This window comes from Ambystoma mexicanum, chromosome 5q (assembly GCF_040938575.1).
Source record: "Ambystoma mexicanum isolate Mex_15411 chromosome 5q, UKY_AmexF1_1, whole genome shotgun sequence".
Lineage (NCBI taxonomy): Eukaryota > Metazoa > Chordata > Amphibia > Caudata > Ambystomatidae > Ambystoma > Ambystoma mexicanum.
Genome location: NC_090933.1, coordinates 426,223,608 through 426,367,786, shown reverse-complemented (window position 1 = coordinate 426,367,786; position 144,179 = coordinate 426,223,608).

The window sequence follows — 144,179 nt, the reverse complement described above, 5'->3', positions numbered from 1 at the left end:
ATGGTGGAATGACTACTTTTAAATATGTGTATATTTTTTATATGGTATAAATGTACTAATGTTTTTGATATTTGTGCTTTTTTATAAATGAATTAAAAGATGAAATTTTAAGGATACATTTCCTTGTTTTTTGATATATGCCATTGTTTAGGTTTCATACAGCCCACATTTGTTGAGTGGTTGTATGTGTCAGTGTTTCCAGAGTTTTGAAGATAACAGTCCATGTCAATAAGTATGTATACGTCCCTTCTTTTGATGAAATAGACTCAAAGATAGGAACATGATCACTAGAAAATTCAGCTGGAGAGAGCTAGTGGAGACTTCAGTGAAACCAGTTGAGAATGCCATGTTTATGAAAGATTTGGTTGGTGTGTATGTGGGGGGTTCTGATATCCTCCAATGGATTGAAGCATTTGAGATGGCTTGTGGAATCCATGATGTTGATAAAAAAGATTGGGCTAAGTGTTTGTTAAGCAGAGTTCCTCAGACTGGATATGACTGTATTCTGAAACTGAGTGTGGAAGAAAGGGATCAGTATGAGTGCATGAAGTCTGCTTTGATTGCCAAGTTTGGAAAGACACTTACCCAATACCTTAAAAGGTTCGGAGAATTTAAGAAAAGAGAGAATATGTCTTGGGTTGACTGGGTGACTCTCGAACGTATGAACATGATGGGGTGGATTGATGGTTACAAAGTGAAAACGTTTATTGAATTGTCCCACCTTTTGTTTTTTGAGCATTTTTCTGAAGCCTGTTCACCAGAGCTGCGTCAGTATGTTGCTGACCAGAACATTTTACATCCCTTTAAGCTGGCCAGACTGGCTGACAAGTGGGTATCCCACCGGGTGTCCCCTAAGGACTCCTGTGGAAAGGACAAGGACAAAGAAAAGGGTACCTCTCAGAAGGCTGTGGAGTCCCAGAAGCAATCACAGTGGGTAAACCAAAACCTTCCTCTCCTAATACTCAAAATTCTAGTGAGGATAAGTCCTATGTGGGTGGGAGTAAGTAGTGGTCCACCTGCTGTAAAGCAGGCTCCCAGTGGTTCCAGTACTGTACCCCATATTTCAGGCACTTGTTGGGACTGTGGGGCTCTGGACAACAAGAAGGGTAACCCCAAGTGTAAAGGTAAGGCACTTGGAGTCCAGGCTATCAGCCTGACCTACCCTCACTCCATATCTGAGGTAGAGGCCACTATCCTCCCCTTCTCTAAAGGAATCACATTCGGTGGTCCGGTAGAGCTTTCCCTACTTTCCCTTGGGGCCTGGGACCAGTACGCAGAAGTACTGTCGACAATCCCACAGAACACCCATAGGTTTTTGAGAAGTGTCCTCCTGAATGCCAGCCTTCTACTGGTTTGAGAGACACTGGGACAAGCATGACAGTGGTGGACAGGACCCTGCTCAAGCCAGAGGATTATGTATGTGCTCCTCTGAGAACCACCAGGTTAGCTGGTGGTCCTCCGAAATTATCGCCTGTAGCCTTAGTCAACATTACGATTGGAGACAAGACAACAAAGTTTCCTGTCCTGGTTCAGGACCACGTGCCTGCTAACATTTTGTTAGGCGATGATTTGGTGGAACTGGGGATGATCACGGATGGTCTACCCATGGCTGCTGCGGCGGTCACCCGCTCATAGGTCACACAGGGTCTGGCTGTGACTCCGGTACCCCTGCCGATAGGGAAACCCAAGGCACGAAGAAGGAAGAGCAAGAAGGCCAACTCTGCGAAGGGGACCCCTTCTCTTCCTGCTGCTTCAGCAGCACTCACTGGGATTCATGCTCTGGACGGGCTGGGTCCGGTGCTGAACCCAAACTCAACTCCTGAGGGAGAAGAGGCAGAAGATCCTCCTGTGGGAGAGGTGCTCAACCCAGACGATCACCCTGATCTTTCAATACCTGCTGGATGAGGGTGGGCCCTCTGGGGATGACTTCTGTAGGGGACAGAGAGAGTGCCACTCTCTTGAGGGTCTGAGGAAACAGGCCCTGGCCCAGGCACAAGGAGAAGTGCTTAGGTCATTCCACATATATTGGGAGGGTGAGCTCCTTGTTAGTGAGTCCACTAAGCCTGAACCTGGTGCCCTCAAGAGGTTGGTAGTTCCCCAGGTTTACAGGCCCTTCCTACTGCAGTTTGTGCATGAGGTGCCGTTGGCTGGTCATCTTGGGACCAAGAAGACAAAGCTAAGACTCTCTGCCCCTTTCTACTGGCCCTGGATGGGAGTAGAAGTGTAGTCCCACTGCAGGACCCGCCCAACTTGTCAGTTGTCTAGCAAGACTGGAGGTAGTGTCATTGCCCCACTGCAGCCATTGCCAGCGGTTGGGACACCACTTGAGAGGGTGGATATCGACATTGTCGGTCCCCTTGATCCTCCCACTTTAGGTGCCCATCGGTTCATCCTGGTCTTGGTTGATCATGCCACCAGGTACCCTGAGGCTATACCCCTTCGGACTGTTAATGCCAAGGTGGTTGCGAGGGCTCTCCTGGGAATTTTCACCAGAGTTGGATTCCCTAAGGAAGTTGTCTCTGACAGAGGATCCAACTTCATTTCGAGTTACATGAAAACGATGTGGAAAGAGTGTGGAGTAACCTACAAGTTCTCCACCTCTTACCACCACCAGACCAATGGTCTGGTTGAGAGATTTAACAAAACTCTCAAAGGCATTTTGGGTGCTTTGGAAGAGCCCCTAAGGAGGAAATGGGATCTCCTCCTGCCATGCCTGCTGTTCGCTCACAGAGAGGTACCTCAAGAGGGTGATGGTTTCAGCCTCTTTGAGTTACTCTTTGGACATCCCGTGAGGGGGCCCCTTGCCTTGATCAGAGATGGTTTGGAAGCCACACCTCCAGGTCCTGCAAGCAAGTGGGGGACAGGATGACACAGATGATGGGTCAGGCGACAGCGAATCTTAAGGCCAGCCAGGAATTGAACAAATACTGGCATGATCTTAAAGCATCACAAGTGGATTGGACTCCAGGTAAGGGGATCCTTGAGATGGAGCCTACCAAGCCTCGAGCTTTGGCAGATAAGTGGACTGGACCCTTCAGGATAATCTCCAAGATGGGCAAAGTCAATTATCTGGTTGACATGGGAGTCCCTGGGGTAGCCCCTCAGGTATTCCACGTCAACAGGCTGAAGCCTTTCCATCGGTGAGCAGAAGTCTCATGTCTCTTGCTAGCTTCAGAGCAAGAAGAGGATGAGAGTGAGCCCCTTCTGGATTTGCTGCATAGCAACCCTCAGGATGGCTCAGTGGAGGGAGTGCATCTTTCTCCAGATCTGACACAAGAGCAGCAGAGGGCCTGCAGGGCTTTGCTCCGGCAGTATGCCCCTCTGTTCTCGCTGACACCAGGCCTCACCCTGTGGTGCAGGCATGAAAATGACACTGGGGACAGCGTACCTGTCAAATGCAGATGCTACAGGATGTCAGACACTGTTAAGAACCACATCCAGGCTGAGGTCATCAAGATGTTGGATCTGGGTGTTGTTGAACCCTCAACCAGTCTGTGGTCCAGTCCAGTGGTCCTTGTCCCCAAGGCATGTTCCCAGGCAGGTACCAAGGATTGGCTGTTCTGTGTGGACTACAGAGGGGTCAATGCCATCACCAAAACTGACGCGCACCCATTGCCCAGGGCTGATGAGCTTGTGGACACCATAGGTGCTGCCAAATTTGTGAGCACCTTTGACCTTACCTCAGGCTATTGGCAAATAGCTCTGACAGACCATGCCAAGGAAAAGACTGCATTCTTAACACCTGAGGGGCTCTACCAGATTAGAGTCATGCCTTTTGGGTTGAAAAATGCACCTGCCACCTTCCAGAGATTAGTCAATCATGCGCTCAGTAGGCTGGAGGCCTTTTGTATGGCCTACTTAGACGACATTGCTGTCTAGAGTTCCACCTGGGAAGAGCATATGACTCACTTGGATAAGTGTTGCAGGCCTTAAAAAGGCCTAACCTCACTATCAAGGCCACCAGGTGCCAGATAGCTCAGAGGAAAGTCACTTATCTTGCTCATGAGGTACGAGGGGGTCGAATTCATCCTCTCCCCTGTAAAGTACAGGATGTACATGACTGGGAGACTCGCACTACTGAAACCCAGGTGATAGCCTTTTTTTGGCCTCACTGGGTATTATCGCAACTTCATGGCGGACTATGGAACCATAGCTGCCCCTCTGACAGCTCTGACGTTGCCCAAACAACCAAGGAAGATTAATTGGAGGGAAGACTGCCAGAGGGCCTTTATTGGCTTGAAGGAAAGTCTGTGTAGGGCACCTGTGTTGTGTGCGCCTGATCACAGCAAACCCTTTATCGTTCAGACTGATGCCTGCAGCACCGGAATTGGAGCTGTCTTGTCCCAGTTAGATGACAAAGGTAGGGAACATCCGATCATATTCATCAGTAGACAACTCAAGGTTAGAGAACTTAGGTGGGTGACTGTTGAAAAGGGATGTTTCAGTATTGTTTGGAGCTTTAGGCGTTTTAGGCCCTACCTTACGGGGTCTACCTTCAAGGTCCAAACAGATCATAAGCCCTTAAAATGGCTTATGCAGATGAAGGGTGAAAATCTGAAACTGCTCAGGAGGTCCATTAGCCTGCAAGGGATAGACTTCACCATTGAGCATAGACCCGGGAAGAGTCATGGTAATGCAGATGGCCTTTCCAGAAGGCATGTTGACCATCTGGATGAGGGTGTCAATCGCGTGGGAGATTAGATGCCCTAACCACAGTATGGTGGGGGGAGAATGTGATGCTGGAAATTCATTGAAGGGAGAGGGCTTCCATATCTTTGTCCTTTATTGCTTTATCATGCATGCTCTGTCTTGTTTTCCGCACATGAGTTCATGTGGGACTCCTGGTGGTGCAGCTCTTCCTCTTTTTGGTTTGGTGTACAGACCCTTGAGATACCCTCATGGCATCCATGGGTGGGGGTACAACCCTGTGCGCCTAGTGTATGTTTTTGGGAACCTGTGTGTGGCCCACAGAGCAGGGTATGGGCTGGTGGCAGCTCCATGCTGAATTTGACAGGTGCTCTGAGTATCCTCCATTTTGGGATATCCAGGCCCTGACATTGGAATCAGTTGATTCCTGATAGGAGACAAGATGGCCCCTGTGGCATCTTGCTTTCTATTGCCTGTTACCTTGTTTTCCCAAAGTCCTGGGAAGCCCTCACTCTGTCCCTTCCCCCTGACTGGCGGTTGGGTGGAAGTTCCATATATGGTATTGTGGGAAAGTCCAGGCCAAACTGGCTGGAGCCTTCCCAGTGACTGTATGTTGTGGGTACGCCCTTGGGGTGGGACCTGGGTAAATGGAGTGTGTGACCAATATGCACTTCTTGTTATGGGTGTCTGGTTTCTGGTATATAACACAATGAATGAGACAGCCCTGCCCGAAACTGGGATGAATTCAGTGTGGAGTGCTGAATGGCACAGTGCTTGTCCCAATACACATTCTGTGTTGTGAGTGTCTGGAGGGAGGAGAATAGCCTGAATGCACTGTGAGCCTGATTGACTGCCTGCCTGCATGAATGCCCTTCTGGATGATTGGTTGCCTGAGTGTGACCCAGCAGAGTGAATGAGAGACCAAACAGAAATCGTTCAGAAGCTGATGTTGATACTTGATGCTTAACCTTGCAGCCCGCTGGAAGAAGATGAATTGCTGCTGCTGTCCTTCGCTGATCTGAAAGCTGTGTGACTGTAAAGGAACTGATCCAAAAGAGGACCTGGCTAGGAGACCTCTTCCCGAGCTACGAGGGATCATCGTGCACCAGCTGAACTTTGCCAAGGCTCCCTAGAAGACAGTCCTCGAAAGGCTACCGACCGGAGACGGGGACCGCCGTGGAATCACAAAGCAAAGTGCCCAGACATTGAAGTCCATAATCGTCGACGACGAACCTCATGGACCGGAGCTGCAATGCCCCCTTGCCTAAGAACCATAGAAACAAAGACTCCCTTCCTCAGCACTGACGACCACTTTGTCCCGCTGGAGAATGCCAAGGCCGCCGACGACTGAGGAGAATCCGCCGGTGGGTTTCCCCGCCACCCGAAGACCACAGAGACACCGATGACCTGACGCCTTTGCTGGGCCAAAGTTCTTCAGTAACTCTTTGCAGCAACTATCGTTGTCGAGGTGCACCGCAAGCCTCAGTTTATAGGATGTTTTCAACTGATCCTCAATGAGCACCGCAAGAACCGAAGCTGCTGCCTCCGATGACAGTGTTCACCTCTTTCTTCACCGAATCTCGACGACCCGTGGCTCCTGCCTTAAAAGGAGTGCACTCAAGCAGGGTCCATCGATGACTCATCGAAAAACTCTACGAAACCGCATACTTTGGGGTCGTAGAACCGTTTAGAAGGAATCGAGACTATACTAAGCACATCTGGATTGGGCTTGTCAATACATTTTATTTACAGGTTGCCCAGGTATGGGGATCCTCATACAGAACTGTGCCTAGTGGTAGGGTCCCAGTATTCCGCCTATTGTTTTAACCGACCTGCTTTCCTCCTATGTCTATTGTTGGTTCACTTTATGAACTGATTTGTATGACATTTGAACTGAGTACAGTTGATGCAATTTAATGGAATCAAGAGTAATTGTGGTACCACATTGAGACTGTTTATATTTACCAATTTAGAATTGTCGGAGCACAAAGTGTGTTATTGTATGTGTACATAATCAAAGCCTTATTTATATTAAGACTGTGTTTTCACTAACATGTTGTGTGGACATTCCTTTGCGGATGCTTGGGGACTACACTGTACCTAAGAACCAGCCTGCATCACCTCCTGAGAGCTTAAGCCTTGATTGCTCGTCCATAGCTACCCTATAGAGAATCTTGGCCAGGGTTCTCTGTGCCTCTACTCTGCCATATAGAGAGCAGGAGTACAGATACCCCACTCCAGTCTTTACACACAACACAGGTGTTTCCTGCAGTTTCAGTGCAAAGACCAGCTGTGGAATTTTGCGAGCAGTACTGGGAATTGCAGGGACTCGAGGGCTCGCACCTGCGCTGAGGTCTCTCTTATGCACCTGTCACAAGAGGCGAGGAAAGAGCTGCTCTGGAGGCTGGAACACAATCAAGCATGGAGCGGCAGAGTGATTTTGGGATCAACCAGATTTGGTGATAGAAACGATCTCCAGTCGAGAAGGATGGGTCGCGAGATATCTCCACAGGGGGAAAATATCCTTAGCAGGCTCTTTTCCTGTCCACTCCTTCATGAAAGGCAGGATGAGGTGCGGCATCCTCCTCACGAGGGACAAGGAGTCAGAAGTGAGGTAAATCAATAACCCCGATAGCACAATATTCAAGCCATTAGCAGAATGAGCCAAGGACTTCTGGCATTTCTCTCTAGAGCATCAGATCTTGGTGTCCGCCAGGGGTGTTGCTGGGTCTGGAAAAGACCAGGGGCTACGCTAATCTCGGAACTGTCAGGACTGGGGGCTAGCTAGCCTTTTGGTTGTAGCTCCTGAGATTCTATCCGGGGCTACACCCAAAAGACAAGGGGCTATAGCCCCCTTAGCCCGCCCTAGCAACGCCTCTGGTGTTCACAGATCATCTACCTGGTCTAGTCAATATCAAGGCAGACTGGTGCTCCAGATAACTAGAAGATTACAACTGGAAGCTGCACAGAGCAGTCTTTCTTTGATTGCAGAGGAAGTGGGGCCCACTAACATTGGATCTCTTCCCTTCATGCCAGAACACTCAGCTTCTGGCTTTTTTCAGTTGGAAAACCAGACCCTAAAGCAACAGCAGCAGACGCATTTCTTCAATCAGGGAAACAGGGAGTCAACTATGCATTCCTGCCTTTCATCCTCATTTCAAGGACCCTGGCAAGGAGCCATCAGGATTGGGCGGAGTTGGTCCTGATAACGCTGCTGTGGATTTCACAAGCGTGGTTTCCAGTTTTTCAGAAACTTTCCTCAGATTTTCAGATCCGACTAACCCGTGATATGGCTCTCCTGGCCAATCCTTATGAGGAGCGTCACCCTCTACTCCTGAACAGGGCATTGAACCTAGTAGCATGGAGGATTTCAGGTCTAGGTGCATAGTGGCAGGCATTTCGACAAAGGCAATCAACTTTAGTAAAGAGAGCTGGTCTCCATCCATTTCTAAATGCTACGGAAAGTCCTGGAAATTGTGGGCACGTTGATGTGTGGGACGGGATACATATCCAGTTTCAGCTACTCTAGCGACAGTACTTGATTTTATAGCAGAGATGTTAGAGCAGGGCCTGGCCTACAGGATGATTAATGCCTACAGGTACGCCATCTCAGCAGGTCATAAACTGGTTGATGGGACTCCCGGGGAGGAGTCATCCGCTAGTGTGTTTTATCCCAAAGGGAGTGCTTCTAGTAACCCCTCTCCCCCACAGTTTGTTATGCTGCATTGTGTGACGTTAATATGGTGCAAAACTTGTTTTTGTCCTGGCCTCAGAATACAAACTTGTCTATGACGCTCTTGGCTAAGTTGACAATTCTACTGTGTCTGGTTTACTGTAGAAGGGTCTCCAATGTGAGAACATTACATTTAGCAGGAAGGGTATACTCCCCGGATGGGGTGATATTCAATATCTCTAGATACACCAAGTGTAACCTAAGGTAGGGGCTATCCCACCTTTTGCGATCAACCTAAACTGTGCATTGTGTGCTATCCTAAATCGTATGAAGCGGCAACCAAGACACTCAGGTTAGACTCCAGAGGACAGCTTCTGATTGCAGTGAGGAAATCACAATAAAGTGGTCACATCAGCAATGCTAGCCTGCTGGAAAAGATGGGCCCTGGGCCTGACAGGTGCAGATATTTCCCGATTTGGAGAACACTCAGAGGAGCTATGGCCTATAAGGTATGCAGTGATAAAAACGTGGCAAAAATGTCGTCTGTGCAAAAATCCCTGCAAAAATGCTGTGGTTTGACCCGGTTAAGTTGTACCCCATTATACCATTTAAGGTGAGTGGGTGTTGCGGTGGTGTCCCCCACTTCCCTTAAATGGTATAATGGGTCCAGGGGTTGCGGGGGTGTCCCCTGCATCCTTTACATGGATTGCAGCAGCAAAACCACAGCCTTTTTACCGCAATATTTTGTGTCCGCAGCCATTTTTGCCACGATTTTAACACATGGTACCGGCCTACAAGGCATTTCAGCTGGAAGTACTCCTCAACGACAATAAGAAGATGGACGATTGATCAGGTGCATCACTCTTTAGAGATTTTTTATCTCAAGCCCTTTTAAACAGCAGGTTTTGTTGGTGCTGAGTAAGCTTTAAACAAGCGTAATGCTCGCCTCAGGTCTTGACTTAGAATGCCTTGACTTAGAATGAAGATTCTCCATAGTAACTTCAGCAAAGTCTTGATTCCCTTAAAGACACAGACTATTCCCACCCTCTTACTATGTTTCTAATTTTTTTCCGATTGTCATATCAGCATGTCAAGGGCCCAAATTAAATAAATAATGTTGTATAATATCTGATCTGTGCACAGGTTGGAGGCGCAGTGTATTTTGTATGCTAGTGTATATAGCAATGTGACTTCAGACACTTTGGCCCACCCTAATTCGATGTCTCTTACCCGCAGATTCAGAGGTTAAACCAAACTGAGGGAGCAAGAGTTTGAATAAGACCATCGGAATGACAAGAAATGTTCCTTGTTGGTTGTCTTTGTGGTTTTTGCCTCAAGTTGGTGCAGTTTACGCAACTTCGAAAGATCACAAGTGCAGGAAGTGTTGAGACCTATCCAGGAGCAGGCCACAGTTGATGGGTGGATCAGTGTCACGTGTCCTACGCTGGAGCTGTTGAAGCACCGAGACTTTGGGCAATGGAGTTTTCTTTATAGCTTTAGCAAAGAAGTTATTTACATTTGTAATAGAAGAGTTTATTGTTTGCTAAGTGTGAGCTGGTTGAGTTTTGCATTAACAGAAAAGGAAGCATAATTCTCGCATCAGTATCTTTACTGGAATCAAGACTTTCCTCAAGGTTACCATGGAACATCTTCATTGTTTTTATGGTGTTGATGCTTTTTTGAGATTTAATGAGGTTATGTGTAGATTGGAACTGTGTGAAAGGACCGAAAAAAAGGTCTGACTTTACCTCTGATTTGCTGTTTGTTTTACAATCTATACTTTTTGTCCCTGTTATTTTCTTCAGATGAACTCTGTCGGGGAAGCGAAAATTACCAGCCTTGAGACTATAATTACAGTTTTCCTTCAGGCAAGGATCCTCCCTATGCGATTAAATATCTAAATACTGTCAGGAACGTTCAACCATGTGTACTTTTTCTAAAAGGGACACCTGCTCTTACATTCTTACATATAGTTGTGGTTAATGTGTTTACAGGACAATTTGCTGCACCCCTGAGGAAGCAGAGAGGGACTAAAAAGGAAAGTCCCAGTTGCCAGCCATTTACCCAGAGCTCATTGCCACACGCTCCTGGGCTGCGCTCTGTCTGCCCTTCCGGGGGAGTTACTGTCTCTATATTTAGCACAAATCGCTTGACATCAGGGCAGTGAATTGCTGGAATTATTGAAGAAAAAAGAGATGAGATGATAAGCAAAACCTCTACTTAAACGTCCGACCACTCTTTGTGACAAGTGATCTTTTCCCTGTACTGTCAGTCCTCTCTCGAGGCTAATTAGCCACCTGTGCGGAGTGCGAAACGATGCACTTGTGTGTGTGCTCCATCCCCTGACGCAGTTAGAAGTCACCCTGGACTGACGTTACCACGCTGCTAAAAGAGAGCTGAACATCAAGCTATTTCCAAAAGCCTCTTAAACAATTCCTACAAGTCATAACATTTTTTATTTTGGCATAATATTTTCACGAATGCTCAATGCCAACGAACTGTGTACCCACTAGAAAAAAAAAAAACGATTTCCCAAGATATATATGCTGTGGAAATAATCTTTATTTTAATGCATTTCATTAATGTATTTACTTGACTCTGGTTACAACAATTTGTGTTATATGTGATAAAAAGTTCAAGATTACCAAACACTTCACGCACGAATTTCAACAAGGACATAAGGGGGCTATTTTTTTAATAAATGCAAATTGCATTCAGGGGACTGGCAAGGTTAGCACTTAGGTGTTGTTGGGTCCCCTGTAATTGTGAAGAGTAAATCACTGTAAAATCCCCGTAACTTTTTACTTTTACCCTCCGTTTTGGAAAAAAAATAAAATGCTGCCTGCAAATTACACCTTTTTAGTGGATTACTAGGAAATCGTCTGCTATTTAACAGGTGCACATGGAAGGAGCATTCTATAGAAATCGACTGGTGTTAACCCAATGTACAAAACCAGGTACTCTTGCAAGATGGAAAGGAAAGTAAAGGTTGCAAAGGTGCTCACTGCTCTGCATTTTTTGGCCACTGGGTAATTCCAGCGGACCACCGCCATAGAAGGTGGTATCTCCCAGGCCACGCTATCTCACTGCCTATGCCAGTTATTGGCATGCATAACTGCACAACCTTATGTTCACCGGAATATCTATATGTCCAGAACACTGGCAGAAAGGCAAGCAGTGGTCCAGCTTTTTTATGGGGTGGTGCACTTTCCCCGAGTGCTAGGTGCCATTGATTGCACTCATGTTGTACTACATCCACCTAGAGCAACAGAGCACATCTACTGCAACTGAAAACATTGGCACTCCATCAATGTTCAGGTTGTGTGTGATGCCAAGGGCATCATTACTGAAGTGTATGCCAACTATCCTGGTAGCATGATAGTTACACCTTCCGGATGTCCCTGCTACACCGGGTCCTGGAAACTGGGCAGCATGGAAACACATGGCTCATTGGTGAGTATAAATGGCCATGCACATGCATGCACGTTGCACACAGACCAATAGACACTGCCAACAAATGGCAACAACAACCATTTTCACCTCTACAGGGGACAGTACCTACGCTATGAGCACATACATGATGACGCCCATATGCAACCCCACCACGCCAGCTCAGGTAAGGTACAACACTACTCATATTGCGACTCAGGGCATAGTGGAGCACACATTCGGAGTACTCAGGTCATGTTTCTGCTGCCCGTGACCACTCTGGTGGTGTGTTGCTATATGCGCCACCAGAAGTCTGCAGGATCATTGTGGCAGCATGTGTCCTGCACAATGCCGCAACACGGTGTGGCATTCCGGTGGATATGGTGTTGGTCCACAGTTATAGGTTAAAGGATCGAATGAAAAGGATCAAATGACAAAAGGTTCGAGTCAAAAGGACCGAAAAAAAGGATTGATTTTTTTTTTTTTGGGGCGGCCCCCAAGCCCTGTTTTTGGTGTAAAAATCCCTTTTTTTACCTATACGGAAGCCAAAAAAATATATACATTTCAAAAAAGGCATTCAACCTTTTTTTCTCGCTCCTTTTGACTCAAACCTTTTGTCATTCGATCCTTTGACTGGACACGTTGGTCCACCATCCATCCCCACGGGCACCTTCCTTGTGCATGGCTGGTCAAAGGGCATGTGGAGAGGCTGCACATACTCAGCTTCTGCAGTCTTTTTTCACCTAAAATCCTACCCCTCTGGAGTGTACACTGTATCAATGATGGCAATGGGCCAATCCACTGTGGCCACAAAACCACCATGAGAATGTGTCCTTGGAAGTGCAAATTTGTGTGCATCCATTAGAACCTAAAAGACATGCATTTCGTGTTTCCGAAAGAAACACATTGAAGAGGGAGTAAACCACTAACACCATGGCATCCTTTGAATGAAATCACCCCTTAGGCACAAAAAACCTCCCATATGACTAGCATACCCGTCAAATGTGTAACCACTGATAATTCCCTGAACTCATCAACCATCATATCTGAGCTGCGAGCCATACATGGCCTCCAAAAGTAACATGTCCACAAAATACTAGAAGCACAATGACATATTGCTGCACACCTGTTCGAGAATGTGCATGATGTGCATAAATATGTCCCTATTGTGATGTTTGTAAAAGCAGTGCAGTAAGGATCCACATGTGACATCGTTTCTAGGAGCATGACCACATTGCACCCCACCCCAAATGAACCACTGAACAAGAGGTAATTGACAATTGTGAGACAGAGGGCTACACACTGGAATGTCCACATCCACACATGCAGCAACAAATGTAGCCATTCCATATGGTTCAACATAAATGCACATCTTACCTGTCACCTGGGCATGCAGTCGACAATCAAAATTCATCCCATGAAATAGCCATCATTCCCTGACGAAAGGGTCAGCAGACAATGAAAAAATGCAAACTGAGTGCAGCCAACACATCCATGCCCCCACAAAGTACAGACACACGTGCCCCCCTCAGTGACATGCAACACATGCAAATAACAACTCACAAGACAACCATCAACATGTGTCCCAGCGCACATGCATCAACATCTGCGCACTGCATGCAATTCAAACACACACACTGAAAAACAACCACAACCCCCACACTCCTTGAAACCCTGAATATCATGCAGTGAATGTGCATGTTACATATCCCCATTTCCAAACCAATGACACATGTACAACATACGCATCAGTCAACATCCTGCATGAAAATGAGAATATATCAGAAATGCAGATGATTGAGACCCCAAAAAAGCAGAGACCACCCTGGAAAACAAGCAATGACTTGACAAGGCATGCAATCACCAGCGTAGTAGTGGGACAGTGCATTGAACACAGTCATGGGAGCCCATGATGCAAAGCATAAGAAGGCCAGAACACAAATACTCACCTCTTGCACTCCAGGCAGGATCATGCTGGAGGCAGCATTTCACAGAGGCTGATATCAGACTGGAAGGCTGGCCACCGAGGCAACTGCAGGGAAGACATAAGCAGACATGACAAAGCAATGTAAAATTGCAAACAAGGATAAATGCACACTAAAGGTAGGATGCAAGAGAAAAGTGCACAGTGAATGCAGACTTCATTGTGACAGCATACAATTGGTTTAATTGTGCATTCAATTGAATGCATCAGCAAAATGTTCCCAGCTGTGGTCAACTTGATGCTGCAAACACCATGGTGCAGCATGCATGGGACAGGCATGTGAAAACACCAACACTGCACAACATAGTGTGCCTGTTCACAACATAGCATCCCAAAAATGTGGATTGTAACTGGGGCTGCACAACATCAATGGTGAACCCTGAGCAATAGAGGCCAAATGTGCTGTCGAACCATTACCCCACAAAAATCACATGGGATGCGAAATGTCACTCAGTACATATGTGCAAAGTGCAATGAAACACACACCAGCACAAACATCAACACTTGTTACAGGCCACAAACAGCTGGCACTGTTACTCACTCACAACCACCAAATAAATGCCCACACAGCAGGAACATCCACAATTTTGAATCTGCAAACTGAGACGCCATGAATTCATAAAAAAACCACACCATGCCCAGAACCACACCATGTGACACATGCAGCCATGAAATAGTACCCGTGCCCCATAAGACAAGTCAATCTAAAGTGGTCAAACACAGTGAAAGACTCCCAGCCAAACACCACACAAGTGTCTGCAAATGCACTTTACCTACCTGCACAGGGTACCCACCTGCCTTGCTTATAATGCAACCCATGGGTAGATACATCCCCTAAATGTAAAGACATGCATAGTAACAACAAAAAGAAACTACACATCCATGACAACACATGAATGGATGAAGAAAATATGCAAAGACCACCCACAGCAGAAGAAACAAAGGATGCAAGAGGGTGAGAGGACATAGATTGTGATCTACCCATGAGCGCAGCGTAGCACAAGAGAGAGAAAGAGTGAGAGGAAGGCCAAGTAAAAAACACATTAAGGAGTACACTGGCTGGAGTAGAGATGGCCAAGGACATGCATGCACTACACCATAGTAGGTGCGGGCACAGATAAGTTGACGAAGGGAAGACAGTGACATGAATACCACTTGAAAAACCATCCTGTCATGGCAGCATGCAAAGCACATATAAAGAAGCTGCCACATGCAGCAAACACAGGGAAGAAGGATGCATGCTCGACATGCAAGACAGTTCTCATGCCCATCTGCTGACTGAGCCGGCATGATGTGAATCCTGCATCACCTCCACCTCTACCAGGAACTGTGCCTCCAAATGAGTGAAAGGGGGGCCTGTGCCTGGCAGAGGGCATGGGGAGCATGGACGTGAAAGGGTGCAGGGTGTCTCCCCTGGGACTGCCGTCACTGCCTCATTACGGATTACTGAAACAACATGGGACAAGACATTAGAACAGGCATAGTACAGTGCCATTCACATAGCACACATGTGTCGGGATACACTGAACCCATAGTCACCTGAACATGCCATCCTGAGCACCACCATGCAAACGTTGAAGTTGACCTTACTCTGCATGACTGCATATCCACCACTGCATGCTTCATAGCCTTGACAGGGCAACTGCACAATTCAAGTTAAAAACTCAAATAAAAAAAGATAAAATAAGGAAAATAACATGCCAGCATCCGGGCATGGTGGGGTGGTCCACCCAGGAGGGGGCAGGTGTAGGGTGCATGTAGACATCCAATAAATACAAAAATCTCCACGGGCTCATAGACCTTACTGCAACGGTAGACCAGAAGGCATGCCTGTGCTGGCAACCCCATCTCATGTTGAATCTTCAGGTGGTGCTGGAGGCTGACCATGCAGTGCCACTGGCCTGGTGCTCAGTGGCAGCCACCAGGCGTGGCACTGATGAATGCACCAGCAGACTGAGGGTTCTGAGGTCTCTATGTACAACCTCATGGGTGACACAGAGTTCTTCAGAGATTGCCTGCCTCAGTGCTAACACCTCCTGGTAGAAGAATCTTCTGATGGCTGCATGTTCCTCATGGACTGCAGTCCTGTGGGCTAACATATCACGCCTCAGGGCATTCCTGTGTGCCTGACTCTCTACAAGCAGGGATGCCTGCAGACACTTCAGATCTGCCCGTCGGCCCCTGATGTTGGCCTTCATGCACAGTCTGTGGGAGCGGCATGTGGACCGCATGACCTGCAGCTGTTGCGCCACCTGTGTTGCTAGGGGGGTCATGGAAGTGGCCACCCTATCCATGCCCTCAGTCAAACTCTGAAAGTCATCACCCTGTTGGTGTTATGGTATGTTATGTTATGTTATTTTGCATTTACATAGCGCCTTATATACCATTGGTATGGTCTGAAGGCGCTAGTAGGTTGAACGCCCTTGGGAACCGAAGTTCAGATCAGTAGAGAGAGTAGAGAGAGTCAAAAGGTGCGTGTGAGCACCGGGTATGTGTGCAGCTTGTGCGGTATTCGTGTAACAGCTGCTTCTTAGCGGTAGGTTTGGTGGTTGAGAGATCGGGAGTATGTGTTTGTTCTGGCAGGATTCATCCAGACCGGATGTGGCTGCGTTAGGCCTGAGGAGAACGCCTGGCTGGGGGGTGTGTAACCAGCAGTGTTTATTTAGAATGATGTGGAGTGAGCGGTGGGTGTTGGTATGAGAACAGTTATACCGAATGATGTCATAGTATCTCTGTGTTCTAGTTGAGTGGTGATGTAAATGAGAGAGTAAGCATGGGGTGTGATATGATGAGTTATATGATCTTTCAAACGTTCTCTGTTTTCCAAAACATACTATATACGTCACGCAATTCTATGCGCTCCAGTCCGTTCTGTGCACTCCTATCCACTCTGTGCACCCCAGTCTGCTACATACACTCTGGTCCGCTCCACGCACTCATGCATTCGAGTCCGCCCCACGTGCTCGAGTCCGCCCCGCGCACTCTTGTCTGCCCCACGCATGCACTCTTGTCTGCCCCACGCATGCCCTCCTGTCTGCCCATGCTCTATGCATTCAGCAGCTCTACGTACTCCTCCATTCTACGCACTCATAAGTACTGGATGCAATCTGTGCTTGTTTGTTCTACGTACTTGTCCGCTCTACCCAACACGTCTGTTCACTCTGGGCACTCGTACGCTCCAGGCACTCGTTCGCTGCAGGCACTCATCCGCTTTATGCGTTCACATGTACTATGCATTCACCTGTTTTATGCGCTCACCCTTCTACGCATTCACCCCCTCTACGCACTCATCCCTTCTACGTACTCATCCCTTCTACGCACTCATCCCCTCTATGCACTTGTTCCCTCTACGGACTCCTCCCCTCTACATACTCATCGCCTCTACGCACTCATCCCCTCGATGCACTCATCCCCTCTACGCACTCATCCCCTCTACGCACTCATCCCCTCTACACTCTCATCCCTCTATGCTCTCATCCCTCTACGCTCTCATCCTTCTACGCACTCATCCCCTCTACGCTCTCATCCCCTCTACACACTCATCCCTTCTACGCACTCATCTTCTCCCCGTACTCACCCGCTCCCCGCACTCATCCACTTTAAGCACTCATGCTTTTCACGCATTAAACTGCAACATCCTGTTCTATATATTCTTTTCTACACTCATCTGTTCTATACCTTCATCTGCTCTGTACACTCATCCTCTCTGTACACTCATCCGCTCCATATACTCATCCCCTCTATACACGCATCCGCTCTATACACTCATCTGCTCTATACGCTCATCCGCTCTATATACTCATATGCTCTAGCCATTCATCCGCTCTATCGCCTCATCCGCTCTATATACTCCTCCGCTCTATACACTCCTCCGCTCTATACACTCATCCGCTCTATACACTCATCTGCTCTATCCACTCATCCGCTCTATACACTCATCCGCTCTATACATTCACCAGGTCTGTACATTCATCTGCTCCAGCGATCTACACACTCTCTGCACTTCCGTATTCATCCGCTAACCACACTCATGCGCTCTACATACTCATCTTCTCCACATACTCATCTGTTCTACACACTTGTCCGGTTTATGCTCATCCATTCTGCACATTCATCTGTTTTACGCACTCCTGCGTTCTACTTGCTTCTCTGCATTTACGCACTCATCCGCGCTACACGCTTGTCCGCTCTACACACCCAGCCGCCCTACACACATCTCCTCAACATGTTCATCCATTCTATACATTCATCAGATCTACATATTCATTCTATTTCCACACTCATTCGAACTATATAGTTATCTGTTCTTCCACTCATGCATTCTTCCACTTAGCGCATTCATCTGTTCCACCTGCTTCATCCATTCTAACTATTTCATCCACGCCATTCACTTCGTTCACTCCTTATGCATTCTGTCCATTTCAGGAGTTTAAATCTCTTTACTGTTTCCATTTGACTTACTCTTATTCACCATTTCACTTTTTTGATCTATTTTATTTGTTTAATTCTGTTTATCCTTCTATTTTATATTAGGGGTTATTAGCTGTCAATTTCTCACATCAGGTAGTTTTTTGGAATGGTGTCATTGAGTTGCTGTTAGTCTGTTTGGGTTAGTTTGGTACGGGTTGGTTTTAGGGGAAGAGCCAGGTTTTCAGCAGTTTGCGGAAAGACGTTAAATCCTCAGTTAGGCGGATGTGGGGTGGGTGTGAGTTCCATAGCGTGGGGGCCAAGGCTGAGAATGATGATTCACCTAACCTGACTGAGTTTGTCTTAGGTATGACAAGGAGGCCGGCTGAGCTTGATCTTAGAGTGCGTGGAAGGTGATAGGGTTTTAGCTTGTCTTGAAGATATTGAGGTCCGGTTTTATGCAATGCTCGATGGGAGATGCATAAGGTTTTGAAAGTCACCCTTTGGGCTACTGGAAGCCAGTGCAGCGTCTTAAGGGCCGGGGAGATGTGGTCTCTTGTGCCGAGATTAGTAGCAATTTGGCTGCCGTGTTTTTTGCCCTTTGGAGTTTGTTCAGTTGGTACGCGTGGACTCCGAGGTATAGGGGGTTTGCGTAGTCCAGTCTTGATATAAAGATTGATTGGACGGCGGAGAGTCTGTTGGGAAAGGAGAGATATGGAAAGATACACCTAGGGGTTTTAAGGTGGTAGCGGCAGGACTTTGAGATGTTGTTGACTTGGCGCAAGAGTGTTAGGTCAGAGTCAAGGGTGCATCCAAGATTTTTCACTGAGTTGGAGGGGGTCGGTGTGTTGCCCATGGCGGATGGCCAGGTGCGGAAGAAGTTCGGAGTTGCCACATACCCCTGTTTTGGAGGGGTTTAACAAGAGGTGGCTTTGGGTCATCCAGAGGTCCATGTCAAAGAGGCAGGAGGCCAGGTCAGGTCGGGAGTTGGGTTTTTGAGTTCAGGAGTTTAAGAATTAGTTGAGTGTCGTCGGCGTAGTTGTAGCACAGTATGTTGTGTGAACGAATTATTGGTGGGAGGGTGATCAAGTAGAGATTGAACAGGAGGGAGGATAGGCATGCTCCTTGTGGGACCCCAGTGTCGCCTGATCGGGCTTGGGAGGTATAGGTGGAGAGTATCGTTATTTGATACCTATCTTTGAGGAATGAAGCTATCCATTTAAGAGCAGTTCCACGAATTCCTAGGGAGTGGAGGCTGTCTAGGAGGATTGAGTGATTGATTGTGTCAAATGCGGCGGATAGGTCAAGAAGGATTAGTGCGGCGCATCCCGCGGAGTCTGCCGTCATTTTAAGGTAATCCCAGATTGAGGTTAGTGTGGTTTCAGTTCCGTGATGGCCTCTGAAACCTGATTGGGCGGGGTCTAGGAGATTGTTGGCTTCGACAAAGGCATTTAGTTGGGAGTAGGCGGTTTGGTCAATGAGTTTGGCAAGGAACCTGGTGTTTGAGATGGGGCGGTAGTTTTTGGGCTCGAGAGGGTCGAGCGAAGGTTTTTTAATTAGAGGTTTGACATGAACCGTTTTGAATGCGTCGGGAAAGATACCAGAGGAAAGGGAAGCATTTATGATGGATCTTGCGTGTTCTCCTGCGCAGGTGAAAGCGAACATTTCTTTGAGGGTTTTTGCTGGGCAAGGGTCCAGCGGCGAGCCAGATGGTTTGCGGGCAGATAGAAGTTTGAGAAATTGCTCTGGTGATATTGGACTAAAGGATTCGAACGGTGGATGCGTAGTGGTCGCAGCTGGTGGGCTGGCCGGTATGGCCGGTATGGGTGGATGTGAGAGAGCCAGTTTGGTGGCTAGAGTATTTGTTCTTTCGAGAGCCGTGCTGTAGAAGTGGAGGGAGAGTGAGTCGCACAGTGATTGTGAGGGGGTCGGGACAGTTGTGGTGCAAGCCGGATTGGTGAATTCGGAGATGATTTTGTGAAGTTCTTTGCTCGGGTTTTTGCAGTGTAGGATTCGGGAGTTGTAGTGGGCTTTTTTTGCTTTCCGGATTTCGGCCTTGTAGTGATAAAGGTGTCGGGCCAAGGTGGCCCTGTTCTCCTGGGTTTTGTCTTTCTGCCAATTGTGTTCTAGGTATTTATATAGTTGTTTAGTGATCTTCAACTCAGGAGTGAACCATCTGGGGAAGAGGCCACGGCGGGTTGATGGTTTGCAAGGGGGTGTGAGCCGCATCAGGGCTGCGTTGAGCCATGAGTCAAAGGCGTCGGGGGTTAGTTGTTCATTGAGTTGGCAGGTAGGTGGTGGAGACTCGAAGAGTGCGTCGGCTAGGCCTGGGACGATTTTTAGTTTTTTTCCAGCATTTGCGTAGATTTGGAGGTTCAGATTCGAGTACGGGAAGGTGGTCGGGTGAGCGAACAAGAGAATGAAGTGATCAGACCAGATGATAGGGGTGGGGGGGCTTTAAATGAATCAGGGTGTTGGAGCTAAAGATGGCATCGAGAGTGTGTGCTTTATAGTGAGTTGGGCCATTTATGTGGGGTTGGAGGTTAATTGTGTCTAAACCATCAACCAGAGAGTGTGTCATAGGGTTGGAGGGGATGTCGAGCCATATGTTGAAGTCTCCAAGAAGGGTGAGGTTGGGATGGTTTAGTTGAAGGGTGGCAATGGAGTCGCAGAGGTTGTTTGCGAATTGTCTATCGTAGCCAGGGGGCCTGTAGATTATTAGGAAGCTGTGTGAGAGTGATGGGGAGAGGAATAGTTTAACGAGGAGAGATTCGCAGGAAGGAATGTAAGGTTGATTGTTGATGATTGAGGCGTGGAAGAGAGACTTGAAGATGAATGCTACTCCCCCTCCTCTGGAGGGACCGTTCAGCTGGAGGAGGGAGTAGTCAGGGGGGAAGGCTTAATTAGCGATTCGGGCGAAGTCGTCAGAGAACCAAGTTTCGGTGATGAAAACAAGGTCTGGTTTGTCAGAGGAGAGGAGGTCAAAGATGCAGTGTCTTTTTTGCTACAAATCGGGCATTAAATAGGATGCAGTTCACATCGGCAGGCGAGGTTGGTCTCGGCGCTGGAGCGGAGGGGGGTGGTGGCGGAGAGAGTGGAGACTGGTGAGGGGTAGGGTGGGTAATGCTCGATGGGAATAGTGGGAGAGCAGAAAAATTGGCGGGGTTCGGGCGGGATTGGGTGGCTGTGTGTGTTATGATGATCGGGTTTGGTTCAGGGGATTTGAAGGTGAGGTGTGGGCGGTTAGGAGTTTCAGTTGCAGATGATGAGTAATCGAGGGAGAGGGGTTTCAGGAAGGGTGAAACCACGGGGGAAGGAGGGGATTGCGGGAATGAGGTGGTGGGTCGAGACAGGGGAGTCGAAGAGTGCTGAGAGATTGAGGGGGACCAGGTACGTTTCCTCTTTAGTTTCTTTGTTGCGATTGGAGTGTGAGAGAGGGTAGGGGGGTCAGAAGGGGAGAGGGATGCAGCTTCGGTTCTTGCTAGGGCTAGGCATGCAGTTTTTAGGGTGGGGAAAGGATGCGGTTGGGGAGAAGGTGGCGGGGGTTTGTGGACAAGTCAGGGGGTGGATGATTGCAGGGCGGGGTGTGCCTGTTATGATAGTGAGGGGAGCGGGCATGGTTAACGTAGGCTGGTCGGTGGTGGGCTTCGAGGGAGGACTGGTCTTAGGGTGGTTGGCTCGCCATCGCACCCCTCTGGATTGGTGTTTGGAGAGGGGAATGGTAGGGAATGCGAAGGGGGGTGGGATGATTTGGGCAGGGGGGAACGGGAGGGAAGGCAGATCGGGAAGTGGGGGCGGTCCAAGTTGGTCGTTTCTGACAAACTCTGATGGAGTGGGTGTACTCATGCTTGGTACGAGCTTTTAGGTGGAATTTAGGAGGGCTTTCTAATTGTATCTCTAAATTCAGTGGGGGCACGCTTTTAGGCACGCTTCCAATTTGCACAGAGATGATATTAGACTATTAGGTGCACTTCTAGGTTCGACTGTACACAGAGGTGATATTAGGCTATTACGTACTGTCAGGTACACTTCTAGATTCAACTGTATACAGAGATGATATTAGGCTATTAGGTACTATTAGGTACACTTGTAAATTCAACTGCACACAGAAGATGGTATTAGGTCTACCTCTAGATTCAATTTTGTATAGAGGGGATATTAGACTATTAGGCGCAGTTCTAAATTTAACTGTACACAGAGATGATATTATGTCTACCTCTAGATTCAAATTTGTATAGAGAAGTTATAAGGTCTATCTCTTGATTCAATTTTTTATTGTGTAGAGGGGATATTAGACTATTGTACACAGAGATGAGATTATGTCTACCTCTAGATTCAAATTTGTATAGAGAGGTTCTTAGGTCTATCTCTAGATTCAGTTTTTGTGTAGAGGGGATATTAGACTATTAGGCACACTTCTCTCAATTCGGCTTTATACAGGGAGGGTATTAGGCATGATTCTAAAATCAACTTTGTACAGAGAGGTTATTAGGGAGATTAGTCGATTCAACTAGGCACGTTATTAGACTAATAGGATATAGGGCACATTTCTAAATTCAACTTCCGCAGAGAGGCTATTGGGCACCCTTCTACATTTAACTTTCCCTCAGAAGCTATTGGACATTTAACTTTCCCTCAGAAGCTATTGGATCCACTTCTAAAATTCAACTTTCACAGAGAGTCTATTGGGCACACTTATAAATTCAGCTTTCACATAAAAGCTGTTGGGCACACTTCTAAATTCAACTTTCACAGAGTCTATTGGGTACACTTCTAGATTCGACTTTCACAGAGATGCTATTGGGTACGCTTCTAAATTTGACTTCTAAATGCACTTCTAAATCCAACTTTCACCTGGAAGTTATTGGGCACCCTCTAAATTCAACTTCTAATTGAACTTCTAGATTCAGCTTTCCACAGAGGGGATATTGGGCACACTTCTAAGTACAACTTTCCATGAGCGGCTATTGTGTACACTTCTCAGTTCAACTTTCACAGAGGGGCAATTGAGACAGATTCACTTTCTAAATGCACTTCTAGATTCAACTTTTCACAGAGGGGATATTGGGCACACTTCTAAATACAACTTTCCATGAGCGGCTATTAGGTACACTTCTAAGTTCAACTTTCACAGAGGGGCAATTGGGACAAATTCAACTTCTAAATACACTTCTAGATTCAAATTTTCACAGAGGGGATATTGGGCACACTTCTAAATATAACTTTCCATGATCGGCTATTGGGTACTTTTCTAAGTTAAACTTTCACAGAGGGGCGATTGGGACACTTCTAGATTCAAAGAGAGGATATTGGGCACACTTCTAAAATCAACTTCTAAATGCACTTCTAAATGCAACTTTTCACCTAGAAGCTATTGAGCACACTTCTAAATTCAACTTCTAATGCACTTCTAAATTCAACTTTCACAGAGAGGTTATTGACGCACTTCTAAATTCAACTTCTAATGCCCTTCTAAATTCAACTTTTACATAGAGTCTATTGAGCACACTTCTAAATTCAACTTTCAACAGATTGGTCACACTTCTAGATTCAACTTTGCACAGAGGTGTTACAGGGCTCACTTCTAAATTCGCAGAGGAGCTATTGGGCGCACTTCTAAATTCGATTTTCACAAGGCTATTGGGCACACATCTAAATATAACTTTCAAGGAGTGGCTATTGGGCACATTTTTAAATACAACTTTCAATGAGCGGCTATTGGCACACTTCGAAATTCAACCTTGCACAGAGGTGTTACAGGGCGCACTTCAAATTCACATAGGGGCTATTGGGCACCCTTCTAAATTCGCTTTTCACAAGGCTATTGGGCACACGTCTAAATACAACTTTCAATGAGCGGCTATTGGGTAAACTTCTAAATACAACTTTCAATGAGCGGCTATTGGGCACACTTCTAAGTTCAACTTTGCACAGAGAGGCTATTGGGCAGACTTCTAAATTTGATTTTCACAAGGCTATTTGGCACACTTCTAAATACAACTTTCGATGAGCGGCTATAGGGCACACCTCTAAATACAACTTTCAATGAGCGGCTATTGGGCACACTTCTAAAATTCAACTTTCAATGAGCGGCTATTGGGCACACTTCTAAATTCAACTTTGCACAGAGCTGTTACAGGGCACACTTCTAAATTCACAGAGGGGCTATTGGGCACACATCTGAATACAACTTTCAGTGAGCGGCTATTGGGTACACTTCTAAATACAACTTTCAATGGGCGGCTATTGGGCACACTTCTAAAATTCAACTTTCAATGAGCAGCAATTGGGCACACGTCTAAATTCAACTTTGCACAGAGGTGTTGCAGGGCACACTTCTAAATTCACAGAGGGGCTATTGGGCACACATCTAGATACAACTTTCACTGAGCGGCTATTGGGCACACTTCTAAATCCAACTTCTAATGCGCTTGTAAATTCAACTTTGCACAGAAGAAATACAACTTTCAATGAGCAGCTATTGGGCACACTTCTAAGTTCAAATTTGCACACATCCGAAATGTTGAAAAGGTTGAGTGGTAGGGTAGTATGGCGAGTATGGGGAGAAGTAATTGCTTCTGTCCCCGCCCTTGCCACACTTACTTATTGGTGGCTTCTTGCTTCTCCTGCGGATACCTGCAGATACGATCTAGTGCCGTCTTGTTGGAGCCGTCCTTTGCCTCGGGATCCTTAGCCGGTGGGGCCACTGGGCAGAGGGCTGCCCTGGGAGGGTCGCTAATGGCTTTGGAAGGATGGTCGTAGTACCCAATCAGGGCCGGGTGGGCGGGTCGGGAGGCGGGAGGGAGGAAAGGCACCAGGAAATGGGTGAAGCAAGGGTTGGGAGGGGAGTCGGGCTATGTGGGTGCGGGAAGTGGAGAAAATACAAAAAGTTGCCCGCAAATGAGCACAATGGGGCCCACACTCACCAGCACAAGAGCACTGATTCAAGGTGTCTCAGCTGGAAAAACGGGTCGCTAGACCCAGAGAGCACAGTCGTAGTACCCAGTCAGGGTAGGGTGGGCGGGTCGGAAGGCGGGAGGGAGGAAAGGCACCAGGAAATGGGTGAAGCGAGGATTGGGAGGGGAATCGGGCTACGTGGGTGCAGGAAGCGGAGAAAATACATAAAATGGCCCACAAATGAGCACAACGAGGCCCACACTCACTGGCACTAGCACACTGATTAAAGGCGCCTCGGCTGGAACAACGGGTCTCTAGACCCAGAGAGCACGGTCCTAGTACCCAATCAGGGCAGGGTGGGCGGGTCGAGAGGCGGGAGGGAGGAAAGGCACCAGGAAATGGGTGAAGCGAGGGTTGGGAGGGGAATCCGGCTACGTGGGTGCGGGAAGCGGAGAAAATACATAAAATGGCCTGCAAATGAGCACAATGGGGCCCACACTCACCGGCACAAGCGCACTGATTAAAGGCGCCTCGGCTGGAACAACGGGTCGCTAGACCCAGAGAGCACGGTCGTAGTACCCAATCAGGGCACGGTGGGCGGGTCGGAGGGCGGGAGGGAGGAAAGGACCCAGGAAATGGGTGAAGCGAGGGTTGGGATGGGAGTCGGGTTATGTGGGTGCGGGAAGCGTAGAAAATACACAAAGTGGCCCGCAAATGATCACAATGGGGCCCACACTCCCCGGCACAAGCGCACTGATTAAAGGCGCCTCGGCTGGAACAACGGGTCGCTAGACCCAGAGAGCACGGTCGTAGTACCCAATCAGGGCAGGGTGGGCATGTCGGGAGACGGGAGGGAGGAAAGGCACCAGGAAATGGGTGAAGCAAGGGTTGGGAGGGAGTCGGGCTATGTATTTGTATTTGTATTTTATTGAATTTATATAGCCCTTTACTCCAAAGTGCTTTACATGAGAACAAGTAAACAATACAGCAAGCATGAGATGACAAATGAACCACGACCTGAAAACAGTATAAAGAACAACTTACAAAATTGCAGGGGTGAGGAGGGTGAAGGGATGGGAGAGGTGTGCAAGGGAGTAGTAGATGTAGAGGAGGTTTCAGCCACTAGTGGTGCCAAACATTTGTTAATGTAGATGGAGATAGGCTCCATAATACCCGCCCCCCCACTTAGAATTGGTCTTCCTTCAGGAATCTTTGTGAAGGGTTTATGCATTTTGGGGAGGAAGTAAACTGTGATCGGTCCGTCAACTGTTAAGAACTGCTTTTCCACGTCTGTGAGTAGTCCTCGGGAATGCCATTTATTCAGTAATGTACTGACTATAGCATGTAAATTCTGGTGGGGGTTAGTGGTGAGTATCTGATACCCTGGAGAATTTAAGTGGTCAACGCCCATTGTAATATAGTCAGCCTTATCCATAAGAACCACGTGCCTGGAACTGAATGTATGCCAGTTCATCTAGGATTTTGAGGATACACAGATCAAAGATGGCAAAGGGAGTAGCTGATGATTCATTTGCACATTTTCTCTAAAGGGCAACTGTTTTCCACAGTACCATAGATTCGAGTGTTTGCAATTTCAATTCCTGTCTAATCGTGCACATTGGCATCGCATTTGGTAGTCTCAATACTCTACACCAAAGAAAACTTTGAAGCCTCTCCCAGATTTTCCATGATAGATGCAAGATTGCCTCTGCTCCATAGATTAGAATTTGGGCTACCTTCTGCTTATAGAAGGAAATAATAGGGACCATTGAAAAATTCCCAAACCTTCGATGAAAGGCCATTTCCTGGTTGGTTAGGGAAACTAGCCTGGAGCTTAGATACAAATATTGGTCTTTTTCATTCATGTTCCTGTTTACAACTACCCCAAGATAGACCATTGATTCTACTATTTCAAGAGGTCTAACTCCCACTTTCCACGTAAACCCACAACTCCTCTTTTTACGTGCCAACCTCATGGTTAATATTTTAGACTTGGCCACATTTATCTTCATACAATTTTCCATCAGAAAGGTACTGAATGTATCCATTCTTCTATGGAGGCCAATCGGCGTCAGATCTAGAAAACCAAATCGTCCGCAAATAGTATCCATGGCACTTAAATGCAATTGACTTTAGGCGGAAAGGCTACCACATCTTTTTGTGACCAAGCCAAGTTGACAATATAGTGGCAGAATAATAGGGGGCTAATGCACCCCTTGTTTTAGGCCTCTGTGAGTGGAAATGTTCTCCGTTAGGTGGCCTTTACTGGATAGTCTAATCCGAACTGAGGTATTAGTATGTAAGGCCTCCATGGCCTCTACCAGGTCGACGGGGCACTGCCAAGCTCTAAGCTTGGTTCAAAGCTTTTCTCTAATTACCTCTTCGAAAGCCTGTTCGAGATCCATGAATTCAAAATATAGAAAGGTTTTTGATTCCAGTGCCCTCTCTTTTAAGATGTTAATAATAAAGAGATTGAAGGTTGTCCCTACACCCTTGACAAACCCTGTTTGTCTCGGGTCCAGGATTCAACTCCCATCCGCCCATGCCTTTAGGTCCCTCAATAAAACAGTAGCAAACAACTTTCCCACTGAATCTAGGAGTGCAATAGGGCAGTAGTTTTTTGGCTCTGCCCTATCTCATTTCTTATAAATTGGGACAATGTTTGCCTCCCTCCAAGAGGATGGTATCTCCTTATTAAGCATAATCTGGGTAAACATGGACACCATGAGCTTTCCCCATTGCTCCTTATATTTATTCAGTTCCTGATTGGATAGGCCATCCGGTCCAGCCGCTCTAGACGAGCTCAGATTTCCAATCATCATCACGGCATCCACCTTATCAAATGCAAAGTTCCAACTCACGGATGTGGGCCCCTCTTCATTAATTACTACCCAGCCCGGATCAGCAAATAGAGAGTTATAATGGGAGACCCATGCCATTTCTGCTACCATGCTAATGGAGTTAGCAGCTCGAAACGTTCCTCCATTATTTATCAATTCCCAGAAATTCTGGGAATTTTTGGCTCATAATACTTATACATGTGCTGCGCATCCTTCTGGGCTCTCCCTATTTTGGAGGCAATTAGTTTCGCTATTTTTGTCTGGCTTTACGTATTCCTTTCCTTTTGTTGACCACCTCCAGATTTACACCCGGCTCTTCCAGTCTATCCTGCTCTCTTGTCCCATCAGGGCTCCTCGGCATCTCCTGGACCAATTGATCTGTTTGCTGTTGAACAGATTTCCTCTTCACCATTCTCTCCACTTTATCCGCGAGCAGAGTTTTGGGGCCCGTTCTCGATGCTTGTAACTCAACAGTTAAGTTAGCTTGTTTCAAAGATTAATCTAGCACAAGCAACCTGTCCTTGACGCAGGATAATTAATGGTTAAGTCAGTAAGCTCCTTGGCCAGATGTGCTGCTATATCAGCATTCTGCTCACTCGCTGGACACCATACCACCTCTCCACCACTATCCTCTAGACATTTTCGTTATTGTGTATTTTGATAAAGTGCATCTTGTCTTTTTTGGTATGTTGGTGATTTTTTCGTCCACTGGAATTGTTCTGCCATCTTTTCACCGCTCTGGCTATTATTCCTGATTTTACTCGGGCAAGAGTGAGATCTTTGCTCGATAATCGGAATTCCGTTCATTTCTAGCCTTCTTTCAGCTGATTCCGTTCCTTGCCAGTTGTTCTCTTGCAATCCACCAGCGGCGCATGTCTTGTCCTCGGATGCTATCACGCTTGTTGAGTTTGAGCCGGCCAGCTCGGATAGCAGATTCTCGCATTCTGCACCCCCATCTCTTCCTCCTTATCAGACAACCAATACACAACATCAGAGGTTTCCCTCCGGGAGTTCAAACTTGAAGCAACGGGTTTGCATTTGGATAAAATCCTGCGTCATCGCTGATGTTTATTACACTCACTCCCCATCTTACCTGGAGGTGTGTTCGTGCACCGGGAGGGCTGGTTGCCGTAGACATTCAGGGGTTGATTTAACTGTTACTTTTCCATGACCCCGGTGAACTCTAGCTAACTCCACTTGCCTCCACTTCACTCTGCTTCAAGGTTCAAGGAGATTTTAAGTCCTTGGAGCAGTCGAGTCAGCAGGGCAGGGAGGGGCTCCACAATCCACCAAAATGTAAAGGTATAACACGTCTTCACTTGTGCAGCAGAGACTGTGGCTAACTCCACTTGTCTCCACTTCATCATGCTATACCCCAGGCCACTTGTAGTCCAGCAGCTGGATGCCAAAGTGGTCCCAGCCACACAGGAGTGGCACCAACACCTTGTGCCACTCGTGGCAAGAAGGCAAACCCTGCACAGCAGGAACAGGCTCATGACACGGCACAGGAGACTGGCTTGTTGAGGAAGAAGAACTTCCATGATGAAGTACTCCAGATTCTCATAGACTACATGACCAGTCACCACCGTGACATGTGCCTGCATCCAGGGAGCACCCAGAAAACTGCTCAGTGTATGGTGCATTGGCAGCATGTCATGGACGAGATCAACGCCTTAGGGTTTGAGAAGCGCACTGCTGCACGTTTAGTGAAGCGCTGGAATGGTCTGCTGTTCAAGCTGGATGCCAACCTGGCCTCTGCTCTGACAACTGGAGGGGGATCACCAGAGGAGGAGGAGCTGACCCAGTATGAATAGGCTATGAGCCAATTCATACTTCTGGAGAAGGTGCAAGCATGGGAGGCCTGGAAAACTGTGAGGACACGTCCGATGAGTGACCAACATTGTGCATCCTGAGTATGTGAAATAATGCATCACCAAGACGTAAATTATGCTGCACATCTGGCTGCATTGGAATGACTGCCCTCGGTGAACCTTGTCATGTGGTGGACAGACTCCTGTTCAGTGGACAATATAGTGGACACAAGCCATGTGATTTACATCAGTGGAACATGACCGTGTGACACTATTCATCCCCCACAAGCATCCCCCAACATCTGCAACATGATACCACAACATGCACAGTTGTTTGCTGCATCCATCATGTGAGTGGCCCTGCTCTGCTAAGCATGTGCATGCGTCCTAAATCCTAGTTACACTTCATGCCATGCAGGGTATTGAATCTCTTTTCAAGCATGTACGTATGTGCTACCATGCCACATAGACCATCCAAGCTGAAACACAACACGCCTTATGGCGTGCCCTTAGTGAGTGTGCATATGTTCAGACTTTACACATCCCCACTTCCCCAATGGCAATGACTTCAGAGGCAAATTGTTGTGAGGCCTGCTCCCTGTTACCCTCCCACACTCAGCCCACACTCCATGGGCCTACTCACATCTGCCTCTTGTGGTTCACTGTACCTGGTTCCTATCTACAACTCTGTTCACTTACTCTCCACTTCACTGACCTTGCCTAGGCGGACCTCTTACAGCCATACATCTTCTGGGACTATTCCCTGTTTCCAAAACTTATGACATGTTGTCATTGTCTCCAGTCTCTGTAACAAGACAACACTGTTGTGCCATGTGACGGCTGCAGCCTTTTATGTGGATATGTGTGGCTGCCTGTTGCCCTGTACTGCAATTGCACATCACAGAGACACATGTCCATCACCATTTCACTGGTATTAGTCAACAGTGGATGGTACCATGGCCCATGATGTGTTTCTTGACGTCCCTATTGGTTGGCAATGTGTCCACTGCCAGCATGGCCCTGAGATGGGGATTTGGTGGCCAGTCTTCATATACCATGCTTCCATTGCTTGTCGGCCATAGTGTGTGGATGCTGTATTTCTCATGACTACATGCCCTGCATTTTGTTGCATGACAGAAATGTGATGCACATGCTTACTGTAGACACGTTACACCTGACTCCACATGTTTTTTGTTGTTGTCCATATGCAGGTAAGGATGCATCAGATGCAGTGGAGCAGATGAGGATGATGAAGCGTTTGTGGTGCTTCAGATAACCAGTGGAGGATGTGGCGTGGCATGCTGTGAGAATCCACTGGTGTGCCAGACAATCCTCTGCCATGCTGCAGACTCTTCTGACTATTGGGACTCAGCTGGCTCTGATGCTGAACCGGATGTGCAGTCCTGGATGCTGGCGCAGGTGAGTGCACCAATGGGTGGAGCAGTTGGCAACCGTTAGTCTGTAGGGGGTCAGGTGCCTTCGCAAGGGCAGTCAGTCAGTGGTGCCCCCGTCTGCGGTGGTTACGGCTGCAAGGCCACCTCCCATGTATTGGTATCTGGTCCTGGTCCAAGGGAGGGTTGTAGACCTGCAGCCAACGACAGGGGCATCACAGCAAGGGACATGCTCCCTTGCATCAGGCATGCATGGGCTCCGCACATAAGGGGGACATGGGTAGTGTGGGCAGACAGAGTGGGAGCACCAGATGTTGCGTTCAGCTTTAATCAGTGCACTTGTGCCGGTGAGTGTGGGCCCCATTGTGCTCATTTGCGGGCCATTTTGTGTATTTTCTCTGCTTCCCGCACCCACATAGCCTGACTCCCCTCCCAACTCTCGCTTCACCCATTTCTTGGTGCATTTCTTCCCTCCCGCCTCCCTACCCGCCCACCCTGTCCTGATTGGGTACTACGACCATGCTCTCTGGGTCTAGCGACCCGTTGTTCCAGCCGAGGCGCCTTTAATCAGTGCGCCTGTGCCGGTGAGTGTGGGCCCCATTGTGCTCATTTGCGGGTCATTTTGTGTATTTTCTCTGCTTCCCGCAGCCATGTAACCCGATTCCCCTCCCAACCCTCGTTTCACCCATTTCCTGGTGCCTTTCCTCACTCCCGCCTCCCGATCCGCCCACCCGGCCCTGATTGGGTACTACGACCGTGCTTTCTGGGTCTAGCGACCCGTTGTTCCAGCCGAGGCACCTTTAATCAGTGCGCTTGTGCCGGTGAGTGTGGGCCCCATTGTGCTCATTTGCGGGTCATTTTGTGTATTTTCTCTGCTTCCCGCAGCCATGTAGCCCGATTCCCCTCCCAACCCTCGCTTCACCCATTTCCTGGTGCCTTTCCTCCCTCCCGCCTCCTGACCCGCCCACCCGGCCCTGATTGGCTACTACGACCATGCTCCCTGGGTCACACTTCCTTACTCTGAATGCTGACAAAACTGAACTCCTTTTCTTCCCTGCCAACACTGTTCCTCCTCCCTCCCCTCCCCCCTTCGTTCTCTTTCCCCCCTTCCAGCTTTCCTTCTCTCCCCATCCACGTAACCTTGGTCTCCATATCGACCCTCTCCTCTCACTATCTCACCACATTTCTCTCACTGCTAAATCCTGTCGCTTTCACCTCTACAACATTCGTAAAATCCGACCCCTCCTTACCTTCCACGTCACTAAACTCTTAAATACCTCCCTCATCTTCTCCAGGCTCTTCTACTGTTCCTCTCTTCTCTTCGGTCTCCCCTCTTCTCATCTCTCTCCTCTTAAATCCATCTACCACTCTGCCATCCGCTCCCTATGTCTCCTCTCACCTCTTGATTCTATCTGCTCCTCACTCACCTCTCTAGGCTGGCTCTCTTATCACTCCCAGCTCAACTTCAAATTCCTCTGTCTTGTTTTCAAATCAATCTATGGTCTTGCCCCCCCCATCTCTCCTCCCTTCTTTCTTTCTACACCCCTTCTCACTCTCTCGGCTCTGCTAATCTTTTCCTACTCTCTCCTCCTCCCCCACCCTGCGCCCCCTCCCGCTCCTTCCAACTCCTTGCTCCCTTCCACTGGAACCACGTCCGCCTTCAAATCCGCTCTTCTGCCTCCTACCCTTCCTTTCGCTCTTCCCTAAAATCTTATCTCTTCCACTCTCCTCCCTAACACCCCACGTTCCTTTCCTCCTCCCTTCCCCACTACTCTCACCTCTTACTACTTCTCTTCCTTACCCTTTCCATCTAAACTATCTCCTTCCTCGCTTCCCCCTGCTCGCATCTAGCCTCTCCTTTTCCTCTCTTCTTCCTTTCCCAAATTTGTCACACTGGATGCGAAGGCATTGTATACTTCTATTGATCACTACAAGGGGGTGGCAAGTGTGGACTATGTATTTCGTGAATACTCAGCATCATACTTTGAACATATTGAAATGCTTAAAGATTTACTACTATGTACACTTACTAATAACATCTTCTTGTTTAACAGTGTTTATTATAAATAACTAATTGGCGTAGCCATGGGGGCCAGTTTTGCGCTGGCCCTAGCAAACATTTTTAGGCATCAATACGAGCAAGAATTTGTGTTTACTAATATAGCATTTTTCAAATGTATCTATGTATGGAAAAGGTTCTTAGGTGACGTGATTATGGTATGGTCTGGTACAGTGGAATGTTTGCTAGATTTTGTTACATACTCAATGCCAACAACTGGGGAATCCAATTTACACATATGTGCAGCACCAGATGCATTAAATTTTTAGATCTAATGATCACTATCGGCCTCATTACGAGTCCGCTGATCCGGACTTAACGTTGCTGGTATAACCATATTGGCACCGTTTACCAGATCGGTGAATTCCAACCATAGCAACTGGAAATACCACCACCAGAAACCGCCACTGTGGAGTTAAGGCAGCCAAAAACTGCGTCAGCACAGAAACCCCCCATTGCCGGCAATACGTAACACTGTGCGCATTACAAGTAGCATGGACACGGAAACACTGCCATAAAAATGGCGGTGTTTCCGTGGACACAGTGGCGGTATTGGCGCCACCACAGACATGATGTTAAACAGTGCCTGGTGAGCAGAATCAGTCCACAGGTGCACCAAATGAGCCCAGCTGGACACAGCACGCCACTGGGAGCCTACAAAAGGGCCACACCCACACCCAGGCTAGCTCCAAACACAAAAATGCAGGCCGCTGCAGTAGCAGCATTGGGACTGGCGCTATTGAACCTATAGGCAGCACTGCACATGATGGCAGTAATGGTGCAGAGGAGGAGGGGCGGAGGCGGGGGAGGCACAGGCGGCAGTTGGCGAACCCAGGACCTGTGCCGAACCCAATTGTGCAGGCGGCACGACCCCGCAGGCAACCTGGAATACCCCGCATCAGGGCCCCACCCTGGAACCTCACTCCAGGACAGATCCACACATTAAACCGGCTGGACCGTCCAACAATCATGTACATCACCACCATGATTGAGGACATCAGCAGCCGCATTGGCATTTCAACCGCAATCCTGCCCTCCTAAAGGTTGTGTCGGTACTGCACTTTCTTGGCACTGGAACGTATCAGCACACTGTTGGTGAACCGCACAAGCTCTCACAACCCTGCTTTTCAAGAATACTGGGCCAGGTACTGGATGCCCTACTGCACCATGTGTCAGAACACATCGCCCTACCCCGTACACTTGCCCAGGTAATTGCCACCAAGTTGGCCTTCCATGCCATTGCCGCCATGCCAAATTGCAATGGTGCAGTAGACTGCACCCACATAGAGCTCACCATACCACGTGCAATGGAGATGGTGTACCTCAATAGGAAACTGTACCACTCACTGAATGTACAGATGGTATGTGACACTGCCCAAGTGATAACACATTGCTGTGCACGTTTCCCGGGGTCAACACATGACTCAATGGTCCTGCGGAATTCAACATTGCCATGGTACATGGAACGCTATGCTGGACAAAACGAATGGCTATTTGGTGGGTACAACTGCCAATGCACGGGCCATGTGAAAGGGGGGGTGCCCAGGGCAATGAGGTGTGTGAGTGCCCTGCTACGACTGAAAATGCATCACTACCTGTCCCATGTAATGGACAGTCACCACAACCCACAAGTCACAAAGCTAGACATGACAGGTGGCCACAGTGTGACAATACACACCCTGACAAAGGAGATGCAGAACCAAGACTAGTAAAAGCTCATACAACTTGAGCCACTTCATAAAGCCACCCAAACTATGCACCACTACCCCTCAATGCACATGAAGTGTACACATGACACATACTGCATCTACCACTTCATCGCAGTCCATTGAGTGACTCCTCCATGTGTGTACATCACAGCGCAATGCCACACTCGCCACCCACTACTGGGTGCAAGGGCAACTCAATATGCATTGCAAGTTGTTGGGAATGTCCAAAAGCCAATGTCACATCAATGAACTAAGAATGGTAATCACCCACTGGTCAGACAACTGCCTGGCCCATATTGATGATTGACCAATGACACATGCATGCACTGTATCTGATGAAGACATGTATACCACAAACACTGACATGTCCCCTCCATTAACATCCTGTGTAGGTGATGCAGGATATGCACTCACGCCATGGCTGAGGACGCCCATACAGAGGCCAAGGAACAGGCATGAGGAGGCGTACAACAGGGCACACGTCTGCACACGTGGCATGATCGAGAGGACATTTGGCCTACTGAAGGCCGGGTTCTGCTGCTTGAGCAGATCTGGCGGATCATTGCTGTAAAATGCAGTGAAGACGGGTAAAATAGTGCTCATGTGTGCCATGCTGCACAATCTGTGCATGCGCAGGAACATACCGCTGCCCCCAGACACACAGAATGATGATGGAGTTGATGATGAAGATGGGGATGGGATGGCTGCACTCCCTCGCGGGGGAGGGGGCACAAGAGGGACAACATGCACGGGATACATTCATTCGCATTTACTTTTGAGAGACTGCCCAAGAATAGCATTGCATGTATATGGAGATGCAGGTAAATAAAGGGATTAATTGCAAATTAAATTACGGATGTGCACTCGTGAAAAAGTTTTCAAGGGTGATTTATTCTTTACAAATCAGGTTAGAAGGCGTATTGATGGGATAGCTGAACACCCATGCCCACCCACCACCCAAACCTACCCACCAACAACCAGGCCCCAAAACACTGAACCCATCATGAACCTCCCCCAGCACCCAATCTTACCCACCCCCAACCAGGCCCCAAAACAATAAACCCATTATGGACCTCCCCCAACACCCAAACGTACCCACCCCCATACACCCATTGTGTCACTGAATGTCTTCTGCACAGCCATTCACACATGGCACTATTTGCGGGGGCGCTTGTGCGCATGAGCGTCCTTGCCAGAGGTCCCTGTCAGATGACTTGAGCGCCTCTGTGGGCTGGCAGTGGTGGAGCTTGATGGGGTGGTGCTGGTGGACGGCACTGTTGGTGACACTGTTGGCACACGTCCTAGAAACGCCTGCTGGGCAACCAACATGGACTCTGCTATGGTGGATGTGACACTGTTGCCTTCCCGGACATGGCGTGCCAAGGTGACGATGGTGGTGGCAAAACGTCCAATTGCCCTGGAAAGCCGACACACTGATGTGGCATTGCTCTCCCGCTGCAGCCTGGCCTCATCCCGCTGCAGCCTGGCCTCCTCCAGCTGCCTTTCAACAAGCTGCGTTAGGGTTGCCTGCTGATCCTCCATCCGCTGCATGCGGGCATTCAGCTCTGCCATGGAGGGGGTTGGTGACCTCATGGGACTATGCATTGAGGGGGGACAGAAGTGTAGGTTGTGGAGGGATGACAGGTCATCCAAGTTGTTCCCCTCCCCCTGTCCTCTTAGTTCAGCCTACACTTTCATCACTGCATGCAGCCTCCTCCGCAGGATGGGATCTGTGGCCATGGTGGGTGGGTGTGGAACTTGTTAGGCAGCAGGCAACATGGGGATGGTGGCGTCGGCTGGTGCATCCGTGCCAGATGCAGCTGGTGCCTGTGTTCCAGAGCAGCCTCCCTCATCCTCCTGGGCAGGGGTGCTGTGTTGTCTACATGCAAGTGCACGTTGCCTCGCCTGTTGGGATACAGAGGGCATGCTGTTAGTTGCGTGCTGGTACTTGATGAGTCCATCACATGCATCAAACTGGACAATCAGTGAGCACTTGCATGTACACACATATGACTGTTGATGCACTCAGGTGTATGTGTCTCTGCTTGTACTCAGTCACGCACTGTGTGCATGTCCAGGGGACATGTATTGGGGGTGTGTTGCTTCTCATCTGGCTTATGAGTGGATCCTTTGGGTCACTCCTGCCCTGACTGGGGGGGTAGGGGTTATGAGTGGGTCCTTTGGGTCACTCCTGCCCTGACTGGGGAGGGAGGTTATGGGTGTGTCCTTTGGGTCACTCCTGCCCTGACTGGGGGGGTATGAGTGGGTCCTTTGGGTCGGGTCACTCCTGCCCTGACTGGGGGGGGTTATGAGTGGGTCCTTTGGGTCACTCCTGCCATGACTGGGGGGTTATGAGTGGGTCCTGTGGCCCACTCCTGCCCTGACTGGGGGGGGGGACGGGGGTATGAGTGGGTCCTTTGGGCCACTCCTGGGCTACATTCACACTCATGGCTTTGTAATCTGTGCACTTACCGGCATCTACAGGTGGGCTCACTCCTGCCTCTGCATCGCCAATGCCATGTATGCCCTCAAGGTGGAGGAGACTGCTGCAACGCTCCTCCCATGATTGCAGTTTTAGTGGTGATGCAGGGCCTCCACCAGTGCCAGTGCTGTGCTGGCGGTGTGCAGAAATGAGGTTGTGTACTCTGAGCCTGAGGTCGTCCCACCTCTTGTGTCAGTCCTTCACGCTGCGTGATGTCACCCCGACTGCTGTGCACTTGCATGCTGCTTCAGTCCACACCTCCTTACGGTGTTGCTGGGTGGTAGGCCGCTGGTCTGCGCTGAAAAGCATTTCCGCATGCTGCACTATATGGTCCACAAGTACTGTTAGCTTTGCCTCACTGAAGTGCTGCTTTCGCTGTCTTTGTGCTGGGATCCTGGATGCCATGGTGGTTGTTGTTTCTTGCTGCTCAGGGAGGTGATCTGGTCTGTGCTGTCTGTGGATGGCAGTGAATTGTGGTTTAAATAATGGCTGCCTCTCTCTTTCTGGTTTTCGCGGTCATGGTATTTCCGCTTCCGATGTTTCCATGTCCGTGACGGCAGGGGCGGCCATGGTTTTTGCACTGCTTTTTTGTGGCAGAATGTCTATTTCCGTGGGTGTTTACGTGGCGATGTTGACAGCGTTTCTGCATTGGTGTGGTGCGTGCGACCGACAGGCCATAATCGGCCGCTCATTCCGCAACCTTGCAGACGCGGAACCTGTATAACCGTCGTCACAGAATCACTGCATTCTGGACCGGCAGACTCGTAATGAGGCCCAATGTCTGATAAAGGTTTTGTGACTAAAACATTTTTGAAAATCTACTTCGGTTAATGCAGTGCTACATGCAGATAGCTGCCATAAAAAGGCAGTTATCTCCAATATCCCCAAGGGAGATTTCATAAGGGCGAGAAGGAATTGTTCAAATACTGAGGACTTTAAAAAGGAATATGAATTTATAAGCAAATGATTCTTAGCAAGAGGCTATGACAAACGTATCATTAAAACAGCGGTACAGACGGTTAATAAGACGAAAAGAGTGGATCTGCTCACTCCCAAATTACGCACCAAGGCAACCCACAGCAGCAAACTGAAATTGATCACACGATACAATGCAGATAGTTCAAATATTTACTCAATTGTCAAACAACACTGGCACTTACTTCATTTGGACAGAGAAACTTGCACATGGTTAGACCCATCCCCTAACTTTATCTACACAAAGGCTAGCACTTTGAAGAATACATTGTGCCCATCACTCATATCCAACCCCCAATCTAGCTCAAGATGGCTTCATATGGCCCAAAACAATGGTTTCTATAAATGTGGTGGGTGCACGTCCTTGAAACAAAAAAAGTGGACTTTGGCGAATTGGGAATTCATTTTGTCAATTTGTTTATTAATTGTAACTCAATAATTTTGTGTCTAATGGATTATTTGTTTATGTGGACGCCGCTATATAGGCAATACAATCCGGCCTCTGAAAATAAGAATGCGTGAACATTTGTCAACCATATGTAACCAAGATGCCAAATACCCTTTGGCAACACACTGGCAAAAATGCAATCAAATGGATGATAAAAAATGGATCAAATTTGTGGGTATGGCGAAAGTCTCTTTACCACAGAGAGGGGGTAACCTTTTACTCAAGCTAAAACAATTGGAAGCCCGTTTTATATGCCGATAACATACGGTTCTACATGGGCTTAACACAGACCATGAACTATCTGTTTTCCTATGAGTTAGGAGAGGTGTCTGTGGTAGTTGTGCAATTTGTCTGATTCAAGTTAACAAGCAAAACTAATCGATTATGTCCAGAATAACTTGTGCTGTGTCTAATTGTAGCTCTGCTGGGAGGGGGATGCATGATGGACTCCTCGGGACTGCACGAAAGCCATAAGACAAACTACAGTTTCAAGTGCTCAATGCACTACCCACCCATCACTGACGGTCTCAATTATGGTATAGTAAATTAAGTGTGTTCCACAGGCTAAAATGGCCTTTTCACACTGCATAGTTGTATTGGACCAACGGGATAAAGTCTCACATCTACTAGGGATGCATGATGGACTCCTCGGGACTGCACGAAAGCCATAAGACAAACTACAGTATCAAGTGCTCAATGCACTACCCACCCATCACTGACGGTCTCAATTATGCTATAGTAAATTAAGTGTGTTCCACAGGCTAAAATGGCCTTTTCACTCTGTATAGTTGTATTGGACCAACGGGATAAAGTCTCACATCTACTAGTGGAATATGTGCTAACACAATCCCCACACTACTTTTATGTAAATGGCTAATTGACTAATTATGCGCAATAATACAGGTTAACAGTATACGTTTCATTGTCATGCATAACTAATTACCCATACCTAACAACATATTTATTATTTTAAAGGTCCATAAATAATGTACACATAAATTCTCCTCTCCTCCAACGGGGATGACTATTCAGTGTACGAGCGAATGCGCTCGGATGCATACACGAGGTGCCTCATCCAATATGGCAGCTCTTAAAGCACGCATATCGGGTGCAGCCGCACGCGCTAGTTACATAGAAACAGACATAAGGGAGGTAAACAGATGCTGCGGCTGGCCCCTGCAAGTCAAATCGAGTGGAAACGCTAGGTGAGTGAGGTCCTTTACGTCCGACCCTCAGGGTCTAGTAGGGGGTTGATTTGACACATGTGTGTCTGATCTTTGGGAAATGAGGCATTTGTGCTAATGGAGCGCACGTCTCTCTCTATTTTTCATGGCTTTAACAAATCGACTGTGCAATCAACTGATATTGGTGAATATGCAGGCGCATGCATTAGTTTGGATCAATTGCCGCGCGGCTGAACCCATTAATTTATGGAAGCTTTGTGATTAACACAATCACGGGACATATAGGTATGTGGTGAAACTTAATTATCTATTAGCAGTTGCCTTTTTTTTTTTTTAGATGGACCACACAATCTGGTGCTGACATGACAATTCTTTATTTACAGTGGAGAATTGATTGCAATTGCAGTCAAAATTGTGGCAAACTAACAAAATTAAACTGGTAAAGTGGCAATAAGAATTTTTTATAGCCACCCCCAATGTATAAAATGCTGACTAGCTTAATTATCAAAATATGATTGGGAAATTCTTCATCTTTTACTTTTCAGCGCCAGTGACAACTGCCAAGATTCCAAAAAAGGTACCCCTATCATTCTAATACAAAATTGGCTTTCGGGGTCGTCGTGTGAGCACACATGCTGAACCATTTTAGCTCACACCTAACAGGAATTTCTTCTTTCTTTTTTCTTTTTTCTTCTTTATTATTTGTCTTTGACCTTCCATCCTCTGCCGTCATCCTAACTGTAATCTGCTGCCTCCAACTGACGATTGATATCCTTTTCTTTTTCCTACTTGCAATAATGACATGAATGGATGGCTAACTCTACGTGGTATTGTACAAATGATGGAACATTACTCATTTGATGTTTTTCTCTCTATGGTAATGGTTTGATATGACTAATGGCTAATCACCACTTACTTGTGACCCTTTGTTTGGTTTGATTTATAGTGCATATTATCTTGTTCTATGTACAAAAGAATTTATATGTATGCAATTTTCAGCCTCAGAGGAAGAGCTTTAAGCTCGAAACACGTGTTAGGCTGTTTGAAACCAATTAAAGTTATGCAGCTGATGCAGTGACTTTCTTGTGATTAGTGCGCAGTGTGGAAGTAATCCTCTCTTGAAACTCATTGTTAGGACCCTGCACTGTACGGGTCTGTGTAGGGAATGACCACTCTTTTCCCATTACACAAACGCGTGGTGTCCCCCAGGGCTCCTATTTGTCCCTGCTCCTGTTTAATATCTACATTTGGCCTCTGCTTGACTTGTTGAATAGCCTGGGAGTCCAATATACTAACTACGCTGATGATACCCAGGTTGTTCTTCAGCTCAGCGGGCATTACAATCAGGACCTCTATGCCGTCAATGCCATCTATAGTACCAATCAGAATTGGATGGCCTGTAACTCTCTGGCCCTCAATTGTAAGAAGACTGCACTTATAATCGTTACCACCAAAGCCAGTCAGTGCAAGCTTACAGCTGATTACTCACATTTTTTAATTGCAGGTCAAAATATTCTGGTCTCCAGGAAGGTTAAGACCTTAGGAGTAGTCTTGGATGATGAACGGACCATGAAGCCTCATGTATCTTACATCTGGTCTACATGCGGCTTTATAACCAAGTTCATACACTATATGCCTATTTCCGCTTCATAGATATCCTTTACTGCCTTCTCCAGTTTTTGATTGTCCTTTCTGGTTTGGTGTACATTTATTTTAAAAGAAGGGATGCCTGAAGTGGATCATTTCTTAATTTATGTTTTAATTTGCATTTAGGAATTTGATGTAATGCATGTAATGTAATGTTATTAGGAGATGAGATGCTATGGATGGAATGTATATATGTTAAAGGTTTGAATTTTGTTATTTTGTTCTAAACCAATAAAACATTAAAAATAATATATAGCATGACTCCCTGGGGCTGGGGCTGCTGCTTCCACAGCACATCCATGACCCGCTGGGGCTGGGGCAGCTGCTTCCACAGCACATGCCTGACTCCCGTGGGGATTGGGCAGCTGCTTCAAAAGCACATCCTTGACTCCGGCCCCGGATGCCCCCTTTCCCTCTTTGGGCCTTTCCACTCATGTCACAAGTGTAACTGAAATATGGAAGGCACACCAAGTTATTGTCCTGGCCAATATGAGTGAGGGGGCAGTCTATGTGGTGTGTGATGAAGGTCTGTTGTCCAGCAAGGCTCAAAAGTACCCCAGATGTTGATAGTACAGTATGCCTAACTCAAAGACACCCAGAAAATAAAAAAATGCTACGCAATACCAGGATAGCTTCTGAAATAACAAAAAAGCATTACGCGATACGCAGTGGCACCCAGCAACACAAAAAATGCACACACGAAACCCAGAAAGCTACATGAAATGTAAAAATAGTGGTACGCGATTCACAGGGGCACCCAGAGATGAAACAAATGCATACGTGACTCACCATCAGCCTTGCAAAAATCTAAAGTAAATGAGCGTATGAGCGGAGGCAAAGCCCCCACCATAATAACAAGTACATCTGGTCCCTGAAGTGATTGGAATGCATGTCACCCCAAAATACGTGTTTACTACACTTGTTCATCTCCTCCCCTTTGCATGCATGGTCAGAGTTGCTTTTACACGTCCTTATGTATTCACGACTATGGCGTAGTCAACGCCTGCGTGCAGCATGTGTCACGTGAGTTAAAGGCTGAGGACCTTTACTCTGTTTTCATGTGTCCTCGCTTTTTTCAGTTATTACCTTTTACGAAGCTAGTCTTTTCTCTCTGTTCCCGGCTGCCTTCATTGCGAGACATGGAAGACCCATGCTCCTGCCTACATGCCATTTTACCTGCCTCCTCCTTCCCTGTGCTGCCTCCAACTTTGGTATATGCTGCTGCCTGTACAATGTGTGTGACTGCTGCCCACCTGTACTGCATTTTGAGTGCCTGTTGTCCAGCCATTGTCTATGCTCCTGTCTCCGGCCCTGTGACCACCTCAGCTGCTTTGTTGGACTCCCACCATGCCATACCACCACCACCGTTCGACAGCCCATCTCCGGGACCACCTTACCCACCCACACCTGTCAGCCCCATCATCCTCTGACCAGAGTGCCAACCCCACGGCAGCGAGGCAGAGAGCTGTCAACTTCAGCCCTAGTGATGTTGACATTCTGGTGGTGAAGATCCTGGAGCATCATGATGCCCTCTTCAACCCAGTGATGCAACGCGGCAATGAAGGACGTCAGCAGATCTGGGATGAGATCACAAATGCCATCAATGCAGAGGGGGAGGCAGTCCACACATTCAAGACCGTCCATAAGCGCTGGGAGGATCTGAAATCCAGGACCCACAGCAAGGCCCTGCGCTACATCCAGGCCGGTGCTACCCTGGAGGGGCACCATGCATGCTGGTGCCGGCTGTCAAGCAACAACATGGGGTTCCTGGAGAGGTTCGACCCGGCGCTGGATTCCCAGGTCTGTGAATTACAAGGACGTCTGGAGTCGACTGGTGAGTAGGGATGTGGTGCACTGCTCTACGGTGCATGTGTGTTGTGCATGTGCCTGTGTGTTGGCAGTGACACCCTTAGGCATTCAGCAAGTATGTTTCTGAGATGGATGTCTGTATGCATGCCCTAGAGATTGCTCCCCATGTGTGCATTCAGACATCTGCGGTTTTAAAATATGCTCTTACTTGCATTGTGTGTTGTAGTGCTGTCTTGCAGACCATGCACATGCAATGTTACTTGTGTCTGAGACATGCTACGATGGCAAGTGTACCAGTTGGGTTACTGTTGCCCATGTCATGTGCTTGGTGCTATGGCATGCTCATGTGTGTATGGCATATGCAATTGATTGGTTGTGACAGAGGCATGTAGTTTGATGTGATTGTGTGGCGTGATGGGCAGGCAGGTGTCTGCATGGATGTGTATTGCATGTCCATGTGTGTGGGTGTGGAGGTTGATGGTTGTTCCTTTGACAATTCATGTTCCTGGGAATGTTGGAGATCCCACACCGACTTTGATGCAGTACACTGATGTCGCTGTTGTTCTGTGTCTCCTTTTCCACAGTTGAATCTGATGTAGAGGGCGGAAGTAGTGCTGTGGAGCATGGGTGCAGCAATGCGTCCACCAGACACAGGTGCACGGCCCAGCCTTGCACCCGTGACAGCTCATTTTAGGGGGGAGTGTTGTGGCTGTGGCAGCGCCAGTGACATCAGGCATGGCTGCTGGGGGAGAGTCTAAGAAGGTGAAGGTGGGACGGGACTCCTCAGCAGAGGTGGGGCCAGGTGATGCCTCACAGGGGCCATCCATGGTGGAAGATGCCTGGAGTCATCCAGGTTGATGGAGGGAGAGATGGCAGAGGTGGCTGTTGCAGCCCAGCCCAGCCCATGTTGGGGTGGGCGTGTTTGGTGCAGTCCTGTCCCAGGGGCATCAGGCTGTGCATGCCACCATGGAGGTGCCTGTGCAAAATCCTGTCTCTGGGCCATTGAATGCAGCAGTGTGCACCTGCCAGGATGCCTCCACCCAGACCGACACCCCCTTTTCGGCTGGTGTGTCCACCCAGACCGACACCCCTTTACCGTCTGGTGTGTCCATCCAGGATCATGTGCTACCCCTGCTGGCCTGGTTGATGAGGAGGACAGGTGTCATTCGTGATGATGGTCAGGCTACTCGTAGTCTGCTTGCCCATCATCACAATGAGCTATAACGCCTTGTGGCCTTGCTTGCAGCAGGTCAGTTCCCTGGTGGACTCTGTGGGCTGTTCACTGCTACAACCACCTCCTTGTCTTCCTCCTCTGTGCACCAGTCATCCTTCAGGGGGCCTTCCGGCCAACATAGCAACAGGGCCCCCTGTGCACCAGTCCCACCCACAACTCCCCTTCTGGTGGAGCTCACCTCCCTGCCCGGGTGGGAGTCCGATGCACAGCAGCTGAGGTGGTCACCGTGCCTAGAAAGGCACCAACAGGGTCACAGGCAATGGAGGGAAAGTAGGCACCTGGGAGCAGTGTAGGTGTGGTACGCCCCGACGATCAGGTTGGAGGGCGTACATATGGGGCAGGTACTGTGCACTGCGGTTGCAGCTGGTAATGAGAAGGACGCATTATGCTGCAGGGAAGACCACCCCAAGGAGGCAGGTGGGAAGTGTGAGGCAGGAGGGATAAGTGGAAATGAGACACTCAATGTCTTACGTGTTCATGCAATATGGACAGTAGATCGTGGCAAAGAGGCAGCGGGCACAGGAAATAAGAGTGATGATGGCCAGGGCTGGGGCTGCGCTGCATGGGGCAAGGAGGCAGGCTGCCTTCCTGGAGGCCAATTGCAGGGCGGTGGGGGAGGCCGAAGCACAGATGCTGGACAACCTGCAAGCCCTCCAGGCCACAACAGAGGCCCACCTGATGGAGGACATGGCGTTGGACTCAGCCCTGGTAGAAATCTTGAGTGAGATCGGTGGAGGACTAGCCTGCTGCCTTTGTATATAGTTATTTAGGTGTAGGTTTCCTTTTTTTATTTATTATTTGCCCCAGACTTTGCAGACATACGTTCCCTGTTTTTCCTGCATATAGTTATTTAGGCGTAGGGTTGTTTTGACATTGCATATTTCCCCCAGACTACATGGACCTTCATTCCCCGTTTTACTTGTACATATTTGTATTCAATACATCTTTCATTTTGTTACATTCCATGCTTCATGCAGTTCATTTGTGTGTATGCAACTTTGATAGTGCTGGTATGCCCTTGTTTTCACTTTTCTCTCCAGTGCAAGTCATGTGTCCTATGGTATGCCTGCGTGTGTGTTGTTGTTGCTGTGCTGGTTGCAGGGGAAGGATGCACATGTGTCTGACATGTGGGGGTGAGTCCATCAAATGACTGTGTCTGCACTGTATGCTTTCATTTGCATTCACATGTGCAGCACTAGTGTGTGTTTGGAATCACTGTGGTTGGGGTGGACGGAGGGGGGCCCTACTGTGGAGGTGTGCCATGGTCACGTTACTTGCACATTTGTTTGTCATTGCTGTGTTAAACCCATGTCATGCGGACACACCCACCAGCATGTGCAGTCACACACTGCCTGCTCTTATGTCTTGCTCCACCTCTGCAACTGGAATGCATTTGCGAACAATGTTTGCTCTTCCTGTGTGGCAGCACACATTTCCTGTCTCAGTGAGTCATGCACTCTCTGACTGCCCTCCCATCACACCATGAGCCTGTCATGTTGTGGTCCCTGACAGGGACTTTGAACCAACTTCCACTCAGTTCACTTGTGCTCACGCTGTGATGCACCTGGCCATTATTTGTGGATCTGGCCGATGTATGAGTATATGTACTTCTATCCTCAGCACACATTCAGTTGCTGTGCTTAGATGCCTTTGCAATGACCCATGGCCAACAGTCAAATGCCCCTTTGCATTGCATTCACTTGTCACAAGTTGATTCGGTGGCCACGGTGTTGTTGATGCAATGTAGTGCTGTCTGGCTGGGGGGCTTCATATTCAAGTCTGCCAGGGAGTGACAGCAGATGTTCCAGTACAGGATTGGTCTTCAGTGCTTCCTGTTGCACATGTTGGCGGTGTGCTTAATGGTGGAGGCAGAACACAGAGGTTCAGGTGAGTTGCAGCCATACATTGAACTGCATGTGTGGGAGACTGTGGGGGGGGGGGCTTGCTGGGGATGGTTTCACGGGTGAGGGAGGTGTCGGGAGGGGAGTGTACTGTCAGGGGGCTGCTTGGGGTGATGTTGGGATCAGGGGGGCTGGTGGGTGATACCCAGACTTGAGCGGGCTGTCTGGGGGTGGTGTCACAGGTGTGGGGGGCTGGTGGGTGGTGTCCAGACTGGAGGGGGCTGTCTGGGCATGGTGTCACAGGTGAGGGGAGTGTGGGGAGGGGTGTGTACTGTCAGGGTGCTGCCGGGGGTGATGTTGGGGTTTAGGGGGGCTGGTGGGTGGTGTCCAGACTTGAAGGGGCTGCCTGTGGGTGGTGTCACAGGTGTGGGTGGGTGGTGTCTAGACTGTAGGGGGCTGTCTGGGGTGATGTTGGGATTTAGGGGGGCTGGTGAGTGGCGTCCATACTGGGCAGGGCTTCCTGGGATGATGTCAGGTGTGAGGGGGGCTGGTAGGTAGTGTCCACACTGGAAGGGGCTGCCTTGGGGTGGTGTCACATGTGAGGGGGGCTTGTGGGTGATATCCAGACTGGATGGGGCTACCTGGAGGTGGTGTTACAGGTGTGGGGGGCTGGTGGGTGGTGTCCAGACTGGGGGGGCTGCCTGGGGGTAGTGTTACAGGTGTGGGGGGGCTGGTGTGTGATGTCCAGACAGGAGGGTGCTGTCTGGGTGTGTTGTCACAGGTGAGGGAGGTGTGGGGAGGGGTGTGTACTGTCAGTGGGCTGCCTGGGGTAATATTGGAGTTGTGGGGGGCTGGTGGGTGGTATCCAGACTGGAGGGGTCTGCCTGGGGTGATGTTGGAAGTGTGGGGGGCTGGTGGGTGGTGTCCAGACTGAAGAGGCCTGCCTGTGGTGATGTTGGAGGTGACTTCCGCATTTTCACAGGGGTGCAGCCCGGGCTTGCGAGGGAGGGCCCACATTTTCGCAGCGGTGCAGCCTGGACTTCGAGGAGATGCACGCATTTTCACTGGGGTGCAGCCTGGGCTTGCGAGGTGAGGTGTTCATTTTCACAGGGGTGCATCCTGGGCTTGCCAGGGAAGGCGCGCATTGTCTCAGGGGTGCAGCCTGGGTTTGCGAGGTGAGGTGTGCGTTTTTGCTGGGGTGCAGCATCCACTTATGAGGGAGGGCGCACGTTCTTGTAGGGGTACAGCATGGGCTTGCAAGGGGAGGTGTGCAATTTTGCTGGGATGCTGCTTCCACTCACGATGGAGGCCCGCGTTTTTGGCAGGGTTGCAGACAGGGCTTGCGAGGGAGGGCCCACATTTTCGCAGGGGTGCAGCCTGGACTTGCGAGGAGATGCACGCATTTTCACTGGGGTGCAGCCTGGGCTTGTGAGGTGAGGTGTTCATTTTCACAGGGGTGCAGCCTGGGCTTGCAAGGGAAGGCGCGCATTGTCGCAGGGGTGCAGCCTGGGCTTGTGAGATGAGCCAAGTGTTTTTCGCTGAGGTGCAGACTGGGCTTGCAAGTAAAGGCGTATGTTTTCACAGGGGTGCAGCCTGAGCTTGTGAGGTGAGGAGCGCGTTTTTGCGGGGGTGAAGCCTGGGCTTGCGAAGGAGAGCCCACGTTTCCGCAGGGGTGCAGCCTGGGCTTGTGAGGGAAGGCATGCGTTTTCGCAGGGGTGCAGCCTAGGTTTGCGAGGTGAGGTGTGTGTTTTTGCTGGGATGCTGCTTCCACTCACGATGGAGGCCCACGTTTTGGCAGGGGTGCAGACAGGGCTTGCGAGGGGGGGTGTGTCTTCTCGCAGGGGTACTGGATGGTGGGTCAGGGGTGGACACGGAGGGTTGCGCCTGGTTTGGGATTTTGCTTGCCTTTCTGTGTGCGTCAGGGCGTATTGTGAGAGTTCCTTGTGCAGCTTGTTTTTACTTGCGCAACAGTTAGTAATGCACCTTTGAATCCATGAATACGGAGGGCGCGCATTATTTTTTTGGCACCACGTCTCACCCAGTGTCCTTCTCGGCATGTGGCCATTGCGCGATTTCTGCGCCCAAATCCATGAATCTCTGCTGTGCATTCCTCCACCGTCTCTTCAATGTGTTTCATTTCAAGCCTGCATGACATTTTCATGTAGGAGTGAAATTAATGGATTCCTATGGAAACTGCCTTGGTTTTGCACCTGGTCAAAACCAGGGGGATTCCATAGGAATCCATTAGTAACTGTCTGCAAAGCATATTTGCAGACAGCATTTACCTTTCACGAGAAGGAAGGGAAAAAATGAAAGAGTAAAACTAAGTTTATGTGAATGTTGAAAATTGCATTCAGGGCACCTTACAGTACATAACTGACTGCTAACTTTGGTTGTCCACTGCATCCAATAATGATTTTTTTTAAATGGCGCTGCTTGTTATGTTATGTTATGTTAATTTTATTTCTACTGCGCACGTTCACCCTGAGACATCTTGTTTGCTTTTACACCTTACTTTTGCACTCTTTGGGCCACATTACGGTTATGGCAGTAACCGTGCCAGTGCTACCGGCAGGTTGCCTCCAGACCCGTGATGATTCACCGGTGCCTGACTTCCCGGTAAGACCTGGGCATTACAACCCAAGCAATCCGGGATGTCAGGCACCAGCAAATTGTAAGTCTCCATTCCCATAGAGTACTATGGGACTCTATGGGAATGGGGACCAAAGAAGCACCAGCAACGTTGTTAAAGGTGCCGGTGCATCTGTGATGGCTTGCCTACCGTGGTCGCTGTGCCCGGCAGGGTCAGACCTGTCAGGCACAGCGGCTCTGGCAGGCAAACCCGTAGTTTACCGGTCTGGAAACAAGAGTGCTGGTAGGCTTACCGGCATTGTTGTATCCGTACCGGCAAACTTATAATGAGTCCATATGACATGGAAAATGACCCCTTACAAAGCAGACTGCAATTGTGAAGAGTAGAACGAGGATGAATCACATTTACTCTTCCCATTTAATCTCTGCATTGTAAAAAGGTAGACACTGCCTGCAAATTACTCTTTGCAGCCTGCATTTATGAATGCATTTCTATGGGATCTGCCTACTCATTAGCAATTGAACATGCAAAGTGGATTCCTTAGAAATTCATTGGTTTTAAACATGCATGAAAATCTCATGCTGGTGTAAAAAACTGTGCTTTTCCAAAATAGAGGAGGAAAGTGAAGCAGAGACGCAAACTCCACGTTGTGCCCTTCCTACGCTTTAAAGGGGAACTAAAATTAACACGCACACCAAATGGAAGTGTAAAAGCAATGGGCCTCATTACGACCCAGGCGGTAAGTTACCGCCTAGGTCGTACCTTTACCACCATGGCGTAAACTATGTTTACGCCATGGTGGTTGGCGGACTTACCGCCCCATTCCGAGGTGAGTGGGGCGGTAAGTCCCCATTAACCCATTTACCCTTCCCCATTCCCATTTTTGCCCCATAGGGCATAATGGGAGTGGGGAAGGCGTTAATTACGCCACCGTAAATTACGGTGGCGTAATTAACAACAAGGTCCCTTAGCGCCATGGATTTTAACACCTGCTAAAAGCAGGTGTTAAAACCTCCATGGCGCTAAGGGACCTCGGAATCAGGCGGTAAGGGTCGGCGCTGTTTACGCCGCCGTAAACCCCTTACCGCCTGGGTCCTAATGAGGCCCCATGAGTCTTGCGTTTATGCTTTCATTTTGCACTCTGCTCACTGCAAAATGACTCCCAAAATGTTCACACCAAAATCAAATGACCAAACAAAAAACACTCTGGTGTACACACGGTGACCCACACTGAGTACTTCAGTTGAATTTATGAACATAATGCGGGAAAAGAAGTTGTGTGTGTGGCTCCGATACAAAGGCATCAGCATCTATTTCATTTTCACAGCAGAAGGAAATCAAATTAAAAATGGCTAATCCCCCACACTAACATGAGATGGGGGTTTAGATTCTATTAAAGACAAGGAGGCGAGTATTATGCATTACAATCTTTACTCTGAAACCGCATCAGCAAAGAAAAAACTTTTACAAACAAAAATGTTTTAAAGAGCAGAACTAAACAGAGTTCAATGTCAATGTAAGGGAGCTCGCCAATCCATCATGGAGGACAGGTCATGCCCTGCAGGAGACCAATGAGCAGGGACCCTTCCTTATATAAGTCCATTACTCTAAACCCAGCTCCTCTTTCTGTAGCTGTCTTGAACCAGACGTCCACTGCACAGATCAGATGATAAACGATGACGACAAATCCAGCGAAGCTCTCGTACCACACTCTCCACATCTTGAAACTGTGAGCCACACTCCTGATCAGAACCTCAACTCGTAGCTGTAAGAACAACAAGCAAGAAGGGTGGGTGGATGAGAAGAACAACAAGCCAAAGAATGCTCTCTCTTGAAACACCTGTGTATATGTGTGTCATAACTGCCATATCATATCATATCAAAGGTGGGTGATATAATACTCGCCTCCCTGTCTTTAATATAATCTAAACCCCATCTCACGTTAGTGTGGGGGATTAGCCATTCTTTGACAAGACAGGAGGCTCATATTATGCAAGTTTGAAGCCCTTGCATCCCATTAGTACAACATGATCAATACAATAGTGACAATATAATAAAAATAATAGGAGAAGAAAGTGTTTTAAATGGTTTCATTTGATCAATCAGATGACCACAAGAGTATTGCCCAAGACTAGGCTGCCCGAATAACTGTCTTATAAGGCATGGCCAAATCCACTGCAAGAAAAACAACTGGAAGATGTGTCAATTCCAGCGTTCCTTACAGGCCACCAATACCAACTTGTTAAAAAGAGGGGGTCGGAACACTGAAAAAGAGTTTTCCTATACTAATAGGTTAGGAAAACACCCATTGGAGTAAAAAACTCCTCTGTTGTCCAATCAACCATTTAAAACACTTAAATTCATACCATCTTTGGGAACCTAGATAGCAAACAAAAGAAGATAAACATTTAGCTCTCCTGGAGATAAAGAAAAATACCCCTTAGGGGTGAAGGCTTTGTAGGTTCCATCCCATGCGTTAAAGAAAGATATCGTATTGGAAACAGGACATGTCACATAACTACACTGGGGAACCAAGTAGGAAAGACAAATCTTCGTAAAAGGTAAAATGGGAGTAAAAGGTAATTTTATTAATCTGTAATAGGACAACCTATCCTGAGCGGAGCTGAAAAGCGATAGACTTAACCCACAATTATCCCCAGACATGTGTATACTAAGAAAGGTATGTCTTCTGGAGGCAGAAGCAGAATGGAAGAGAGGGCCTCACCTGAAAAGTTAAACCTGGCAAACCACCAAGACGGAGACCAACAGATCTCCCGAGCTCTTGAAGAAGAACTCTGCTACCATGACAGAAGGAAGATATCTACAAAAACCTGACCCCTTAGAGACCGAACTTGGGAAGCAGAAGAAAATGTATCTTACATCCAATCGCTACCATTATAGTGATATCTGAACCCCTTTGTAGATGTGCCATGTGCTTGGACCTTGTTCCCTCTTCCATGGCTAATAAATCCCCTAGAGGATTATAAACTAACCGAAGGAGGACCACTAAATTCCATAGTCTTAGCAAAGACTTTAACTGCACAGAACTGATCACTAAACAGTTAAAATGAAGTTGCTCACCAGAAGAGAACTAACCTTTATCTTAGCCAATCTGAAGAACCTTGAAGCCCCCAGCACCCTGTGCTGGCACCTTATTGCAAACAATCTCCTGTGAAAACCCAAAAGGTCTACCTGCCATGCAGGTGACTAGGAGAACCAAGTCATTAACTAAATATATCCCAGCCCTCTGGAAATCGCACTGACAGACACCTTCTGAGATAGTTAATGTAGAGACGTTGGAACGCCTTGTGATAGAGGGCCGTAATAACTTGGGTGGAAGATGAGTAGCACTCCCAGACCCCTCTATCCCACCAAGGGATATTGTGACTTCCCAAAGGTGGAGAAACCTCCCCCACTTATCTAAGGAAAACCTTGCAACCCAGAAGAAGGCTACACTGAGGATCACACTCTTGCACTTCTAACCAACCCCCTGACCGTGGAAGGGGGGCTCCGCTTAACTTAGTGAAATATCAGGAAATTGGCGCTAAGGAAAGTAAACTGACGGGAGGGAAATGCTCAGTGCGAGTCTGCACTGGTCATGAGCCAGAACTCCTGTAAAAGGAAAACGGAAACCATCAGGTGTTACTCCAAGAGGTGTAATATTATGATGCAATCTCCCCCAAGGATGGCGGGAAGGGGAATGAGGGGGGAAAGGACTTTTGGACAATTATCATGCCCAGAAAATGAAAGGTTGTGAAAGAATACTGGGACCACTGTCCCTTCAAACACTGAGGCCTGAGCCTCTCTATGCATGTAAGGCCGACTGGCCTCTCTGGGGATGAGGGGAAGGAAAAAATTAAGCACATTGCCCATAGCTAAAATAGCACTTATATAGTACTATGAACCCGCAGGTATAGGAGTGTTGCTCATCATTATTACCAACGGTGTGTGGTGTGAGGTGTTCACTTAGCGATCTCAACAGGATGAAAGACTGATTTAGACCTTACAGAAATAGGAACCTGCAGCAGTAGGCTCTGCACAGATCTGAAAGCAATCACTCTATTTGCTGCACTGTATTCAAAATATAAAATGAAAGAAACTAAACAACTCTCTTGAGGGTAGAGAACCCTGCTTGTACTCCTCGAGCAGAGGAGAAATGAAAACACACCGCTAGACGATTAGCGGAAAACAGGCCAAGCCACGGGAGGAAAAACCATGGGGCGGGCGCTAGAAAGATAATATTTGGTAACCCGTCCCTCTGATACCAGCAAGTGTTTCCAAACACTAATCCAAATCAGAACATGGTTTCTCAACTTGCCTTCCAAATTGTATAATGAATGTCATAATGGGACAAATAGTAAGGGAAACACGCCACCCTCTAAAGAGAGAATCAAGCCCTGCAGCCCTCAATAGGGACATAAAAGTGCCATTTTTCTCCTCATGTCGAGAGAAAATTCTGCAACTTAATCAACACGGGTACTGAGTGGAGCAATTGTTATTGGGGAAGGAAATGCCTAAGGACTGAGTTGTCCTGAAACTAACTACCGGAAAGGGTGACAGAATCTAACTAAAAGCCGAAGGTTAACACCTGAGAGATGGCTAAAGAGGAAGGTACAACCCCCCAAATGGGTCTGTTTACAACCATATCCACACACTCTTTTCTTTATAGTACTTAATGATAATATAAAATAATGTAAAATATGCCCAAGGAAGTGGGGTTACACCCCCACAGGGGTCCGAACCCCAGCCCCTTAAAGAAGCTGAAGCTTACTGAGCTATCCTGGCTACTGACAATTCTGAAAATGTAACTGTGCTCCAGGCCCCTTAAATATATTGTTTAACAAAGAGTACACTGAGCAAGTGCACCTCCACTGCTCACCCTAGCAGGGTGTGGGGCCAGCAGTCCACGAGGGGTTCACCTCGCAGAAGAACACAGGCAAAGCCTGCCACCGAGCAGGTTATAGCACACAGACCGTGAAGGTAACCACCAATGCCATCTGCCGCACAAAGTTGCCGCCCTTAAGCGAGGAATACACTGAGCAAGTGCACCTCAAACTGCTCACCCTAGCAGGGTGTGGCAACCAGCAGTACACGAGGGAGCACCTCGCAGTAGAACCCAGGCAAAACCTGAAACTGAGCAGGTTATGGCACGCTTACAGGGAAAATAATGACATCTGCCATATGCAGCACCTAAGCAAAGCTGCCGACCTTAAGGGAGGAATACACTGAGCAAGTGCACCTCAAAGTACTCACCCGAGCAGGGTGTGGAACCAGCAGTACACGAGGGGTTCACCTCGCAGAAGAATACAGGCAAAGCCTGCCACCAAGCAGGTTTATGGCACACCCATATTGAAGGTAATCCTATATGCCATATGCCGCACTTAAAACATCAGGCACTTGAGTGGGCGGGTTCCAAACATATATATTACAAAATATTCCTATTTAAATGTAATTAAAATTATATATAATCTTGTTAAAGTGAAAAGTCTGGACTGGGCTGGCTCACGTTGTCCCGCATAATTAGGAGGACCAGATGAACCGGTTTTCCTTTTAGAAACCCCGTACGGGTCTTGCATGGCTGGGCGGTATTGTAATTAAAATTGTAATTATTTTTCCCAACACGTTCAGAATTTTGAAGTTTGAAGGATTGGTTCGAACCCGGAACCTTCTAGGTACAAGTGAGAACCCACGCTGACTGTGCTACAGAGACTGGCTTCAAAATATAAAAAGAAAAGAAAGGAAAACATAGGAAAACATAGTGAACCGAGCGTGCCAGCAGCACCTGGCAGTCCCAGGTGCAATTTAAAGGAAAATGAGAGGTGAATTTAACCAATACATTTTTCTAAATACCCATGATGTTCCGGATATTGTATTAGAGCTCAGGTCCCCAGCATTCCAACACCAAGCACTTAGCCATTGAGCCAGCACTGCAGGCCCCGAATAAGCTATTGCGCCACCGTAGTATTGTTCATCCAGCACCGGGAACTCCCAGGCCTTCTGAACACGGAGGGCGGCAAGCCCCAACAAACACTGAGGGCTAAACAAACAAAAGAGAGGCTCGCGTGCTGGCCTTGAAGCTTTATCAGCTTCATTCAGACATGCGCATGACGGTCGTAAAACCTAAAATAAACAAATTAAACCTCCATTCAGACCAAGAAAGAAGAAGAATGCTTGCGCGCGTTGGCATGAAGCATTAGCAGCTTCTGTCAAGACCATAAATCTTACATAAAAGAGAGACCTTTGTGCGCCGGGTCTGAAGAAAAGCTTCCATTCAGACCGGCGCACACTGGATAAAAGCAAAGAAAACAGTACACGCTTAAACATAATGCCCAGAGGCAAACCAGCACGAGCGTTGCAAAGTTAAATAAACAGTACTTGGCAACACCATGCAAAGCCAGATACATGCCTTATAATATAAAGGACCAATATATATTAAATGTAACACCAATATACTACAACAAATTAAGGTTTATTATTTTTGCTGACAACATTAAAGACACAAACTGAAAGGAGTGACTTAGCTGTGGTGTCAGCAGCAAAGAAAGAGGAGTTTGGTTTAGAGTAATGGACTTATATAAGGAAGGGTCCCTGCTCATTGGTCTCCTGCAGGGCATGACCTGTCCTCCATGATGGATTGGGGAGCTCCCTTACATTGACATTGAACTCTATTTAGTTCTGTTCTTTACAACTTTTTTGTTTGTAAAAGTTTTTTCTTTGCTGCTGTGGTTTCAGAGTAAAGATTGTAATGCATAATATGAGCCTCCTGTATTGTCATAGAATCAACTGCTGTGGTGTCTCAGCAGGGTGAAACGCCATGTTCTCTGCCTCCCTCGGGCCTTGTAAGCTCCCAGCGAGGCTGAGAAAGCCCAGCTGCATCAATGTGTGCCTCCCCTCCTGCTGCCCCTCCCTGGGGGCCCCAGGGAGGCAGAGAAAGACCTGCTGCATCAATGTGTGCCTCCCCTCATGCAGCCCCTCCCTGGGGCCTTGTAAGACCCCAGGGAGGCAGAGAAAGCCCAGCTGCATCAATGTGTGCCTCCCCCTCATGCTGCCCCTCCCTGGGGCCGTGTAAAACCCCAGGGAGGCAGAGAAAGCCCAGCTGCATCAATGAGTGCCTCCCCCTCATGCCACCCCTCCCTCTGGCCTTGTAAGACCCCAGGGAGGCTGAGAAAGCCCAGCTGCATCAAAGCGTGCCTCCCCCTCATGCTGACCCTCCCTGGGGCCTCGTAAGACCCCAGGGAGGCAGAGAAGGCCCAGCTGCATCAATGTGGGCCTCCCCCTCATGCCACCCCTCCCTCAGGCCTTGTAAGGTCCCAGGGAGGCAGAGAAAGCCCAGCTGCATCAATATGTGCCTCCCCCTCATGCTGCCCCTCCCTGGGGCCATGTAAGACCCCAGGGAGGCAGAGAAAGAAGCCCAGCTGCATCAATGTGTGCCTCCCCCTCAAGCTGTCACTCCCTTGGGCCTTGTAAGTCCCCAGGGAGGCAGATAAAGCCCCGTTGCATCAATGTGTGTCTCCCCTCATGCCACCCCTCCCTTGCCTTGTAAGACCCCAGGGAGGCAGAGAAGGCCCAGCTGCATCACTGAGTGCCTCCCCCTCATGCCACCCCTCCCTCGGGCCTTGTAAGACCCCAGGGAGGCTGAGAAAGCCCAGCTGCATCACTGAGTGCCTCCCCCTCATGCCACCCCTCCCTCGGGCCTTGTAAGACCCCAGGGAGGCTGAGAAAGCCCAGCTGAATCAATGCGTGCCTCCCCCTCATGCTGCCCCTCCCTTGGGGCTTGTAAGACCCCAGGGAGGCTGAGAAAGCCCAGCTGCATCAATGCGTGCCTCCCCCTCATGCTGCCCCTCCCTTAGGGCTTGTAAGACCCCAGGGAGGCAGAGAAAGCCCAGCTGCATCAATGTTTGCCTCCCCCTCATGCTGCCCCTCCCTGGGGCCGTGTAAGACCCCAGGGAGGCAGAGAAAGCCCAGCTGCATTAATGAGTGCCTCCCCCTCATGCCACCCCTCCCTCGGGCCTTGTAAGACCCCAGGGAGGCTGAGAAAGCCCAGCTGCATCAATGCGTGCCTCTCCCTCATGGTGCACCTCCCTTGGGCCTTGTAAGACCCCAGGGAGGCAGATAAAGCCCCGTTGCATCAATGTGTGCCTCCCCCTCATGCCACCCCTCCCTCGGGCCTTGTAAGACCCCAGGGAGGCTGAGAAAGCCCAGCTGCATCACTGAGTGCCTCCCCCTCATGCCACCCCTCCCTCGGGCCTTGTAAGACCCCAGGGAGGCTGAGAAAGCCCAGCTGCATCACTGAGTGCCTCCCCCTCATGCCGCCCCTCCCTCGGGCCTTGTAAGACCCCAGGGAGGCTGAGAAAGCCCAGCTGAATCAATGCGTGCCTCCCCCTCATGCTGCCCCTCCCTTGGGGCTTGTAAGACCCCAGGGAGGCTGAGAAAGCCCAGCTGCATCAATGCGTGCCTCCCCCTCATGCTGCCCCTCCCTTAGGGCTTGTAAGACCCCAGGGAGGCAGAGAAAGCCCAGCTGCATCAATGTTTGCCTCCCCCTCATGCTGCCCCTCCCTGGGGCCGTGTAAGACCCCAGGGAGGCAGAGAAAGCCCAGCTGCATTAATGAGTGCCTCCCCCTCATGCCACCCCTCCCTCGGGCCTTGTAAGACCCCAGGGAGGCTGAGGAAGCCCAGCTGCATCAATGCGTGCCTCTCCCTCATGGTGCACCTCCCTTGGGCCTTGTAAGACCCCAGGGAGGCAGAGAAGGCCCAGCTGCATCAATGTGTGCCTCCCCCTCATGCCACCCCTCCCTCGGGCCTTGTAAGGTCCCAGGGAGGCAGAGAAGGCCCAGCTGCATCAATGTGTGCCTCCCCCTCATGCCACCCCTCCCTCGGGCCTTGTAAGGTCCCAGGGAGGCAGAGAAAGCCCAGCTGCATCAATGTGTGCCTCCCCCTCATGCTGTCACTCCCTTGGGCCTTGTAAGGCCGCAGGGAGGCAGAGAAAGCCCAGCTGCATCAATGGGTGCCTCCCATCATGCTGTCTGCCTCCCCTTCATGCCCGCCCAACCCTCAGGCCTTGTAAGACCCCAGGGAGGCAGAGAAGGCCCAGTTGCATCAATGTGTGCCTCCCCTCATGCCGCCCCTCCCTGGGAGCTTGTAAGGCCCCAGAGAGGCAGAGAAAGCCCACCTGCATCAATTTGTGCCCCGCCCATGATGCCTCTCGTCTCTATCTGCAATGTTGTTGCCTGAGGACATCTCAAGGGATGGAAAAGGGACACAGGTGGCCACATACAACATCAAATTATAGTTGAGAATATTTCAACTACTGGGTATATGCCACCGTGAGGTTCCTGGGGGTATCATATGCAACTGGAGCTTCCCTCTCCAGTTGTTTTTCGGAACCCCTTGTTGTAATGTATCCCCTTAGTGGATAAGTACACATTTGTAATTTAACATATGATTTACAAGTTGACTAATATTTTGTTTTCAGTATTTGGGATTTGGTTGTGTGGCCTTCTCTAGATATTCCCAATAGAAAACTTAATCGTAGTCCCGAATATATCAAGTGCATTCAGAGTTACGCACTTTAGAAAAAGAAAAGCGGGAGTTTGTAAGAAATGTTCATAGCGTCCCATACATTATCTGACCGCATAGCCAACACCTTCACTGACATCGTTCTCTCTGTATTAATTAATACCGTAGTTCTAACATCTGTACAGCTCGAGACTGGCCCCTGTCCCCTTTGGAATCCTCATTCAAGAGTTTGGTGAAACGTATGGCTCAGAAGTGGAGATACCAAATCAGTAAAATGTTGGCAAACGATGTAGGGACATCATCAAGGACGGGAGCTTCTCCGGCTTTCGACAACACATTGGCACCGATTCGCTCTTGTGAATCGTGCATCGCTTTCTCTGAGTTAGACAGCTTCTGCATAGCAATAGCCCACTCATAACACATGCCTCAATGCTGAATGGGTTATCATCAAGTGACGTATAACATGATACGTCTGTTCTATTTATCTGAGCGGTGGTCTGCAAAATGTGGCTCTCCAGGTATTTTGAACTACAACTCCCATGATGGGTCGCCATGGATTGTGCAGGCTTGGGCTGGTGGAAGTTGCAGTCCAAACAACTGGAGAGTGAAAGGTTGCAGAGTCTTGGTGTAGGGCCTGGGTTGCTGAAAGTCTGCATCAGTACATTGCTATTTTGCATAGTTTTTTCATTGGAGAACACATTGATCCATCCCAAAAATGCATTAAAAGAAATATATTTGCACTTGGGCAGTTTCTATTCTGGTGCAAATGTCCCTCAAAACATCACCTGCACTGGTGCAAAGTTTCCATATTTGGCACCTGGAACTTTCCTGCTGGCTTACAGCCTAGCCGAATTGTTCATCCTGCTCCCCTCCCCAAAGGTCTATCTGATGTAAAGCACTGCTTTCTCCCGTGAGTTGTCAAGTTCCTCCGAAACGTCTGATCCAGCTCTTTTCAACAAAAGTAACACAGCATCCTGGGAGTCAACAAATCTTTTTTCTTTCCCAAGATACTTCCCCAGCAATCCCACATTTTGATATTCTTTCTTGTTATGAATGGTATGACTAAACATTCCCCAGAAAATAAGTATCTGGGACACTGAGCCAGTAGTGGCATGGAATACATGGACTGATGTTTTCTAGTCAGGAAATAATACAGTCTGCTCACATCAATCACGTGTAAACTTCAATTCTCATCTTGTACTAAATATCCCCCCTAAAACTCCATAAACTGATGTCACTTTGCCAGAAACTGCAATGGACCCATGCCAATTCCCAGAACCATAAGGGCATGAATTATTCCCTGGTCCATGGAATGGGCAATTACCGGGTCATGCCGACCTTGGCGGTCCCGGTAATTGCCCATTCCATGGACCTGGTAAAAATTAATCCCCATGCCCATTCCAGCCCCACAGGGCTCAATGGGAATGGGGATGATGCTAACAACGGGCCCGTTAATGATGGGCCCGTTTTTAGCATGCTTGTCCCCTCGCGGGACCCGCAGAGGACGTCTGGTCTGACCAGACTTCCAGAGCCAGTCCCGCTAGGGGACCTCGTAATAGGGCAGTACGGGGTTAACGGCACCGGCACCGTTAACCCCTTACCGCCCTCCTCGTAATGAGGCCCATAGAGTGTGAAATGTTTATTATTTAGGAATTGTTTTGCTGATCTTTAAGTCAAAATTGGTTACTAAATATAGCGTTTGATTTTAAATTGAATACTGTAATTTGCTATTGGCACATCAACATTTCCTGCACATTGCACATTATGTGTGATTTTTTTTATTTTACTTTCCTGATCGTTGTTATTTTCTAGTATCATACATAGGAGTTTCATGTAACTCGTAGACTGGAGACTACAACTCCCAGCAGTCCTTAATGATGCTCGGACTTTCTCATCCATCCTCTGCGCACATGACAGAAAACGATGTTGGTTGCTTGTTTGACTTGCTCCTTTCTTGAAGGATGTGAGTGTTTACCATCACACCAAGGCGGGATTATCCGATCGAACTACAAGTTCAACTGACGTCAGTTTCCTTTATATACCGCTTGTTCTTTATATACCGCTTGTTCGCCGATTGCTCAACAACATTATGAAACACACTAATAACTTAAAGTCCTGGCTGCTTGGACTGAAGAGGGATTTGGGGCATGCTTCAGATGGAGTGCTACATACAATTCCATAAAAGACTAAGGGCCCGATTTACAAAAGAATTGTAGCACGGGAAAGTTCCATTGAAATTATGTTTGTAAATCAGACCCTAAATATATAAATACATTTGATTTAAATCCCACGCTTTATAAAATACAGGTATCTTTAATCCCTATCAGCCTCAGGTGGCAGCTGGCAGATGACTCTAATTATCATTCAGGCAGTCCAGTGGCTGAATTATATCATAGCTTTATAGACCTGCAGCGAGGGCCGTACCAGGCGTTATGGGCCCTGAAGACCGAGTTAATTAACGAGGTATGAGGGACCATAACGCCCGGTACTGCCCAAGCTGCAGGTCTATAAAGCTATTAGAACACCCTTAGTGTTTCATTAAAGTACAATACATGAGAAATGTTTGATTGCAGGCTGCTATTCACACCAGTGGGCGCGCAGTGGACTGATAACAATAGGACACATGCCCACCTCTGGAAGCTGGGGCTGGCAAATTGTACTTGTGTGGGGGAGGGAGGGTTTGAGGGGGGGTGTTGGAATGTATAGGTTGAACTGTGAACTAAGCGCTATGCTCTGCTACAGGCTTTTTGAACATGTCTGTGATAATAACAGAGGGAAGAAGCACTCTATGCTGTGCCGGAAACAGCCAAGAAATCCAGCAAAAAATAAACAAAATATATTTCCTCCCCTCCTCCCCACTATATGGAAACAACTTCGAGGCAATGCTCTGAACATTAATGATTCATTGCGCTACATCTCCTCTCCCCCATACCTCCCCACACTCCCTTCGTCCTCCATGCATGACACGCAAAAAGAAATACACTGCATAATCAACTTGAAAATGTGCAAAGTTTTCATTTTTGAACAGGCACCCAATGTCTTTCCTGAAAGTCTCTTTGCTTGTTTCTTTTATTCGGGCGTGAGAGCAACGGGTCGCATCTCAAAGTATGATAGCACAGTTTGCAGATGACAGAAAATGCAAAATGGCGTCGTATATCAAGCACACTTTATTTAATTTTTTTACGTATTGAAGTCTGCTTCCTTGATGGGCCAGGGCCATGCCAGGCATGCTGCGAAGGCAACAGGGCACACAGAACTTTAACTGTTTCAGTTCCGTGTTGAAATCAACTGCTGCCCTTTCTTTGGTAAGCTTTTCTTACATTTCTCCGGGCTCTAATCAATCTGCGGGCTATACCAGTCCGTGTAGCCCGCAGATTGACCAATCAGGAACGTCAAACACCCTCTAGGGTGTTCTAATTGATCTTATTCTACAAGAAAATCCTGATTTACTGAAACCTGGTCAAATTATGAGAATCTTCCGACTCTTACAACATTAGTTCCCGAAGGCTATGCCATTAAATGTTTATATAGACAAGAGCAAAGAGAGGGCGGTTAAGCTGTGGTTTTTAGGCAATCACTTAAGACTGTTCCCAATCCCTTACTTCAGGGACTGGGCAGAAATGGGTGAGGTTTTGATTATAGACCTGCAATTACTACTAAACTAATAATACAAATTGTCCTATGCTATCACACCACGGCACATGCCATGGCCTTTGAAATTATTTTAATTCATGGTTCGTCACTCGTGGGCTCAATGCCTCTAATATGCTGTTTTTAGGTGATTTTAATAACTGTATTGAAAATGTTGGGGCCTCTCATTTATTAGCTATTTGATCAGTTCGTGATATTTCAGTGCTAATCAATACTCCTTCACGTGCCATAGGGCATATTGTGGACCTAGCTTGCCTCAACATCTTATTCTACAATGGATTTCTATGATTCCTGTGCCCTGTTCAGGCCATTTTATTAGATTTTTCTAACCTTATGTTACCAAGGTATAACCAAGGTATAACTTTATAAGGCCTAAGAGGGTTATGTCTGTGGTTAGAGAGGAAAATAAACTCCTAGTTGAAAAAAAACGTGAAGAATTGTTGTCAAATCAGAACTCGATATGGGCAAAAAAGTCACTTGCTCTGTCCTTTTTATTTCATTGCAGAAATGTAGATACCCAAAAAAGCAAATGTCAACACCTGGAAACTCTCTGGTGAAGTCTTCTCGAGCTATGAATCTCCTTGACCTGAAGTCCTATTTAAATATGAAAATATGATGTTTGAGTCAAAAATTGTACTTCACTCCAAGTATTTAACAGCCCTAAAGAAACTGAGAAAACTGTTTCTAATTGTCCAGCCCTTTGTGGCCTCAACTTGCAACCAAGACGTCCTGGAATCCTCTCAAGCAATGTGAAGCTGTTAACCATGTTTTACTAGTAAGAATAAATCCATTCAATCGGATGCGAGTGCCAATACGTCAGAATCTATTTCGAAAATGCAAAACTATCTCTTACTGATCGTTTAAATTACACAGGCTTAAATCTTTCGACACCCTTCTAATTCTTTATTCTCTCCACCTGACATGTTGGTCTGATGATGCCCTCCATCAGTAGTAGCATGCCTCAAGACTTGTAACATTGATTACCCATTTGATCAACCACTCTATTACCACCGAAGAGGTCCATGGCTCTCTAAAATCATCAGTCATTACCCCATTGTTAAAGAAGTCCCCCCTTGGTCCTACAGTTCTTAATCGTATACCTGTGGCAGGACAACCCAGCGTTCAAGAATACTGGAGTCAGTGGTTAATAACGCATTAGCTCACAGCTTCAAGATTTCATTAATCAGGAGGACATTCTAGATGTTTGCCAGTCAGGTTTCTTAGAATTTTGACAACTTTGGCACATCCACCCATGTATTCATAAGCTCACCTATCAGGCTGTGATTGGAACCATGTTTAACTTCAAAGTTAATTAGACCAATGTTCCCTGTGTGGGACTCCCAGCCTATCAGAAAAATTGTAAGAGGCAAAAAATGCAGCAGTTCAGCCGGTCTTTCGGCTAGGCCGCAGAGATTATGTATCGAACCTGCAATGGCCTTTACACTGGTTGCAGGAGAAGGAACAATTTACTTTTTGTATCCTGTGCCTGACCTACTCAGACCCTCCTTTCTTCTCTTGTGATCTTGTTAGTTGTTCCCAAGTTTGGTTGTTCCATTTGAGGAATAGAAGTTTCTCAGACCAAGCCCCCAGTTTGTGGAATGCTCTTCCATCTGATATCAGAGGAATACCAGACATGCTGATGTTTCGTAGAGAATTCCACATTTTTCTCTTCAGCAAATGTTATGTTATGGTACAAGTTGTTTGAGTGAACCACATTACCACTGTAGTTCTCTCAAAGGGCAGAGCCTGAGTGGAGATTGGTGTATTATGCCCCTGCCCAGGCGATTCAGACTTTAGTCTGTGGAGGAAAAAGAGTATGGAGAAGATAAGAGGATAGGAAAGTGGGTCAAATGCATTAGATGTAGGGATGGGGTGATGTAGAAGGCGAACAGGAATGTTGTGTGATAGCTTGGGCGCATGGGAATCCATTAAGGTGGGCCAAAGATCGAAATTGCAAAAAGGATAGTATGCTCTACAGGTAGCTGGCATCTCAAGGGCTGTCTATGGTAATCCGTTTAGAGGGACAATAGGCAGTAAACACTGCATAGTGTTTGGCCGCATGATGGACATGACACATGCTCCAGATGCCCAGTTCATGGCTCTGGATTGCTATTTTCCATGCAGCAAACCCCAAACAGTAATTCAGGACTGACAAGCCAGTGGAACAGACGTGCTATGGTCTAGAATGGAAGGTTTGAAAGGTGAATTAAATTGGACAACAAAAGTGTAGGACAGGCTGCAATAGGTCGGTGGACACATTTAAGGATGTGTTGCAAGCCTGGCACTCAGAAAGGGTGGGAATCACTGGCTAGTCTTATATTGCCTGAGAGTTCATTGCCCAGTTCAGGCGTCCTGTGTAGGGGGCTGGATATGTTACATGACTGTTGTTTCAAGGTTGTGGCAAACTTGTTTCGTGTATAGTATACGAGGCATCAGGAGAAGGTAAAATCATTTTTCGAGGTGTGGGTGCAGGGAGGGGTGTGGGATGAGACGGGTAAGGCATAGGCAAAGGCAGTAGGGCTTTAGGGCAACGCCGAGATGAGGGACCTGATTTACAAACATGTTTTCAATGGGACTTTCCCAGGTTAAAAAGATTTGTGTAAATCAGGCCCAAGGAGTTTTGGGAAATAAGGGGCCTGCAGTCAGGAGCAAACGCAGGCTCGCTGTCGGCTGAGGCCTACTTGTATATAGTGATTGTATATAATGAGTAGAACACGAGTAACAGTGGCTCAGTGCGCAATTAGCAAACAAGCTGCCTGGCCTCAGACTAATAGGAATGCTATCCAAGCCATGTTTGTCTTTGTCTCCTGGTATGGTATTGCTTATTTATAAAGCGCCTATACACAGGAAAGTGTATCAAAGCGCTCAAGGAGGATGGGAACATGGGGAAAAACAAACAGTCTCTCAGAGGCCTTGAAATTCTGAGACAATAATAGTCTGCACAGGCAGAGTAAGTGTATATAATACATTTAACAGTTGAGGCACAGCAAATAAGCCTGACAGCAATTCTGCAGTTTTACCAGTGCAATTAAGGGGCGAAGATAGGGAGAACAGAACAGACGATCTTCAAGCACGGGGCATTCAGATCGTGTAAATGCATAGACGGTCACAGGGGGAGGGGAGGTCCAAGTGCACCCGGTCGGTGGTGACTGGGGTAAGTGCAGAGAGAGCCACTCTCTCGGGTTATTTCCCAAGTGCAGTGAAGGTCTTTGGGATGAAGGGCCCTGAGGCAAGTGTGAGAGAGTACTAGCGGGGGTACCCATGACCTATGAGACTCTGAGGTACAGCAGGCGACCAGTCAGCAAACTGTAAGGAGGAGGATGGAGAGAGGGAGAGAGCAGAGAGCTAGGTTAGCAGGGAAGAGGGAGAGAGAAGGAAGAGGAGAAAAGGAAGGTCTTGAGGAGTTTCCGTAACTTAAGAAGATCAGGCTCAAGACGGAGGGTGGCAGGGAGGCTCTTCCACCAGGAGGGACCTGCTGAGGATAAGGATCTCCCTCTAAATCTCTGCTTGGAGAACCGGCTCACTCGCAGAAGGTTGGAGGTATATGAATGGAGGACTCATGAGGGACAGTATTTAGGTAGGAAACATTGCAGGTAGGTAGGTCCCCGGCCCCAGAAAGTCTTGTGGACAATGGAGAGGGTCTTGGACTTCATCCTTGCAGCCAAGGGGAGTGGTGGAGGGATTTCAGTGCTGGAGAGATGCGGTCCATGGGCTTGAGGCCAGGGATAAAACGTGCGGTTCTGTTCTGGATGAGTTTCAGAGGTCGAAGGGCAGAAGAAGGGAGGTTGAGGAAGAGGCTGTTGCAATAGTCCAGCCTAGAGAGAACCAGGGCTTTGGAGACAGTGAGCCGCTGGGGGAAAGTGAGAAAAGGTAGAGTACCTCTGAGGAGGTGTAGCTGATAGTTAGACATTTTAGAGATGTCCGAAATGTAAGAGGAGAAGGAGAGAGTGGAGTCGAAGATGACCCCAAGGTTTTTAGCCTCGTAGGTGGGTGCGGGGTCAGGGCCAAGGGAGGCCCGTCAGAGCTAAATCTGAGGAGACGTGATGATGCTCGTGAGTGTTGCTGAATTGCCCAAAACGCAAGCATCTGTCAAGAGGGCCTTGCGCAGATGGCACTGTCTGTGTCTCATCTCTGAGAAATACACCTTCTGGCTGCAGCCAGGAAGCTGTGGAGTTCAACAAGTGGACTGCTAACAGCTGAACACTGACACAGCACATGGAGCCTCTGCAATTGGTTGAATACTTCAGATTGGGGGTTCGCCCACCGGAGATTGTACTTAAGGGAAAGGAGTAGGGGCTGATGGCATAGCAGTTTTCCCACCATTGCAGAACCCTGTGCCCAGGATATCTAATGCCTATAAAAGCCTTGACTGTATGTAAGGTTGTGGGCTCTTATTGGGAAGTCTGATGTGGGTCAGGGGGTTCAGGACCAGAGCGCATTATGGCGCCAACACACCAATAGAGTAAACGCTGAGGTGCTCCTGAACGGGTGGCACCTTCTCCCAGGTGGACAATGTTGCACAATATGCCCTTTTAGTGAATCAACAACTGATCATATGGATTGTGATATATGCTATATAAAGGCTAGACTTATTACCCACATCAACCTGGCAAGACAGCTATGCAATCACATCACAAAACCTGCAAAGGTGGAATGTGTGAATTGAAGCTTCACTGGCTGGGCCCACTAAGCCGATATTCGAATGTGATTGGGATATCCTTAAACGTTTTGGATATGCTCCCACCAAATCCCAAGCAAAATGTTGCCTGGCAGAAGGCAATATGTATTCTGTGTAGACCAGCTTAGGGTGTGTTTTCATCACTTTTTTGGCATTTTTGGGATACCGCCATTACAAGTTGAGGCATGCGAAAATGAAGGGATTTGCCCAGAATCGCATCAATTGTGCGTCAAGTGCTGATACGAGAGTTAAACCCACCTTCAAAGGCCAGCGTGACACTTATCCAATAAACCAAACCTCTACGGCTTCATATCAATGTTTTATTTTGAACACTTTACACGTATGCTGCTATGCATGTGATTTCTTGGGCTAGATAAATTCACCTTTGTGAGAGAGGAGGGTCATTCCTTTAGTTTCTTTAAATGTGATACTTTTTTGCTTGGTCGACCTCTTGCACAACTACCAAATACTTATTTTCAAAAAATATAGACATCAATTGAAGGTGAATTCATTGAAATATGTATTTTAGAACTCCATATCAAGGTAGCTTCAGTGTGTCTCTTGTGGAATCACGTGACTCGATGGTAATTCAGAACCTATTACAGTTTAACCGCAGGGGGCTTACAATTAGGGTCGTAGAGTATTTTATCAAGATTGTGCTGTTCTACGGAATTGCTTTCAAGTCTCCGAGCCCATTATGAGAGCATTTTTCCGAGTGCCTAGGCACTTGTTAGAAAGCTGGTCGTGGATCACGCGCAGAGAAATTACAATTAAGAACCCACAGCAGCGCCAGGGCTACAGACGGCCCTTGTTAGTGTAATCTCCAGGGAAGGCACCAGCCATATGACTATACCCTGAGGCCATATTTCCGAAAAGAACAGCAACGCCACAGGGAACCTCAGATGAGCTCTACGGAGTGCCGAGGACTGTGGGGCTGGGAGATGTCCCTTTGCTGCCTCTTCTTGTAAAAGAATGGCTGTTTACAAAGTCTGTTCTGTAATCGTGAAAAGTGGTGGGCCTCTGCTCGGTGGGAGGCTCATGACATCATTAACCTGGAAGTGGATTACGATGAAAAGCAAACCTAATTTGCATTAATTTGATATTTTGACGTGCAAATGTGCAATATGCAAGGAAGTCTGTGTGCAGTGCGGTGTGTGTCATGTTTGAATCTGGCACATGGGCAGCTGTTGCCGGTGCAGAGGGCATTGCAGTGGTAGTGCATGGACCTGCCCACAATAAAGTTATGAGCCGGGACAGGGTGGGATTGCAGCACTTCTTCATGCACTCCCTGCCACGTGTCTAAGCATGCAGGCATCTTGTCCACTGCTTGTGACCCATCACATCACTTGACCGCCTACAACCACAGCCCCCGCCCCCATGCCCGTACAAAATGAAATGCCCTAGGATAACCCAAAACTGGAACACTTTACATGGCATCCTCTCCAACAAACATGCAACATCTGTGCATGTTCCTTCGCCCCATTCCTTATGCCTGCTTCCTGTGAGTGGGGAGGGTGCTGAATAATTGAGGAGTGTCATATGCAGCTCTTCAATTTTCCATTAGCTGGGGAGGTGCGGGGGGAGGGCGCGTGTGTGCGCGTGTGTGTGTGTATGTGTGTGTGCGTGTGTGTGCGCGCGCAACATGAATGTATTCAAAACAGCTTCCTATAAGAATCATAAAGTAACATGGATGGGGGTCATATTAAACATTGTATGACATTTTTTGTGGAATGAAGTCACCATTGAGCAAGAACCTAAAAAGAATTGACAAAGCTATCATAAATAATTAAAAACAGAATCACCTAAAAGATTATGGACTGTGATGTCAATGATATGTTGGTGTAGTTAGAAACCGATGATGATTGAAAGAGACCAATAGTACATTTGATACAGTTCTGCCAATATTACCAACCAGGTTTGACAATGGGTGCAATAACCACATGTCCCGGGTATATCCTCTTTGCCATTCTTATTAGGCAATGTGTACGCCCTTGCATCTGGGCCGACCAGTTATCAGAGAAACATTGCTGACATTGAGACCAGTCATCAATGACACTTGTGAAGTTATGGGTGTTAGTCTTAGCAGTGCTGTTAGGGAGAATTCTCTTATAAGGCTAATTTCCCAAACCTAGTGAGTCCCCCAGCAGCTTTGCAGGATTTTTGGGGTTTGTTTTTTCTCCTGCTAAGAGCGAGACTCTTTTACTCCCACTCTTAGGCATGATTTGAAGTATGTCTCTGACTATTTGTGTGATTTTGGGCTATGGGGTCTTTTACTCCATAGGGTATCATCTGTTTTTTTGTGTATGTGTTACACCACACCCTCAGTGCAGTAACACAGGGGTGTCATAGTGACCCCCAAACATAGACTCCATACCCTGGGACTGACTACTGTCTCCCAGAGCATGTAAAGTCACCATTGACTTTACTAGTCTTAAATTGTGAACAGAACCAGTACAAACCATCATATTGTGGAAGTACTGGAAGGGGTTAATTATATTGACCCTAGGTCTGTTTTCAAGGGGGCACTGTCCAGTCCCCCCTTGTCAAGTTTCTGGCTGGTGGCAGTGGTTACCACACAAAATATTCCACTGGAATATTCTCTATGGGATTTTCCCATTGATTTTAAACGCACCACTTTTTGGTGCAATGTTAAAGATACCGCCGGTTTATTTATTTAATATCAAATCAACGGTTGGGTCTTTTTGCCAGAACTCTTTTCTAAAATGGCGTTCATGTCCGTCTCTGTAACTCTGACCAAGGTCGAGCCCTTTGTTCCACTTTTTGGCGGGCCTCTCCACAGAAGCCCTCCAAATGGTGCCACTCTGTCTGGGTTCCACAGGATGGGTGGGGAGGGGAATTGGCACCCTGGACTGCGTTGCCTTAGCAACTCAAGTCGCACTCTGTTCTGATTGGGCCAGTGGTGAGCCGCCCGGCTCACCACTTAGAATGTTTGAGTGACAGCTAGGCTGTTGAATGGGGGTTTTTCTGCATAAAAGCAGGGACTTTGGGAATGGAACTTCAGAAGTCACCACAGGACCTAAGAATCCGAAGAGGGAAGAAGCTAAGCCTTCTGCAACAACGACACCACCGGTGGAGCCCTGCTGCAACGAACTCACCACTTTCCCAACGACAAGAGAAGATCTTCTGCTGGACGAGTCTTCTTCCTCTGAGCTGGTGGGACCAACCAGTTCACCCTTTTTGCCTTCCAAAGACGTCTCTTGGTCGAATCGCCCGTGCCAAGCACCTCGGCAGCCGGATAGCCAAGCTTCACCACTTTGACCGCGAATAAAAGGAACGCACCTTTTATCGACGAACTCCGCGGCTGGTTTCATCCTTGTGCAGTGCAACGACTCCATGTTTCCTCCTCGACGAGATCCTCTCTTCCCCTGGTTGAAACCACAAACTACATCCACTGCCAGGAACAACTGCCACCGCTGCAGCTTCCTCTCTCTTTAAGGTACTGTGTCTTGCCTGGCCTCCCTTTCTTCGGTTTGCCGAAGGTGACCCTTAAATCCTTGGCTTTCCAACTGGGTTGTCCCCAGACCTTCTAACTTTACCTTCTTCAATCGCCCCAACCTCTTTTGAACATTCTGCAAATACTTTTAGTGCATTTTAAACCGTGTGATCCTGGGCACATTTCACTTTTCTCAATTAGGCCTGGCCTATGAACTTTGGCTCTACAGTATATACTGCCTTTCATTCCCTTGCTGAGACCTCCTAATAGTGTTGGGACCTGTTTTATTTCTATTTTCTGCTTTTTTCTCTCCCTTTCACTGAACTATTGGAGTGCCATCAGGTTATGCGCTCACATCTGTTTAACAAATCGTGGTGTTTTAACTCTGACTTGTCTAATAGTTATTAAGGGAGGTGTGTATACTTTACCTGACTGTGTTTTAACTTGCTTTTGATTTGGAGTGCTAGTATATTGCCTAAAGTGTGTTTTAAATAAATAATGATATACTTTTTATACAAAGCTCTGGTCAGTGTTTGTTTGCTCCTCTGTGTTTTTGGCCCTATTGTGTATACTGTATATAAGGCCTTCCTCTTCTTGAGAGAAGTCTGACTGTTCAGCCACAGCTACCAGGTAAATCTGGGTGGTACAGACTACTACCAATTGGGTTTACTGCTTACTCCTGTAGTCTTAATCTTTTTGCAGTGTTCCCCAAGGGAACTGCACAGGATTCTGCCTAACACTGGTGTACAGCGGTGGTATTTGTATTGAGTATACATTTTAGAGTGCTTCTGTTACTTTAGTGCAACTAACCACAAAGCTTAGCACTGTAAAAGCTACTTTTTTAACAAGTCAACTATGGAAAGTTACAGCCAGGAGTCCCTTTCTGCAAAAACTGCCGATTGTTTAAGAGTTCTTTGTAGACATAAGAATCTTCCTGTAAAAGGCAAGAAAATGGAACTTATAGAAAGATTGTTAGAGAATCAAAGTCTGGGTAGTGGTTCAGAGGGGCCTACCTCCCCAGCAAATGAAAACCACAGTCATGAGGATGATATGAATCAAAGTAATGATAGTATTGTTGTAGAGTTAGAAGAGGAAGAGGAAACAAATGTAACTGTTCCCACTGGCCCTCTGCCTGCTCTAGCACCACAGCCTGTGTCTACTGGACCTTTGTCAGGTCCCACATTGATTCCTGCATTCATTGAACTGGAAAAAATTAGACTTGAATTAGAGTTCAAAAGAATTTGTGCCCAATCTTAACAAAAGCACCAAGAACTAAGGCTCAGAGAAATGGAGCTCTTGCATGAGCTAGAGATGAAGAAATTGTCTGTTGAAAATACTTCTCTCCCCGGATCCTCTAGGAGTTCTAGTCCCAAAAGACCCCGGATGCCTAAAGAGATTGTGGGTATGTATGAACCTAAGTTGGATGTGTTGGATTGGTTGGCTATGTTTGAATATAAGCATGGGCTCCAGAACATCTCAGGGAATCAGTTGCTTCCTTGGTTGTTCTCTAGGCCGCCCCCTGTTGCATCTGATGTGGTAATGGAGTTGGGGGAGGTGGATAGGATGGACTATGAATGTGTGAAGCTAGCTTTACTAGCTAGATTTGGGAAGACCTCTTCCCAGTACCTTAAGAGGTTTAGGACCCTCAAAAAGCATGATGATACGCCTTGGGCTACCTGGGTGAGTGAAAGTTTGAAAAACTTAGAGGGATGGATTAAGGGTTACAGAGTGAACACTTATGAGGGAATGAGACATCTTGTTATGTTGGAGTCAATTTATAATGCCTGCTCTCCTGAGCTCCGACAGCACTTGGCTGATTCAAAGGAAATAGATTCCAAGAAGATAGCTAAGGCTGCTAAATTGTGGGTTGCCAACAGGGCTACTCACAAGGATTCTGGGGTAACTCAGAAAAAGGATGAGGGGAAACAGCCTAAAAAGGACTCCAAAGAGAATTCAAATAATTCCAATTCCAAAGAGGGCCTCAAACAGCACCATAAGGGTAAGCCACATGGGAAACCAAATCAGGCTTGTGTACCTTCTGGTCCCAGACCAGAAGGAGCTCAGATCAAGCCACCATTCCAGAAAGCATTAGGAACATGCTATGTTTGAAAGGCTACTGACCATGTGAAAGGGGATCCCAGATGTAAGGGTAAACCTTCAGGGGTCCACACTGTCTCCCTAGCCTTTGCTCCAGAGGAGGAAGTACCAATGACAAGTGGAAACTTTCTACTACTGGCTGATGATCCCATTGGAGTCTCAGCCAGTGTTTCTTTAGTGTCCCTGGGGTTGTGGGAACAACAGAATTTAGATGTCTACAATTCTATCTCAGATAATACTAAAGAGTATTATAAGGACAGTGTCCAGGTGAATTGGCAGGAGACTCCTGCCATTAGGGACACTGGGGCCAGCATAACTGTGGTGGATGAATCTTTTTTCAAGGCAGAGGAGGCTGCTAGGGCACCCAAACGCCTCACCAAGTTAGCTGGAGGGCCTGTGCAGATGTGTCCCCAGTTACCAGTTCTCATCCAGTGCAATGATATGACTGTGAAGATACCTGTCAGTGTACAATGTGAGGTACCAGGAAGGGTTCTGTTGGGAAATGACCTAAAAACTCTTGAAGTTGTGTCACATACCCCCAGACCTCCTAGTAAACGGTTACAGGAACTAACCAGAGCTGCAAGTGAGAAAACCTTGAGAGATTCTCCTAAGGAGATGATGGAAGAAAAAATCACTCCTACTCCACTGGAGCTACTTACTGCTATAGCTGAACAACCAGAAGCAAAGGGGAAACCCAAGACTTCTAGAAGGAAATCAGCAGCAAGCACTCCAGTGCTTCCAACAAGGACTTCCCCTAGGTTGTCCAAAGTTACACCTGTAACTCCACCTCCAGCTGAGGCTGAGAGGGAGGTACAAACCTGTGTGGTTGAACTAGACTCTGAAGAAGAGCTAGTAGGAGGCCAAAAATTTATTGGAGATCTGGACCCTGCTGACCATCCTGAGCTGCAGTCTTTACTGGCAGAAGGTGGACCCAGCAGGTCAGCTTTCCGTAAGGGACAAAGAGAATGTCCAACTCTGGAAGGTCTCCGCCACCAGGCAGCTTCTCAGGCTGATGGGCAAGAGCCTGGGAAGTATAGGTTGCACTGGGAAGATGGCCTCTTCTACAGTGAACCGACTGAGTCTGCACCTGGATGCTGCAAACGACTTGTAGTCCCCCAAGAAAACAGACTCCAGTTCTTGCAGTTAGCCCATGAGATTCCTTTGGCTGGTCACTTGAGTTTCAAGAAGACCAAGGAAAGACTCTCGCTCTACTTTTATTGGCCAAAGATGTGGGCTGAGGTAGATAAGTTCTGCAAGAGCTGTTACACCTGCCAAACTTCTGGTAAGAGTGGTTCCAAGAATGTGGCTTGACAGCGAATACAACGGATGCTGCTCAATCTTACCTACTCTTCACTTTCCTGAGCCGTGAAGGGGCTCTACAGTTGCCGGGCGCTTCCTGTAGGAGGCGTGCACAGACCAGCACACGTGATCCATCACGTGACACGCCACCTCCTCATAACGAGGACCCACCCACCCTCGCGGTGTTAAGCCTGGCAGGGGTGAAGTCCAGGGTCTGTTGTGTGTCTGTCTGGTGACTGGAAGCGTGGATCACTAATACAGGATGTAAAACACCTCATATCGCACCACTGCTGAGGTGCTCGCAGTCCGCGCCCGCCCCGCGGCCCTCCTGATGCCGCAATGTTCGAGGGTGAGGCAAGCGGCGAGGGACACTGGCTGCGAAGCCAGAGAACGAGAAGTGAAGACAGCGGCCTAGAGAGGCGGAGCCCCTTGAAACGGGCGAGCCGCTCAAGAAAAACCCCTCTCTGAAAGATGTTACAACACTGGAAAAATCTAAAGCACCCAATGGCCTCTTGTGAACGGCTCCACACAAAAGTAATGCTGTTACGAAAACAAAGCCACCTGGCCATATTTGCTCTCCCCTGGAATCAGTGGCGGCGACTGGGCCAGCCAATGGGGAAGAGAACAACCAGCTGCCAAAAGAAGCAACGGAGGTATCCTCTGTAAAACAGTCCCCTTTGAACCACAATCCATTAACACGCGTCTCACCACACCTCGTACAGACTCCAATATTGAGACCTACCAGTCTGCAAGTCCACGACAAAAAGGATCAATCCACCCGGCCTCCAAGTGGTACCGTCGTAGAGGGACCGGTGGACGAGCCTGCGGACGAGGACGCCGGCTCGGTTCCAAGAGACCTTCAGTCCGCACACAGCTGCGGCTTCCCTCCTCTCGATCCAGGCGCTGTCTCGGGCCGGGAGCCCACCGCGGAGGCGACGAACCCTGCTGCCGAAGAGCCGCGCCGGGAGCAGAGAGAGGGGGAAAACACGGAGGGGAATAATGCTGGCAAAATGACTACCCCGCTGAGCTCCCAGCTCTCGGAGCCTTTTCAGAATCAGATGCCAGCAAAGTCGGAATGGGATTATGTGCAAGGCGGAGAGGTCTCCCAAAGTGCCTCGACCATAAGGAGCCCAAAATTGGGTTCCCCTGAAGGGGAGCACAATGAAACAGTCAAATTAAAGGAATCCCAGGACAGGGGGTGACTCATTCCAAAATCACCTGCCCGAAAGCATCAAGTCTGCAAAAACCTTTGACAATTACCATTTCGTCAATAAAAACAGCGGACCTAGAGAACAAGGAAACCATCAAAGCACTAATCCATTGCCCACCAAACTATGAGGATGCCACCAGCCCAGGAAAAAACGGAGCAACGAACAAAAGCACCATTGACAGCTCGCATTCTACTTTCGAATACTCGGAAGATGAGCTGGACGAGGCTATCAAATCCTCATCAATTCCATTAAGACTTAACTTTTCGGAAGCTCATTCAACGCCGATCGCAGCAGACCCTATAAAACTTCCAAACCCTATGAGCACAAGTAACATCAAACTTAAATCACAACCAAGTGCAATGACTCCTCCCAAATCTACTGCAGAGGCATCATGCAGAAACCTACCGACAAAGGGAAAAATGCCTCCCCGGGCCCACAAGGAGAAAAAAATACTCACAAAGGGATCCATATCCAACTTCTTTGCAACCAAAAGCAAAGCCCCACCTCAGGAAGACATAGCTGAAATATCAGATGCGGAACTACTGGAGGGAACCTACCTAGACCAGAATCTAGAAAATGACAAAGATTCCCAGCGTAAAATGGCCTTTCTGAAAAGATGGCACATAAAAGAGGAAAGACCACGCTCTGAAAAATCTTCCAAGATCGCAGATCCCAATCGGACACCAAAAAACGGCTCTGCCTTTTCAGAGCAACTTCAGGGCCCACCTGATTCGATCACCAGCAAACCTGAAGATGCCCTGGCGCCCCAAGATATGGGCAGCCACGAGAAGCATACACACCAGAAGGAACTCCTGAGCAAAGCACCTAAAAATTCTACCATCCAAGAAGTAAGGAAAGAGATTCCAACCTTTGAGAAGTCCCATCACAAGAGCCTCCCAAGCGGCTGCCTCACAATCAAGGCATGTCAATATTCATTAAATGACACAATCTCAAACCAATCTTCAACCACTAAACCCACAACTGGGCTCCCACCTTCATCACCAAAAAGGAAAACTGACCTCCTAGCCCTCATGTCATCTCTAACAATAGCACTTGCGCCCTTCACCAAACTATATGAGGCGTCAACGACACAACAAAAGACCAAGTAACTCTGCTGGCGCATATACAAACAAGACTCTGTTTCATCGAAGGCTACATTACAGCAAAGGATCGTAACTATCAACCGACAGGTCAGCCTCCACTGCAGCCAGATCACCTCGCTGATCGTATAAAGTGCTCGAGATCCACTCAAACCGTGGCACCAGTTTTCAAAACCTTTAACTTCACAGGGGACTCGGCTAAACCAATAGTGACAGACCACACTAACCAAGAGAACAAAGCATTACCTGTTTCCCAAACAAACATAACACAGGAAATTATCACAGATAAGCCCCGGGTAAAGAAACAAAAAGAAAAAACAAAACCCTCAAACTCCAAATTGCAGCTAGCCCAGGCAATTAAGTCGAACAAAAGCACTCAAAAAACAAGGCCCGGTCTTCAACTAAAAAACGGGTGTGCATCTTGGTCAGCCGACCAAGCCATTCAAAAAGACGACCCCACGTTGAGAGGCTCCGCAAAGAGCAAAATGAGCAAACCCTCAATCAGACTTAAAATCAACGAAAACATCCAGTTATCCTCCTTTAAACAATCCTGTTTACCTTTTGAGTCCAAATCCATCGACCACACTATCCCTCTGTCATCGAAGCCCTCACTAACACCAAGAGATGAAAAGAGGGCCGTAGAAGACACTCAGTGGTCAATCACGGAAAGTGAGCTGATGGACGCAGCTTTAAACGTAACAGAAACGTGGGAGGACCAGGAAGATGATGACCGGATGCCTACCCAAAAAAGGAAGAGAAACGTAAACAGTCAATCCCCGGTGGTCCAGGCCAAACTCCAGGACCACAAAAAAAAAAAAAATGAAAATAGAAAAACCAAAAAAAATAACCCATCTGTTCAAGAGCCAACAAGTCCAATCTTCCTGACACTGGAAGAAAAAAAACTAAAACTCCCGGGAAAAAACAAATACAGAGTACTTTCTCAGTAACCACCAGCTAAAAAAACGGAAAAGCCCCTAGAACGAGACCAGTCCAGTCCACCCCCACCCATTTCTAAGAGGACTCAACCGTCGAGACACGACTCCCAAAATGCATCACACGAACGACCAACAGTGCCTATCCCACGTTGGCGCTCTAGAGTGCACAAAAGCTCACGCAGAGGGGAGCGTGCACTCTCAAAAACTAGAAGTTGCAAAAGACATCACAAATCTGATCACACAGTGAGATCTCCATCTCCATTAAACCACCATCGAACATCAAGACCTAGAAGATGCAGAAATCAGAGGCATCAACCAGAATGGAGGAGAAAAAGTAAGGACCGACAAGAAAGGAAGAGATCTCATAAGTCGCCTGGCTGGGTCCACTAAGACACGTTCCTTCACTTTCAAAAGTATCTGGAAGGAAGACTCCTCATTTATCCTAAACAGGAAAACGATCTTAAAAATATTACACCTAGTCCCAGCCCTGAAAACTTTATCGACAGAAGACCTCACAATTGTGGAATTTAGGGATAAAAAGCGAGTGGACAGCGTCTACTTACATATTCAATCCGAAACCATCAAATCTGCTTTAACTAAAGAAAAAAACAAATTGAGAGCGTTGGGTTACGACCTTACAGACTACATAAGCTCCAAAGAGCGTACTGACCACAAAGAAGACTCACGGAACTGCCCGGAGAGACGTTTCCGGGAAAAGAAGACGAAAGCCTATGTCAAGAGCGAACCTATACAGCGGAATGACCGGGTGTTGGCAGTGAACGACAAACACTCTCCAAGATCAATCACACGAAAGCAGACAGAGGCCCACCGGTCAAGTTCTTTAGAACTGGAAAGAGTACCTCCGGGACCCCAAAAAAATTGGAACATCACCATTGAGCAAGATATCCCATTAAAAGGAAAGGAGAAGCCAAATTGGGACAAGAAGCAACAAAGCCCAAAGGAGGAGGTCAACCGCTGGGCCTGGCTGCCCAAAGCATTATCAACAAACTAAAGATACTAGCAATTAAACAAAAGCCAGCTAACGAAGGAGCACTCTGGCCAGTCATTGAGCATGGAACCAGTGACCAACATAATCCTAGATTCCTGGAACACCCGGGGTTTTTCCCACCTGATGAACTCCTCAGACGTCAACTTAGGATCTGCAGACATCTGGTGTTTCCAAGAAACCTGGATTCAACATAAACCGTCGATAGAAGGATATGCGATCACCTTCTCACCAGCCTTGAAAGGAACATCGGGGAGAGCAAGAGCGGGACTACTCACAGCAATAAGAATCGGATCTGACCTCCACTTCTGCAAAGTATTAAAGGCTGAGCCGCACATACTGGCAACTCTGATACAAAGAACCAATAATCTACAAAATGTTAAACAAAAAAAATCGACATACCTGTTGATCAATTTATATTGGAACCCGGCAGAATGTGTAACAGACACCATCTTACAGAAAATCGAAAACCTTCTAAAAGCCGCCCTATCAAGTGAACTAGTAGAAAGCATAGTCATCTGCGGGGACTTAAACATCGAGATCAAGAAGAACGGGCAGGAAAACTGTCAAATAAAATCAAACATGACACTACCCTCAGAAAACTCCCAAGACAGAGGAAAGAAATGGGCCAATTTGATGGACAACTTCAATCTACACAATGCCCAATTCTTAGGTAAAGCATCGCAGCCAAGCCCCCCGACTTGGGAACTTGCCGGAAGGAGCGCCACTTTAGATCATATCTATTTATCCCGAAACCTTCTCCCGCTGGTCACAGGTTTTGATATCATCAAAACACTTAACAGTGACCCTAACCTGCTGAAAATGACATGGTCAGTCCCCCGCCTCAAAGCGCACGAAAGCGACACTGCGCTGAGATCAACCAACATGGAGACTTATGCAAACTCAACCCGCTTAAGGATTAACACCTCAGCAGTTACATTAACTCGTAAATACTGCCAAGCAAAAGCGTTGGTGAACTCAAAAGAGGCGGGACACCTCATGGACTACTGCCCACTACTTCAATCATATTATATCAAAAAAACGGGTAACGGGAAAAAAGAAAAGACTAACCATCACAACAACGAAACCCTCAGGAATAAAAGGCTGGAGATGAGAAGGGCCGTAAGAAAGGCAAGGCGCTCCCCCTCACGTGCCAATGTTGAAACAGCTTCGAAAGTCACTAAAGCCTATAAGAACTGGGTGAAAGGCTTCAAATTACAACTATACCAAGAAGACTCTTAACAAATGCTGCGAGTGCTAGCTGGCAAGCAAACAAAATCATTTTGGTCACTGGTCAATTCCAACAGCTAACTAAGCAAGGACGCTTTTACATCCAGCGTACCAGAAGAAGCATGGATAACACACTTCGCTACCCTTTTCGGCCCAGTGGGCAACGAACTGAAACCCAGGACAAACCAATCAAACCGGTGGACCATAGAACCCGACCCATCTAGCATCGAAGATAAAATCAAGAACCTCAAATCATCACGAGCTCCGGGTCCTGACGGTTTGTCGAACATGGACTTAAAATCCAACTCAAAAGCCTGGTCAATCCTTATAGCCAACATTTTTTAATCCTGTACAAACACCACATCCATTCTGAAGTCTTGGAAAACAGCCAATGTAGTCCCTATCTATAAGTCTGGAGACAGAAGCGATCCCAACAACTATCGCCCGATAGCACTTCTCGACTGCATTGGGAAACTATTCGGATCCTTTTTACTGGACAACTTTAAAACCTGGGTAGTGTCCTCAGAAGGATGGGATAATTTTCAAACAGGCTTCCGGAAAAATTTGAACACCATGGCAAATATCTTCACCGTCAACATCTTGAAAGCCAGAGTTCAGGAAGGGCCCCCCCCCTTTGCATGGCCTTCATCGATTTATCCAAAGCCTTTGATAAGGTAAACAGAGAAAAACTTTGGATAAAACTTGCCAACTGGAATTGCCCTCCAGAACTGCTAGACCCAATACAAGAACTTTACTCAGAAACATCCATGAGAGTCAGACTGAATGGCACTGGGCTACTTTCCGCCGCAATAGGAACAGCCAGCGGAGTCAAGCAAGGATGCCCTCTGGCACCAGTACTCTACAATGCCTATACTGGTGATTACCAACAAGCCGAAAAGAAGGTCAAAGCCTTCCCGCCGTCCTTAGGATCCGAAAAAGTCAGTAGATCACTCTACGCGGATGATATTATACTCATTGACCAGACAAAGATAGGGCTACAACGAAAGCTAGACAACCTGAACGAATACCTTAATACGAAGACCTGGAAAGTAACGCAACAAAAACCAAAGTGATGCGACTAACGAAGGCGGCCAAATGCAAAACCACAGAGGCATGGTTCTTTAACAACACCCGCCTGAAAGAGGTGGATGCCTTCAGATACCTGGGTACGATGTTCAGTAACAAACGGAATGAGCAATCCATGTTAGACCTTCTGACCAATAAAAACAAAACTTTGTCAAACCAACTGATCATCATGGACAAAAAGTTTGGTCGCTTCTCAGTAAAGGCAGCGACGAATTTTTATAAAATGAAAGTGGTCCCAGCACTTACCTATGGCACAGCGGCATTCTTTGGAATCCCTGATTCAACGTGGCCCAAATTGGAGGGCTCACTTTGGAAAAAAGTGCTCCGTTTACCTGCTTCGACTCCAATAGCCCTGATAAGAAGGGAACTTGGTCTCACTTCTCTACAAGGAACAGTATCCATCAATACTTTGATGTTTTACAGAGAAGTCAGATCATCTGTGGAGGAAATCTACGTACTGATCCGAGAAGAAATCCAGAAGGGGTCAAACAAAACTCTCAAAACCTGGCTATAAAAAAATCAAATGCTTCTGAAATCAATAGGCAGCTCAGAAGAGGAGCTCCTGACAAACCCGAAAAGAACGGCAAAGAAACTGAAAGACTTAGACTGGTGCGACACTCAACAAATAGCAGCAAACTATAAATCAGTGGCTCATTTACCGGCGTTCGCCCAAAAACTGAACGAACCTATCAGCTATCTACTCCAATTTCCGAACAAGATCTTTCGCATTACCTTCCTAAGAGCAAGATTGAACACCCTAAAGACCAATGAGGTACTGAAAATCCGAGGAAAATCTAAATCAGATGGCTGTAGATTTTGTCGGAACTCAGATTTAAAGGAAAGCCTGAGACACCTGATTATCCATTGCACAGGAACAACCAGCAATAGGGAAACCCACCTGGATCACCTCTACTCAAACTTTGCAAAGATGGACGAGAACTACTGGTGGACATACCTAATGAACGGGCTAAGCTGAAGAGCGGTAATTGCAGTGGTAAACTTTCTACTCAGTCTGAAGTTGGACGCCATCTGTGAAGGTTCAGAGAGCCCCTAAAAGACTTAGCCCGTTCTGATGAGCATCTGGAAAAATACATTTCTTTTTCTTTTGTAAAAACTGTCAACAACAGTTATACACAAATAAAAAATAAAAAAAATAAAAAAAATGTGGCACCTTTAGTGCCCCTCCCAGTAGTGGGAGTCCCATTTGAGAGGGTAGGGATTGACATTGTTGGTCCCCTTGATCCCCCTACCTCCTCAGGCAACAGGTTTATCCTTGTTGTGGTAGACCATGCTACTAGGTACCCTGAGGCAATTCCTATGAGGACTGTTACAGCTCAGGCTGTGGCTAAGGCCCTCCTTTGTATTTTTACCAGGGTTGGGTTTCCTAAGGAGGTAATCTCTGACAGGGGGTCAAATTTTATGTCCCACTACATGAAAGCCATGTGGAAAAACTGTGGAGTTACCTACAAGTTCTCTACCGCCTACCACTCACAGACAAATGGGTTGGTTGAAAGTTTTAATAGAACAATGAAGAGCATGATAGGTGCTTTAGAGGAACCCCTTAAAAGAAAGTGGGATCTTCTACTGCCATGCCTTCTCTTTACTTATAGAGAAGTCCCTCAGGAGGGAGTAGGTTATAGTCCCTTTGAACTTCTTTATGGCCATCCAGTCAGAGGTCCATTGGCCCTGATTAAGGAGGGGTTGGAGAGTGCTCCTACCCCCAAGCCAGTCAGAGTGACTGACTACATGATAGGACTCTGGAGGAGAATGTCACAAATGATGGCTCAAGATAGTGATAACTTGGAGGCTGGTCAAGCTTTGGTCAAGCATTGGCATGATCAAAAGGCTAACATGGTTGAGTTCACTCAAGACCAGCTAGTTCTTGTTATGATTCCAACAAGGAAGAGGGCCTTGCAAGACTAATGGATGGGACCCTTCAAGGTTGTGGGAAAACCTGGAGAGGTGAACTATCTGGTGGACTTGGGCAATCCCAAGGAGGCTCCCAGAGTCTTCTACACCAACAGACTAAAAGCGTATGTCTCCAGGGCTGAAGTAGGAGCCTTGCTTCTAGCTTCAGCAGAAGAGGAAGAAGAGAGTGAACCTCTCCCTGATCTCCTCAGAGGCTTACCTTTGGATGAAAAGATTGAAGGAGTTAATCTCTCTTCAAATCTGACACCGGAGCAACAAGAGGAGTGCAAAACTATGTTAAATCAGTTTGCCTCCCTGTTCTCACTTTCACCAGGCTTGACCCCTTGGGGCCAGCATGATATACTCACTAGTGACCTCAAAGGAGAGGTCAGCAAGATGCTTGACCTCGGGGTAATAGAGCCCTCTACTAGTCCATGGTCTAGCCCAGTTGTGTTAGTACCAAAGGCAGGATCCAAAGAATTGAGATTCTGTGTGGACTATAGAGCTCTTAATACAGTAACCAAGACTGATGCCCACCCTTTGCCAAGGACAGATGAGTTGGTGGATAGACTTGGTTCAGCCAAGTACCTCAGCACATTTGATCTGATGTCAGGCTATTGGCAAATAGCCCTGACAGACCACGCCAAGGAGAAAACTGCATTTTCTACCCCAGTTGGCTTATACCAATTTAAGGTTATGCCTTTTGGACTGAAAAATGCATCTGCTACATTCCAAAGGATGGTAAATCAGGTTCTGGCTGGGATGGAGGACTTCTGCATGGCATACTTGGATGACATTGCAGTGTTCAGCTAATCCTGGGAAGAGCATGTTGACCACCTAGGACATGTTTTGCAGGCTCCCGAGAAGGCCAATCTGACCATAAAGGCAAGTAAATGCCAGATTGGACAGAGTAAAGTGGTCTACCTTGGACATGAGGTAGGAGGTGGTGAAATAAGGCTTTTGCCCAGTAAGATTGAAGCTGTGCAAAATTGGACAACACCTACTACTCAGACCCAGGTGAGAGCTTTCTTAGGCCTCACTGGGTACTATAAGAATTTCATAGAGAACTATGGGACCATAGCTTCTCCACTGAATGTGATCTCCTCTCCTAATTTCCCTAAAAAGGTCAAATGGAATGAGAAGTGCAATCAGGCCTTTAAAAACCTGAAGAAAGCCCTTTGTCAAGCTCCAGTGCTAAGAGCTCCTGACTACCACCAAACTTTCATTGTACAGACAGATGCTTCTAATGCAGGTATAGGTGCAGTCCTTAGTCAACTGGATGGGAAAGGTAGGGAACACCCCATTTGCTTCATCAGTAGAAAACTGAAGGATCCTGAGACAAGGTGGGCAACTATTGAAAGAGAGTGTTTTGCCATTGTGTGGGCTCTGAAGAAGTTTAGACCATACTTGTATGGTTCTACTTTTGTTATTGACTGACCACCAACCCTTGAGATGGTTAATGCAAATGCAAGGGGAAAACCCAAAACTATTGATATGGTCAATCTGCCTTCAGGGGTTTGATTTCACCATTGAGCACAGGTCAGGGTGTCACCACCAAAATGCTGATGGTCTCTCTAGGATGTTTATAACCGACTAGAGGTATGAGATTCATCCAGGAGTGGATTCAATCCTCCTGTCCCTTAGTCTGGGGGGGGGGGGGCGAGTGTTAGGGAGAATTCTCTTATAAGGCTAATTTCCCAAACCTAGTGAGTCCCCCAGCAGCTTTGCAGGATTTTTGGGGTTTGTTTTTTTCTCCTGCTAAGAGTGAGACTCTTTTACTCACACTCTTAGGCATGATTTGAGATATGTCTCTGACTATTTGTGTGATTTTGGGCTATGGAGTCTTTTACTCCATAGGGTATCATCTGTTTTTCGTGTATGTGTTAAACTGCACCCTCAGTGGAGTAACACAGGGGTGTCATAGTGACCCCCAAACATACTACTGTCTCCCAGGGCATGTAAAGTCACCATTGACTTTACTAGTCTTAAATTGTGAACAGAACCAGTACAAACCATCATATTGTGGAAGTACTGGAAGGGGTTAATTATAATGACCCTGGGTCTGTTTTCAAGGGGGCACTGTCCAGTCCCCCCCTTGTCAAGTTTCTGGCTTGTGGCAGTGGTTACCACGTGAAATATTCCACAGGAATATTCTCGATGGGATTTTCCGATTGATTTTAAACGCACCACTTTTTGGTGCAATGTTAAAGATATCGTCGGTTTATTTATTTAGTATTAAATCAACGGTTGGGTCTTTTTGCCAGAACTCTTTTCTAAAATGGCGTTAGTGTCCGTCTCTGTAACTCTGACCAAGGTCGAGCCCTTTGTTCCACTTTTTGGCAGGCTTCTCCACAGAAGCCCTCCACATGGTGCCACTCTGTCTGGGTTCCACAGGATGGGTGGGGAGGGGAATTGGCACCCTGGACTGCATTGCCTTAGCAACTCAAGTCGCAGTCTGTTCTGATTGGGCCAGTGGTGAGGCGCCTGGCTCACCACTTAGCATGTTTGAGTGACAGCTAGGCTGTTGAATGGGGGTTCCCCCTCCTTCCAAAGACGTCTCTTGGTCGAATCGCCCGTGCCAAGTACCCCGGCGGCCGGATAGCCAAGCTTCACCACTTTGACCGTGAATAAAAGGAATGCACCTTTTATCGACGAACTCCGCGGCTGGTTTCATTCCTGTGCAGTGCAACGACTCCACGTTTCCTCCACGATGAGATCCTCTCTTCCCCTGGTCGAAACAATGAACTGCAACCACTGTCAGGAACAACTGCCACCGTTGGAGCTTCCTCTCTCTTTAAGGTACTGTGTCCTGCCTGGCCTCCCTTTCTTCGGTTTGCCAAGGTGACCCTTAAATCCTTGGCTTTCCAGCTGGGTTGGCCCCAGACCTTCTAACTTTACCTTCTTGAATCGCCCCAACCTCTTTTGAACATTCTGCAAAGACTTTTAGTGCATTTTAAACCGTGTGATCCTGGGCACATTTCGCTTTGCTCCATTTAAAGTGGGCCTGGCCTATGAACGTTGGCTCTACAGTATTGTCTTTTATTCCCTTGCTGAGACCTCCTAAAAGTGTTGGGACCTGTTTTATTTCTATGCTCTGCGTTGTTCTCTCCCTTTCACTGAACTATTGGAGTGTCATCACGTTATGCGCTCACATCTGTTTAACAAATCGTGGTGTTTTAACTCTGACTTGTCTAATAGTTATTAAGGGAGGTGTGTATACTTAACCTGACTGTGTTTTAACTTGCTTTTGATTTAGAGTGCTAGTATATTGCCTAAAGTGTGTTTTAAATAAATAATTATATACTTTTTATACAAAGCTCTGGTCAGTGTTTGTTTGCTCTACTGCGTTTTTAGCCCTATTGTGTATACTCTATATACTGCCTTACTCTTCTTGAGAGAGGTCTGACTGCTCAGCCACAGCTACCAGGTAAATCGGGGTGGTACAAACTGCTACCAATTGGGTTTACTGCTTACTCCTGTAGTCTTAATCTTTTTGCAGTGTTCCCCAAAGGAACTGCACATGATTCTGCCTAACAAGTGCACAGTGATGGCACAAGTTATGGTTGCTTAGCTTACCATAAGTGGCACATTTCTGAGGTTTTTTGGTTTACCTGTAACCATAATGTCTCTGTAACAACGTTTGTCCATTGAATTTTATAGGTTTTTACTAGTGCAACTTAACCATAACGTCCCTTGAACAACGTTTTTTGTCAGTGAATTTCATTGGTTTTTAGCAGGATACCCTTAGTGTGTAAAAAGGAACTCTGCAACATAGTGCAACTGCTAGCACCATGTTAATTCGGACAGCAGTCGCAGACTATACGTCTCTTTGCAGAGATCGTGTGGCATCCAACCGGCTGAGTAAGGCAGGTGCTCTTTTACATAGTGGTACCAATCACCAAACGCAAATAACGGAATGCAGTAACAACAGAAGGGACGTTTGCCTTCACCAATCTTACCACACTGATACTTTAAAGGTGAAGACAGAACAAACTGCCAGAGTAACTACTGTAAAATGCAAAGACCTGAACGTCAGTACAATGTAGTAAGGACCCTAAACTTTGCAAAATAATTCCACCTGTCCTGCAGTATGCAATAGTACAGAAGTATAACATGTCTTGGTGTAATGCAGCAATGGCATGCACCTTACAGTGGCAGGAAAACCATTTCCCTCATGACACAAGTACTTTCTTTAGTAACCCCATTGGTACGCATAGTGCTGTGAACCGTAAAAAAATGTATATATATTGCTGCATGTACATCAAACACATTTTCTTTTTGGTAAGACAACATATTGGAAAGGAAAGCAAGGCAGTACAAGCGGAAACCTTTCCACAACAACATGCGGGCATAGGAAAGAAAAGAAAGTCTGTGCATAGGGAAATGGACAGCATGGAAGTCAAAGTTGAGAAATTGGTAAACAATTGTGCTACTTTAAAGTTTGCGTACAAAAGATATAATTGGGACAAAATAACGCAACACTGACACACCTGCATGTGTACTCCTACCCCATGTCAGAGCCCCCATTCCCTCAAAAATCGTTTCATAGAAGATGTTACGGTAATACATCAATCTCTTCCTCCCCTCACTACCAAATTGTGCAAATCCCCATTTCTCCACAATAAGTACTTCAGCTACCCCTTCTTTTCCAAAAGGGGTGTATGCATGTGTACAAGGAAACGATAATAATGAGAATGTTGATGACTGTTTGAGTGGAAACATTTTGTACCTGAAATGGGGTTCTGACTCAGCGGCACACAGTCCTTGTTGCAATGACCACAAGTAAGAAAAAGGTAGGTGTCCTATGTACACTGCAGCTGTCCGGCCTATCCGCAATGACAATGGAGGTATCCGTATGCCGCCAGCATGCTCCGCACGTCTGCATGTTGTCCACCAGCAATCAATGCATGTACATCTGGACGTTTATGCATAGTGCAAGTACAAGCATGTGTGTCCTACGGACGTCGCCACTGTGCAGCATATGCAAGGAATGTTAATTAGGTTGGGGCATCCACCCACGTCCTACAGGTAGCTATGCAGATAAACATCCCACCTGCTGTACCTTATAAATACCCAGCGTCTCCCTAAATTGTGGGCGCACGTGTGGCGTAGTTTTAGTTAGTAAAGAAAAGGCAACGGTGTGCATAGGACACCCATGTTGTCACGATTCGCTCCCGTTCCCACCACTTGGGGCATGATTTGGGGTTTATTCCCTACTGGACTTTCCTTCCGAACCTAATGCTACAGTGCTGTGTTGAACTGGGAGTGCTAAATCCTTATTTTCCAAGCTACTTCCCTTCCGGATCCATTCCAGGTTTTTGGCAGCCAGTATGCTGCTTTAATCAAATGACTATGCTTCCTAGAATGCCTGGCCCACAGCTTCATCTCCACCCTTGCAGGACAAGGCTGGGTGGAGGATAGGCAACATCTGTGGCTGCAGGTGCAGCAAACAGCACACCTGAGGCGTGTGCTTGTTAAGCAGCTTTAAAAGCCTCAGTTTGCTTCAGTCCAGCGCTGGTCATTGATGCAGTGTTCCTGTTTGTGACTGGTCCCTTGTGCCTGGTTCCTAGCTTTGTGCCTAGTTCCAAGTTTCTATTCGTTGTTCCTTATCCCTGGATTTCAAATGTATGTGCTTAATTGATTTTGCTTCCTGGATTCCCTTTCTGTCTTCCTCTGTTTGCAGGCAGCATTTCTCAGTGCTTTCACTTTTGATGCAGCCCAGTTTGTCTGTGTTCTATATTTCTTTGACTTTGTCCTTTGCTGCTGTAAACCTTGAAGCCTTAGTCTTTCCTCTTTGGATTTAGCTTCCTGCCTTTTTCCTTGGATGGGTGGGGGAAGTTTGCCTTTGTAATTTCGTTTTTCCACCTCCTGTTCCTTTTCTTTCATTTGGAATCAATTCCATGTTTTCCGTTGTACTTCTGCATTTATTTCCCATTGATTATTAGGTGTGGTGTGCTGTTGTGAATGCCTATGTTTTCCTCACTATTCTGTAATCACTATTCTTACTTGCCCCTTGTCTTGAGTCTTATGTATTTAATTATCCTCCCATTGCTGTTATAGCCTTTCTGGGTCCCTGTTTGATCAACAGGGTTCATGGGCTTGCTGACATTCATGAGGTATTTCTCATCCTCATGAGTACTTTTTTTAAGTTCCCTTATTCAATACCATCAAGAGTGTTAGCTCACAGATCCTGTCGTTGCTTGCCCTCTACGTGGGCTTGGCGCTGTCAGTACCTGTAACAACAGTTGTGGGTAAGGAGCTTGCCGACTTTCCTTGCAGTCATAAGGAGCTTCTAAGTGCTTACCCCACATCCTTTTTTTATATATTTGTATTGTTGTCACACTCCATTTGCACTCCTGGGTTTTAGTATACATGAGTCTTGGTTCCTGTGTGCATATTGTTTGACTCAAAGCTATTCACTGTGTGATTTTGTGCACATTTCCTTGCTATATTCACTGCCTTTGTCCTCACCTGACACATGTACGTGCGCAAAACGTATTGTGCCCAAAATGTGTGAAGCGCCCTTATTTCGGGGACAGGAGTCAGACCCTCGAACAGCGAGTAAGTGCAGGGTTGAGCAAACTACGGAGTGTTTTTCGGAAAGTACACGCTTACAGACACCACAATGTGCCGTTGCACATGTATGTATGGTTTGGAACAATGTAGTCCTGTTTTCTGGGTGAAAGTTGTACACAGCAACCCTACAAAAGGGCACACCCAAGAGGTGCTGAGCAATCAGTTTGCAGCTTTGCTGAACAAAGTAGCAGGGCACATAGGTTTGCCCTGTAAGTAATGTGGCACCAAATCTGATGTGCTGCAGTGCATCTGCAACTAGTAGCAACCATGTTAGTCCGGTTGAGTACGCACAGTAATGGACAAAATTATGACCGGACTTTGCTGTGCCACACGCAACTGCAGCTGCGATAATCCCCATTGTCCCAATCGCACGGGTAGATAGCGACAAAGGAGAGTAAGCGCATGTGTGTTTCCCCAAGGAGGGCAAGGGTCGTGTCCCAATGAAACAGAAACATTCCTTATTCTCTTTCCAGTTTCTTCTTTGCAGCACACCGTCATTGCGTACTGTTAAAAAGTTCCACATTCTTCCACCAATGACATTGAAGAGCTCTCCATGTAACAGTATCAGTTCTGTACAACACTACTCTGCATATACACGCCACCCAGAAATGTTATTGCGCAATCCCTGTGGCTCCACAGACCCATTTCCATCTCGCCATCCTTAAAATCCCTGGATGTGGCTTTCGTGCTGCGTGCGAGCGTGGGGGCACAACGTGCAAATAGGGTAGGGGGAGCTTGTTATAGGGGGCGGCTCTTAAAAGAGCTTTTGGGGTTTTATTTTATAGATGCTTCTAGGGGAACACCTTCTTTTCATTTTTTATTTGATTTTGTGTTTTCTTGTGCTGACGTTGTTACAGTAAACTCTTCACTGCAACTTGTAAATGGGCAAACAAAACTGCATTACCAATGGGTGACAAAGAAATGCCATCTGGTTGGAAAAATTCTGCATTTCCACAACTAATGAGGTCATTGTTGCAGAAGAACATCCCAGCAACAGACAAAAAACGTATTCATGCTTCTGTTGATGAGAGACCTTCCTGCGTCTGGCTCAGAACAACATCCATGAGCAGTGGCCCACACTCTTTGTGGTGCTATCTATGAGATCAGCACCTTTGCAGTGGGAAAAAGCCTCTTCACTAGCTTTAGCAACCTCTTTAGTTGACGGAACAAGCCTAAACAAGACATGTAACCCATATGCATACCACCGTAATGGATGACGATAACATCGCCTCTACCGAAAGTCGACAGGTCTTTGCAAAGTGCATCCATGTCGGCTAAGCTGCGCTCGTACACACTGTTGCATAATGCGACCACTCCCTCCAACCAAAAATTGCCATCAAAGTTTCTTTCTAGGGCATACTTGTGCAGATCGAGTAGAAAGGCATCACCTAAAGGCAACACAATGGGTTTCACTATGTCAGCCAGCCTCACTACGCAGAGTATAATGTACAGCAGTTTGAATGCCCCTTCCTGTGAACCTCACCCACAGTACCTGATTGGTTAATCCTGAAAGTCTTATGTCCATTGGACAGCAAGGTAAAAAGCGCAGATTGTGGCACGTGCAGTGCCCAAAGTAACGCGAGGGCCGCACCCCAGTAAAGCAGAAGCATTCCTTCTTCCCTTTCCACTACATTTTATCCAGCACCACCTCATTGTGTACGGGTAAATGGTCACACACGATTCCACCAATGCCATCCAAGACGTTACCATCTAACACTGTCTGTGCTGCACAACACTTCATAGGTACCGTTAGAAAATCAGGCTGCTAGTGTACTGTCACTTGCCAGCACGTCCACTACAAATTTAATGTAATAGATTGCAAAATGTGTGCATCCACATTCATCCACTTCCGCACCCATTGCAACAAATGTAAGGTACCAAAACTTTTTAGACACTATGCATATTGCTGTGTTATAAGTGCAACTGCGCGCGGTGTCTGCCGTGAAGTGGCACGTTAGCAATATGTGCTTGCAACATTCTCATTGCCCCATATCATACAGTGTAATATCGGCACAGGAACTCCCTGCTTTCCTTCCGACAATGCTACAAAATGTTTTCCCCACTAACCCACTGCCTACATAAATCGTAAAAAACTGGCATCAATAGCAGCATTGAATGTATCGTACCAAGGAAAAGCCACTTTCCAAAAGATCACTCTCTGCACAGTTGTACTTCTGTGTAGGCTGCACTATTACAGCAGGCTCTTTTTAAATCTGCCCCCTTCTACTCTCTGCCCTCTGCAACGCATCCACAAGAGGAGTGCGCGACTTGGGATGGTATCTCTCCTGCACTAAAATGTTTCCAATAGCTCCCAGTGGCTGCGAGGAATAAAGTGAGCCTCTGCATTATGCGAAAGGCCTTCTGCCCCTGGGACCACAATACCTTCAAATCTAACTTCCCATATATCTGCGTGTGTGAGCTCTTCCCTCATCTGTCTCCAACTCCCTCAGGGTCACATGCTTCTGCAAAAAAAACAGTTGTTGGTAGAAGTGCTTTTTCGCCTGCGACCTCCCTCTGCAACAGGCTCCTTGTCTCGCTGACACTTGAGGGGAATCATTGCCGGTTCTGGAAGCACCTCAAAATCTTCCTCTTCGCGTCTGCTGTTTCTGCTCATCTCCCCGGCTAACTGCATGACATAAACTTAATCTGCACTACTTACCTGACGACTCTGTGATGTTGGACCCATGTCACCTCCCCCTGCCAGGCAAACCCCTACACTGGCTTTCTAGCGTGCTGAAACACTTGTGTATAGGCGCGTTACAAATGCCATATCATATCATATCATAGCAAACCCTGCACTTGAGGACGGTTTCCTGTATGCCTAACCGTATGTCCACCACCTCGTGTGTACACTTATCCGTGCACTTGGCACAATTGGCCCATATTTTTACTTATTGTCATTTGTTCTTCTTCCCATGTACTGTACCTTCCCCTCCCTCCACCCATGCACTTGGGTGATCTAAGTCACACCTGTCCTACTAGGTTCTTTGTCTCTGTCTCCCCTCTGTTTGCCCTCCTTTGCCTCGTTGTGCTTTGTTAGACATGTGTGTAGGCGCATTACGAATACCATAGCATACAATCGCACATCATATGATATCATACACACAATGCATGCACAACAGTAGGATGCCTGCCACTCACCGTGTACACTCCAAAGTTGTTTTTTGTTTTATGCACTACCCCACTTACTGCACACTTTTAAAAAAATACTGGGCACACGCAGCTCACCTTGCATGTTACTAACTTCAAAGAAATACATACAGTTGATGCATACACCCATGGGTTCCTGCTCCTTACATTGCTCACTTCCACCATAGCCTTCTGCACTTTGTTGTGCAAATAGACCTTCTGGCACACTGTTTAAGTACACACCTGACCCACCAACCTTATAAACAGTGTTTTTCGCTCCACAGTTTCCTTTCCATGGCTCCCATCCAGAAAATGGCTGGATGTTGCATGTGAAAGCGTGAAAGTACAGCGTAAACTGCTGAGTTTTTGTGGTAGGGAGGGGGTGAGGATTGGGCTGAGGTTGTAAATGTAAAACAGGATAAGAGGCTGGGTCTTTATTACTGTCTCAGAAAAGAAAAGGGGTTTTTGGGGTTTTTGTTGTCCTGTTTTTGTTATGTACATGCTTGCTTACACATTTATTTTGTTCTTTATGTCTTTCGATGTGTCTCTGTTCCCTTCTCCTTCTCACATTTGTACGGGATGAACGTCAACACTTCTCTTACAGTTCTACAGGATTGTATTTAATGCTGCGTGCAGAGTGGCAAACAAAACAGCATTGCCATTGGAGGTCAAACAAATTCCATTTCCTTGGACCCACTGCAAATCTTGCTCCTTAATGTTGTCATAGTCGGTGCAGAACATCCCAGCACTGCACTTAAAGGCACACATGCTTCTGTTTATAAAACATCTCCTGACCTCTAGCTGTGGGCAAATTACACCCTAATGTGCAACGCGTGCAATTTCCCACACCATGTTCTCGTGAACGCATAGCACCTCACTTTAGTTGTTCCACCAAGTGTAAAATGCTTTCTGCACCCATTATTCAAAGGTCACCATCCGCGGAGAGAAACAGATGCAACTCTGCATGGCTGTAGTATGGCGTGCTACCCGTCGTCAAGAGGTAGGCTCCTGGGTGCATAACCAATGACCTACAGCCCTTGGCCATGTACCCAATACTGTAGGCCTTACCTACACCCAGCACAACATAATAGCCTCATGAAAGGGAACATTTCCCACATACCACAATCCACAAATGTAACATATGATGGGTGGTGCAAAGTACAACTCATGGCAACCGCAAATAGCGCCATGTGGCTCCCTAATGTAGAGGGTGGTGGCATAATGGGTACCATATGGTACCGGACGCATATCAGGTCACTTGTGCTGTTCAATCATGTCTACAAGGTCCTGCACAACAATTTTTTCAACATCACCACCATCAGAGACATGCATACTTAAAAGTGCATGCCAGCGTTACAGTGGTGTTCTATGGAGCAGGCCTACCCTCTTCAATCACTGGTCTATGGTCTACAGGCTTTTGTCATACACCCAACAGTGTAGCCCTTGGCCACACCCAGCTCAACATAACATAGTTATGCAGGTGAACAAGTGGACAGGTACATGCAGGTCACCCCTAGCCACTTCTAAGCATCCTCTACTTCACCACTTCTCCCACAGGACACACTGGAGAAGTCGTCGCTCCATCAGGTCCAGGCATATACTACACAGTGTAAGAATTGCAACCAATCCCCACAGCCATAAAAGCAACATTTTAAAAAACGCAACACACTGTATTGCAGTGTACATTGGATGTTTCATGTGCTCTCCATTGTTCTCCCCTTGTGCCATTGCTCTACCATCACTGACCGCTGGGCCTCAGCACACACTGCACACCCTAGTACAACCTATGTTTTACTTCTCATGTCATATGTAATGCAGGCCCCATCGGCAAATGCACCTGCCAACTTTCACCGTGGACACATCTTTACATACATGGCTCAATTACATTACGTTGCCTGTGCAGAACGGTATGTGAGTGGCTGTGTACATTGTCCAGATTGCAACTTTCTAATGCTGATGACTTCCTTTCATGGGGCAATGTGGTAAAACACTTCCTAAAGCAAAGGTCTTATAAGGGCTTACCCATAGCAAATGCACGTGGTGACATGTGGCTCCCTATTGTGCAACAGGGGCAATGATGTACACCGTATAGTAATATACGCATAGCAGCTCACTTGTGTTGTTCCACCAAGTGCACAATGTCCGCCGCAACCATTGTGTGCTTCTCACCAACTCCAAATACATGCACAATAACAACTGCATTGCTGCCTTATATTGTGGAGGTTGTGATGAAGGCCTAGGCTGTGGTAAAACACTTCCTCAAGCAAGGGTCTTATAAGGGCCTACCCATAGCAAACGCACATGGTGACATGTGGCTCCCTATTGTGCAACAGGGGCAATGATGTACACCATATGGTAAATGTACGCATAGCAGCTCACTTCTTGTTTCCCCAAGTGCACAATGTCCTCCGCAACCATTGTGTGCTACTCACCAACTCCAAAAGCATGTACATTAACAACTACATCATTGTATTGTGGAGGCTATGATGAAGGCCTGGGCTGTCGGGTGCATGGACTACGGCCCACCGCCTTCGGCCATACACCCAACAGTCTATGTCTAGTCCACACTCACCACAACATAACAGAGCATGCAGGCAACCAACTACGCATGTGCCATGAATCACAAAGGCAACATACGCACCAGCACTTCCACCCAACCGCCACACCATAAAGCAGGGACACAAAAACACATGTTCCACCTACAGTAATGCAGAAACATCTTGCTGTGCTTGGCACCACTACCCACTTCCAATCACAAAGCATTATAAGCATTCCAACCAAACAAGACAATCTTCACAACATTGAGCCTGCTCCCACCACTGTAGTACGTAAATAGAACCAATGGTGCCTACTCTACTGCATTCACTTATTAATCTGCGCAATCGACACTATGCAAGCAGGTAGAACCAACATTTGCACTGGGATCTCCTCCATATGTACACTATTTCCTTAATACACCCATTGGACACACTGCACGACTGGTCACTGCACCATCTCCACCCATACACCGACAACTGTAGGTTGTTCTACCAATCATCACACACATGCAACCATCATTGTGTGCACTGCAGCCAAATAGTACAAAATAAGCAACAATGTGGCACCTACTTTCAACCAGTGGCCATACCTTTTCAACCAGTGTGCATCATTATCTGTGCTAGGGCTGCAGCCATGCATCCAAGGGGCTACCGACTTACCTCACACAGCACATCATAGTACACACTATGTTTAAATCCTCATGTGTAGTGGAATGCACTCCCCTTCGGCAAATATGCCTGCTACCACTCATGACAGAAAGACATTGTTACTGCTGCTCGCATGCCATAACACAGGCTGCCTACAATGACCACACAAGATAGTTGCCTGTTGAGGTATTTTCACATTGGCGGAGCATGGACGGATAGCGCTGGCAGACCTCTGTCTTCTTGCATAATGATATATATCACGTGAAGCTCTTCTCGCTTCTGCACCCTTTCCATCCCTTCGTCCCACCACCAGATGCCATACACTATGTTTTTCAGATCCTTTTGCCGCTACATTGTCCTCCGATACAACATACTGTCGTCATGGAACACTTTTCACACATCCCGTCACCGCACACTGCAGTTCAATCAATGTTTTGACTGCGCTGTGAACAGGTAAATGGGAGGCGGAGCGGAGCCAGATATGACACATTTTAGTATGCACACTGCTACGTACAAGAGGCCCAGCCATGCACACAATAGCTTAGAGCCTTGCACACAAACTGCAAAACTATCCTCCGATACACCATGGTGGTGTTTCCGGAAAACTTTGACGCACAGCACGCTTCTCTCCAGGCAATCACCGGCCACGTCCACTGTTCATTGACAGCACGCTGTACCGCAGGCCAATGAGACTTCGGTCCATGGAGCGAACAGGGAAAAGGGTGCGTGGTGCGGACCCAGATATCACTAATTTTTTGGGATGTACATTTCAGTATTTTGCAAATAAATTACTGGTCGGATTACCACCAAACACACAAAAGCATGCTGTCTGACCAAAGCCCCCGCTCCTGCCACAAATTTGGTGAAAATCAGTCCGGCCATTCAGGCTGTAGCCGTGCGCAAAGTTTTTCCCCATTCAGTATATGGAAAAAAATAAAATTTGGGACCCCCCTATAACTTTGCACCCCATACACGAAACCTCGCCCAACTTGGTGAAACAATTCAGAGTCGGGCATATACTTTCTGGTGAGGATTCCTCTAGGGGGAGCAAATTTATAAGCCGCAGTATATGGCCCACTCTGATTTTTTTCAGTTTGGTGAGGTTTGGTCAAGGGGGGGGCAAAGTTACAGGGGGGGTCCAAAATTTCTTTTTTCCCCATAGACTGAATGGGGAAAAAACTTTGCTCACACCTACAGCCCAAACCACTGGACAGATTTTCACCAAATTTGCGGCAGGAGCAGCAGCTTCCCGAAAGCATGCTTTTGTAAATTTGGAGAAAATCCGTCCAGTAGTTATTTTTAAAACAACCAAAAAGTAGGTCACGGAGCGAACAGGACACACTTCCCTGTTCGCTCCGTGGACAGGACACCTATTGGCTAATCGGCTTGGGTCATGTCCGCGGCTGATTGGCTGGAATGAAGCGTGAGGTGCGTCGTATTGTTTTGATGCGCCCTCCATCTTGGATCCGCGGACATCCGCGGACATCCACGGACAGCGCAGCGACGAACGGGGAGAAATACAACTTTGGAACTTTGGGGAGTGTGTTGGTGCGTAAGAGTGCTTGGGGAGGGTAGGGGAGTAAGAAATGGGTCAAATGCTGTATTTGTTTAGGTGGCAGGTGCCCCTGATGTGTTTGTTATGTCCGCGGTCACCGTGGCTGTCCGTGAATGTAAAAAAATGCAGTAGCCCATATAGCAAGTTAAAATGTTTGATTCTATGGGTGTGATATGCTGCGGTGGTTGTGGCCAGGGCCTAGAGTCTTGGGTGCACGGCCTACATCATGTAATTAAGATTGTAGAGTTTTCTACTACCCGAGGGTAGCCTTGTACCATTGGGGTAAGACAACGGAACCTAACTGCCTACGCTGCCATGGAGAAGAGGGAACCTTCTTTCATACATTGTGGGAGTGCCCAAATATTCGCTTTTATTAGCAGCAATGCTGCAACATCCTTACCAGAGTGTTGCATCAGACAATCCCCAGGGACCCTAAGCTACTACTACTTGGAGCAGACAGTGAGATAGACCTGTCAAGTGTTAGGGAGAATTCTCTTATAAGGCTAATTTCCCAAACCTAGTGAGTCCCCCAGCAGCTTTGCTGGATTTTTGGGGTTTGTTTTTTTCTCCTGCTAAGAGGGAGACTCTTTTACTCCCACTCTTAGGCATGACTTGAAGTATGTCTCTGACTATTTGTGTGCTTATGGGCTATGGGGTCCTTTACTCCATAGGGTATCATCTATTTTTTGTGTATGTGCTACACAGCACCCTCAGTGCAGTAACACAGGGGTGTCATAGTGACCCCCAAACATAGACTCCATATCCTGGGACTGACTACTGTCTCCCAGGGCATGTAAAGTCACCATTGACTTTACTAGTCCTAAATTGTGAACAGAACCAGTACAAACCATCATATTGTGGAAGTACTGGAAGGGGTTAATTATATTGCCCCTGGGTCTGTTTTCAAGGGGGCACTGCCCAGTCAACCCTTGTCGAGTTTCTGGCTGGTGGCAGTGGTTACCACGCGAAATATTCCACCGGAATATTTCCTATGGGATTTTCCCATTGATTTTAAACGCACCACTTTTTGGTGCAATGTTAAAGATACCGCCGGTTTATTTATTTAATATTAAATCCATGGTTGGGTCTTTTTGCCAGAACTCTTTTCTAAAATGGTGTTTATGTCCGTCTCTGTAACTCTGACCAAAGTTGAGCCCTTTGTTCCACTTTTTGGCGGGCTTCTCCACAGAAGCCCTCCAAATGTTGCCACTCTGTCTGGGTTCCACAGGATGTGTGGGGAGGGGAATTGGCACCCTGGACTGCATTGCCTTAGCAACTCAAGTCACACTCTATTCATGTTTGAGTGACAGCTAGGCTGTTGAATGGGGGTTTTTCTGCATAAAAGCAGGGCTTTTGGGACTGGAACTTCAGAAGTCGCCACAGGACCTAAGAAATCCGAAGAGGGAAGAAGCTGAGCTATCTGCAATGACGACACCACCGGTGGAGCCCTGCTGCAACGACCTCACCACTTTCCCGACGACAAGAGGAGATCTTCTGCCGGAAGAGTCTTCTCCCTCTGAGCTGGTGGGATCAACCAGTTCGCCATTTCGCCTTCCAAAGATGTCTCTTGGTCGAATCGCCCGTGCCAAGCACCCCGGCGGCTGGATAGCCAAGCTTCACCACTTTGACCGCGAATAAAAGGAACGAACCTTTTACCAAAGAACTCCGCGGCTGGTCTCTTCCCTGGGCAGTGCAATGACTACAAGGTTCCTCCTCGACGAGATCTTCTCTTCCCCTGGTCGAATCCATGACTTGCATCCACTGCCAGGAACAACTGCCGCGCTGGAGCTTCCTCTCTCTTTAAGGCACTGTGTTCCACCCAGCCTCCCTTTCTTTGGATTGCTAAAGGTGACCCTTAAATCCTTGGCTTTCCGACTGGGTTGGCTCCAGACCTTCTACCTTTACTTCTCGAATCACCCCAACCTCTTTTGAACACTCTGCAAAGACTTTTAGTGCATTTTAAACCGTGTGATCCTGGGCACATTTCGCTTTGCTCCATTTAAAGTGGGCCTGGCCTATGAACTTTGGCTCTACAGTGTATACTGCCTTCACTGACTTGCATTGGACTTAGAAAAGTGTGGGAATTGTTTTATTTTTATGCTCTGCCTTTTTCTCTCCCTTTAACTTAACTATTGGAGTGCCATCTAGGTTACGCGCTCACATCTGTTTAACAAATAGTGGTGTTTTAACTCTGACTTGTCTAATAGTTATCAAGGGAGGTGTTTATACTTTATCTAACTGTGTTTTAACTTGCTTTTGATATAGAGTGCTAGTGTATATTCTAAAGTGTGTGTTAAATAAATAATTATATACTTTTTATACAAAGCTCTGGTCAGTGTTTGCTTGTTCCACTGTGTTTTGGCCCTATTGTGTAGACTCTATATACTGCCTTACTCTTCTTGAGAGAAGTCTGACTGCTCAGCCACAGCTACCAGGTAAATCTGGGTGGTACAGACTGCTACCAATTGGGTTTACTGCTTACACCTGTAGTCTTAATCTTTTTGCAGTGTTCCCCAAGGGAACTGCACAGGATTCTGCCTAACATCAAGATAGGAGAAGCACTGCTTTATGACAACAACTGCAATAATAATAAGGAATATAGCGCAACTTTGGGGCGCTGCAGAGACGCTGCAAATAAGTCAGTGGATAACCGATGTACAGATTTGCATTGCCATTGAAAGGAGAGTGTATAAAGCCAGGGGATGCCCCGAAAAAGCGAACAAGATATGGCAACGATGGGAGGATGTGGTGTGAACCTTGAAATCCGACTTGATATGACACCTTAGAATGTAGAATGCGCAGGGCAGCAGGGAATTCTTCTTCTTAGTACAACAACTTTTATGTGATTTTGTATGATTTACTTGAGCAAGTATTCCATCGAACGTTATTATTGTTGTTTTTGTGTTGTTTTTGTGTTCTGGCCCGGTGAGGACCAGTGTTTGCATGTTACAAAACCAATAAAATATAATATAAAAAAAAAAAGATTGTAGAGTTTGGTAACACGCACTGCAGTATAACATACCCATGGAAGTAAACATTTTGTATTGTGGTGTATGGTTAGATGTTTGCTTGAATGGTTGTGTTATGGAGCAGTATTTGTAAGTTGTAATATAATATACTTACTGTTTGATTTTTTATGATTGGATATATTTTTTTCATGACTTGGGTAGTTGGAGCAGATATTCTTTTTCAATTTCTGTGATAAAAGAAAAGATCATGTTAGTGTAGGTAGTTTATAAAGACTTATTGCATTGCATAATAGACATGTCTGCTTTATTTCAACCCTCATATTTAGTAGTTTACAAACCAGTGTACTGTGCAATTTGCTCAGTTTCTCTGTTTGTTTCTTAAATCATTGGGTCTCTAGGAAAGTAGGAAAAATAAATCCATGTTGGATTAAAAAAAACCTTTTTGTTATGGTACAGTACATTTCTTTCTTTGTTTTCAGTGTTTACTTGTTGTTTCTGGCTAATGTTCTATCTATTGGCTTGTTGCAGATTGTTAGATACCTGTTGTCAAATTGTAACTGGCTATAGTTTTTTAAAATGTATATTCTCAAGTTGCTCATCTATCTGTTGGGTTGTTGCAGATTGGGGCAGTTAGATACTTGTTGGCGTATTCTAACTGTTTATTTCTTGTTATATTTTAGTGGTATTGATTTATCTGTTTGGTTGTTGCAGAATCTTGGGGCAATTAGATACCTGTTGGCATATTCTAGCTGTTTATAGTTTTCTAATTGAAGTTTTATTAATGTTTATGCACAGATTAGTTATTAAATTTTGGTTTTAAGAATATTAAATAAGCGTTCATAGGATTTGCTGGTAATCTCTGCTTTAGAGTAATGGTACAATCATTACATTCGAACCATCCACAATCTTTTTATATATATATGCAGTGTAGTGATCTGCATTGGTTGTGGCTCTTGTGTGGTAGATTATACCTATTGTTGTGAAGGTTTTCTTACCAAGTGATACTTGACCATGTGTGAATCCAGTCAGCTTGCAGTTGTTTTTGGTCCCATCTGCATTGTAACCAAGAAGCATTAGTATTACGTATTTACTATGTGTTTGTATTTGTAAGGTGGAGCGATTATCTGAATTGCAGGTAGTACATAATCTGCCATGGTTTGCATTTTGTACAAGTTGCTCAATTGGAACGGATTCACAGTTAGGTATGGATGCATACACGAAGCGTTCATTAGAGATTTGTTCCTGTGCCACATTGTTGCAGAGAGTGCATGTATGTTTCCACATATATAAAATCTGGAAGATATAATTTATAGGTATGTTTTTGTTTTCCAGTACTTGTAGTAAGTACATTAGAAATTCTTGTGGATCTTCTTGTGAGTTTATAGTGAATTTCACCATTCCAGCACAGTAGTCCAATTCTTGTCTTATTCCATGAACACTGTATTTTTTGTCAGGATTGTTGCTTGCATTTCTATGAAGGATTAACATTTGCAAACACAATTGGTCTGTATTGTGTAGGTAAATGTTGTCAACAATTGGTGGCAATTGGAATAGAATATTTATTGCTACATTTGCTTAGCAATTTACACCAGTTATATTTGAAAATTTGAATGGACCAAGTCATTTCTTCAGAGTGTGTGTTTTGCTTCTTTGAAGAAGTAGCTAAGTTACTGTGAGTAGTAGATTCTTCTTTGGTTGTAGTAATTGATGAAGTATTAGCTTCTTTTACTCTCTTTGGAGGATGTTCAGTGAGATGCTATTGCATTTCTGTTTGAAGTAGTTTTCTTTTACAACGTTTTGTTTTTTGTGGAACAGGATAGGATTTTAGATGGGGGTATACAGTGAACGTAATCTATTGTATACTAAAATGCAAGGAATATCAGCATTTACTTTACTTGCATCAAAGTTAATTAGAAATAGACCGTCAAGTGTACGTACGCGTGATACTGCTACGTAGCTCATGCCTTCTTTAAAGACTGTGTTCCCAATATCTATTAATGCTTTATCTAGGGTAAGATCTTGTGATTTGTGAATGGTGACTGTGTATGCTACAGTTAGAGAAAATTGCTCTCTGTATATATACATGTCTTTGAAAAGAAGGAATCGAGCTGCTGAGCATCCTATCTTTTTTACTTCTGATAGTTTGTCAAAGAGAATATTGACAAACTGAAAGTTGTTGTCCTGTGGGTATGTTTGAAAGCCAACAACTGTACCACGTGCTCCATTAAATAGTCCTTGCTCCATGTCAAGGTTACGTTTAAGCATTACTCTACAGTTTAAAGGTCATTTTAATATTTTCTCAAAACCAGCTGTGTTGGAGATAGAGTTTTCTAAGGTATTTAGTCTTGTTGTGGCTTGTTGACATATAGGTAGTGTCATACCATGTGCGTCCAGTTTGTCTGTGGAGCAAATTTCAATTATTGGTTGCATTTCTTTTTTCAATATTGTTTCATTTAATTTTGAACAGCTGGCAAGAGTTGGCATCAAGGACATACAAGTGACATTTTTGTGTACTCATTTTTCCATGACATCAGTAGCACATGAATTATGGCCATACAGTGCATGGATGTGCCGGGTTTTTAATATTGATTGTGCTTCTTGAGGTATTACACCAACTCTAATACTTTTAAAATGTTGTTGTATGTGAGGTCTGCAGACTGGCGCATGTTTTCTGTTAATTCTCTGTATTGGAAATGATGCAAAAGGTTGACATTTCCTATGCTGCCAACAGTTTTACGGCAGAGTTTGTGTCCTAAGATTTTAAAAATAGGTTCACCTTTCACTGGTGTCAATTGAAGATCTCCTCTGAAAACAACAATGTGTTTTCCTCCAAAGAGCACTTCGTAGTTTGTTTTGAGTACTTCTTGTAATCTGAGGTGAATCAAGGCCAACATTAGGTTGGAGACCATGCTCACTTCATCTATTTGTAGCATTTTTGTTTGTTTTAACACTCTGCGTAGTTCCATTGCAGCTTCTGTAGAAAGTTTGTAATATTTTAATTTGTTTTGGTATTCTACTGGAAGGAGTAATAATCGGTGTAAAGTGACACCGCCTATGTTGTAGGCAGCTAAACCTGTGGGGGCAGTTACAACAGCTGACAGTTTGTTGTTTATCAATTGTTGAAGGAACTTACTGATGATTTTGATTAAGAATGTTTTGCCTGAACCAGCTTGACCACTGACATATATTAGTATAGGTTTGTAATTCTGGCAGGTACATTCTTTATTTTCATGTTGTACACCATGTGCAATTTCTTTTGTTACTCCTTGAAAAATGCTATGCTGCTCATTGTTCATTTTTGATTGCAGTACAATTAAGTCTTCTGTATCTTCTTCATAGTAACACATGGTGTTTTCTACTTCTTCCATAGCCAATTATGCCTCATTTGCTATTAGTGGCTATCCCAGTGGTTCTTGACTTCCTGTTATAGAAGGTTGACTACTGTTGGGAGTGTCTTTATCTAGTTGGGCCTGGAGTTCTTCTTCGTGTTGCTGTTCATTATGCAACATTGTTTTGTACTGTGTAAAGTTTACATCGCTTATAGTGCTTTCATTTGCTTTGAAAGCGTCTTCATAGGAGTCATAGATATCTAGTAACTCTTCTTCTTTTCTCCATGGTTTAAAAAGTTGTAGCAGGGACATGTAATATAGTTCTTTATGTTGGGGAGTTTTTGATGACAATTTGATATGATTAATTAAGCTTTGTTTCGTAAGTTTCACTAAGCTGCCTTCACAATTTGTCACTCTATATCTACATTTATTTTCATCTGGTTTTATATTATTTTTGTATGTGAAGTTTTGGGCTATGTGGTATAGACACATGGTTTCTAAAGTGGTCTCCTGTTTGGGTAGTATGTGTCTAGTAAATTGTTTTTCAAAATGTCTTGGCTGTTCATTTTTGGCTATTGTTTCTATGTCGTTGTGTGATTTGAGAACTCTTTTTCTAGATTTAGCAGGACCAAGACTTAGCCATACTATATTTTCAGATTTTCCATACAAAGCAGAACCGGTTAAACGATCTGCAGCTTCATAGCAGCCACATTCTTTTTTTTTTTGTTTGGCTGAAATTCAACCTTTCAAATATTTGGTACAAAAATAACTCGTAATTTACAATCAGCATTGTTCATCGATACACAATAAAATTACATTTTTCATAAAAATAAAAAACATCATTCTTAGACCTTTTCTACAAACATGTAACTACAGAACAACTGACAGAAATTTGACTAAAGCAATATATATAGACAGACGTTCACTGTTGATTAACAATCCCCAAATTTCATCATCCGAATGATGGCAATAAAGCTGTAATTGGTTTTTAAAGTACATTTGTCATAAATGGACCAACCCTGGACAACGCACAACTAAATGAGTTAAAGACTCAGTTTGCTCAAGGTTTTTACAGAAGCGACACCAATGATGTTGTTTTAATTTACTATCCCTTCTGGCCATAATGGCATGTGTAGAATAAAGATTTAGACGCATTCTGAGTAATTTTTGTCTCACAAGATGTGATGGACATTTTTGCAGGTATTTTTCCATTGTGTCCATTTTTTTGGGAAGAAAAATAAGAGGGGAGTAATCAACACATTGTTTCCATAGATCTTGAGTCACAATCCAATCATGTTGAAAGAATATTTTTTTGGCTTTTGAAGGATTCAAGCTTCAGTTAGAGCTTTAAGTACATTATTGTACCACAATTTAGGGAATTCATCATTTGATGTTAGTAAGTAATGTGCAATAGTGTTCAGCACATTGTTCTCTGATGCACCTAGCAAGCACTTCCTGAAGAAACAGCACATTTTCCAAATTACATTACAATAAATCGAACAAGTTCCCAGTTCCAGTCTCAGTAAAGCAGTTGGAGCACAGTTTGGTAGTTTAAGAACATATTTCCAGAATAGACTTTCATACCGATCCCAGTACTGTCTCGTTTTTGGTGTTTGGGATTCGGCCCCGTATGACACTGCAGGTATAACTTTTTGTTTGTAAAACAACAATATGTGATTGATGGTAAACTTTCCATATTTGCGCATTAGAATTGATGCTTGGGAAGCCAGGGTTTGAGCTTTTGCGCTAAGAATTAGAGAATTATTTTGTTGACTTGGACAACTTGAAAAAATAAGCCTAGATATTTATAGTTGTCAACCACATCAAGGTTTTGCTTATCAAGTGTCCATTTACACTGTTTGATGTTTTTCTTGCTTTTGTTCTTTCGACATATGACCACCTGTGTTTTTTCTGTATTAATTATTAAATTATTTGCTCTACTATAGTTCTCTAAACATTTGAGCACATTTTGAAGGCCTTTAGGGGTCCGTGATACAAGTACAAGATCATCGGCGTAAATAATCCATTTAATCTTTTGTGTTCCCAATTTTGGTGCATCACTTTCTGTGTTATCAAACTCAATTCCCAGATCTAATAGGAAAAGGTTAAAGATTGTTGAGGCTAAAATGCAGCCTTGTTTAACACCTCTTTCTGAGCTAACACTCCTAGATAACTGCCCATCTAGTGTAAGTCTAATCTGGACAGTTGTATTAGAGTGAAGATCTTCAATTATTCTTTGAAGTGAGTAGGGACAACCATACCTAGTTAGTTTGGAAAAAAGCAGATTGTGATCAACGGAGTGGAATGCACTGCGAAAATCAACAAAAGCCATATATAAGTTTTGATTTCGATCAGTGTATTTGGCTTTTAACATATTCAGATCCATCATATTTGGAATGGTACCAAGGCCAGACACAAACCCTGTTTGAAAAGGGTCACGCATATTAGCTGAATTGAGCCAGATATTCAGTTCTTTCAAAACAATCCGGGAGTAGATTTTACCCGGCACATCTAATAGCACGATAGGCCTGTAGCTCTCGGGTTTCTCTCAATTGCCCTTTTTGTAAAGTGGAACAATGATGGAATGTTTCCATGAAAAGGGAATTGTCTGAGAATTGTCACGGCTCCAAAGTCCAGGTGCAGGATTGGCGCGAACCAACTACCCCCACTGCGGTCTGGGTACCTGCAAGACAAGCTTACACAGGCTGCCGAGACCCCAGCAGGGAAAGAGGCTTAGGATTTTGTTGGTTGGATGGGTCTCGAACAGAGGGTAACCGGAGTGAGGGTTAGGAGAGGGTAGTGGACAGGCAAGGGAACATATGGGATAAAACAACAGTAACATATGCACTATCGTCCCAACATACACACAGTGTTTTACAATAGCTTTTGATGCAAAAGGCACTTAGGTCTGTGGTTGAGTGCTGGCCTCCTGCCTGCACACTCTCAGGTCCGGAGCTCGGAGCAGTTCCAATGCTGCAAGAGAGTTTTGGTATTAGTGACCTGTGTTAACTCACATAGGCATAATACATCACACACACATACAGTGCTGGCAGATGCACATTACACGGTTTCAGAGATTTATAGTACCCAACAATAGCGAGTGGTTCAGAACATGTGGCTCAAGTTCGCCGCACGTGGCTTAAAGGGAACAAGATCCATCGTGCCGCCAAAGTTTTGCCGCACGTGGCCTTATATTAAGCACTACGTGCTGCCAAAGTTTGCCGCACGTGGCTGTGGTCAGAAATGCTCTCCGTGCTGCCAAAGTTTGCCGCACGTGGCCGAAAACACGTTAGTAAATAAACGCTGCACGCATTAATAGTAATGGGTCTTGGTGGCCAAAATCGGCGCTGGTTAAATGCTAGGGAGCGCTGATTGGCACTTGGCTTTTGCCCCTTGCAGGGGACGTAATATGGCTGGGCGGTGCCCCCTGCGCGAGCCCCTCAACGGACTGGATATTCCAATGCTCCTCTGCTTGTTTCGCGCTCTCCCCCCGCAGCTGCGCTTCTAATTCCCATGTAGGGGTTGGTCGCTCGTTCGCAATGGTTTTGCTGCACTTATCTGTTGTAAGCGAGGGGCCGGAATGCTGGTTCCGTGGGGCGTGGCCCCTCACGGGATCCCCGTCGACAAGAGCTCTGCAGAATGCGTCCGTTCCGGTCGGGAGCTTAAGCACAAGCCCCGTGCCTTTGTTCTGCGCGCGTGCACAAGCCCCTCCCAACCCGGGAGTGGAAAAGTAGTTCCCGGCCCGGAGGCTGCTGGGAGTTGTGGTCCGGCGAGCCTTCTGCCTGCAAAAGGGACAGAGAAGTCTCCTGTAAGGCTGAAGGCTGTTCCTTTGGGTTTGTTTTGTTTTGTGTCTGGTTCCTCTGCGCCCTGGGCCTTCCACTAAGCCATGACTCCCCCTTACGACTCCCTGTACCCTGACAGTACTCCCCCCCGCACGGAAGGGCTCGGGCTTGGATTTCTCAGGATGATTTTTGTGGAATTGTCTTACCAGTCTAGGAGCATGCCCATTGTGTGCAGGCTCCCAGGAACGTTCGTCAGGCCCATACCCAACCCAGTCTATCAAATAGTACAACCCATCTGGGCGACGCTGTGCATTCAGAATTCCCTGGACCTCATATTCGGGATGCCCTTGAACTATAATGGGCAGTGGTTTTTCAGTACGAATGGATGGCCGGGCTGGTTTCAATAAGGACACATGAAAAGTGGGATGAATTTTCATTTGTGGGGGTAATGCCAGCCTCACTGCCACCGGGTTGATTACATCCGAAATAGTAAAAGGACCTAAAAACCTCGGCTCTAATTTACGAGGTCCAGACAATTGAATATTTCGGGTTGACAACCAGACCCTGTCGCCCTGTTGGTACTGGGGACTTACACTTCTTCTTTTGTCAGCATAATGCTTATATGATGTCTTTGCGGTGTCCAGATTTGCCTGAATATCCTTCCAGACCTGCTGCGCATAAACCTGATGCCCCAATAGAGTGGGTAGGTTTGTAGAATGATCACCAGATCTGGTGGGCAATACTCGAGGATGGTATCCATACGCACCAATGAAGGGCTTATGCTTGGTGGAACTATGCACAGTGTTGTATGCTATTTCTGCCAACCAGACATATTGGACCCATGACACTTCGGTATTGGCTGCGTAACAGCGTAGGTACTGTTCCAGACCTTGATTCACCCGTTCGGTTTGGCCGTCCGTTTCCGGGTGATAGCCGGATGATAGGCTGACCTCCATCCCGATTAATTGACAAAATGCTCGCCAAAATCGGGAAGTGAATTGAGGGCCTCTGTCCGTGATAACATGTGTGGGTAGACCGTGTAGGCGAACCACATGACGTAGAAACAAGTCCGCTAGCTCACATGCGGTGGGAACTCCAATACACGGAATGAGGTGACTCATCTTGGTGAGGGAGTCTACAACCACCAGGATAGAGGTGTACTTTTGTACTGGTGGCAAATCCACAATCAATTCCATTGTGATTGTATGCCATGGAGCCGGTGGAGTTGGCAACGGTTGGAGTAAGCCAACTGGTTTCTGGTGACTAGCTTTTTGTCTGCTGCAAGTGCTGCATTCCGTCACATAAACCTGCACATCACGAAGTAACGTAGGCCACCAAAAGTGTCTGGTTACGTTCTGCTGGGGTTTAGCAATACCGGGATGTACGGCCAATGTAGTGTCATGACACCAATGTATCACTTCCTTTCTGAGTGCTGACGTTGGTAAATATAAGGCCTTGGCGTAATATGGGACACCGTCTACCAATGTATGTTGCGGGCCTCTTGAACACCACTTCTGTAACTCCTGCGAAGACATGGCCTTCAACACGTCGTCAAAGATGTTAGGTCTACCCACTAGTCCGACTATCCAGGTGGGTGGAATTATTGGACGAGCCTCACCTAAGCTTTTGCCCTCTGGCTCCGGATATCGAGACAGGATATCGGCCTTCATATTGTTTGCTCCTGGGCGATATGTAATTAGAAAGTCAAAACTCGAGAAAAACATTGCCCAGCGTAATTGGCGGGGGCTCAGTGTTTTTGCGGTTTTAATGAATTGTAAGTTCCTATGGTCTGTCATGACAGTGACCGTATGGCGGGCTCCCAACAGGTAATGTCGCCATTCATCGAACGCTGCCTTTACCGCTAATAATTCTCTGTCGGCTATGGTGTAATTAATCTCAGCCGGTAACAGTTTTCTGGAGTAGTATGCCACAGGGTGTAGTAACCCCGTCTTGGGGTCTCGTTGAGATAAGACCGCTCCTAAGGCATAGCTTGATGCGTCGGTTTCAACTAGGAATGGCTGGCTGAGGTCAGGATGGCGTAGTACTGGTGCGGATGTAAAAGCTGACTTCAACCGCTGAAAACTTTGTTCAGTGGCTTTATCCCATATAAACGTCTTTCCTTTCCTAAGCAACGTTGTAATGGGCGTCACCAGTTGAGAGAAGTTCTTAATAAAAACGATTGTACTTCCTTCACGGATGTAGGAGCCGCCCAGTCGACCACTGCTCGTACCTTTTTCTGGTCCATCTGCACCCCAGATGGCGTCAGGAAGTATCCCAGGAACTCTACGGTGGTACGGTGAAATTCGCATTTTTCAAGTTTAGCATATAGGTGGTGTTCCCGAAGCCGCTGTAATACAGCCCTAACGTGAATAACGTGTTCCTGCATGCTGGTGGAATATATCAAGATATCATCGATATAAACCACAGCGAAGACATCCAGATACTCCCGTAACACTTCATCCAGGAAGTGTTGAAACGCTGCTGGAGCATTACACAACCCGAAAGGCATCACCTGGTACTCGTACAGGCCGAATTTGGTCCTGAATGCGGTCTTCCACTCATCTCCAGCCCGTACTCGCACCAGGTGATAAGCCCCCCGAAGATCCAATTTTGTGTATACTGTTGCGTTCCGAACTTGATCCATTAATACTGGAATTAGTGTCAAGGGGTACCGATTTTTAATCGTAATACGATTGATTCCTCTATAATCGATACATGTTCTCAAGTAACCCGTTTTCTTGGCACGAAGAACAACGGCGACGAGACAGGTGAGTTGGAATGTCGAATAAAACCGCTTTTCAAATTGGTATCGATATATTCTTTCAGGTGTTCTGTTTCTGCCTCCGTTAGGGCATACAACCGACTACAAGGTAGTACCGCCCGGGTCCTAAGTCTATACGGCAATCAAAAGGCCGGTGGGGTGGCAGAGTCTCAGCCGATTTTTTACTGAATACATCTTTGAACCCTTGGTATTCTGGCGGTAAATTACTGGGATCTGATGCCTCTATAGCGGCAATAGTGGGCTCCTGAGCTGAGGGCAAAGACTGGGCCACAGTAACGCAATGTGAACGGCAGTATGGGGAAGACATGGATATCGTACCCTTGGACCAATCCACCAGGGGGTTATGTTTTGTGAACCAAGGCAGCCCCAGGATAACACCAAACTGTGGTGCTGCTATCAGATCAAATTGGATGGTCTCACTGTGATTTTGTTGGCTACAAAGTGTCAAGGGTTGAGTGCAGTGTGTTATGGGACCAGAACTCAAAGCAGTCCCATCCACCGCCCTTACTGAGAATGCCACTCATCGGCCGGCCTCTAGGGCCTTTTAAGGCCAGAGTTGCATGTATGTCATGATTATCCCATAAAATTGAGTTAGTAATCCACTTCTCCAGTAACATTACAATATCAAATTCTGATAATCCATTGTGCTTATTGCCAATTAAGTGACTGAAACCACATGTGTTCCAGGTGACAAGGGATATTGCAACTTTGTCATCTCTGTGCTCTAGTTAACTTTTGGTTGCATTACACTGGCATTGGCATTGTTGATTTACATCCATTGCAGATTCTTGGTTACCGCCACTAAGGCACCAGGTAACATTTTTTTTGGGGCCTTCTTTCATGAGTGAGTTTGACTCAACTTCGTTTTGTGATTCACACATGACAAGAAAACCCATTGAGAATAACACCTCCTTTGCTTGCCAGACAAGATTCTTGATCACTCTTGACCGGAACAATAGTCTCACTGTGCTTCGTTGATGCATAGCAATGAATTCAACTTGTTCTATGTCTGAGCTAATGATGTCATTGAAAGAGTCAATGTCAGAGAATATTTCCAAAATGCTCTGACGGTTTAAGGTGTATTGCGTATGTGGCTTGGGGCGACAGCTCAAGAGTAATGATCCCAAATTATGATGATTGGGCTTATTTTGTGTATTCTCTTGGGATACTGAGACATTTTTCTTTAATAGTATCAAAGATGGTTTACGTGTTTCAGCTACTGGTTTGTTGGGTAGCAGAGATTTAAGCTTTGAGCTATTTCAGCCCCGTGATTATCATTTTGAATAGCCAAGTTTGTATGTTTGTGTTATTAGAAAACGCTTGTTGATGCCTAGAATCGCACCCGTTTACTTCTCCAGCATTATCAAGACACATACACGATGTTGGATGCAGAACGGGCTTGCTAATGGATTCAGGAACCTTGAGGTCTTTCTGAGCTGAACATTGAGTCATATAGGCATCAACTGCTTTTCTAATTTCCTCGCGCTGTAGAGTTAAGTTTTCTTTTTCATCGCGAGATAGATTTGTGTTCAATTCTGAGCTGAGCAATTTGGTAGTTGTTTTGGAAGGTAGTTGTTTATGCGTATCTGCATGAGAATTCACTGCATTTATTAGATCATCCAGAGGTTCATGAGAAGTCACTTTTTTGTTGGAGAGAGAATTAGCATTCACAAGTTGCTTGCGGGCTTGCGCCAGTAATAGGTATTTTTTTGCAACGGCTGAAGATGCTAATTGTGAATTTGAGTTCGGTACTTTGAGTTGTTTTATGAACTGCTTAGGAGCAGCAGACATCGATTGTTTGGTACCTTTGATGTTCTTTGTTTTCTTTGCCACAATATTTGGCAATTCTTTCGAACCTTTTTGCGTTGTTACATGATCTTATTTCGAAAAGATTGTGTAAACCTCATTATCAGTCGTGTTTACAGGAGTCCCTTTTTCCTGTTTTTCCATAGTAGCAGAGTTGGACGGAATGCTGGAAGAGAAGTCAGCAAATTGTCCAACAATGATGTTAGGAAAACATGGGAGCACTGGTGTACATAAATTAGACCCAGAACATAGTTGACCACCCACAGCAATTCCAGGTGACGTCGCACAATCAACCACCGTCATGAGTTTTGTTTTTTTAGGTTGGGAGGTAGTTACAGTATCATGAGGCAAAGGAGTAGCATTATAATTCGATTGCCATTTTATAACCGAGTTTAGTCAATCGGTTTGCACATTTATTTTATCATTTAGTGTGTCAAATAGTTTGATCAGAGTGTTCTTAGTAGTGTGCATGGCTTCGAAGGACATAACTACATAACTACCACTTTCGACAAGCCATCCTGCGCTAGCTGGGGATGAGATTCTGATTGCCTACGTGGTGTTGGATTTAAAAAAGAGGATGATGACACCCCTTGATTCCTGTGTGTAATTTCAGAAATGTTGGGTGAGAATGATAATTTCTCTGCCAAAACATGGTTTGAAGTTTCACTCTGAGAGTCAACTAGGTCAATGGTTATTGGAGCAGCATTTTGTGAAACAGATGGGGAAGAGGAATAGTTTCCCATCGCAATACTAGTATGTGGCCTGGATTCACCTCAAAGTACTGTACTATCTGATAGTGATATATCACAAGCTGTAATTTGTATTACGTCTTCTGCATCTTGCAGTGGGGTTGAAACTACTGTGCCTGTTGCACCTGCTGTGCTGTTTTTGACTGGCATGTTGCCCTTGGTATCAACGAGAAGTACAGGCAGCCGATTTTCATTGCCAGTAGTGGTAGAAGCTGCAGGAGAGCAAAAGGTGCGAATATCAGTAGAATTAACGGCAGAGTCTTTATTTCTGCCCCGCTTTCGTCGAGCAGGTGTCATTTTAGGCGTTGAACATGTTAACACAGCATTTTCATCTGTTATGACACCTGAATTTATTTCACATTTCTCAGTGTCATCTCTCGTACGTGCAGTCCGCCAGAGATTTGGGAGCAAAGGCATTCCAGTTCTTAAGGCGTATATGTGCCGCATTGTTTATCAGTAAGAGTCAAATACACTAACAAGAGATTTACCACCGTGTAAAAATAAATTTGCTGAACAGATAAGACCCAATTGGAAATTCAGTTATCAGAATGGAAAAGAGGCTTACTTTCGAAAAAGAAGAGCCCCTTTTAAATTTAAACACAAATGTTCTTAAATACCGCTCGAACGCTGCGCCGCGCACCGCGAACAGCAAACAGTACTTTTGTGGTACTTCCGCGGTGCGCGCACGAATGCGCAGCAGCAGGTCTATTTGTACCGCTCTGCCTCGGAAATGAGGGAGCGGGATTTACCAAGCCAAGAGCCTAGAAACAAAGCGAGGACAACAATGAATGGTAAGGCTATGACTGCAGAAGTGACTTACAGTCTACAAGAGTCTTTCAGTCTTTCAGCGTCTTTATGGGTATGATTGGGCAAACAGTCTTAGCATACTTTTCTTAAAGCTGTAGCTCCAAATCAGTGTCGCAGTGAATACAGTCCTCCCGTGAGCGAAACGACTCCTGCTCAAGCACGGCAGCAGCCAAATCCAACGAAGGTTAATAGAGTCCACGGACGGGAACAAGAACAGCAAACAGTACTTTCGTGGTACTTCCGCGGTGCCACATTCTCCATGAAAAAGCATTTTTATGCCTAAGCTATACAATTTCTGAGACAGTGTTTTGTGCGATGATAGGTCATCCCAGAGGTCTTGAAGCTCTGTTTTTTCTGCTTTGGTTAAGTAGGCTGTAACATTGTGCAACTGCAGTGGAATTGTCTGCAATGTACTGCACATCTATGTTTGCATTCCATAAGAAGGCAATGATTGTATTGTAATCATTGATATATTTTGCTTCTTCTGTTCTTTTTATGTAATTTGTGTTCTTAGGTGATTTACCTTTAACACTATGTCTAACTGAAGACATGAAGTCGTTTACTTGAACTGTTGCTGTAACTGGTCTAGGGAAATCAAAGCGGCATTTGATGTAGTATTTCCCTTTGTTTTTGTATTTTCAACGACAATATTTCCCACATTTGTGTCTTTGAAATTGTAAAATTTGTGCATGAAGATCACTATTTTGTTGCTTCTGATGGAATTTCAAAAGAGACATATTTTTCGATAAACTGTAAAACAGTGGCATTACTGTCTTTACCAATTTTAGGAGCACCTTTAATCCATAAAAGCATGTGGATATGTGGTGCTCTTCTGGCTTGGTATTCTTTTCTCTAAAAGAAGTGTTGCACTTTTCTGAGGGGAGGAACAGTATCATTACAAATAAAGTGTAGCATAGCAATGAAGCGATGATGGAAATATCTTGAAACATTAACAGGATCTAGAGAGCAAAGTTCTCCAGGTGTTCGTATATCTATGTTTGTTTTGTTTTTGTTTGATATGCATAGGAAATCATGTAAATCTTCCCATGCATATTCTGCACAACTTAATGTAACAAACCAAGTGGGTGGGCCAAGGTTTCTTATCATACAACGTACATCTCTGTGACTCTGGAACCAGTACTCTTTAGTACCACGCATGTTTGCTAATAGATTTGCAATGCTTGATTGTAAAACCTTATCTTTTTCTTGCACTTTTTGTAGTAATTGCGTAGCTAACATATTGTGAAAGTGGGTACCTGATTTCAAAGTGTGTGCAACTCCGTAGCATAGAGTTGCTAGTTTACTTTCAAAGAGTAGGTGGAATATGTATTCCACATTTTGTCTAAATCTGGCATCTTCCGAATACATGCATAACGAGCGGTATTCTGATGCTGTTATCTGAGTGGGTCTATCATTGTACCTTCCTCCTTTCCCAGTAGGAAAGAGTAGAGGAAAAGCACGTGCTTCTATACTTTTTCCCATATGCCGATTGGTGATCCTTTGGTTTGTCGCATTTGGTACGTTTCTAGTGCATCATCTATGGTGTCTTTAGAGTGTAATGGATGAATTGTATAATGGTCTAAAATATTGGATACTGTAGCACATGGGTGCACAACATACGGCCCGCAGGCCAGTTGCGGCCCGCCATGCTGTTTTGTCCGGCCTGCGAGGCACAAAGACTTTCCTAATGGAGGGCAGCCCGCAAGCAGCATCGGCCGCCCTCCATTAGGAAAGTCTTTGTTGTCTTCCGGGCCGGACAAAACACTGGCCCTCATTGGCTCAGCACACACGCACCACGTCACTCCTATGAGCCACGTAGTGCGTGTGTGCTGCACCAATGGAGTGCCAGCACTACGGCTGGCGTGGTCCATAAGGCTTGATGCCGGAAGGATTTCATCCTTGGACCACGCCAGCTGTAGTACAATTCCAGTTACCTCACCAGCGTTCCAGCTTACCTGCCTTCCAGCACGTCTCTGGTAAGTGGTCTGTTTGTGTTTGTGTGTCGGGTCTGTTTTGCTGTATGTTTGTGTTGTGTATGTTGGGGTGGGGGTGTCGGGTGTGTATGAATGTTTGGTTTTGAATGTTTGTTTTGTGTATGTTGAGATGCGGGGTGTTCTTGGGGTGCGTAAATGGCGCTGCTGCAGGGTCGCTGCGCCACTCTGCGCCACGGCTGGTTTTGGAGGCTAAAATCCATGAATACGCTGTGCGATGAAATGGATTTTTTCGCACGCGGCTGGCGCAGTGTATCGCACAGGGACTCTGTGCGCCAGCCGCGTGCGCCACTTTTGTGCAAAATTCTATGAATTACCCTGTTAGTATTAGTGCTTCTCCTCACCACTAGCTTACTTTCTACTGTCATCTCAACCCAGTATACTAACACACAAATACAAGAATAGCCTTCCCAACTAGTTGTAGCTGTCCAATGCACAATCACACAACACCACATAAATTCTTACCATCATACTCAGACACTTATGCACACAGCACACATACATTGCAGAACAGCCCAACCCATACCTTCTTTTTTTTTCAACAGACCCAAAGAATGCCTACCAAAAAGCAAGTCTGTAGAAAGCAACGCAGAAGTAGAGCAAACGAAAATAAGTGTCCAAAATAAGCATCCATCTCTAGCAGATTTTGTACAATAAGTTCAAACAAAAGCTCTAATAGAGTAATTAAGCGAAACAAAACAAGCTTCCAGTACAAAAACTTTGCATCCTCTTTCAAAATATAAAACAAAACAAAGTGATTAACAAGAATTCAGCTACCAATACTGCTAAAACTGCTCCTATAAATCTTGATGTAGTGGCAAGTAACGTTACCAAAAAAAGTATTTTACAAAAAATGTTCTGCCACAGAGTCCTTCAGAATCTTATAAAAACAGGAGAGAAATCATGCACAACCCTTTAAACCTACCGTAGAAAATTAATCTTAGAAGCTCTCATAGACAGTGCAATCCTTCTCAAAAGGAAGTTATTTATTTTAGTGTTAAACAGAATGAGACCACTAACAAAACTAACTACTAAATTACAAAAAAGACTTCTCAATAAACAGAATGTCAACAAAAATAACTTCTTAAATATCTGTGGAGGTTAATGGAGTCACACCACGAGCACAGAACCATATTTCAATGAAGAAGCATACAAACAAAAGCAAAAAAACACAATTGCCATACATAGCAGTGGACGAGGATATGAAAAACGTAATGATACCAATATGGAACAAGAAACGCTGCTCACAAAAATATCCCCAGAAAACTCAGTATCACATCTCCATCAGACTGAACCAAACGTCCAGTATACAAATGGCCATGCACGTCAATGTGTAACATTGACAAAAAATCTTTCAAATCTTTACGCCAGTTCCTCAATCAATATGTAAAAGGCAAAGACAAATTCAAAATGAAACTTCTACAAAATATGGATACCTGTCCAGTGCGCAAGCACACAGGACTACAAGGACAATCATTAGCCTGCATTTCAGGACCTAATTGCTAAAGCACCTTCCATCATATCAAAATGATATTAACACATCATTCAACTGTAGGAAATCCAGTCCATAAACTGTACTATGCTAAAAGTCCAGCTTTAGCATTGGACAATTTAAATAATCTTCTACATGGAACAGCCAAAGACCTACTCGAAAAAATAGAGCATATCCAGAGAAAATATTTTGGAAGTGAAAGCCACTTACAAAATGTAATAGCTTTACAACAAACTAGGAACAATTCTACAAATGGCAACCTTCTACTACACACATACAAAAAAGAAATACTAAAATTTAAAAGTACATCCGCTGAAGTACCAAACTATGTCTGTGCGTGTTGCTGCAGAACTTTTTTTTATAAAAGTAGCACAAAAACTGTAGACATAGCGTACAAAATAGAAGACAATGAAGATTCCAAATGGTTTGAATTAGCTCTCTACCTTATAGCAGAAAACAAATACGAAATAAATGACCCCTTAATACTTTGCAGTTACTGCACTGCAAAACTTGACAACAACCAAACTCCTTCATGTGCCATCACAAATAACTTAGAACTATTCCCACTACCAAAACCCTTGCAACAACTCAATTTATATGAGAGCATCATAATTCAAACAGTGCATCAATTTCAAGCAATAATACGTCTTCAACCAAAAACAGCAAAATTACCTCAATTAATCAATCGTGGGTACTTCCACTCTTAAAAAAAAAACACCTTCGATCCATCCACACCTACCAACTATAGCCCTATCACTACTGTGCCTTTCCTTTTAAAAATCCTGGATACGGTAGCGTACACGCAAATACAAAAGCACTTGGAACTACACCACTTACAAGGAGCCAGACAATCAGGTTTCTGTCCCCAGCATGGTACGGAAACTGCCCTTATCGATTTTAAGACCCAAATCGATGAGCTCAAAGATACTGGCAAATCAGCATTACTCCTCCTCCTAGATCTTTCAGCTGCTTTCGATTTAGTCGATCATACTATTCTATGCAGCCACATAAACACAGCAGCGCACTTCTCTGATGATGCTGTTACCTGGATCAGATCCTTCTTAAACAGCAGAACAATGAGGGTTTTCTCGCCGCTAGCAGCTGCAGACCCCATACTCATCACTTGTGGTGTGCCTCAGGGATCATGCGTCTCGCCTACACTCTACACTATTTTCACTAAGCCCCTTTTCGATGATCTGGATCATCTCGGTATCACCTACACTAACTATGCAGATGATACCCAGATCCTCCTCCCATTTTCAGGGGATTATGAAAAGGATTTGGCCTTGGTGAATAGAGTGTATATTATCATCCAGGCATGGATGGCCATACATGGTCTATGCCTGAATGATGATAAAACTGAGCTCATCATCCTGGGCACCCTAACCGACCTAAAAAAACTAGGACCCAACTATGCTTCATTCATAATCGATGGCAATATCATTAAAGTAGAACGCGATGTAAAAACACATGGTTTTTACCTTGACTCAAACCTCTTATTCACTAAACAGGTCAACTCACTAGCTTCCTCCATGGCCTACATGTGCAAATTGATACGCACCGGCAAGCCATTCCTCTCTGACAGTAGCTGTATCACTCTGGCCAGAGCCCTCATCCTGTCGCGCCTGGACTACTGTAATGCCCTTTATCTAGAATCGACTAAAGCCACCATAAAAAGAATCCAAACCTTACAAAATAATGCCCTTAGAGCGGCTCTAGGCATCTCCAGAAGAGACCACATTTCAGAGATGTGGGCTCCCAACCCACGACAAAGTCCACCTAAAAACCCTGTTGCTTACCCACAAATCACTCAACAATGCTGCATCTATTTACTTAACGGAGAGATTCCACAAACAGACCTCCTCGAGACCAGCGAGACTAGCTAACGGAGACCGTCTCTCCATACCAGGCTTCAAACGAGCCACAATTGGAGACAACAGCTACCCGGTGAAAGCGGCCAAACTATGGAATTCGTTGCCTCCTAGTCTAAGATTAGACCAATCTTACCACAAGTTTAGATCCAACATCATCATATGGCTGAAATCAAATAACCAGCATTAATAACCCCTGCTTAGGATACAGTTAGAACTGATCGGACACCATCTGGTATCCACCATATGATATGATACCTTAACATCTATGCCAGCATCCCTGTAATTGTCTCCTATCGCTTAATTTCTCTCTGTACATAATGCCCTCTAGAAATTGCCTGCATTTTCCCCTCCTGTATTCTATGCCTGTAAATATGCACCCTTTATATATACACCCTTATATCTATTGTAATTATTACCTGTATGTAAACTGTATACTTTGTTGTGTAACTAAGCTTCACATATACTTGTACCTGCTGCACCTTGTTACCAGAGCGTATGATGCGCATTATAAATAATAAACAAACAAACAAACCTCCCTCAGAATTAGTGAAAGGCATTCGTAGCAAAGTAGTTTATTTACCATTAGATCTGAAAGAAAATGTACACACTCTAGGAGTTCAACGTCCAATAGAGCAATCTTTAATTGTCTTAGTAAATGGTGTACCTACAAAAGACAAAAGAATTTGGCAACAACGCGTAGACTATCATAAAGTTAGACAAGCCCTGCAATATCTAAAAGAAAACAATGAATACTACAAAGAAATGAATATTGAAGAAAACCTGAGGGAAACGACTGAAATAATTCAAGAGTCACCAGAAACTGGTCAATTTGAACTTCTAGATCCTGCTACAGCAGGGGTGCACAACTGATTTTGACAGAGGGCCGAAAGTACCTTACATGAGGGCTATAGTGGGCCAAAAAGTAAATGTGGGCGGGGTGGTAGGCGGGGCGTGGCAGGAGGCTTTTTCAACCCCCAATTTGTATTAAACACATGGAAAAAGAATATGTTTTTGAGGGGTAACGATTTTTATTTGCATTTCAAACTTACATTTTGTACTACACATTTTCCATTGTTATTTATTTCTATTTAGTTATTGTATATCGTCTGTTCAATTAAATTATATATATTTTATTAACCCTTGATTGGACATTCCATTATTTTGCACTGCTGTTTGGGTTGCCCAAGAGGAGTATGGCCTTTGTTGAGTCAGGTTTCCTCAAAAAGCAAAGGATGTACATCTCGTAACTGTGCCTGTTTTTTCTTTATTATTGGGTTCACTCTTGGAGTGCAACACTATGCCCCATGGCTCCCACCCCAACCAAACACTATGCCCCATGGCCCCTTCACCACCCCCAACCAAACACTATGCCCCATGGCCCCCTCACCACCCCCAACCAAACACAATGCCCCATGGCTCCCTCAACCCCCAACCAAACACTATGCCCCATGGCTCCCTCAATCCCCAACCAAACACTATGCCCCATGGCCCCCTCACCACTCCCAACCAAACACTATGCCCATGGCTCCCTCAACCCCCAACCAAACACTATGCCCCATGGCTCCCACCCCCAACCAAACACTATGCCCCATGGCCCCCTCACCACCCCCAACCAAACACTATGCCCCATGGCTCCCTCAACCCCCAACCAAACACTATGCCCCATGGCCCCCTCAACCCCCAACCAAACACTATGCCCCATGGCCCCCTCACCCCCAACCAAACACTATGCCCCATGGCTCCCACCACCAACCAAACACTGTGCAACATGGCTCCCACCCCCAACCAAACACTATGCCCCAAGGCTCCCTCACCCCCAACCAAACACTATGCCCCATGGCCCCCTCACCCCCAACCAAACACTATGCCCCATGGCCCCCCTCAACCCCAACCAAACACTATGCCCCAAACACTATGCCCCATGGCCCCCCTCACCCCTAACCAAACACTATGCCCTAAACATACAGACTCAAACCCCGCACCCCCAACTCAGCACACACACTCTCAAGCATGCACCCATACAGACCCGAACCCCCCACCCCCCAACTACGAACCCCCAACCCCCCAAATCAGCACACTCTCAAACAAGCACCCATACAGACCCGAACTCCCCGCCCCCCAACTCCGAACCCCCAACCCCCAAATCAGCACACTTTCAAAGAAGCACCCATACAGACCTGAACCCCCCACCCCTCAACTCAGCACACAAACTCTCAAGCATGCATGCATACAGACCCAAACCCCATACCCCCAACTCAGCACGTACACTCTCAAGCATGCACCCATACAGACCAGAACCCCCCACCCCCCAAATCAGCACACTCTCAAACAAGCACCCATACAGACCCGAACCCCCACCCCCCCAAATCAGCACACTCTCAAGCATGCACCCATACAGACCCAAACCCCCCACCCCAGCACACACACTCTCAAGCATGCACCCATACAGACCCGAACCCCCACCCCCCAAATCAGCACACTCTCAAACATGCACCCATACAGACCCAAACCCCCACCCCCCCAAATCAGCACACACTCTCAAGCATGCACCCATACAGACCCAAACCCCCTACCACCAACTCAGCACACACTCTCAAGAATGCACCCATACAGACCAGAACCCCCACTCCCCAAACCAGCACACTCTCAAACATGCACCCATACAGACCCAAACCCCCACCCCCCAAACCAGCACACTCTCAAACATGCACCCATACAGACCCGAACCCCCACCCTCCAAATCAGCACACAAACTCTCAAGCATGCACCCATACAGACCCAAACCCCCCACCCCCCCAACTCAGCACACACACTCTCAAGCATGCACCCATACAGACCAGAACCCCCCACCCCCAAATCAGCACACTCTCAAACATGCACCCATACAGACCCGAACCCCCACCCCCCAAATCAGCACACTCTCAAACAAGCACCCATACGGACCCAAACCCCCCACCCCTCCAACTCAGCACACACCCTCTCAAGCATGCACCCATACAGACCCGAACCCCCACCCCCCAAATCAGCACACACACTCTCAAACAAGCACCCATACAGACCCGAACCCCCACCCCTGCATCTCAACATACACAAAACAAACATTCAAAACCAAACATTCATGCACATCCGACCCAGCCATCAAAATTCCCAATTCATCGGAAATGTCTGTGCTAACCCTGGACCAGTTCACAGGGCTGCCAAACAGCAAACGCCAAGCGGGGAACGTGTATTTTAGTGGTTCGCGGGAAGTTTCACAAGCGAATGTACCGGGTACGTGTACATCAGGGGTGCGCGTGAAGTAATACACGCGAATCCATCAGGGCACATGTATTCCAGGGGTGCGCGGGAAGTATCACATGCAAATTTAGCAGGGTACGTGTATTTCCGGGGTGCGCGGGAAGTATCACACGCAATTCCATCAGGGCACGTGTATTTCAGGGGTGCGCGGGGAGTACTACACGTGAATTGGCCATGTGGGTCCTCCCAGGTGTTCCCTCTACACCCTCCACGGCCCCTGCAGGCAGCCCACACCATAGAGGACTACCCTGCACCCCTGCTCATGTCCCGCAGGCAGCCCATCCACCATGGGCATGCCCCCCAGCCAACCCACATGTCACCTTGCACCACTGATCAACAACGCATGTCTCCCAGCACCCTCACCCCCCAGCACTGTGGGGCACCTGCTAGCAGGCCCCCACACATGTCCAACTCATGTCCCCCTGCACCCCCACCCCCCAGCACTGTGGTGCACCCTCCACCAGGCCCCCACTCATGTCTCCCAGCATCCCCACCCCCTCTGCAGTGCAGGGCACCCTCCACCAGGCCCCATTCATGTCCAACTCATGTCCCCCTGCACCCCCACCCCCCTGCATCCAGGGGCACCCTCCACCAGGCCCCCACACATGTCCAACTCATGTCCCCCCTGCACCCCCAACCCCCCCCAGCATCCAGGGGCACCCTCCACCAGGCCCCCACTCCTGTCTCCCTGCACCCCCACCCCCCAGCATCCAGGGGCACCCTCCACCAGGCCCCCACTCCTGTCTACCACCCCCCCACCCCCCAGCAGTGCGATTCGCCTGGGTACGTGTATTTCAGGGGTGCGCTTGCAGTGTGACACGCAAATTCATCAGGGTACGTGTATTATGGGTCCGCGTGAACTTCCACACGCGATATCAGCATGGTACGTGTATTACGGGGTTCGCGTGAAGTTCCACACGCGATTGCCCTGGGTACGTTTATTCTGGGGTTGCTTGGGAAGTTCCACACGCGATTGCCCTGGGTACGTCTATTTCTGGTTGTACGTGAAGTTTCACACGCGATTTCAGCAGGGTACGTTTATTCCAAGGTGCGCGGGAAGTTCGACACGCGATTGTCCGTGGTGCGTGTATTTCTGGTTGCGTGAATTTTCACACGCGATTTCAGCAGGGTACGTGTATTCCAAGGTGCGCAGGAAATTCCACACGCGATTCCATTAGGGCACGTGTATTTCAGGGGTGCGCGGGGAGTACTACACGTGAATTGGCCGTGTGGGTCCTCCCAGGTGTTCCCTCTACACCTTCCACGGCCCCTGCAGGTGGCCCACACCACAGGGGACTACCCCGCACCCCTGCTCTTGTCCTGCAGGCAGCCCATCCACCATGGGCATGCCCCCCAGCCAACCCACATGTCACCTTGCACCACTGCCCACCAACGCATGTCTCCCAGCACCCCCACCCCCCAGCACTGTGGGGCACCCTCTACCAGGCCCCCACTCCTGTCTACCACCCCCCACCCTCCAGCAGTGCGATTCGCCTGGGTACGTGTATTTCAGCGGTGCGCGTGTAGTCTGACACTCAAATTCATCAGGGTACGTGTATTATGGGTCCGCGTAAACTTCCACACGCGATATCAGCATGGTACATGTATTACGGGGTTCGCCGATTCCCCTGGGTACGTGTATTCCGAGGTGCGTGGGAAATTCCACACGCGATTGTTCGTGGTGCGTGTATTTCTGGTTGCGCGTGAAGTTTCACACGCGATTTCAGCAGGGTACGTGTATTCCAAGGTGCGCGGGAAATTCCACACGCGAATACAGCAGCCTACGTGTATTCCGGGGGTGCCGTGGAGTCCTACACGTGAATCGGCCATGTGGGTCCTCCCAGCTGTTCACTCTACACCCTCCACAGCCCCTGCAGGTGGCCCACACCACAGGGGGCTACCCTGCACATGCCTCCCAGCCAACCCACATGTCACCTTGCACCACTGCTCACCAACGCATGTCTCCCAGCATCCCCATCCCCCAGCACTGTGGGGCACCCTCCACCAGGCCCCCACTCCTGTCCCCCTGCACCCCCACCCCCAGCACTGTAGGGCACCCTCCACCAGGCCCCCACTCCTGTCCCCCTGCACCCCCACCCCCCAGCACTGTAGGGCACCCTTCACCAGGCCCCCACTCCTGTCCCCATGCACCCCCACCCCCCAGCACTGTGGGGCACCCTCCACCAGGCCCCCACTCTTGTCCCCCTGCACCCCCACCCCCCAGCACTGTGGGGCACCCTCCACCAGGCCCCCACTCCTGTCCCCCAGCACCCCCAAACCCAGCACTGTAGGGCACCCTCCACCAGGCCCCCACTCCTGTCCCCCTGCACCCCCACCCCCCAGCACTGTAGGGCACCCTCCACCAGGCCCCCACTCCTGTCCCCCTGCACCCCCACCCCCCCAGCACTGTGGGGCACCCTCCACCAGGCCCCCACTCCTGTCCCCCTGCACCCCCAGCACTGTGGGGCACCCTCCACCAGGCCCCCACTCATGTCCCCCTGCACCCCCACCCCCCAGCACTGTGGGGCACCCTCCACCAGGCCCCCACTCATGTCCAACTCATGTCCCCCTGCACCCCACCCCCCTGCATCCAGGGGCACCCTCCACCAGACCCCACTCATGTCCCCCTGCACCCCCACCCCCCAGCACTGTGGGGCACCCTCCACCAGGCCCCCACTCATGTCCAACTCATGTCCCCCTGCACCCCCACCCCCCAGCACTGTGGGGCACCCACCACCAGGCCCCCACTCATGTCCCCCTGCACCCCCACCACCAAGCACTGTAGGGCACCCTCCACCAGGCCCTCACTCCTGTCTCCCAGCACTGCCACCCCCCAGCAGTCAGGGGCACCTGCCAGCAGGCCCCCACACATGTCCCCCAGCCAACACGTCATCACAATCTAGATCCCTGGCCCTTATGGGCAGCCTCTACATGCCAAACACCCACCCAAGTATTGCATCCACCCACTTAGAAATGCCAATTACATGATACAACCCCAATGGCAAGTATGTAAATGAACACATGTCCTTCACATACACACAATGGGTGTCAGTGAATGTCCAAACCCATATCATGACATGCATGAAACCAATGAGAAGATACTACACATTGAAGTATGAAGAAAAAATATGTATTAAAAGCAACATAAATGGAATCAAAAATAAACAAACGAAAATGGGAATTTAAAACAAAAAGCAGCATGTCCGTAAAATAATGTAAAACCAAAAATCACAATCCAAAGGAAAGGTGTCCAAAGTCACAGTTCACAAAAGTAAATCCAATGGAAAATTAAAAACAAAAACCATTGCTCCATGGGTAAAATCAAAATAAAAAAAAAAATCCCAACAGTCAACTATATACAGATAAACAATCCAGGGTCCATGATCCCAACAGAAGAAATGAAACCTATCTAATAACACTACCTAATAAAAAAAACTATATACAAAAATGTGCTCCATTGTCCAAAAGGTCCAAAAAATATGAAAAAGCAAAGGAAACCTAACACTAACTACAGAACTATTTACAAGGGCAGCGGGCCAGTCCGACGACTCACTTCGGGATGTTCCGGGCCAGGGCATCATCGAACTCCTGCTCAATGTCCCGGAGGCAGTCCTCCTCCATGGCCCCGAGGGTCCGCAGGGCCGACGACATGTTCACCTCCAACTCCCTGCGGATTGCCTCGAGGCACTCGGCCCGCCTCAGGGCCCTCTGCATGGAGTTCTCCGCCCTGACCATCGTGAGCCGTGCCTCTTCTGCCCGCTGCCGCTCCGCATCTATGGCGTGGCCCAACCGCTGCCACACGGAAGACACTTCCCGTCCTGGGTCCCCCTGCCCTCCGGCCAATGCCTGCCCCTCTGATGTCGAAGGCCCCGAGCCATCATGGCTCCCACCTCGTTGCTGCTGCTGCTGTGCCTGTGCCCGTGCCCTGGCTTCTGCTGCCTGCACATCCTCCACCGGCTGGGGTGCAGTTGTTGATGTGGCCACCCCTGCTGGACGTCCGACTCCCGACTGTGGCAGGGATGCCTCCTCCACCAGCCTGGCCGCACCGTCAGAGGCAGCTCCACAGGGCACCCAGGTGACAAATGGGTGGGAAGATGGCACGGAGGACGACTGGCGCATAGGGTGTTCAGTTGAGGAGGGGGTCGTAGCAAGCTGCAGCAAACGGAGGAATCCGGCCTGGGTGACCTGTCCCAGTAGGCCGACGCGGTCAACGAGCCATTCGAGATGACGTGCAGTCTCCTCATGAAAAGACTGCAGGTCACCTCGCATGGCCCGTTGACGCAACGCCACACCAGTCAGGACAGGCTCAACCCGTACCTGGATAGCTGTCATGATCTCTGCTTCCAAAAGGTCAGGGTTTTCCCAACTCCCTTGGAAGCAGATCCATAACCCAGGTTCCGAGTGCCAACCAGTCCCAATTGGGACCTTTTGGACCCAGTCCTGGCGCCAGTGGCACCAGGCTCATAAATATGCCCAGTCCCAGCGCTGGAAGCGCCGGGCTCATAATGCTTGGGTGGACTTACCTGCAGCAGACCATGCTGCTTACTTGCCTGCCAGTTGAGCCTCTGATCCTCTTCTGTTTGGAACTACTTTTCCTGTTGGGTGGGGCTGGAGCCACTCCCTAGATTTAGAACACTGGAACTCTTCTGGAAGACAGGAACTCTTTTCTTACCAGGAACTCTTTTCTTACTTAGGCGTGGCTGTGGAAGGAGACACCTAAGCACTACAGGAGGCTATTTAAACCACACCCAAACAAACAAACAAACCCGGTGGATGAATCTTGCTTTGCGTTATTCTGCACCCTCTGCAGCAGGACGCTCATCGTGTCTTCTGCATCCAGTCCTGGGCCTAAGGAAAAAGGCTTACCATCCTGAATCCAGTCTTCAGCAACACCTATAAAGACAAGAAAGAACAGGTTAGCATTCCGGCATCTGAAAGGCAAAGGCTTACCTACTCTTCGTGCGCTCCGGAGGTCTTCATACTGCATTCCGGCATCTGAAAGACAAAAGCTTACCAACTCTTCGCACGCTCCGGAGGCCTTCGGCGCTGCATCCGCATCTGAAAGACAAAACAAGGTGCGTTTAAAGACATTGGGGAACTTTAATACTCACGTGCCATTACTCCTTTCCACATCTAATCCAGTGGGTATTCCGGCACCCTGCAGCCGCTCCGAACTCGTACCTGCAAAATAAAAAGACAGTTAGAGCGCATCGTGAAACAGGCAACAAGCGCTTACTCACGTGCTTCCAGGCGCTTCTATTCATCACACGGGCTCCATCTTCAACTCACTTCAGCCCGTCATCCGCCATCGCCGGAACCCTGCAAAACAAGAGACATCATTACTAAAGACTTTAAAAAGACATTTGAATGACTCGAAACTTACTGTTCGTGCAGTAAACGACGGACAGCAGTCCTCTGAAGTCAAGAGGCCTGTGCTACCTATCCAGTGAAGAAACTGGCTACAGCACCCTGCCCCGAGGCAGATGGAGAGCTTGGCATTCACTTACCTAAGGTGAGAGCGTTAACCTTTGGGGGTCTACAGGAGAGGAGAAGAGGAAAGAGATAGGGACACCCCAATAACCCCAGTTCATTAACCCCATATTTTCTATCTGCAGACATCTTACTCTACACGTCAGGCATACAGTGCACAGAGGTCCAGCCCAAAGAGCCAACCGGGTGCTACACATCACCTTTGAAGATACGGTAGTCGCCCAGTCAAGACCGGCGCCTCTGCGAGAATCAGGTGAGCGTTACAGAGCGCAAAGCCTACCGCAAAACTCTCGCCCAGGCGCTATGGAAACCTCGGATACTGACCCCCTAGCCCGGTTACTTGGGGAACTAAGGGCAGAAGTGCATGCAACTCGTCAGGAAACGAATGCTCTAAGAAGGGAAATAATTATTTCCAAGGAGAGAACAGACAATCTTGCTAGACAAGTGCTACAGTCACAAGCCGGACAGACCCCGTTACCCCCATCAGGGGCAAATCTTCCTTCAACATCCTCTATGAATCCAGTGCAGATCAACCTACCTGGGAATGTACCTCTGGCCCCGCCTGAGCGATTTTCTGGTGACCCAAAGAGGTTTGCAGTATTTATCAATCAGTGCCGGTTGCACTTCTTATGCCGGACAGCAGCCTTTCCAACTGATCAAGCTAAAGTAGCTTTTGTACTTTCGTACCTTAGTGGCAATGCGGCAGACTGGTCGATCCCTCTAGTTCATCAAGATGATCCGGTTCTCCATGATTTTCAAGCCTTTCAGCTTAGTATGGAAAAACTGTTTGCAAGACATTCACAGGGGCAGGCCTTGGACAATGAGCTTCTTTCGTTGCGACAGGGTAATCATGACCTTTTGGCTTATATTGCATCTTTCAATAGACTAATAGTGGAAACTCAATGGCCTGAGGACAAAAGGATTACGCTGTTTTATAGAGGTCTACGTGGAGAGCTCAAAGACGTTTTAGCCCAAGTAGTGAATCCCCCACAAGACTGTTCGGATTACATAGACTTGGTCGTTCAAATAGATCACAGGCTGCAGAACAGGAAGGCCGATCGTTCCAAGTTTGATGCTCGAGTATTTTCCAAACCGCCAACTCCTTCCAAAGGAGTAGACTCCGGGGAACCCATGCAAATAGGGGGTCTGAAAGGTCCTCTAACACAACGGGAGCGGGAAAGGAGGAAACAGTTGCAATTATGCCTATATTGCGGAAACTCAGGGCACTTTCTTCGAGACTGTCCGGTGAAACCTGCCAAGAAGGCAGTAGGAGCTGCAGTTACCAAAGTTACAAACTCTGAGCAGGGAAACGACCTCGCCCGACAAGAATAGAGGTCCTCTTGCCGAGCGTAAAAACCAGTTCCGTGACCTCGCATTTCGTGATACCTATGGTCCTCATTAGCCCTGATAATCCGGATCGATTACATGCAATTGAAGTTTACGTCGACAGCGGTGCCATCGGCAATTATGTGGATCATGAAATGGTTTTGAGGATGAATCTAACTCTTTGTCCCAAGGCTGTAAAGGACGTCATTACTACGGTGGATGGTACGGAGATAGCCTCCGGGCCAGTAACGCATACCACTCAAGAAGTGACGCTAGTAAGTCAAGATGGACACCATGAGAAGATCGTGTTCGATGTGATCAAGGCCCCTCAGTTTCAGATTATTCTAGGAATACCTTGGTTAGAGAAACACAATCCTCTGATCGATTGGCGAGCAAGAACGGTCCAGTTTCCAGAATGTGTCTCTACTTGTCACCCTCCACCTGGTGTTGCACTGGCCGCAATTTCTTCAGAGACTCCCCAGTTACCTCCCGAATACCTAGAATACCAAGATGTTTTCCGGAAGGATCAGGCTAACTCTCTACCTCCTCATAGGTCTTATGACTGCCAGATAGACCTGATACCTGGATCTACTCCTCCTTGTAGTAGAATTTATGCCCTCACCGAGCCTGAGAACCTTCACCTTCGACAATACCTGGATCAATACCTGGCAAATGGGTTTATTCGTCCTTCCAAGTCCCCTGCTTCTTCAGCTTTGTTCTTCGTTCCAAAAAAGGAAGGAGACCTTAGAACTTGTATCGATTATCGCTCCCTGAACCAGATCACCGTTAAGAATAGATATCCGTTACCTTTGATCCCTGAACTCCTGGACCAAGTCAGAAAAGCATGCATATATACAAAGCTGGATCTTAGAGGAGCTTACCACTTGGTACGAGTAAAAGAGGGCGATGAATGGAAGACGGCCTTCCGCACCAAGTATGGGCTATTTGAATATCAGGTCATGCCCTTCGGACTTTGCAATGCCCCGGCCGCCTTTCAATATTTTATGAACGATGTCCTCAGAGAGCTCATAGATGTATGTGTTGTTGTTTACATTGACGACATCCTCGTTTATTCTTCATCGGAATCTGAACATCGGAAACACGTGAAAATGGTCCTCGAAAGATTGCGTCAACACAAACTTTTCGCTAAGTTGGAAAAATGTGTTTTCAACGTGACTGAAGTTGAATTCTTGGGATTCATATTATCACCTGGCGGAGTGCGTATGGATTCAAAGAAGGTCGATGCAGTTCTCAAATGGCCATCACCATCCTCCGTAAAAGGTGTGCAAAGCATGTTAGGCTTCGCTAACTTTTACCGCAGGTTTATCCCCGAGTTCTCTCGAATAGTCCAGCCCATCACTGCCTTGTTAAAGAAAAACAAACGTTTTGAATGGTCTACCGAGGCGGAACAAGCTTTCCAGGATTTGAAGACTAAATTTATCTCTGCACCAATCTTAAAACACCCTCGCCCCGAACTCCCCTACATCGTGGAAACTGATGCTTCAAGCCTTGCCATGGGGGCAGTTCTATCACAAAAGGACCCGGTAACCAATCAGTTGCATCCCGTGGCATTTTGGTCCCGCAAATTCTCGCCTCCTGAAGTCAATTACACGATTACTGACAAGGAACTTCTGGCTATCAAGTCTGCCTTTAAGGCTTGGCGGCATTATCTGCTGGGGGCCCGACACACCGTTACTGTGATTACGGATCAACGAAACCTGCAATATTTGAAAACCGCAAAAGCCCAATCCTCTAGACAACTCCGTTGGGCATTATTCTTTGCCGAGTTTGACTTCATAATTACCTATCGACCTGGTACAAAGAACGGTAAAGCCGATGCCCTTTCTCGGATGGGAGTGGAAGAACACTTGATCAACCCTAAACCTGTACCAATCATTCCCGAACAAAGAATTCTGGGTGCAATCGCCACAGAATCCATAGAGGAAGTTAAGGATAAAGCCAGGCAACTTGTAACTCCAGCAGATATACAGAATTGGCATCTGCAGGGAAAGGACTTTGCAGTAAAGGACAACTTATTGTATTTCCAAGAACGATTATACCTACCCAGCACAGATTTACAGAAAAAAGTAATCTCTTGTTATCACGACTCTTTAATGGAAGGTCATCCCGGTATAGCCAAGACCTCAGAAAAGATCAAGCGCTACTTCTGGTGGCCGTCTTGGAAAAAAGATATCAGAGACTTTATAATGTCCTGTGGAGTATGCGCCCAAAACAAGAGTCAAAAGGAAAGACCAGCAGGCCTCTTACGCCCTATTGACATCCCACCTCGCCCTTGGCATACGCTTTCTATGGACTTCATCACCGATCTACCTCCATGCTCCGGATACAATACGATTCTAGTAATCGTGGACTTATTCTCCAAGATGGCGCATTTCATTCCGCTCAAAGGCTTGCCAACAGCAGCAACTCTGGCCCGAGAATTTCTCGAAAACATCGTCCGACTGCACGGTTTTCCTTCGGTTCTACTTTCGGATCGAGGTAGTCAATTTATTTCTCATTTTTGGCGAAGTTGCTGTCGGTCGGCTCAAATTGATGTGAGACTATCGACCAGTCACCACCCTCAGACCGACGGACAAACCGAGAGGACCAATCAAACTCTGGAACGGTATTTACGCTGCATGCTGCAACAAACTGAAAAAACTTGGAAAGATATCCTTTGGATAGCCGAGTATGCCTACAATAACTCTGTCCATTCGGGAACTGGGAAAACCCCGTTTTTTCTTTTGTACGGCAGTCACCCTCGAACCTCGGAGTTGGATCCCCTCCAAGATCTTGAAACACCAGCAGTAGACTACCTGCATTCTACAATCACCCAAGCCTTTAAGGAAGCTGTTTCTCACCTTCAAAGGGCTAAAGAACAATACAAGAAAGGAGCAGATCAACATCGGAAGGAAGCCCCTCACTATCAAGTAGGGGATCAAGTCTGGTTATCCACCAAATATCTATCTCTAAAAGGGCCACGCGCATTCAACCCAAGATACCTTGGTCCCTATTCCATCACTACCGTAGTAAACCCAGTAGCGGTCAAGTTGGACTTGCCCCCGCACATGAAGATACATCCGGTCTTCCACGTCTCTCTATTAAAACCCGTGCAACCTCAAACCCGACTAACCAAATCTCCAAAACCTACCCTAGTGGATGGAGAACTCGAGTTTGAAGTCAAAAGCATTCTGGACGCCAAGATCTCCAAATCTAAACTATTCTACCTAATTGACTGGAAAGGCTACGGCCCCCAAGAGAGATCCTGGGAACCTGCTGAATATGTCCACGCTCCTCGCCTAATCAAAAGATTTCACCGAACATTTCCTGACAAGCCAAAACCCCCGGAGAAGCCCGGTTTGGGAGGGGCCTTGAGGGGGGGTACTGTCATGATCTCTGCTTCCAAAAGGTCAGGGTTTCCCCAACTCCCTTGGAAGCAGATCCATAACCCAGGTTCCGAGTGCCAACCAGTCCCAATTGGGACCTTTTGGACCCAGTCCTGGCGCCAGTGGCACCAGGCTCATAAATATGCCCAGTCCCAGCGCTGGAAGCGCCGGGCTCATAATGCTTGGGTGGACTTACCTGCAGCAGACCATACTGCTTACTTGCCTGCCAGTTGAGCCTCTGATCCTCTTCTGTTTGGAACTACTTTTCCTGTTGGGTGGGGCTGGAGCCACTCCCTAGATTTAGAACACTGGAACTCTTCTGGAAGACAGGAACTCTTTTCTTACCAGGAACTCTTTTCTTACTTAGGCGTGGCTGTGGAAGGAGACATCTAAGCACTACAGGAGGCTATTTAAACCACACCCGGTGGATGAATCTTGCTTTGCGTTATTCTGCACCCTCTGCAGCAGGACGCTCATCGTGCCTTCTGCATCCAGTCCTGGGCCTAAGGAAAAAGGCTTACCATCCTGAATCCAGTCTTCAGCAACACCTATAAAGACAAGAAAGAACAGGTTAGCATTCCGGCATCTGAAAGGCAAAGGCTTACCTACTCTTCGTGCGCTCCGGAGGTCTTCATACTGCATTCCGGCATCTGAAAGACAAAAGCTTACCAACTCTTCGCACGCTCCGGAGGCCTTCGGCGCTGCATCCGCATCTGAAAGACAAAACAAGGTGCGTTTAAAGACATTGGGGAACTTTAATACTCACGTGCCATTACTCCTTTCCACATCTAATCCAGTGGGTATTCCGGCACCCTGCAGTCGCTCCGAACTCGTACCTGCAAAATAAAAAGACAGTTAGAGCGCATCGTGAAACAGGCAACAAGCGCTTACTCACGTGCTTCCAGGCGCTTCTATTCATCACACGGGCTCCATCTTCAACTCACTTCAGCCCGTCATCCGCCATCGCCGGAACCCTGCAAAACAAGAGACATCATTACTAAAGACTTTAAAAAGACATTTGAATGACTCGAAACTTACCGTTCGTGCAGTAAACGACGGACAGCAGTCCTCTGAAGTCAAGAGGCCTGTGCTACCTATCCAGTGAAGAAACTGGCTACAGCACCCTGCCCCGAGGCAGATGGAGAGCTTGGCATTCACTTACCTAAGGTGAGAGCGTTAACCTTTGGGGGTCTACAGGAGAGGAGAAGAGGAAAGAGATAGGGACACCCCAATAACCCCAGTTCATTAACCCCATATTTTCTATCTGCAGACATCTTACTCTACACGTCAGGCATACAGTGCACAGAGGTCCAGCCCAAAGAGCCAACCGGGTGCTACACATCACCTTTGAAGATACGGTAGTCGCCCAGTCAAGACCGGCGCCTCTGCGAGAATCAGGTGAGCGTTACAATAGCCATGTCCGCAGGCAGAGGAAGGCCAGTTGTGAGCTCATCCCCTGCCTGAAAACGGGTCTGGACGTAGGCATCCCTGCTGGTGCAAGATGATGCAGTGACAGGATCAGGGACAGGATTGCACACAGGCACCTCTGCGGCGGAGTGTGCTGCCTCCTGTCCCTGGTCCTGCACTGCAACACTAGCACCAGTGGAATCCCCACCTCCAGACCCCGTCTCTGTCGCTTGCACGGCCTCCTCCTCCACCAAACACCCCACCAACCTGGATGACTCCGTGCCATCTTCCCCCGTTGGGCCCTGTGGGGTCCCAGCTTCCCCTTCTGCTGCCGAGGAGTCCAACTCCGACCTCCGCCTCTTGGACCTCCCCCCGGCAGCTGCGGCCTGGGACGCGGCACCGGACTCCTCACTCCCCGACGAGATCACAACCTGGGAGGGGAGCCGGGCCTTGCGTCTCCGGCTGGCGGTGCAATCCCTGCCGCTGTGCTCCACAGCACCTTCTCCGCCCTCTTCATCATTTGACGCTGCAGACAGGGAGAAATAAAACACAGGCATCAGGGCACTGTACAATGGACACATACACACATGACAGTTGTACATGAGTGGCATTGGCAAAACTCAGACATGGCATCACAATCGCCAACACACATGTCATTTCAACTCGCACACATGAGCCATACCACAGCCATAACGCAACAGCCAGCAGCATCCATACACATACAACAGCATGAGCAGGCAAAGGTGTGCCAGACATCACATGCAACACAGGGAGAGCACTACACATGCACACACACCACCACACTTGCCAACTGTCGCAGTGTTCTGATTGGCATCCATGTCACATCTGCCAATCAGGCTTCCACATCCCGCTGTCACATGCATCCATGTTGCATCACTGTTGCACCCTTGTCAAATACACACACATTCACATGTACACAGTGCTGATACATGCAGCTGAAAACAATGTCCATGTGTGACATCACGAACATGCCTACTTACATACACATTCATCCAAACATGTGTGCCCACACAACTGCATTTGGCATGCAAGCCTACACACACAAGCACCATCCATGTCTCACACATGACAGCCCTCGCATGTGTTAGCCTCACGGCCCTGTACACCCCCCCCATACTTGGCCCCATAAAAACACATGTGCAACCTGCACACTACTGGCACATCACCACACGCACAGCTCACAATCATGATGCATGTACACTTACCGCTCGACTCCAGACGGGTCTGCCTCTCAGGGACCTGGAGGTGGAGCGCTGGGGATATGCATTCCAGGACCCTCATCTGATCGTCCGACAAGTGGCCCCGGCGCCCCTTAGCATCCGCTGCCTTCAAGAGGCGCCAGGCCTTGTTGAGGGTCCTGGACCTGAAGTCCTCCCAGCGCTTCTTGACATGATGGAATAGTCGGACTGCCACCCCCTCCGCGTTGATGGCAGTCACGATGTCTGTCCAGATCCGAGTCCGTCCTTCCTTGTCGGCGCGCAAACTTCCGAAGAGGGCATCATACTGCCCCAGGACTTGCTCCACCAGGACACCAACTTAGGTGGCAGTGAAGCAGGTGCCCCTCTGCCTCTCTGGCCGGGGGTTGTCAGTGGTGCCAGATGTTGCAGTGCCCGACATGACAACCCCAGAGGCAGGAGTGTGTGGGCAACTGGGTCCTGGGGCTGGTCTGTGGAGCGATGGAATCCCAGTCGGGAGTCTTCGGTTCCAGCAGGGGTGGTCACAGCAACAGCATCCCTGGCTGATGTGCAGGCAGCAAATGGCAGGGCACGTGGGCAGCAGGCAATCAGGCAGCAGCAGATGGCAGGTGGGAGCGTGCTCAGGCCTCTGGGGGGCAGTAATTTGGCCTTCTGGGCAGGAGCGTGGTCTTCCGTGTGCTTACGCGTGGCCAGCTTGATACGGAGTGATTTGGCACGTGAAAATCCAGCACGTCTGCGTGTAATTCGAGGAAAGGGCCTTAGCGCGTAAGCGCGTCAGCACACGTACGCGAATTCATTGGCCCAAAGGCCACCAGCGCGTATGCGCATCTGTGACATGCATGCGCGGGAGTTTCCCTGTACACGGGTGCATGTTACACGTCCAATGACTGCACCTCAGAGTGTCAGCCTCAGAGTGTCAGCTCGTGTAATTGGAGGATGGGGCCTTAGCGCGTACACGCGGAAGTGACGCTGGACGTGTGGGCATGTTTAAAAGGTACATGTAGAACTCCATTTCCTTGTATGTGCTTTTCGTGGAGAGCGAGTGGGTGAAATCTGTACTTCTTCTCGGTTCACACGCGATTTACTTCACAGCGTTCCAAGTTCGTACTCCCTGTTACCTCCGACTGCTTTTTCTCTTTTTCTCTTTTTCCTGGGCCTGTCTCCTCAAACAGCGTTCACTTCTCCTGTTGTCCTGTCTCCTCAGACAGCGTACAATTCTTCTTTTGGCGGGGGTGTTGCCAACGCGCACACGCGTTTATTTTTCATGCGTTATTTCCTGGCAGACGGTGAGTCGCGCACGTATTTGACATCTGTGCTTGCCCCGTGTGTTGCCTACTCCTTCAGAGGTCAATCTAGGCAGCGTGTGACACACATACGTTCATTTTTGTGTTTCTGGGTGCCACAGCGTAGTGCAGGTTTATTTTTCCACGCACGTGGTCTAGGAGGGGTTGCGTGCACATTACCTCCCTTATTCGGGTGCCTGTGCGTTGCGTGACCCGTCATCTTCCCCCAGGGGTCACATACAGCCTTGCTAGAGCACTAGGGTACGAATTTCATCTAGTACCCTACCCCTTTGACCCCCAATTGCCCAGGACAATAGTTTACTGCAACTCCCATACGCACAACTACATCAGTGCCATGGTTGGGAGGCAAGCACGCGGTAAGGGTGGCAAAGGTGGACGAGCCACAAGAGGTGGCCGTGGTGGATACGGTAGGGGACGTGGCCGGGACTTGCAGGGTGCCGCTAGCCCCCCATGTGTGGGTGACCAGTCAGGGACACCCATGCCCCCCCCCTGGTTGAGGGTAACGTGGCTGACACCATCCCTGCTCACCCCTTGTTGGACCAGCCCATTGTGGCACCAGACCTGGCACAGGGTGACTCCATGGCTGACTTCCAGGTCTGCAAGTCTAGGCCACATGTGGCGGTGCACGTTGGTGTCACCAGCCCACATGGATCAGGGGCAGCTATGTCATCTGCTGCCCCGAGTAGGCAGGGTGGGGAAGCTGCAGGGGCAGCTGCGGCTCCATCCACCCCAGCTCTGAGTCTCCCAGCCAGGTCAGTGTCTGTCCTAGTCCATCCTGCTGACGTTCCCCCTGACTACATCACACTTCAGCTAATGCCTGCACCAAGTCCCATGGTGAGTGTTCATTCACACACTCCTGGTCCACAGTCCACCGGGGCTCCTGCCCCTAGTGTCCAGAGCGGTGTAGGATACTCAGTATCACCACCACCTTCCAAGCGGAAGAGGAAGAGTGCTCGTCCAGTACAGGCTGATGCCCCAGACACAGCTACACAGTCCGGCCCACCAAGGAAGCCGAGCTTCAATCAGGCCGAACTTGATGCACTTGTGGAGTATGTGTCCGCACATGACAGCGAAATGGTGATTACTGCAGGATGCAAGACCACACCTGCACAACGTCAGGCACACTGGCAGACCATCGCAGAACTCATAAGTGCCCTTGGATTCGTGAGGCGCACAGCTAATGATTGCTACAAGCGCTGGAATGACCTGAAGCGCAGGGCAAAGAAAAAGCTGGCCTCAAGTCATGCCGCAACTCTAGTGACTGGAGGTGGGTCTCCAGCAGAGGACATAGAACTCACTCCACATGAGTATGTTGCTGGGACCTACGTCACAGAGGAACAGATCCAAGGCGTGGGAGACCTGCCAGATTACGAGGCATTGTCCGGTGAGTGCACATGCATGTCTGTGTCATCCATGTGCATGGTGTGTGTGTGTGAGTGCTTCTGATTGAGTGCCAGGTGAGGGGGTGTGTGCCTGAGTGGTTTGAGTCACCCATGTGCTTCATCCAATGCATTCTGCGCACCAGGATTTGGGTGTTGCAGTATCCCTTCTGGCAACAGTAGACATTCAGCCCAACCTCACGCCAGTTGCCCTTGAAGTGTCATCTTGCCACAACATAGTTGCATATTATTCAGTGTTCATTCAGGCTGATTGTCTGCATTCCACCACTTTCACTAGGCATTTCTCAGTTCTATTGTCACATGTGTGACATGGCTAGGGTACATGCCATCTGTGTGATGGCATGTGTCATGTATGTGTATTGGACATGCCAACCACAGGCCAATGTGTGATGGCACTGCTAGCCAGCATGCAGCAAATGTGTTGGTCTTCCATCTTGGTGTCATCAATGTGTGCCATTTGCCTCCCCTTCACACGCAGTGACACTGCATGCATGGGAGGGTTATAGTCATGTGGGACATGTGTCAATGAAGTACTGTTTCTGTTGCTTCTCAGCCCTAATTGTGTGCCATGGTGCTAATGCCTGTTCCCATTTCTTTTCTTTCATGTCTTTGCAGGGGATGACGCACTTGATACTGCTGGGGTTGTGGAGATGGTGCAGACCCAGGAGGGGTCTCAGGCCCGACCGGACACCAGTGAGGGACGTGGTGTGGTGGTGGGTGAGAACCCACACTTGCTGTAGACCATCATCTCTAGGGGTGTCTCTGGGTGCACCTCCCCCAAGCTCTATTCAGGTGTCGATTCGGATGATGAGACCTACGTGCAGTCGCAGGTAAGTGTTTCTGGGAGGGATTCTGTACTGTCCAACCCACCTGCACCAAGGGTAGAACCCTCAATGGGGATGTCAGTGTTAGTAGGTCAGCCTTTGGTGGTTACGGATGCAGGGTCACACTCCGCTACATCTGATCCTGTTCCTGGGCCAGAAGATCAGAGGGAGAATGCAGTCCTGCAGCCTCAGGCAGTGCCGGCACAGCAAGGCGCAGTTCGCCTTGCCCCAGACAGGTGTGGTGCCTGCCGACGCGGTGGCCGTACGCCACCTGGCAACATCGCATGGGAGCAATCCATATACGGTATGGTAAACCAACAGGCAGCATCAACTGAGATGATGGCTCAGGCCATGGATAGGGTGGTCACTTCCATTGTCCCCCAAGAAAGGCTGATTGAACAACTACAGCAGGCAACAGACTCCATTAGCCAGTCACACAGGGAGGACATGTTGGCGTCCAACAGGGACAGGCGGGCGGCACTGGAGACTCTGCGAGAAGCCATTTCTATTGAGTCCCAGGGCCACAGGGAAGCCCTGAGGGTGAAACTCTGTCAGCTCAGGGTAACTCTGGTTGAGCTTGAGGCTTCAGCTAACACGAGGACAGAACAGCAGCTGGAGCGGCTCGCACGTACGCTCTCAGCTGAGATGCAGGCAACTAGGGAGGAGGCCCGGGCATCCCGTGAGTTGTTGCATGGGGACCTCCGCACAATTATCCTCCAGAACCAGACCTTCCACACCCGCATGCTTGCAGCCATGGAGGACCAGACTAGGGCTTTGCGTGGGCTGCCTCCCATAGTGCCACCACCTCCTGATGCAGCTGCAGAGGGTGAGGAGAGCGACAGCAGCGATTCTCCCACAATAGGGTAGCCGTGCAGGCCATGAGCCCATGGAGGTGTTTTGTTTTCGCAAGATCCACACAGGTGGGTTTTGGTGTGCACCCTGTCCTCGGACCTCCTGGGTGGCCTCCCCCCCCCGGGCCCATTCATGGCCATTTTTTATTTTTTATTTAGTTTTAATTTTTTTATTTTTTGGACAGTGTGTTGCCTTGTGTGGCTCCCGTGGGCATACACTGTATTGTGGCTGGGCACATGCAGGCTTGTGCTGAATTTGGGTCAGATGCTTGGGTTTATGTGACACACACCCCTCCTGCTTCCCGTTCCCATGGGCTTGCAAAGGGTGTGCCCAAGTGACATTGACTTACACGGTGACGTTGGACACCCATTTGATGTGTGGGCAGTCTGCAGTCAATACTGTGTATACATTCCTAGTGCATATTGTTGTTGTATTGTACACTGCATGGTGTATTGATATGTGCCTCTGCATCCATCTCATCCTCCTAATTTGCAGGTCCATTTGTCATGTCTTCACAAGGCGTTCTACTTTGGAAATGGAGTACATGTTGTAAGCAGTGCACCTACACTTTTGCGTGGCGCTAACACTGTACAGTTGGAAGTGTTCGAAGTGCTGGCATTATCAGGTAGTGAGGCTACCAATTTTTTAAGTCCGTACTGTCATGTTTATGGTAGGTTGGAGGTTGTGTAGGTGATTAGTATTATTGGTAAGTATTTGGTAATGTGTGTTGTTGGTCCTGCATTACTGTGAGCATTTCACGTGTGTCCAGTCTCCATTAGGGACACTGTAGTTTGTGACACTTGGGTCATGTTGTGGGGATTAATTTGTTTGCTCTCACATCGCATGTCATGCCATGGTGTGTTGTGTGGCCGTGCCGGGGAGGGGTTGGGTGACATGGCACTGTTCTCATGTTGTATTTTGCAAGTGGGTATTCATTTTTGCTGCATGGAAGTGTGTCTTTTGATGACACTGCATTGGTGGTGTTTGTGTAGGTAGGGATGCACAGATTGTGACACTTCCAGATGAACAATCTCAGGCTGCTATGGTTCTGACAGTTGACTGTCCCTTAATTCATCATAATTGTCAGATTGAGTCATCATTGATTGTCAGATGGTATGTGCCAGGGCTGTGTGCACTCCACAGGGGTGTGATTTCTATGTGAAGTAATTAGCCACCAGCTGCGTACAGGCTGCCTCACCCCGTGCCCTTTCCCCTCCCATGCGCAGCGGGCGTGCATGTGGTTGGGGATGTGGGGGCACTACCATGTGCACAGCCAGGCCCCGGCGTGTTGCAACATTGTGCAGGACACATGCTGCCACTATGATCCTGCACACTACTGGGGGAGCGTATAACAGCTGCCCGCCAGAACGGTCAAGGGAGCGAAAGCGTGACTTGAGCACTCCGAATGTGCGCTCCACTATGCCCCGTGTTGCAATATGGGCTGTGTTGTATCTTACCTCTGGAGGCGTGATGGGGTTCCGAATTGGCGTCATCATGTGGGTGCTCAGAGGGTAGGCACTGTCCCCTGGGGAGGTGGTGATGGGGATCATTAGTGGGTTATTGACATTACTCTGTATCTGTCATGCATGCGTGTGCTGTGGCATTTATACTCACCAAGCAGCCATGCATCGCCATGCCGCCCAGCTTCCATGTCCCGGTTTATGGTTGACATCCTGTAAATGAAGCTGTCGTGGGTGGACCCTGGATAGTTGGCATATACTGAGGTGATGATTCCCTTGGAATCACATACTACCTGGACGTTGATGGAATGCCAGTGCTTGCGGTTTCTGTAGGTGTGCTCAGATGCCCTGGGGGTACGTAGAGCTACATGGGTGCAATCAATGGCACCTAGCACTGTGGGGAATTGTGCCACCCTGTAGAAATCCTGGCTGACAGCCTGCCTTTCTAGAGGTGTTCTGGGCAGGTATATGTGCCTGCGGACTGATGGGTGTGCAGTGATGATGGCCAACACCTGGTGTAGGCACCGTGACTGCGTGGCCTGTGACACCCCCCCACTATGGCACTTGTCCGCTGAAATGATCCGGTAGACAAGAAGTGCAGTACATTGAGGACCTTCTCCAGGGGGCTGAGTGCTTGGGAGCACAGGGTGGGTGATGCGAGGTCATCCTCCCACTCACTGACCAGGTCGAGTATTATGTGTGGTGGAAACCTGTACCTCCCATACACCTGGTCATCAGGCATACCAAATAGGCTGGTTCTGGGTGTGAAGATTCTGGCCCCGACTATCCTTCTCCTCCTCCTGCGGTATCCCACGGCCACTGCTGCTAGGAACGGTATATTCATCCTGGCATCTGAGCTTGTTTGTTGTTTGCGCACTCTTTTATGCTGCGCGGGACGTGCGCCTGCTTCATGCTGGCGTACGTGTTTCCGGATTGGACCTTTCTTTTTTTGCACGTTGTAGGCGACCGTGTAAATCTTCCCGCCCACCCAGGAATACACGTACCCTGCAAATTCACGTGTGAAACTTCCCGCGCACCCCGAAATACACGTACCCAGGGCAATCGCGTGTGGAAGTTCACGCGGACCCATAATACACGTACCCTGATGAAATTGCGTGGAAGACTACCCGCGCACCCCTGGAATACATGTACCCTGACAAATCGCACTGCTGGGGGGTGGGGAGTGGGAGACATGAGTTGGACATGAGTGGGGGCCTGGTGGAGGGTGCCCCACAGTGCTGGCGGTGGGGGTGCAGGGAGACAGGAGTGGGGGCCTGGTGGAGGGTGCCCTACAGTGCTGGGGGGTGGGGGTGCAGGGGGACATGAGTTGGACATGAGTGGGGGCATGGTGGAGGGTGCCCCTGGATGCAGGGGTGTGGGGGTGCAGGGGGACAGGAGTGGGGGCCTGGTGGAGGGTGCCCTACAGTGCTGGGGGGTGGGGGTGAGGGGGACATGAGTGGGGGCCTGGTGGAGGGTGCCCCTGACTGCTGGGGGGTGGGGGTGCAGGGAGACAGGAGTGGGGGCATGGTGGAGGGTGCCCCTGGATGCAGGGGGGTGGGGGTGCAGGGGGGCAGGAGTGGGGGCCTGGTGGAGGGTGCCCTACAGTGCTGGGGGGTGGGGGTGAAGGGGACATGAGTGGGGGCCTGGTGGAGGGTGCCCCTGACTGCTGGTGGGTGGGGGTGCAGGGGGACAGGAATGGGGGCCTGGTGGAGGGTATTCTGCACTGCTGGGGGGTGGGGGTGCTGGGAGACATGCATTGGTGGGCAGTAGTGCAAGGTGACATGTGGGTTGGGGGGCATGGCCATGGTGGATGGGCTGCCTGCGGGACATGTGCAGGGGTGCAGGGTAGTCCCCTGTGGTGTGGGCCACCTGCAGGGGCCGTGGAGGGTGTAGAGGGTGTAGAGGGAACAGCTGGGAGGACCCACACGGCCAATTCACGTGTGGGACTCCCCGGCACCCCCGAAATACACGTAGGCTGCTATATTCGCGTGTGGAATTTCCCGCGCACCCGGAGTACACGTACCATGCTGAAATTGCGTGCGGAACTTCACGCGCACACCGAAATACACGTACCCTGCAAATTTGCGTGTGGAACTTCCCGCGCACCCCGGAATACACGTGCCCAGGCCAATCGCTTGTGGAACCTCCCGCGAACCCTGTAATACACGCACACAATATTTTTCACACAGCGGGTGTCCGTGTTTGTCGGTACCCCTTTGCACCTCATTTGTCCTAGAGGGCCACAGTATGGATCATTCATCATAGCTGTATATGGCTGCTTTTTGTTAGCGCACATTTGGGCGCACATTTATTTCAGGCGCAGGGACGCTACTGCCTGCTTTCTTGTGGCGTACTTGTTTGGCCCTGTGCGCGTCTTTGACCATGCGCTGGTTTGCCCTATTTGATTCCATGAATACGAGTTGTAGGCGAGCGTGTGGGTGTTCCGCGCACTTGCCTCCTGTACTTCCCCCGTGATGCCCTTATTTTCACGCGTTGTTCCCCATTCCGAGTGTTACGCCCTGTGTTCCGCCTACTTTTGTAATGTGCGCCGCGCTATGTGCGATTTCGCAGCGGCCGTGGCGCACGCCGATGGATGGCCTGTGCGCCGGCGTGCGCCGCGCACTTTTTCAGCGCACATCCAATATATTTCTCGCGCACGGACTTCCATGAATCAATGTGCGCTGGTTTTCCTGCGATTTTCGCAGTTGCACTGCGATTTTCGCACTTTTACTGCAAATCGCACGTTTTGGCACCTCTGCGCCGGAATTTTCGTCGCACATTAATTCCATGAATCGGCTTATAAATCTAATGGTATAAAATTAAAACAGTTCTTTGTTCTGCAATACTAACATTCTAGGGGCTGAGTTATGTAATTTGTGCACCGAAAAACAGGGATTTGTGCACCATTCTGGCTGCAAATCCTTGTTTAACAAATGGGGATTTGTGGGCAGAATGGTGCACAAATCTCTGTTTTTCGGTGTACAAATTCCATGAATCAACCCCACAGTGTGTTTGAATAACAGTAAGAATCTTATGGTAGTATTGTAATTACTTTCTTTTTTTTGGAATGAGCAGGTTTCTTCTGAGTTGTGTTTGTACTTCAGATGCTGCTGCTTTTCAGGAGAGTGGTCTTCACTGCAATTGTAAAAAAAGAAGTTAGTAATTTTGTGTGTTTATAGCACTGATGTTAATTTAGACGTTGATTTTTATGTTTTTGTAGTAGTATTCTTGTTTGATAACTGAACATAGTGTGTGCATGCAGTTTCCTTTGACTATGTGCAGCCTTTATATTTTACTTACAATATGTTAGTTCAACATGCTTTGGAAATGAGTAGAATACTAAGTATATGAAACTCACTTGGTTTCCTAGGGCTGTGTTATTGCATGTTAGGAGATAGAAGAAATAATGATGTACTTGTTTTGCAATTTTTGTAAGGTAAATGGCAGAAACTGTATAGAAAAGCATAGAATGTATGCATTTGTGAAAGTGTGGATAATAGAGCAGAAGGATGTGATGTACAGGGAGTGGTGTTATTGCAGCTGTGAGCTTTTCAATGATAGTGTCTATCTGTGTGAGTGTATAAAGATGCATGAACATATCCTGGCTGTGTGTAATTTTATAATACACTACTAAGTGTTTTTATACAATTATACTGTTATTTCTCCCATCTTTTAATATTATATTTTTTTTAGATAGTTGTGTGTGTAAAAAAAGAATTTAGATAGACAGGTTTGGAAGTGACAGTTGATTATAGCAGATGGGAAAAATAATAGTAAGTTCATTTTATAGGTTATACAGGTTAAGTGGTAGTTTCTCTGTTTATATGCATTTTGTTTATATGCATTTATAAGAGTTGTACATGTACTGTGCATAAAATATGCATACCTGCGGTTTGTATTCATGCATGTGGATATGCATGCAGCTGCAAGTAGAAATCTTGGAGACTTGTACAGTAGTT